Source organism: Melozone crissalis, unplaced genomic scaffold (genome assembly GCF_028551555.1).
Source record: "Melozone crissalis strain CALT ecotype California unplaced genomic scaffold, PUWL_Pcris_2 ptg000009l_1, whole genome shotgun sequence".
NCBI classification, from domain to species: domain Eukaryota; kingdom Metazoa; phylum Chordata; class Aves; order Passeriformes; family Passerellidae; genus Melozone; species Melozone crissalis.
In genome coordinates, this window is record NW_026535787.1 from 5,336,058 (window position 1) to 5,480,236 (window position 144,179).

At 41.6% G+C, this 144,179-nt stretch overlaps 3 protein-coding genes across 7 annotated transcripts in view; 1 reads left to right on the forward strand and 2 right to left on the reverse strand.

Moving 5' to 3' along the window:
* Window positions 1-550: 550 nt before the first annotated feature.
* POU2F1 (POU class 2 homeobox 1) lies at window positions 551-46,652 on the reverse strand. Of its 5 annotated transcripts, none has more exons than XM_054270323.1 (16): window positions 46,502-46,652; window positions 41,643-41,708; window positions 34,876-34,976; window positions 31,975-32,028; window positions 30,220-30,339; window positions 28,381-28,560; window positions 22,523-22,640; window positions 15,619-15,713; window positions 13,437-13,610; window positions 9,587-9,728; window positions 7,338-7,483; window positions 6,662-6,841; window positions 3,742-3,847; window positions 2,985-3,330; window positions 2,147-2,235; window positions 551-998 (listed from the first exon to the last, which is right to left on the reverse strand). In XM_054270323.1, exons 1-16 carry the CDS (start codon window positions 46,617-46,619, stop codon window positions 688-690), a joined length of 2,346 nt encoding a protein of 781 aa, XP_054126298.1. In that variant the 5' UTR covers window positions 46,620-46,652; the 3' UTR covers window positions 551-687. The 5 variants fall into 5 exon arrangements, with proteins under 5 accessions (XP_054126298.1, XP_054126297.1, XP_054126296.1 ...); XM_054270322.1 differs by having other exon boundaries at window positions 22,523-22,649; XM_054270321.1 differs by having other exon boundaries at window positions 30,184-30,339.
* Window positions 46,653-126,947: 80,295 nt separating this feature from the next.
* On the reverse strand, window positions 126,948-136,386 carry STYXL2 (serine/threonine/tyrosine interacting like 2). Its single transcript, XM_054270458.1, has 5 exons — window positions 136,262-136,386; window positions 133,740-133,834; window positions 132,695-132,926; window positions 131,721-131,938; window positions 126,948-129,775 (listed from the first exon to the last, which is right to left on the reverse strand). The coding sequence occupies exons 1-5, from the start codon at window positions 136,384-136,386 to the stop codon at window positions 126,948-126,950; spliced, it is 3,498 nt and encodes a 1,165-aa protein (XP_054126433.1).
* A 2,677-nt stretch (window positions 136,387-139,063) lies between these two features.
* Window positions 139,064-144,179, forward strand: part of GPA33 (glycoprotein A33) — an 8,930-nt gene continuing 3,814 nt past the window's right edge. Inside the window, exons 1-3 of the mRNA XM_054270228.1 lie at window positions 139,064-139,112; window positions 142,542-142,693; window positions 143,529-143,739. Of these exons, the coding sequence (XP_054126203.1) occupies window positions 139,064-139,112; window positions 142,542-142,693; window positions 143,529-143,739 (412 nt within the window). The remainder of the gene's footprint in view (window positions 139,113-142,541; window positions 142,694-143,528; window positions 143,740-144,179) is intronic.

Genomic DNA, 144,179 nt, shown 5'->3' on the forward strand with positions numbered 1-144,179 from the left:
ACAAACGCGTCCAAACTATATATATAAAAATAATAATAATAATAATCATAATAATAATAATAGAGATACACCAGTAATACAGGCCTGCCTAAATTGTACCAGTTAAGAAAGGAACCCCCAACATGATTGATACGATTATAAACACCTTGTATGACATAATGGCCTGTACAACAGACCTATAAAATGATAATTAAAAAAGAAAGATATTTAGACCAAAAAAACCAAGAAATCCCCTTCCTATGTTTGAACTGATAACCCACCTTAACTTGTCATTGTGACTGCTGGAAATGATAAGTAGTCCTTTCACTTTTTTTGTGTTTTTGCGGTTTTTAGTTTTTTTGTGGTTTTTTTTTTTTTTTTACATTTTTGGTTAGAAAGTTCTCCGATCCATGAAGCGATCCTGAAAAGACAGTGTTTATTATAAAATTAGGCAAATGTCTGTCCCAGCTTTAAATCCTTCCTGTTTTGCTTTTGTTTTTTTTTTTTCTCCTTTTTTTTTGGTTTTTTTTTTTTTGTTTCGTTTTTTTTTAAATATTTTTCCTTCTCTCTCTCTCTCTTTCTCTCTCTCCCTCTTGTCCCCAGCAACACGGTGAGAGGATGCCCACGGCATTTTCAGTCCATCGACCGGGCTGGCAGCCGATCCCAGCGCACAGTGACCCAGGCTGCTGGAGCAGAGCCCAGCCCGGCTCACTGTGCCTTGGAGGCAGTAGTGGTGGTGGACGTGGCCCCGCTGGCAGAGGCCACTGTCAGGAGAGAGTTCTGGATGGACTCGGCTGAGGTGGAGGTGGCGTGAAGGCTGGCGACTGGTCCAGAGGCCCCTGCGGAGGCTGCAGCTGCAGAGACCAAGCTAACTGGGTTGCTGGTGAGCAGAGAAAGGTTCTGAGGGTTCAGGAACAGAGGGGCAGTGACGATGTTAGGGGTACCTCCAGCATTGGCAAACACCAAGTTTCCAGTTGCATCCAGTGATGTTATTGGAAGAGAGCCACCGGATGCAAGAGCTAAAAACAGGGAAAGTTGAGCAGGGAGGAGATAACGTTAACAGTAAGCAACAATGCAAAATGAGCCTAAAAGCAAGGGGTCTCTGCATTTGCCTTTCTCTGATGCGTGTGCTCTCTAAATCGCTTGTTTGAGATCTTGCAGATCCTAAAATGCATCTTTCATTTGCTGCTAAACTAATTCCACTGTGCCTTTCCTCAGCTCTTTTAGTACGATACTGGTCTATGTTTTCTGCCACAGAGAGTCTGTGCACCCAGCCAACTTGCACTGGGAAGGGTTGAGATGAGGGTTCACGTGAAATGACAGCTATCACAAGATGGAGAAGGTCATGTAACCTTGAGTGTAACATTTTAAATGTTGACATATAACCAACCACTGTTACAACTTACTCTCATGGGTCTACAGTGTTCAGTCTGCCTTAGATTATGATCTCCTAAATTTATCTGTGACACTTTATGAAATGGTTCTTTCTTGCAACCTAGAAACAAGATTTGTTCAGCTAGTTTAGAGGATATTTGAACACACAGGTTTTACCTAGCTCTTTAGACACTTGTACCATCCAGTTTTTACGGGTGGCAAACTATGAACAACTCTTGCTGAAGCCAGAGGTAACTTTTGCCTTTGTGCTACTTCCAAAACAAATAAATATATCCTCTTCTGAATGTGGATTTATGTATTTCAAGTTCTCCGTAAGGATTTCAGGAGGCAGAATGTTTGTTGCAGGTTCTTTTCTAAAACATATGAAGACAAGAATTCAGGATCAAGATTTGCTCAGAACTGCCCTTCCCAGAGACCTCAGAATGGTGCAGGTCTGCTCAAGCAGACTACAGAAGAGCTATAAAAAGCAAATCTCTAACCTGCTAAAGACACAGGCCAATGAGGCAAGGACAACAAAATAAATTCCAGATTGACTTCAGTATCTTAAACGCCTCCTTTAAATCATACACAGCTCTGATTCCCTATCAGAAGTTGTACCTGCTCTTATCTCTGTGACCCACAAAATGTATTTGCACATTTAATTTTTTTTAAAGCCTTTACTCCTACAGAATTTATGCCTAGTGCTGAGGAGTCAGTGCTCTCTGGTAGACAAAATAAGAGTGCATAAACTGAAGTTGTGTGATAGAGATGCATTAAAAGGAACACTACTGACCTTGAATAGTTGCCAGTGTACTGTTGCTCATCAGGGCCGGGCTGAGAGCACCACCTAATGTCCCTGGATTGAGACTGAGTAAGGCACCTCTGCAGCAAGATCATGGAAGAAGTGGGAAAGAGAAAGAGTGTTACTTTTAAGAAAAGGTTGTCACTGTTCAAAAGTACACCATCATATTTTTAAAAAGGGGGAAGGGCAAGGAGGGTGAAAAGACCAGAGATCAAGGGCTATTTTTGGATTATTTTACCTTTTAACTCCATGAGGGGTTCATGACATGCCCAAAGTACAAGCACTGTAAATACATTACTTGCATTGTTGGTGTAAAATGTTCTTGTAAAGTATTTTGGGAAAACTGTTAATTGTTAGAGAACTATCATCCTCTCCCAAATGCAGATAAGAAATATGTAATTCAAGAGGAATTAAACATCTGTCTGAGCAACATTTCTAAAACTGTAACTTCGACAACACATCATTTTCCATTTTTAAGAACTTCTTGCTCATGATGGAGAAATGAACAGAGAGGTGTGAAGTGGGTCTAGGTTATCTCTCCATTTTACAATTAATAGAACAGATTCTATGGTTCAGTGCTAAGTTGCAGTTTTTAAGTCAAGCTCTGCAGTGGGATGAATGATTTATCAAACAACATCACTGCAACACAGCTTTTTCACCTTTAAAATGAGCACAGTATTTGTGTACTGTGATGGGAATGGTCCATTCCCATCTATGAGTAAACCGTCAGAATCTGAGATAAATGACAGCGATACAAAAAATCAATTTACCCCAAGAATTTTCCTTCACTCTTCTATCACCTAAAAGGGTGTGCAAAATGGATCCTTACCCAGCTGCAAACTGCGAGGATGCCATCAAGCCTGGGTTTAGCCCTGCTGCAGCAGCCATGGCAGCAAGACTTGCATTTGCAGGCAACTGTGCAGCTCCTTGTAAGGCGGCCGCTGCCGCTGTTTGCAACCCTGACGCCGTTACCATCACCTGGCTGGTCCCGAGAGGGGAGGACAAGGGGGTGGAGGTTGTCTGTGTTGTGCTGGTCTCACTGGCACTGGAGGCCTCGGAAGTGGAGGCTGAGGCAGAAGGGGAAGGGCTCGGGGCGGGTGATGTCACTGCCGAAGAAGCCGGAGGTGCTGTTGAAATCACTGTCGCCGTGTTGTTGGAGGTGGTTTCTGTTGTGCCTGGAAGAATGGTTCTGGTCAGACCAGTACAAAACAGGGACACCAGACGAGAGAAACCCCTGCCCACCTGATCTCAACTGCATGTCCAGCTGGAAGGGGCACAAGCACGCATTTCTGTAGTACCAAGAGTTCAAACGAAAAAATGAAATTACACTTCCCAATGCGGGGGGCTGAGGAGCTCCAGAAGTCAGCAATGAAATACAGTATATTTTGTTTCAGCACCACCTGTGGTTTTATTCCTGGAAAAGTCAACTCAGTGGTCACAAAAACTGAAGCTTCTTAGTGCAGCAACAAGGAAGGATGACAGGAATGTCCTGGGATAGCAGTGACCAATAGTGAATGACTCTTTTAAGAATTCAAAAGGGACAAACGGCAGGGGTTGATGTGGTGGCAGCAGAGATCAGCCCTTACCTGTGACTGACAGACTGGTGACAGCAGGACTGGCCAGAGGGAGCACGGGGTTGACAGTCAGGGTTGTAGCTGCACTGCTAGTCACAAGGCTTGGCGTGGTTGCCACCTGGAGGTCAAAACCGAATAAAACTGCTCAGCTGCTCAAAGGCAGAGTTACACACTAGACCTTGATTTCTTTCTTTCCATCCTCAGCTGAGGAAGTTATCAGCAAAAACACTGCATATTAACTAATTTTTTTTTGTAATTTGGTTACTTATCACTCAATGAAACAAACATAGCATCTTCTCTAATTACAAGCAGTATGTTTATTCCTAATAACTCAGTACTTGAAAGCAGATACATCCCTATCCATATTGTCTCAAGACTACAAGTTGGCCCTCTCTGCCACCCCACAAAGACAGCACCTTGTTTTAACAGAGACACTCTTAAGAAGGAGTTACAAAATATATTATTTCTACTTTTTTTTCTTGTTTTAACATCTTTTCAGCTCCAAATCTTTCTCTGACAAAATTATGTAAATGCCCCAGCATTAATAAAGGTATTTAGAATAGTGTGTTTATATGGAGCAGCAGAATAACATTTCACTTTTATTCAACCAAACTATAAGCTTTACTTTGATAAGCTTCCTTGTGCCAGAGGAAGGATCCCTGAATTTTAAAACATACAAATGGATTTTTCAATCGTGGATGGCTTATTACAAGAAAGCTACAATAAACTGAAGACATTACAGACAAACACCAAAGATTTAAGGTTGGAGAAACCAGCTTATAAGGAAAAATGAAATATAAGGAAAGGACTTTTTATGGACAAGAAATGGTGTCCAGCAGTAATATTTGAAGGCTGTTATACATCAATGAGAGAAATGAATCCTTTAGAATTGCCCAAGAGAACATAGCCAAGGATATAGGCTAAACATTCCTCCTTTCCAATCTCTTACCTTAAGTCTATTATCAGAGAAATATCTCTCCAGCCTCTTACAGGGAATCAAATGCTTCACGCATTTTAAACAAGACTGGGGCAACTGGGACAGATCTGAAAGCTTTCTGCCCATCTCAAACAGTGTATGAAATTAAGAGGAGCTGGATGCACAGTACACCTCCCACTAATGCAGTCCAGCCACCACATCTGTCATCTGTCCAGCAAGCAGTTAAGGCCAAGGTCACCATCCCTATTTCAGGGCAGAGAATGACCTGGAATTAATACAGCTCACCCCCGTGGTTCCAGTGAGTGACTCCAGCCAATGCAAGAGGAGGCTGCCCCCAAAAGGAGCCTTCCCCTCCAATCCTGCTGCAGAGCCCTTGCCCTCGTGCAGCCAGGCTGCAAGTCACACTGGCTATCTAACCACACTGAAAATTCATCATTGCTCCTCACGTGGCTAATTTGCAGTCAAACTACTAAAGTAAGCCCAAGCATCCTATGGACACAATCTCTAGAGCTGACACAAGGAATCAACAAAGCACAGTCAGTGAAGGCTGGTGGCAGCAGGGCTGGAACATCCATTTGAGTAGCAGCACAGTATTAAGAGAGGCTTAGAATGAGTGAAAACACTGGTGAAACTTCACTGATGAAAGGGAGACTGTGGTTAACACCTCAATTTCTCATATACAATGGCAGATTATAGCAACAGGAAAATTTCCCTAGGAAAGCTCCTTTAAGTTGCAGTCTGAGAGAACTTGCACAGTTCCTAAAATATACTATCATAAATCTCACTATATTCTGCTTCGGTAGCAAGGCATGCAACCTTGCTTTGAAACTGGGCAAAAAAAATCCCAAACCAAAATAACAATAAAAAGGACTAGGTACACTTAACACAGCCCTTCCCCTGAAACAAAAGGTTGCATGCACACACCCTGAGACAAGGATGAGGGGAGAGAATAACACGTCACCAAAATTAATGGTTTAATGAAGTACTGGAAGATATTAGCTACTACAGTGATGAGGGTGGAATAAATACTACAAAAGGACAGCTACAGGCTACATAAATTCCACCACATTCCTATTAGCATAGCTACTATGAAATCTAATAGCTACTGTTTCTATTTATGAAAACAGACCTCCATGGACATTGGTAGCAAAGGTGCTGAAGGAACCTTGATGCATGTGTTTTGTTACTCTTATTTTCATGAAGTTTGTGTTTACCTGAGGTAAATACAAGTGTGGGAAATTAATTACATGAGTATTAGCTAAACTGTTCTTCTGTTCCATGCCTTTCTTTTATATAAATAATTTCTGACTCGAAATAACAACAATGGTATCGTTGGATTTGCGTAACCTAAGTCTCCAAATGATACAGAATCAAAGGATGAGTAAGTCTGGAAGGGACCACAGTGGGTCCTTGGGTCCAATCTCCCTGCAGGGTCAGTCCTAGAACACATGGCACAGAATTGAATCCAGATGGTTCTTGAGTAACCCCAGTGAGGGAGACTCCACAGCCTCTCTGGGCAACCTGTTCCACTGCATGACACATTTTACTGCTGCTCATTTACTGACCAGAGCTGCTAAAATAAGAGGTGGCTGAGAGAGCTAATAAGCACTTTAAAAAAATAACAATTATTTTATAAAAATTGTGGATTTTTTTATTTTAAAAATTGAGTAAAAGAAGGAAAGTCCAGATATAAACTGGAGGCATTATCTGAAGTAAGTTCAAAGCAACAACCTCAAATGCAAATTTGGTAGTCAGAATATTTGTTCATGAGCTGACTAAATAAAACACCCTCACTGAAGGGCTGACTAATGCCTGATTTGTCAGCATTATCCCTCTTAGACAGTATCCAGGTGGAACACTCAAAATGCCAGTAAAACATAAATATGTGAGAAAAGTCTGCTGTACAAAGAAGGTGCAGCACGTGTAGCTTCCACAGTGAGCACAGCAGGACTACCTCCACCAGTGATCTTTGTCAACACAGCTCTTGACTCTTACCAGTGAGGTTGGACAAGGGAAAATTGCTTTGATGGGCGAGCTGCTGGTTCCACCACTGCTGGGTGGGTTGATCCTTTTCTCCTTCTGGCGCCGGTTACAGAACCAAACGCGGATCACCTCCTTCTCCATGTTTAGCTGGTCAGCTATCATGGCGATCTCATCCGAGGTAGGCTTTTGGTTCTGACAAAAGAAAATGGGATTTCAAAAGCTCTGAAATTACCTCCTGAAGTTTTGCATCATAGTTTCTTCTCCAGTAGGCAGAAATCTGAATTAGTGATTTAGATCCAGAATCTGGTCAGTGGTACTGTAGAGACAAACCACAGTAGATGCTTCTGCCCTCCATGTAAAAACCTCAAATTATGTGTGCTTAGATTATTGCCTCATTTATCCATCCTCATGAAGGGTACTATTTCAACCTATGTCTGAGTATAGTGGAATGCAAAATCACAACGTCAGTGAAGTGCAAGAACCAGCGAGTTTTTCTGAGGGGGTTTGTGTTTGTTTCTAAAGTGAAACACATGTTCATGCACATTTCTTGGCATGGCTTTTGTATTCCCCTTGTTTAATACTAGCACTTTCCTAAACAGCACAGTAACGGGTTCATTCCAACACATAAAATTGTTAAGTGAAGTTTCTCCATTTTTCCTAGGCTGAGTAGAGCAGCAGGAGCACTGACCTCCAGGAAACTCTTCTCTAAGGCCACACGTATGTTGGTCTCTATGCTGGTGCGTTTCTTCCTCCTACGGTTCAAGCCTTCGATCCCTTGCCCTGGAGAATTCAGGGCACTTGGGCTGGAGAGAGTTGAATCAGATGAGAGGTTTTCTGAAAAAGAAGAAAGTAATACAAATCAGGAGATTTCATCTGAATGCAGTGCAGTCTAATGCAAGTGTTCTTCACCTGTGCAAGGTATGTTAAGACTTGCTCTGTATCTATTCCAAATACATAGAGGTTTATGAAGATCACATGCATTAATCATTGTATTTACAAATTACAACATATACCTGAAACTAAAAAACTACAAATATGCCCAGAGGATGCCCTCTGCTCCTGTATGCTACCACAGCATCCCTTTTACAGTACCTATACAGAGTTTGTCTCCCATATCTCATTCTACTCCCCACTGACTCACTGCACGCCCCAGTTTAAAGGAAAAAGGAGTACTTGATATCCGTGGGCCATAGCTGAAAGTCACAGGCAGTTATGAAAAAAGTCTGAGGAGCCTGAAATTTCTTCTACCCACTCTACAAAATACTCAAGAAAGAGAAGTCCATAACCAGCTCCACAGTGTTCAGTCTCTTCTCTCTGGACATCTTAGCAGACACTCAGGGCTACCAACCACTCTGCACAGCAAGCAGCTCCCCCTTCTTAACTTCACCAGGGCCCTTAACCCCTAATCCTGTCTTTCTGGCTTCACAGAGGAGCAGAGAGAGAACATTTAACCCCACTTTACAGCAGGAATCTAACCAAATGGCAAGTTTCAGCAGGGAATTTAAACAAAATGATTCATTGTGGCTGGAGTTCCTTCATTGCACTGGGGTTTGTGGGTGATAAGCAGGTGCCAAAGTTCACAATGCCCATGATTATTCTGATAGACTCAAATGGGCAAGTATTTTCTAGATTTTTAAAAACAGTAATGGCACCTACAAATATGTGGAAACTCTTCCTCATACAGAAAATTTCACTGAGAACCAGCTGAGTTCCATGGCAATAAATTCTGGAACCACTGGTATGCTTCTCCTGCCTACTTTTACCTAAAAGTAAAATAGAAGCTTCTAAAGTCACCTGAATAATTCTTCCAAAGATTTTCATGGAACTGAGTCAGAGCCAAAGACAATGGCTTGCAGGATGTGAAGAACCATGACACTGTTCACTCAACTTCAGAGAGACAAGTACAAGTATTTCTTCAGGATAGCAGGAGAAATAACCCCTATGACACTCCTTGCAGCACTGGACTTCTCCAATGTTGCTGGAAGGTTTGGGGATCACTGTCCTGTGGACTTGAGCACTCAGTGTGGAGGTATTTATGTTTTCTATCACAGACTTACAACACCTAATGATAACTCCTGTCAGCACAACAGAATGACACTTCCTTTTCTCAGTGCAGGACAAATTTTCAATGCTGCATGAAATTACTTTCAAAATTTCAGAGAATGTTGTAGGTGCCAGCATAAAGCTCTCTCCATTTTGGTAAAAATAGGAAGGCACACACCATCCCTGCCATCTGCTTAACATATCCATCAGTTTTATGCTATGCACAATTGCATACTTGGAAGAAAAATCTGGCTGACAGCACTCTCAAATACTTTCTCTCCTAACACCTAGCAGCACCACACAAGCTCCTTTTCCTGGTGGGAAATAAAAAAAAAAGAACACTACCAACACTGGCATAGTGAATAACTTGTATCCCAGAAAAAAGCTAATATGGGAGGAAAGAAGCACAACCTAACCCACAAAATCTCTTCCTACAGGGAAAAATATTATTTATCTGAACCACTGGAGAGAGATAAAAGGAATGCACACAGGGGTATGGAAGGAGATGGATGCAATAAGCTCTGCCTACTGAAACAACAAATCATGCAACCCTCTCTCTACTACACATCTGAAAAAGAAAGCTAGAAGAGGATTAGAAGTTATATGCATTAACATACACGAAGGAGGAAAACCATGACACATATTGTACCTCATCCCATGCAATGGTTCAGCTGTCTAGAGAACACACTTCTGAAAGTTCATATTGGAACTATTTTGGATGCATACAGGCACATGGAAAGGGAACTATGGACCCTTATTTCTACACCCTCATTTGTCCCATGGGCAGCTACGAAGGCCGGTAGCTTCATAAAACCATAAGGGCACAAACGAAGCAGCTTTTCAAGACCCTACTGATTTTGGTAGGCTGGTGAAGAAATACACAGACTCATTCACCTGCATCATTGAGCCACTTTTCCAGAAGTGGCTTTAACTTGCACATGTTCTTAAAGCTGAGGTTCAAGGCTTCAAAGCGAGAGATGGTAGTTTGGCTGAAGTCATTTCCATAGAGTTTGCCCATAGCGAGCCCAACATCACCCTGGACAAAGAAAGAGAAAAAAGGGATTCACTGACATAGGCACTTCCAAAGCAAGGAATCCTGTCACATTCTGGTGTTGTCTTAGTGACACCACTGCTGTGTGGGATTGCAGTTTCACACAGGCTTTCTCAGCGCTACCAAGATTCATGCTAAAGCAATAATCATAAAGAAATGTCAAACCTCAGTCAGTTTAACCTTGCAACTCTTTCCAGGAAATCCCTGATGCTTTGTCTTCTTAGCATTACCACTGAGCAGCACATTCCACTAAATGTTAACTTGTAATTTTTTTCTTAGTTTTTTAAAATAAGTAAAGGCCAACCTCTCTTTGGGAGTAGATTTAAGTTTTTCTGCATATTTCACACTGGAAGTTCAAATACGCAGAAATGCAATGAATTTACTTTCCCAAATTTGTAGAAAATACTCAGGACAAGATGTCTGCAAACATACATCACATTTAAATAGATGCAGAAATATTTTTATCTGAACTGCAAGTATCTTCTGAGGTTCAAACCCAATTTCTCCCCAATAGATACAAATTTCAAAGCAGACAAGAAGTTGAACCATTTCAAGTAATGATTAACTGCAGTCTTGACTATCATTACCCATCTGCCAGAAAGCTATCCAGGAGATTTACAGGCAGATTACCAACTCTTTACATCCGTTATTGCTTTCTAAATTCAGTTTTAGCTAGCTATTCTGCTAGCAGACATTCTGCTTATCCTAATATTTATGTATATATTATATAGCTGTGTAAGTATACACTTGAAAAGTGGTGTTTAAAAAAAAAGAAATCAATCCATTCTTGATTGTGGCCATTAAAAACACCATAGTATTTTCATGATTTGCTTTAAAGCTGGAAGATCTTGCCCTTTGGGGGAAAAAAAAAGCACTTATATTTCAAGTATACTACTTCTAAAGCAGCTTTATTTAGATTTTTACTTTTTTAAGCACAAAACGAAGTATGAGAAGTGTGGAAGAAGAGGCTGAAAAGCTGGAGCACAGTTAGTGGAGTTTAATTGCAAATGGGTTAGTTGGACTGGGCATAAAGCTCGCTTTTCTCTGAGGTCAGCTCCACAACCACAGCTGGGTATGAGTACACTGACAGCATGCAGAGTGGCCACACACAAGCCAGGAAGAAAACAACCTTTGGGAAGCTTAGTAAATTGTGCAGGTTGAGCAAAGAAAACAATTTCCTTCCTAGAAAAGGACCAGAACAATTGGTTTGTGTGCCCTTCAATCAGAGGAAACACGTGGGAACTCACATTTATGCCTCTACTCATATGCCAGGATTCTGTGCATTTTAAAACTCATAAATCATTCCAAGAGGAGTAGCGTGGATGCTCTTCTAGGTTTATGAAGAAGAAAACCTGGCTATGTAAACCATTTTAGAGATAAGTTGATTTATGTCTTGGCAGGAAAGAGTTATGAAATTTGCTCCAGTCCCCCAACTAAATTTAATTCTGGACTTATGTTGTTCTTACAAACATTTGCCTTCTGATTTAAAATGAATAGTTAACCATTTCTTTGTCAATGCCAAAAGGTGGCAGCATTTCAGCTGCAGGCAAAGGAATTTACATATTGGGATGAGAATTTTATATATTGGGATGGCCCACAGATAGGATGGAACAGAGTATAAAGGCACTGAATACACATCTGATCTACTCTGTAGGCTGACTGAAGCTCTGGTAATGAACTGCAACTGATTATAAGGTGCATCATTGTTGTGTGTACTGGTCTGTTAAGAAGCTCAGATGGTCTAGCAGAGGCAATACCTTTCTTTCACAGAATAAAAATAACATTTTCTAAAATGTTCACTCACGTCTCTTGAACCTGTACTGAGCAATTAGTCCCAGGCCTGCAATGATGCTAAGGTGCAGTTTGCTCATTGTGTTCCTGTGTGTCAAACATGGGGGCATTTTTAAGGAAAACAAACAAAGGGATTTAAATGCATCGCCCACATTTCAGGGTGGGAGAAGAAGCAGAACTGCTGAAATTCAAAACCTGTTTTATTGTTCACACGACAGAATGTAGTAAGTGATTAGTTTGCAATGCAAACTAAATCTTACAATTATTTTTGAAAGGCAGGGGTGGGGTGAGTCTGAAAAAGCTTACAGTACTGCTGGAAATAAATTTCTTTTATCCTCTGAAAGGCAGTCTATTTATCCAACTATAGGAAACCAAAGTAATCAGGGTCTCTAATTATCATCCAATTATGCAATTAGGTTAAAGTTATTAGAACAGCCTAATTACACACATACAAACTCAGAGCAGGATAGGAATGACCGAATGCAATTTTATCACATTCTCAAGATTCCCCTTTTTTAATCTGAAAAGCAAATACTAAAATGTAAGCCTGAGCAGTTGTGTTCATTTTTCCTCACCATGAAAATTCATAACCAGGTCAATAAAGAAAGGCTAACACATAGCTTAAAAAGTCTAGTTGAGCTTTTATAATCATCTCACAGCAGGGCAGATTAAACATAATAATGAGAGATCTACACGACCCTCCTCTGTCAGGCTATAGGGAAGCTATTGTATTTTACCCTATTCTGTGCTGCTCTACTCGAGCTTTTGTGTGTGTCCATCACTTGTATTTCTGTGCCTCCCTCTAGTGGAAAGAAAGGAGGGAAGGAGACACACATGCCAGCAAAACGCACTTCATTTGACTAAGAACATTCTGTTCTTGACTTATAATTATGATGCTGCCAGGAATTCTCATTATCAACTTTGATTTTTCAATTTAGGACTTTGCCAGAAAAATAAATCTGAATTCAGCACATACTTTCAGCTAGAGTAGATTTACTTATTCTACTCCATCACATAGGTTGGACTGACTGCTCTGAGCTCAGACTTTTAAATACTTTGATATTGGCATGCTCTTTCTTCTAGCAAAATCATGCTTATGTTTAACCATGGACTCCTGCCAAAACTAATTGTTTACCTGGGGAGATGTTTTAATTTTGCAGGGGAAAAAATAATTTTGATATTAATAAGAAAGGACTCTTTGAACCAAGTTCCTTTCAACAGAATAATGGAACATATAAATGCACTTTGTACTTCTAATTGTGGTCTTCATTCAACCACCTTCACTACGTTCAAGATTATTTTTCTTCTGCTCTATGGGTATTTCTGAGCTTTTAAACAAACCAAAACAAACCACAACTCCAGTTCACCCTTGTAAGGAGAAAACTTCAAAGGTGACAGTTCTTTCAGGTTTTGTTTAGGAACCTTAGCAAAAGCATTAAATACAGAAATCATTGATGTTTAATAGGAAAATACGCTCGAGAGATAAAAACCCTTTGACATCCAAAGCAACTGCACAGATGTGATACACTTTTTAAACACACAGAGCAGTTAATTGTACTGTATGATTTTTGGAACTTTGTACTTCTGAAGGCAGCTTTAAAGTGCTTTGTCCCATTCATGTCACATCCCATGGAATGAATAGTGCACATGCAATGACATCTGGAGCTGGTAAATGCACGTTTTCCCCTGCTGGGAAAATGGCTATGCTTTAAAACCAACAGGGAAGTAAGACGGATGTATGGCTTTTTCTGTTATTTCTTAGAAATCCCCCACATAAAGGCCAGAGCATAACCCTATTTAAGCAGGTTCTCCTAGGAAATGATGGAATTGTAGTCTCCCCCCAGACTTGAAAGATGAGACCTCAGGTTCCACACTGGCAGGCACTAAGGTACGCAGTCTCACCTGAGTGAATCCAAGTTTGATCCGTCTTTGTTTGAAAGTCTTGGCAAACTGCTCAAGCTCCTCAAGGTCACTGGGCTCCTCCAAGCTGGGAGTGTCGATTCGCTTTGGTGTTGACTGGCTCTGTGGAAGTGGCTGAATGGGGGTTGCTGCTATTGTGCGTGTTGGGGTTGCTGGCTGTTGAGACAGCAAGGAAAGGATGAAAATCAGACTTAAGAGGATAATCAACAGAAATTAAATTCCTAAAAGCTGTGTGATGTTCTTGTGAGAGAGGTCAGTGGATTGGACGTTTCCTGAAATCTGGAAGTTCCTCCGTTTATCAAGATTCCTCTCCAGAACAAGTAAACACAATCCAGAAAACTACAATAGTATCACAGGCTTCTAATGGTTCTGTTGTAAGAGATGTTCAATGGTAACCAACAGCTTTCACTTGCTGCAGAAGCTGCTCAAAGAAAGGCTGAACACACTCTACTTGATATGCTTCTATCACTTATAGACACCTTGGCATTCATCCCTTTTGAAAAAAATTAAAATTGAATCTACTGGTCTTGTGAGGTGGCAGATTGTCATCAGCCCAAAAGATGCAAATCCCCTATTTAATTCTGGAAGAGTGAGCACACGCAGATGTAGCAAACATGGCAAGTTTCCTCCAATGCCATCTCCTGTGACTGACTCAACTGTTCAGGAAAGAAAGACTAGATTTACCTCTAACCCTTCTGTTGACAGTTGCAACAATAAAATGAACATTCTGGTAACACAAGAAATTAGGCAAAGGCAATCTGCAGAAAATTATTCATGCCATGATCAGGTGAGATGCAGAGACAAATCATCTACTCCAGTTAATTTCTAGTCAGTTTAGCTGGGGCTCTTCAGTAAAGGTGATTTCATGCCTCTGTGTCCTGCATCCAGTTCTGAAACTCAGGACTCCTTCAGGGCAAACAAGAACAGCCACAAGTCCAGGCAGCACTAGAGTATTATACAAAGTCTATGCAAAGGTTCAGAAAAGGCTCTTCTAAAAGAAATGGCCTACATATAGCTCAGTCTTTCCATCTTTACATAACTCCTTATGTTGTTTTCCTTCTGGGTTAGTGCAGTGCTTTGCAGTGCACAGCAGATGGTAGAGGGAGGTCAAGAACTATAATTTCATTACTTGAGAAATAATGTAATCATATATGATTTTTCTAGAATTGCAGATACATGTGTCACACTTAAAGGTTTTTAATATTTTTTAATTTATATTAATCATAGTGGGTAATTACTGCAATATGTCTTCACTGATTTCACCCACTTTACATAATTTATTCTTTCTTAGTGGTTTTAATATTTTTTTTTAATCAAAGAATAATCTTTAGTGTGGAATCATCCTGCAAGCTGAGGTATGAGCTAGAGGTGAGACAAATTCCATTTTCCACATGGTGCATGAAAACTACCAGAGGTGGTATAATAGAAAATGTAGTTTTCTAAGACTCTGATAGACTCAGGCACCTTATTGCAGACTAGAAAATTCTTGTATGTAACCGAGGTGGCAGGAAGATACTGTGTGATATTACATGGTATTTGAGAAACAGCATGCAGCCATGAAACTAAACTGCACAGTAAAACCCAGAGCCAAGCACGACTAAATTTGCAGGCATGTGCAACCTTAAAATTGCTTTTCTTATAGTCTGAAAACTTAATCACAGAGCTCTAATATTTTAATATACATCTATCAGAATATTCGAATATTTCATTTCTAACAATCTTTTCAGTTTCACAGATGCTAACTGATAAGACTGGCAGTGACTTAGCAGTGATTGCAAAATAACTACACTAAAATAAAGATAGGTTACCACTGCAATCTTCAGAAAGAGGCTTGTCAGTGAACCCCTTTTGGAGTTTTTGAGGGAGCTCACACCTTGCTCCTCTGAATTTTCAAGAAAACCTTACAGGAAATGAAACAATGCTCTAATGCCATTAACTCAAGGTACCAATCATGAAAATTTCCAGCTAAAAATCCACTTTAGAACATTAAAGCCTGAAAGAGGCACATCGAGGTGGGAGCTACAAGTGCACTGCTATAGCTAGAAAGACAAATGCATGGTTATAGCTACAACATCTATTCAGGTAACTAATACAAAGGGTCCATTCACTTGCCATGGTTTAAATCCCCTCAAAGCAAGTCAAGAAGTGTAGGGAAAAGCCTGACCTGCGAGGCAAGGGTGATGCTTGGCTGAGACTGCAGGAGGTTGGCTTGGCTTTGCTGAGGTAGTTGCGTTAAGAGATTCTGCGCTTGCAGGAGACCTGCAGAGAGAAAAGGGAGTGGTTGGTTTGTCATTCAAAAACACTAAAACATGAAATGAGGTAAAACAAGGCTCTTGCCAAATGATGGAAGGTTTAAAAAAATTGAGATGGGAGCTTCTGTTTCATCAATGCATAGATAAGTTCAGACTTTGGAGTTTTCAGCCCCAAATCCCCTTGCATTTCCCTGAAGGGTAAGTGGTGATGGAAGGGAAAGAGGGAGAAGTGTGTGTAAGCGTCCTCTGCAGAAAGAGTTGGTAATGATCTAGGTCATCCCAGTCCTGTGTGCAGGAATCACTTACTGCCCCTTTCAGCATGCAGAGTTTGGATGCACCTCTTCTGGTAACCAAGAGCTGACCATGAATTGTGGAGCCATATAAAATACTGAGACTAATGAGATCAAATTCATCAACTGAATGCTAATTAAAATCACAAATTTGGCTTCTTGATCACCCTCCTTCCTCTCCAAACCACCCCATGCCAGCTGCCTAACAAGAAGGAAGCTTTCTGGCAGACTTAAGCAGACCACACCAGAAGACACAACAAGCCTAGATAACTCCTTCTTGGGTCAAATAAAGTAGGAATCTTTTGGAAAAGTAATTGGAATTAAAATTTAGGTAAGATACTGAACACTACTCAATTTTAACAAATAGAATAAACAGTACAATGAATATGGGAAAACCCTGCTACTATGAAAAAGTGCCAACATCAAAGAACAGCTGCAACTGATAGAACCAGTATGTATAATAGGCTGTCAATCTACAAATAAATTCCCTTACAGTCCACTATTTGTACAGTTTATTAAATCTCTGAGGAAACAGATACATGCCTGCATCTCTAAATACTTTAAACTACTAGAAACCATAATTTTTTTTTCATTTCTAATGCAAAAACATATCTATTTTTGAGAGACAGAATCTTGACAAAAATATACCTACAGTCAGTCAAATCCCTCAATTTTACTGTGAAAAATGTTAACTGTTATTTTTCATGTACCTCCTGGCTACAACTATCAATTTCCACTAAAACAATTAAGAACCCAACTAATTAAACTTACATTTCAATATGCCTAGTCCCTAAAACCCAGGGGGAACAACAGATGGATGGACTGCTATGCCACCATCAACTATGTAGCACTTGAATTCGACATCATCAGCTGCCTGATCTACCTCTTAGCAGAATAAAGGCAGGGGAAACAGAATTTAGGACTGGATAAATACCAAGTGAAGAACTGGATGTTTTATGCAAGGTTAAGGGCATAAGAGACATGGAAAGAGGGATTACTCTGGTTAAGAAGGAGAAAATGTATGCTCAGTAAGGGATACACAAGCATAGAAGAATTATCATCTGACAGCAATATTTGATTTTTGTTTAACAAAGAACTGAATATGTATTTTAAACAATCTTGTTGCTATCAAGATGCTCAGGACCTACAGAATACAGCCAGCTGCTTATGTAACATAATAGCACACCACAGACAACAATGTAAGTTTGCTCTGCACCACATAATCAACGTGTTCCAGCTGTGTTTTTGAAAAACCACAGTGAGGGAACAGAGCTGCTCAAGGAACTTCCAAGACAGCCACCTACTACAGCCACACACTGCTTTTTACAATGCAAATATTTGTTCACTTGAAAGATGATTTTAGCTGCCCAAATGTAAATATTAATTAGTAAACAGTCACCTCTAAGTGCAGAGTTTTTACCTTAATTCAGTGACAGTGAATTTGAAACTGACAGCTTGAAAGAGAAAGGGGCAAACCCATCACACTGTCACTACAGAGTGGCTGTAAACAAACAAATGAAAACCAGGCAGCCAACAGTGATGACATTTGAGTTCTAGTCACTGGTAACACCACTGATTACAAGTTACTGACTTGTCTTATGACTGCAATCAGAGTAATTAGGACTGGCCTTTTGTGACTTTCTGTCCCCAGAGAAATCCCAGAGGATGTTTTTCTGGCATTAACAATTTTGCTAAAGAGCACAAGATGACTACAGTCTTCCCAATTTTATTCTCACTCACATGGTCAGAAGTAATTATAATGGAATTACCAGCATAAAATAATCTGAACACGTTTAATCTACTCTGTTTCTACATAATTTTATCCTATGTAAGAGCTGCTGACAGAAGGTGTCATAGGCAGAAACTGGAGACACAACAAGCCAATTCAACCTGCAGCTGACTGAAGGGGATGGGGAAAGCAGCTGGAATATTTTGGAAATGTGTCTCCCCCTGATCACAGCCTTTTCAGGCACACACACTGGGCACTCCATGGCTCTCAGGGGTGGGCAGCTGCAGCTGTGCTCTTTTAAGACATGACTTGAACCAGTCTGAGCTCCTCCTTCATTACTTTTCTGAGAAGAAATCCCTGAGGTCCAAAGTAACTTCAGTGACTGAACTTACAGAGCACATGGCACTGCTTTTTCTAAGTAAACACACATCTTTTAGTCACCTGCTGAGATCCTGGCATTTCAGACACTGCTGTTTCCTTAAAGACTCATACTGCCACCAATACTGCTTAACATCTTTATTACCAAGTAGGCTGATGGGACAAAATAGATTCTCAGCAGGTCTGTGGACAATGCCCAAGATGGGGAAGTGGTCAACAGGCCAGAAGCCAGGGTAACAGGATGGAACAGGTGAGTGAGCTGGTTTTTTAGCCTGATCAGAAGACTAAGGTGAGATGCTACTGCTTTCTTCAAAGACAGAAATGGACTCTGCTCAAGGGTACACTGTAATGAGATTCAATGGCTATCAGAACATGGAAAACTCCAACTAGATATAGGAAAACCATTTAATTTCTTTTACCATGACAGCAGTCAACTCTTGGGGCAGGTACTCGAGAATGTTGCAGAAGCCCCATTCATGGACATGTTCAATTCAACTGGCCGAGGTGTTGAATAGCTGCTGTAATTGGACCTGCTTTGAACAATTCTACCTGGTCTCTAGAGGTCCCTTCCAACCCACATGATTTTTTTGAACATATAAAAGCTGCCATTGTACTTGTATACTTCACATAGGTCATATTCCTAACCCTCTGTCCTGGGTTTAAAGAGTCTAGTGCTATTATTGCATTAAATATGGTACACAAATCACCTATGTGGCACTCTACAAGAATGACTGCATGGAGGTAGATAAGGATCTATGCAGAAGTATGATAGTTTAGAGTCTTTTTTTTTTAATAGTTATAGTAAATAGATCTATTGTCATTCAGGATTTTTGCTGTAATGTCTAAGAGCAGCATGAATAATGGTCCAAGCCAAAAAACTCTTCCTGCCAGCCAAGAGTCCCTCAGGACTGATCTGGGGTTCGGTTCTATCTAAAATTAAACAAAAGATAAAACAAACATTCAAGCACAGACTTTTTCAGCATAATTTTTAAAAACTTGGCCCAGAAGCATAATGCATAATTCATCCCAAACTGATCTCCCAAAAGAGTGAATTTTTTCATGTAAGAACTTGACTGCTTTATCTCTGCCAAAGCTGTTCATCCCCTCACTGGAAGTTAGCTTGCAAGACAAAGCCATTACAAGGACTTCCACATGAGTGAGGTCTCAAAGTCTGTATAATACATATGAGAAAAGAAAACAGGATAGGATTTGGCCCAGGCAACTTTACAATAAAAAAAAAATCATAAAGGCAGTCTTTAATAATAAATAGCAATAACTTGAGACTAGGTAGATCCAGTTTCAATGTTTATAGTTAATTAGTAGCTTGTCTTCCACATTTTCCTTTCTGGATGTTTTCTTTGTAAGTACTATTTCTAAATCTCACTGTGATACAGTCTTTGCTTAGATCTCAACAACTCCTATTTGCAAGATTAATTTATATTAAACACAGCACCATTTCCCCCTCTGTTCAGATTTTACTGATACCATTTGTATTAGCAATATCTCACAAGTAAAAAGGTGAACAGTCACCTGATGAGGGTAATATTTTTAAGAAGCAGCTCTAATTGTACTAAGGGATGTTAAATTGATTATTTTAGAGACAGCTCTATTAGATACAAGAGCAGATACAAGAGATATAAAGGTATTACAAGGTGCTACATTCCTGCTGGTGACTTTAACAATAATATGAACAACAGTTGCACTGAATAAGAAAATGTTCCAAATTTCTATTTCCATTCAATCTTCTCCATATCTGCTGAGGCTTGAAACAATTCTTTCAGTTATGATGTTATCAATTACCAGCCATGAAAAATGGGAACTTTAAAATTTGTTTCATATAAGCCCCTAAATAGCCAGAAATCGTGTGAAAAAGGAAGGTGACTACATTAGACATACGGCAGTGGATTTATGGGGAAAATTTCCTCTCTGCTGCTGGGAGCTATAATGTGTGTGTTGAAGAAAGATAGTAGAATAACATCCCAATTATTGATTAATATTTTAGGTACTGAATTTCCTAAATTTTTTCAAAAGTTGAATCTCGGCTCACGATGTTAAATCCCTTCAACAATCTAAATACAATTGCTGATAACTGCATTTCTCTGTACCCTTTGCCTCTTGAAGTAAAACATTTTTCTTCACCAAATGTTTACATCTTCTATAATCTTGTCTAGATACACTATTATTCACTTATTTCCCTCAAAACTCTTCTCATTTAAAAACAGTGTTTCTCATTTACATGACTACATGGCATACACAAAATATGTAGCATAGGCTGTAAAGCAAGAAATTTCTTCCAGAATACATAATCTAGACACAAATCTGAATTTTTATGTTCATTATTAAATGTGTACATATATAAATCTCCATGCAATACCAATGAAGCATAAAAGAAAAAAAGAATGCCACTGGTTTTGAAGAAAATTCTATGCTAGTTTCTTTAGAATATTTATTATTTTATGAAGCTGACTAATGGAGCAATAGGACATGAACAACACGGAAAAGTCAGATGCAACAGGAAATAACAAAATAACAATACACACTTTCTCAATCTTTCTCATAAATAATAATGTACTGTTTGAGATCTTCTAACCATAACCATGAAACACTGCAAAAAAAAACATATCAAAAAGTGATATAGGGGGTATTATGACACACATGTTGCTTTATCATTGAGTGCTCATAAAGAAAATGAGATCTATTCAAGCATTTCAGTTTGGAAGGCTGTCACACACTAATGGCCTATGGTCAGAATTCAGCATATAAATCTTCCTACATTTTTGAGCTATTCAATTGTCCAGGCTGCACATTACCAGTAAAACATGATGTCTCTACCTCCACTGCGTCACTGAGGACAGCAATATGCAGCTCTTAAATTGTACTGAAGAAATGATTTTTCAGAGATGGCCTCTGGAAAAGGTACTGTGAAAATCTCATCTAGTACTTATTCTACTTCAGAAGATTTTAAGCAAACAAGAAAGCCTTCCCTTCTATAATTCAAACAACTCATTTTGGGGAATGAATACAATGGGCTTCTCTTAGTTTTCTTTTCTGTAAAGCATCTTCAAAGGTATTTTATAAAATCACAAGAATTTATCTCAAAATGTAGGCAGACAACAATACCAACGAGTTTTTCAAAACAATGCTTTTGTGCTTGCTGTTTTCTTAAAAAAATGTATTAAAAAGAAAACCCCAAGCACCTATTTTGAAGAATTCTTGAAGTAAACTTTAGTGCTTTGATTTCTTCTGGTAGAGTATGTTAAGTTTACAAGTTCTGCTTCATTTTAAGAAAGCAGTCCATCACTAAATGCTCTCATGAATAGCCTTTCAGCCATTTTCTTCCAGTGCTGGTATAAAATCTCTCCTAAATCAAGTCCTATTAAAAGGAAGGTAATTTTGCCTAACCCTTTATTCAAATGTGAGAGCACTCAGACAGTAAGCGTCCTTCAGCGTAATGGAAAGCCAGTTCTATCCAAGTCATAGTATGTAAGAAGGAATGATGCATGAAAAAATTGAAAAGAACAGGAAAAAATGAGGTGCAAAGAGCTGCTTTATAGGACAGCCAGGCTCTGCAGGACTCTTCAAGCATAACAGGATTTGCCTTCTGAGCAAGAATCTTTGGATTACCAGACCTGAACAACTGAGTAGAGTTCATGTAGAAGAGAAAGGGGGGAAAAAAGGCCAATGGAGTACATCAGCATAAGAAGCCATGGCTAAATGCAGTTTTCTGTGGGCATCAACAAATGGGGTGCAATCAGCACTGTGATGCACTGCAGCCTGAACACATCAGTCCTCAGAACAAAGCTACTGTACAACAACTTAACTGCTCTGGCACAGCACCACCCACCACTGCCTTGTCTTTGGCATGCAAGTCATACCCAGTGCTTTGCCAAAATATTATTAGAAGAGCTGTTACACAAATCCAGCATTCTAGCTCTTTTCCCAAGGTGTTAATTATTAGTTCAGTTTAGACAAAATTCATTGTTTGCTCTTTAGGCTTAAGCACTTTTCCAGACTCCCACAAGGACTTTGATTTTGTCATCTTTTCCCAGTCTGTCCTGCCTTTGACCGAGATAGAGTTAATTTTCTTCTTAATAGCTGGTACAGTGCTGTGATTTGGATTTTGGATGAGAACAATGTTGATAACACACTGATGTTTCAGTTATTGCCAAGCAGTATTTAGAGTCAAGGACGAATTTTCAGCTTCTCACCAGCAAGCAGACTGGGAGGGTACAGAGCCATGACAGCTGACCCAAACTGCACAAAGATATTCCACACCACCCAGTCTCATACTCAGGATACAAACCCAGGGGGAAAAAGCTGGCTGGGAGCAGGCTGGGCACTGGTATGAACGACCTGAGTTTCACTTTTTCCCCTAGAAAATGCTGTGTATGATTTGCTTTTGTGGCAAGGAGCACTTACCCTGCTGCCCCTGCGGCGTTTGTGAGATGATGAACTGTGCTGGCTGCAAGTTGGTTGTTGGATGCACCAACACAAACTGTTGCAGGTTGAGATTCTGCTGCTGAAGCTGCTGCAAGTGCTGCAAATCCTTAAGGAAACGGGAAGGGGGAAAAAAAAAAAAGAAGACCAAAAAAAAACCAGGAGAAAAAAAAAAAAAAGAGAGAAGACAAAAAAAGAAGAAAGTAAAAAGAAAAAAAAAAAGAAAAGAAAAGAAAGAGCTGTGTGTTAGACAAGTAAGTCAGCGATAATTCCCAATATAAGATTTCCTATCAGCCAGCTATACTCCAACATTTAGAGAAAAAAGTAGATGTAAAACACAGCAGAAGTCCTGCTACTGAATATCCTTTACAATGGCAATTTGAATTTCACTTTCATTCATAAAACCAAAGTTATTTACTAAATAACCCAGCAAAGTATATCCAGAACTGTTCTGCTTTAAAAACAAAACACAAACAAACAAATCAATCTTCCTTCCTCCACAAACTCAGGAGTTTTCAAATCCATTAAACTTATCAACACAAAGATCTCTCAAACTTATTTTTTGAGGATGGAACCCTGCTACAAATCAAGCATATTAGCTGGGAGCTATTTTTTTTGTAACAACAGTCTGCAATTACCATTTGAATCAACAACAAGGAAGCAAAATATTACAGATTCCTTGTTTGCACTCTGGTTGTTTGGTTCAAATTTCAGAAAGTAGCTAACTCAATTAGTAAATATATTTCATTTGTTCTGAAACAAATTACAATAAGCTTAATAGATATGACTATAATGAAAGGTTAAAAGGAATAATACAAAACACTGCATTATTGAAGAACCCTACTTTTATGTATTTAAACCATTCAGGACTATTAATTTTCTATAATTAAATGACAGGTCTCAATGTAAAATGTTAATCTCTGAGAAACTGAGGTTTTCAAGAAAAATACTTCAACCTGACATTTAGCTGGAGAATGAAAACATAGAAAACTGCTTAAAAATCGTTCCCCCTAAACAGCCTTTTTCTTTTCATCTCCAAACAACACAATAACAAGAGCAACTGAAATTTAAAAAACACACTGTGAAGTCAGCCAACATAACAGTGGTAATCCATGAAAACGATCTAAACAACACTTATTGGATTTTTCCATCCTTCCAGGAAGAATCTATTTCAAAATACTCACCAAACAGGTGGAAAAAAAGCCTGAATGAAATACTTCCCACACTTGCAACCTCCCATTACACAAACCAAACCAAGCAGACTCCCCCAGAGCTCTGTTTCAGGGAAGCCCCTCAGGTCCCTGTTTGCAGAGAAATCGTGTTCAGCTGCGGCAGTGCCTGGTGTGGCTGCTTGGAGCTGCTCATCTTCCCACAGCCCCCGGCACACCTGAGCTCAAGTGAACCAGGGGAACAAAGAGCTGCTCCTTAAGCTGCTCCTTGGGCTGATGCAGGTTACTGAACACTCCCACAGCCTGCTCAGCCAGAGGATGGGACAGGACATTCACTGCCAGCAGTGGATTTGGAGATGAGAAGTCAAGACAGACTGACAAAGAGAACTTCTTTCTTACACAATGCTGTTACCTGTGACAATGCATTATTTTAAATCTGTTCAAACTGTAACTTGGAAGTGGCAACCATCTCCTTCTGGAGATGAGGGGTGGGGAATGTCAGAAAGGAAGACTAGGAAGGGAAAAAATAGGGAGTCCACTGATTTATGAGACCATAGACAGGCTTTATAAGAAAACGACTACTTAACCTGCATTACACAGACACTGGTCATCAATCACTGGGGCTACTTAGCCCTGTTAAGTCAAAAGCATGCAGTGTAATAATATGGTAGACAGACACCAGATGGATTGATCAAGCAATGCTCTTTAAGAAATGGAAACTTCCATTTTATAAGAGAATGCTAAAATTGTAAAAAGTACTCATGACCAAAAAAGTGGTTTTAAAGTCAACAGTATTGTTTGCTTTCAGAAAATTTCAGAAATAATGCAACTATTCCAAAGAAATCAAGGCAAAATTCCCTTTTGAAAGAGAGCAATAATTACTTCAGTTCTATCCTGGAACTCCATGTTTCTTATGACTTCATATCCTAACATCACATTGGTCAGAACTGCTACCAAAACCTCTTACTTCTTGAGCTCAACACAACACAGATCTCCACTCATTTATTCACTGATTTTCAATGCTCAGCTGGTTGCAGATTGTGCTGACCCTCCAGCTCAGAGGGGGCTCATACTGGAATGGATGTAAGGACTGGATGCAGAGTTGAAAACAGAAATGTGAAGAGCTGGGCAAGCTGACTCAGGTTGTGAACACTGGGCAGAAGAAAAGGAAATAAAGAGAGGCTGCAGGATGAAAATACAGGTATATAAAAGAAAAAAAAAACCCATAAACACAAAAGGAAGAGTTGGGAAGACACTGTGGAAGAAAAAAGTATCATTGGAAAAACAGACAGGTTAAGGACCTCTCCCAATCAAAAGCAAACAAATGAAATCACCCCAGATGACCAAGGAGATCTCAGATGATTTGAAGCACCCCCACAGGAGATGGAGTTACATGCAAGAAAGAATACAAAGAAACAGTGGCAGTGTATCTGTAAGATCAAAGGAGGAGAGCTTTTTGTTTAAGACTATGGTATTCATAACACTGGCTACCCAGCCAAGACATGACAGCTCTTATCATCAGGCTCTTACACTTTAATATGAGAAAACTGTTTTTAAATTGAGGCCTCAGGGAGAACTGATATAAGCAATCTTATTCTGTGCATCTGCCTTGGTAAATGGTATGTTGGCTAAGTCTTGTTTAAATACAGAAATATAATTCTGCAACGCGAAATGAAAATGATACCTCCAAGGCTAATCACTCCTAAATAGCCCTACCAGCCTCTCAAATGCATTTGAAATTCAACTTTATTTCCACCTTGGGAAAGTTTTTTTATTTAGTTAATTATACCATTACAATAAATCTCCCAATAGCAAACACACAAACAAACCTGACACTGTTTTCCTATACTGACCTTTTTTTCCTCAGCGTTAAAATCTGTATGCTAGCACAAGCACATAGAAAGAGATGGAAAGACTTTCAGGGAGACATGCATGTCTTCTGGTGCTGCCTAGCAATTTAGAAAGATCAAAACAATCCAAATCCTACCTCAGCAGAATCATCTGTCAAGTGCTATGTCTTGCTGTGAGGAAGATTTTTTGTTTTAAAAAAAAATCTAAATTTCTAAATTCAATACCGTTATTTCCAATTACAGCTTCAGCACAAACTTAAGCATCTGAGATTTTGAGATTTACCTCATATAAATACAGAGCCTAGATGCTGAAAACAAGGAAGTCTATAAAAAACCCCAAAAGTTGAAACAAAACTGTTTAGTGTCATTGCAGGAGCAATACAAGCTCCTCACCAGGCTGCTGCAGCAGATACCTTACGTGAACTGCAATGCACATTAAAGAAGTCATGCTTTTGCAATTAGTTAATTAAAATAAATATGGTAATCCCCCTGCTGCAGAGACCTGCCAGTTAATCAATTATTCAAAAACCATCAATTAAAACAAACATTCAGCTATTTGTATAATCAGCTATATATTTACAATAGCAACACAAACAAAGCTGAGCACTGCTTACAAATCCTTGCCAAGACAGATCAAAAAGCACGGTGCTATCTACCCATGAACCTAGATGATAGATGTTTTTCATAAGTACCTCAAATTATATCCAACACCTGCACAATTTATGCCCTGCTCTTTCATCATGAGGAGCAGTTAACAAGATTCAAGCAAGCTCATTTATGTATCAAAATAACTTATCCTAAAAGACATTAATTGTAAAGTCAAACATTTAAGTAATTAGAAACGTCAGAAAACAAGTACAACTTTAATTTGTTCTGCACATGGCAACTACAAGATCATACACTATTTTTCAGAGAGCCTTTAGCTCACTCTGTGCAGAAATCAGACAATGCTGCCTTCAGAAACTCTTATTTGACAGCACATGCCTGATATTTTCAACTCCTCTCAAACATTCTCTGAAGATTTTCTAAGTTCTGGAGCAAAAGCCAGTACAAAACTAGTAATTGTAAATGCTTCACGCATGTTCAGAGCTTTGCACTGAGGTAGGAGAGCAGGATTAGAAACATCTCACACATGCATCACACTGGTATCCACTGCTTTGGTGGCCTGTTTGACAAAGCTAAGGCCAGACAATTCAAGGTACAGACTTTGTTAAGAGGAAATTTTAGCCCACCAGACTTCAGTGAAGCAGACCTTGCTATCTTAAGCTGCACATCTGGAAGAGGAGAGGCACACCTGTGGATTGCTACATATATGTTAAAAGACTCACATCCCATCAAGTGGGAACTCTGTGGCAGGTGCATGAAAGATGTCAGAAGCTATAACCAACAACTTCCTTGACAAGGACATTGCATATCCTCTTGAAATCTCTGTGTACTATTGCCTACAGATAGTAGGAAGAAACAAAATTGAGATATGATCTTGAGAATTACAAGTTTCCTTGAATGCTACATCCTTCAGTCATCTCTACATCATGTCAGGGAAGTGGATTCCTTGGCTAAAAAAGGTATTACTTGGTGACGTGACTTCCCTCAGTGCAACAAGAGCTTCAGTGGGAGCAATCTCACCAACACAGCAATATCAGCACTCGCCTTTTAAAAACAGGATGGCACCACTCTGGCCTCTCCAAGGACACCCATAGAGGTCAGAACTTCTAGACCAACACACAAAAGTTGTCACTTCAGCTAATGGAAACCTGACAGCACAGCCAGGCTGCTGTAATTCAGCTAGTGGACCAGCACAGTAAAGGATTGAACATTTCACCACCGGACTTCACAGACAATTGCAACATTTCCATTCTTGTCCTTAATCAGACCTTATGTCCACTTTTTGGACACTTCATCCCAATTGAATGCAAGAGAAAATAGCCTGAACAGAAAGCATCAGGCAGTCTTAAAGAACTTGCTCACTCTATGAAGCAGCAACTTAGAAGATTATATACCCCACACACTTTGCACAGCTAGACTAAGAAAACTGTTATTATGTACCAAGAGCTTTAATCTATGGAAAGACGGACCTCAGCATGAGCAAGACATTCACCTACTCACAGTACTCAAGTACAGAGTTAGTGCCACTGCAATCTCCACACTGAATTAAGCCAGTCCTGGAAGACCCAGGAGGTCCCTTCCTGCTTCTAGTAAGCAGAACATCCACAGAGAGCAGTTCTTCAGAACTGACAAAGTCTTTAGTACCAGATCATGAGACTAGACAGATTCCAACACCAGACTCATTCTCCAAGTTTCTCTCCAGACACACAGGAGTGCCCATTCTTGGTCATGGAACCTGCAGCATTGAACACCAAGCCAAAACAGCACACAGACAGGTCAAGCCAAACTGCCATTCTCCAGTTCTATCATTCTGCTTCTAACAAGCACCATTTGGGTCTGACAAGCATCCTTTTGATACACAGGCATCACTTCTCATCCATGCAGGTCTCAACAAGTGCAACTTCTGTGGACAGCTTTCCATACCCTTTTTTCTCCTTCCTCACGCTAACTACAAGGAGGAAAATTCAGCAAACACAGCATCTCCTCAGACTCTGGTACAAACCCAGAAGCCCAGTGGAAATGAGGAGCAGCTGGCACACATTCCTCGCTAAGACTATCAAACTCCAACCTCACCATCCAACGATGCACGAGGAAAGACTACCAACGCTGGAGGACTCTAGCAACTCACTGAGCGAGGAACAACAGATTTCATTGGAATGGTGCAATCAGTCCAAAACCTCCTTTGTATTCCACCCTCTCAAGCCTCAAGGCTCACCTGTGCAATCTGTATTGGCTGAGATAGAGGGATCTGCGTCATCGGCGTCGCAGCAGAGGCCGAGATGGTGGCACCAGCAGCGCTGTGCTGCTGGCTGGCCGAGTGCTGCACTGCAGCCGCCAGCAACTGCGCCTGCGCCTGTTGGAGCAATAACTGTTGCTGGGCTGGCGTCAACGTGAGCTATAAACAATTAGAAAACACAGCCATTAATAATGGGAAGAGCCACTTCAGCTACAAAGTCATTAGATAGCTCAGTATTACTTATGTTAACCAGGCAATCCTAGGGCTATTCCACTGGCTCTGGCCTTAAGGAAGGACAGCTGGCTACTCAACACAGTGTGGGAACCGACCTACCACGGGCCTGACGCAAACCAAACTGCACCACCACCAACATTTGCACTTACTGGAACCTGCAGAACCTAACTCTGCTCCGAAGTTTTCCTCACGACTCTATCAGGAGTTTCAGGGAAAAAGCAATTAAGTAGCAAGCAAAAGAAAAGAATCGGTATTGCCAGGATTTGAAAGGAAATTTACACCCAGAACAGCAAGTGATTAGCCAGATGAATGTGAAGCAGGAATGCTGGCTATGGCTACTGAACAAACTGATAACGCCCCAGCTGCTTCACATTAGCATGAATCCCTGCCATATTCCATCATTTCCATTATGCCCTAAGATATAAGTAAAGAACATGAGCTCCATTTGTTTCTCTCCAAGTCTCCCCATCTGCCTTTTTTTTTTTTTAATAGAATAGAGTTGGCAACTTTACATCCCTTCCCTTTCCCAAGCACACATTATCTCTGTGGAACAGGTGGCAGCAGTCTCTCCTTTACATGTAAATGAATCTTGATGCCCATATTTACTACAACCTGTATCTGCATAGGCCGGGAGTTTTGAATGTTTCACTACAGCAGACAATCATGAATTAAAACAAACCAGTATTTTCGGAGAATACAAAAAATACTAAAATATGCCAGGTTTTAACAACACATTGAAACAGTCTCACTTTTAAAACTTTCAATGCTAAACTGAAAACTAAATAGGATGTCTATTTACATAGTAACATAGGAGAAGATTTAACAATTGAGCCTGAGATTAAGAAGTCATTTCATGCAAGTGTAGGGATGATCTAACCTAACACTTCAAATCATAAATATATTGTCAGAGCAATTGCCCTAAGCTTATTAACACACAAACTCTTATACTGCAAAGCTGATTATGGGCAAGCAAATTCTTTAGCCAGCCCATTCACAAAACTTGCTCTTTTTTGAAATGACTGAAAGCCTTTACAACAATTCAGAAACACCAGAAAGTCAAAAACAACAATTATCCCATATATACTCCCAAAGTGCTGTAATTAAAACCCCCTCAAAATCATTAGGTTAGAACAAAAGGGTTCAACAGGCTTATGGAAAGTACTAATAGAGTTACTTAAAAAGAAATGTGTTTGAGAAGAGGAAAAATTAACAATTCCCATAACTTTTCTTCTTCACTCAGCTATAAGATTCAGTCTTGCTCTCCGATGCCTCATTTTAATATTGAAAAAAAAATTTCTCTTTATGACATCAGTGACTGTCCTATTTGTAACTGTTGTAAAACAACAGGTTTTCATTTCATTGCAGGGTCAAAAGGGATACTGAGAACAGAGAGAAAGAATTCTTTGTTGTTAATGTTCGGAAGCAAATACCGAGCGACAAACCCCAAATATTACAGTCTCCTTATTTTTGTAGCCAAATATTTCCTGTTGCCCCTTGCACTGAAGTTCATAGTGAATTAAAGGCAGTAGCAATGCCCCTCAATGATACCTGTGTGGGACTGCAGCATCCCTGGGTAACTCTTACCCCGGTGATCTGTCCTCCGGCCAGCATGAGCTGGGTCTGGGGTATGGCCGCCTGCACTGAAGGCTGCTGGGAAGGCTGGCTTGGCTGCTGAGAGTCCCCAGATTCTTCATTAGATTTAGACTAGTCAAAAAAAAATACAACTCTTTATAGTGTAAAACAGATGTTAATGTATGACGCTGCTATCTCAACACTGCACAATAAAAATCTTTCATCTGCATACGAAAAGCCCTTGGGTTTATTTTAAGAGTGTGTTTAAGCAATGGCTCTGTGTGCCCACCATCTCAGCTACGACTGCTGAGACACGTCCGTAGGTAATGCAGCTTAAACAAAACAAAGAGGCTCTCTGGTCTCCTGGAACTCTCTGACATTATTTTCTGGTCTCACTTCATTTTACACCGTGCAACTGAAGCTGACGCTACCTTTCACCATGAAGAAAGGGAAGGTTGTTAAAATTATTCATTGCCTAAAATCCTGAACAATGGAACGAGGGAAAGGAGATTGTGTTTCCATTTTCTCTATCTCCATCCTGTACCTCTAAGTCATCATACTGTTGGCTTATACAGAACCTTTTTTCAAAAATCCTCACAGGTTTCTTTACCTACAGCAAGATATATAATATATACAGTGCTTTTAAATACTCAATGCATTTATTTAATTGAATACTGCTTTATTTTAAAAGATCCAAGATTATTTTGATTTATTTTTGTGGTTTGGTTGTTTGTTTCTTTTAAAAAGAAGAAATTGTGAAGACATGAGGGAGGAAATTCAAGTGCATGAAGAGGGGGAGAGAGTTTTATGATAATTAAAACTGGTTATGCAGAACATTACAATTCTGCATAGATTTGCATATTTTCCACCACCTGTTTTGGGGACTGCAGAGCGGGCTAATTAACATAAAGGCTCTGATTAATTCTGCCAGTCATTGAGCGATAATTACAGCACAGGACTGTAAACATTCTGCACTGGAGATACAGCCTGTTTGCCAACATCTCTCTCAGGGATGGAAGTTTACCATGGCAACCAAGGCAATTTTCTGCCTCCTTCCTCTTAGAAAGGAAGGTCACTATACCTCCTCTTCTTTCCAAATTGTTATTATGTATAAGTGGGTCCACATTCTATTGCATTTCATGTAATGCACTACCTACATTCTTTAATAACATGCAATACTGAAACCAGTTTTCAATAAAACTGCATCCCTTGCCCCTTAATATAGTACAGAGTGGAAGTAGAATGTTAACAGATAAACTGAAGTGTTCAGCAGCATAGGAAAGTTTGAAAGCTTTGCTGTCTCACGTACATCATTAAACAACAATTACTCTTTGAAGTCGCTGTGTGTTATTTACACAAGCAGTCTGAACTAGCCATATTATATAGTTAATGCTACCTTATATTCCTATATACAGTTACCAGAAGTAAGGACAGATTGCTAAGTAATACTCACTACATGTTTAAAGCAAGTTAATAAGCAGAAGAACAAGAAATATTCCTGGAGTTTTAAGGTTTGCATGATACCACACCAACTAAAATTCAGCATCAAGTTATGGTTACTCCAAGTTTTAAACAACTCCAGAGCCTGAATGCTTACGAATCCTGAACCTCATTTACAGTTGTAGAAATGTTATTCCTGCATACCTATCACTTGCCAAACTAGTCAGACTGAAAAAAACTGATTAATCTATCACAGGTTAAGAACTATCTCTACTGATGCTGTTTGGGATGAGAGAAGGATGAGCAGCAGAAGGTAACTGTCTTTACCTGTACATTTAAGGACTGAGCAGCAGCCTGTAAACTTGTTCCAGCGAGCTGGACCTACAACAGTGCAAAAATGGAAATGAAATAATGTAGAATCCACAGAAAACTAATAATGTAAAAAAAAACAATCTCCCCACCCACATTCCAAAAAAGCTCCCCCTATAACAGAGCATGACCCTCTAACACTTGAATCAGTGGAACAGGGGTTATCCTCCAGGCTGAAACAGATGTGTAAGACTCTTCCATGATGTTGTTTATCTACCTCTTACTGAAGGTATCCCTGCCTAAGGATGTAGATATTATGGATGGAGTTGAAACAGAGCATACTGAACTGGACATGCCAACTAGTCCTATTCCTGCTGGAAAAATCCAGGCTCCAGGGCAGGGCATTAAGCTCCACTCATCGACATCCTACTCCATTTCAGAACGGGTCTCACCCCAACACTGCACTCACCAGCTTTCTGATATGAGCAAGCACGTGCACAGCACAGAACCCAGAGCACGACCACACTCCCTGAAATTAACCCATTCAAGTATTTGCAGCCCTCAGCCACTGAAAAGAAGATCTCAACACAGAGCACAGGAGACACTTTACAAAGGCTGTATTGATTCAGGTACACTTAAAACTTGAATTTGATGTTTGTTATTAATAGGCCCAAAGGTGGTCTTGTGGGTGAGCAGCAAGGAAAAATGGATGATTCAGAAAGTGAGATTTTTGGAGTGCTTTTTATCTCTAATGAGGAAAATGTACAAAAAATGCTATCTTTTCATTTACTGAAACCCATTTGAATCAGTCTCGCCTAGTTTCTACCGGGACCCCTAGATATAAAGAAGGAATGTTCTGTAATTAATTACCAACACTTTCAAAGGTCACAGTAACAGCCTGTAGAGAATTCCATCTCTGGACATGTTTGAAAACCACTGCTCATTTGAAAACCAGGTGACATGTAAGGATACAATAAAGCAAAGCACAATGTAGCACTCTTGCCTCTAGATGGAGGGCCTCTATATGCTCCCCACACAGAAAAGTCCACAAATTTTCAGGCACAGGAAAAACTGCAGTACATGAAATTAATAACTGAGTATTTTGAACAGGCAACCTTGGAAGAGTCACCTTGGAAATATTTCCTACTTCTTTAGATGAAGGTACTAGACATAGTAAGCATGATCTACATCAAAGCAAACACTCCCAGCAAAGCCCCTCCTCATCAGAAGCAAGATACAGTTTGACACAGTCATGTAATCTGTGCTTTTACCATGGATTAACAGCAGAGAATAGCCTAAATAATAGCACCCTGACATCCAAACTATATACTCAAAATAATACTTTAAAATTACACAAACACCACATAAAAGGCTACAAATACATATTGATTGCTCAGGTACAGCCAGCACATTCCTGAAAATCTCTGTGAATGCAATTTGGACATCCCTTTCACCACACAGCCAACACTTCCAAATTAGAAATGCTGAATGCTGCCTACAGCCCAGTATTTTGCATTAGTCTAGAGCAAAGCACTGTGTGTTAAGGCTGAATAACACCCCACTAACAGCAGCCTCACTACCAGAGGACAGATTGACAATAGATTCCCACACACCTGCAGGTGAATAAAAGAATACCTGAGATTTTCCTTTGAACCAGTTACCAGAAATGAATCACACTTTATCAAACACGAAGTTATAAAGATCCTGACAACTGTTTAAATAAATAAATTTCCAAAGCAGGATAAAGCACCGTGCAAAACCCAATTACTGTCCTGGGTCAATCTATGGAACAAAACGAAGACTAAAACAAACACACAGAATTCTGCAGAACAGCTGTATCTGTCTCCATGTTAAATACACACTGGCAAGCCATAAAAACTAGTCAGCTTCTCTCCACATAAAGGCAGCCTACAACAGCCTATTGGTTCAGCAAATTCAAACAGTGGCACTCCCTTAGTCCTATATAAACCAATCTGCTAGGAAAATTGCAATTATGTGACAAGACGTGTGGAATGTTCCATACAATAAAACGGCAGTTCAGAGCTCTTAAAAGAGGGCATAAAAGCTTCAGTACTTCAATTATACCACAATAACTGTGCAACCTCAGACCTCAAACATTCAAGGTCATCCAATTAGGTACAGTATTTTAAAGTTTAACTTGGTGCAGAGGAAGGGAAAGAAATTAGGACATTTGTTTTCATACATCAAGTGCGAACAGATAAAAAAACTACAAAAAAATGCCCCTTATACTTCTTTTCACCTAGGGATGCCCCATTTTGCTTCAGCCTGCATCTGAAGTTCAGCTTTGATTCCCTAAACACAGCAGCAGCAGAACAGAGGGATAGTATTAGAAGTCTGAATATCACCTGACAAACAGGTCACCGAAATAACTTTTTTGTAAAAAAAGAAAACCTCACAAGGCATATATGCTTAGTATTAAAATACTCTTACAGATTAACTACAACTTTCCTTGTAGTTAATCTGTAAGAGTATTTTTAACTAGGCAAGTGACAGTTTTGGAACCTTGGCAGCCATTGGGCCAATACAATCCTTTCCTAAAAATTTTAAATTTTTTCTTACCTTTCAATGTGGTCTCTCTATTAAGTTAAAACAACAACAACAAAGCAAACAAACAAAAAACCTACTCAAAATGTCACCACAACAATTAGGCATTCTCAAGTCACCAAAAACGTGTTTTGCAGTTCTCTCCAAGAGGTCTCACCCTATCTTGACATGTTCTGCAGCCTAATGCAATGAAGTGAATGCCAGAATTAGGACTTTTCCCATCCACGCTCGTTAACCAGGTGGTGCTCCCAGATTTATGATCCAATAAATGACTCTCCATCATCCACAGAAAGAGAGAACATGGAACACACCAGGGCAGCTGACCTCCTCTGTTTGAAATGTCTCTTCTCTTACCTGATGAAGGTGCCCAAGGAAGGCCTGGGCCTGGGCTGTAGAGATTGCTCCTCCGACAGGCACAGGCTGCTTTTGAAAGTCCAGGCCGTTTGTTTGCGTGCCTGGAGAAAGAGAGATATTGAAAACTATTCATTACTGCTTTTAGTAAGTGGAACAACAATCAATACTCAACTTTCCTGCTATTCTCTCAACATTATATAGTAAAAAAACACTCTGAGAGTAACAAGAATTGCATTTTTTTAGTGGGGTGGGAAGCAGAGTCCAAGCTTCAGTAACAGAGCATTTGTCAGCTGAACAAAATCACCATCATATTTTCTTTAGCTTCCATCATCTGTTTGTGTACCCTGAAGATATTTAAAAGATGTGCAGATGTGGCACTTAAGGACATGGTTTAAAGGGGGACTTGGCAGCATTAACAGTTGGGCTTGATGATCTTAAAGGTCTTCTCCAACCTAAACAATTCCATGACCTGTGTTTCTATGTACTCTACTATCCCAACACTCTACACAGCTTGAGAACCAAATGGGTGCTTGCTGCTGTGATTAAACTGTGTTTCCATTCTCCATGCACCCCCTATCCAACAGCTGAAGACTAACTTCAAATTCAGGAAGTGCCAACAGCAAGGTTCATATAAAAGCCACCTCTCCTAAAGGACAGGTAAAGTAACACTTGATGAAAACAGAAGTCCCATCTATATACAGCAGTTATGGGCCACAGTTTTACTCTTTCCAGAAATGACTCCTCTACATTTCTGTTAAAGTTTGTTCAGAGGTCTCATTAGATAAGATAACTGCCTTGGCTTGCTTCTGCTTCTTCACTTAGTCTCATGTAACTAAAACCTGGTTATTTTCCTACATTTTTGCAATCTTTCCCTAAACTGCTCAGAAGACATGAAAACCTCCCAATTATCACTAAGTAATTTGGGTGTGAGAAGAAAAAGAAAAAAACAAGTGGGTTTGAGGAATTTTTTTTTGTTACTACCCACAGGAAGGGAGACTCCAAGTGTGTTGAGCTGCAGGGAATTTCTACAACAGATGATGCAATCTTTAAAATAGCGTGACTGAAATGAAGCTAAACCAGCTTTAGACTTGCATGTTTATTCATCATGACAATCAGATTTTGTTCAGTGCCCACAGGCAGGTGTGCAGAGTAACATAATAACTTCAAAATTCCTTCCATCATCTGCATTCTCTGCCAAAAAAACCCAGGTTATCTACTGAGCAAGAGTCACCGCTGTTGAACAACAACAGGTGGTTGCCATTCCTTGCAAACATCTGCAAAAGCAAGCAGGCATAAAATGTGATTGGTAAAACAGACTGTCCAATACCTCACACTGCTGTTTTGACCTGCAAACAGCTTACACAGGTCACATTTCCAAAGACTGAGCCACTGTTCCATTGAACACTGCCATAATATCAAACTTTCTACCATCCATGTAAAGTATACCTAAGGTGGCCCTTTGATGCATCTTTGGTGGGGGTTCTGTGTGGGAAGATTTGGTTGACTCCCAAGTTTTCAATTCCATGCTTGGGGACAAGGTTTACAAACTTAAGAGACATACATGTAGCCAAAGATCCACAGATGGGTTAAAAATATTCCAATTTTAAACTGCATAAATGATTTTGCTTAATTAGTCTAAAATGCCAATTCAAAGTGAATACAGGGACTCTCACTGGTCTGAATTGCTCCTGATGGAATGCAACTTGGTTGCCTTTCTCCAAAGAGTGGTATATAAGAAAGTCTGCTAGAAAGAACCAGAAGAATCTCATCTATCTTCATTCTTTCCAGTAAACTACAGAATTCTCTCCATGCAGAAACACAAAGGGAATGAAATAGTAGTTGGGTAAATATACAAAAATAATTCCTGACAAATAGCTACCATAAGTCAAAGGAAACAACCTACCACCTCCTCCTTTAATCAAAGGTTTTGAATTACTTTTCAATGGTCAGGGAGTGAAAAAAATACAGATAAGAAAACTACTGGAGGGCAAATACTCCTCATTCCAATAGGAAACTTGTGGGGGTTAAAAAATGTATCTGTTTCTGAGAGAACCAGCTGCAGGCCTCACCTTGGGTAAATAAGTGAAGCTGCTCTAGTTAGCTATCTCCCAAAAAGAGCCTCAAAAATCATGATACCATGTTGAAAGAGCACTACTGTGCAAGTGTGCAGAAGAAATGCTCCAGTTATCAGTTTTGCTGACTCTTTATATGGAAACCTGAAAAAAGCCTCAAAGCCTCCTAGGTAATAGCTTAGAACAAAGCAAGCTCCAAGACTGAGCTTAAAATCTTCATGGCTCCCAACAAACAACTTAGGCACTGAGAGAAAACAACATTTTCTTTAAATTCAAAGAGATCAGTTTAAATTGAAATTAAAATAATTTTAAATTGAAACACATCAACTCCCTCTCCCCGGGCCTCCCAAAACTAAACTCAGGGCGAAAAAATGCACATCACACCTGTTCACTCTCTGTTCTACTACTTGCAGCTTAAACTTTCTTTGGTGTCTGGAAGCACAAAGTCTCTTCCCCCCTGGATGCAGCCCTAATTTTGGAAGGAATGCTACCCTGGCTGCTTGCATTTTTCACAGGATGCCCATGTCTTTTGAAGAACAGCAAGGAAAATGAAGTGAGTCCAGCATATGAGAGGCCTTGCTTTTAAGGTGCTCAGAAGGATGTGGCACCACTCCCATGGAATCCAAGATATCTGATAAGGAGCTGGAAAATAGTGCTGTCAAAAGCAGGAGGACATTGTAAGGATAGAAAGGACTAGAATGCCACTTTCGCTCAAGGTAAGAATTAAATACAAAACTCTGTGATAATTAACAGACATGGCAGATACAATCACATGCAGCATGACTTTAACAGTTCAGGGTATTAATCTATTTTCCATCTTCATCCCAATCTCAATAACTGCTAGAGCTTGCTAACACCAAAAACAGCCCCAAAAGAGTGGGAACTCTCCACGTCCCATCTCTCCTTCCTTCTTGGTTCCAGCTCCATCTTGGACAGCTCCCTCTCCTGCCCCTTCTGGTATTCCACCAGTAGAGCTTGCTTTGGTCTGGGTGCTCCACCCCCAGCCAGCCATGGGATGGAATTTCAGTTGAGGTCCAGTGTAACCCAAGCATGTTTAAATTCTGGCATAAATTCAGCCAGGTGCTCAGCTACTTCACAGCGCTGGTTTGGATGAAGAACAATACAGTACTACTCCAGGGAAAGGAACAGAACTATAGATACTGAACAGGGATTATTATATGGCATTTTGGAATTGTACCTGCAGAGGGTAAAGGCATGACAAAGTAGAGCAGGCAAGGTGACATTGCACCTGCACTCAGGAGCACAACTTTCTCTCAAAATTCCAGATTATAAATCATCAGACCTCAGCCTGAGTTTGTAAATTGCATTAGAAAGGAAGAGGAGTGAGGAACCCCAGATCAGGGGAGATGTGGAATAAGATGCAAGAAAGAACGCAGGAAGGGAAGGCAGCCAAGGAGAAGGATGATCTCAAAGCCAGCTGGAGTGGGTATCTGCACTCTGGGAGACATCTCCCAGCACCACCACCATATTTTCCCAGGTTACCTCTCTTTCCCCACCTCTGCTGAAACACAGAGAGATACCCCCAATACTCAGAAATTGTTGTTTCCCTATCCACATTTCCTAATACCAAGTTCAGCATTGATAATTGCCTGATTTTAGCAGTTGAAGAATAGTTCATGGTCTCCCTCCTACAGACTTCCTTCTTATGGAAACTGGAAAAATCAATCTTTGGAAATGAAGCAATGCAAACAAGTATCCTTAGAATCCTTCCAAATACTACATTTACAATAATTATTATTTGGCTGCTATGTCAACAAATGCCATAATAGTACAGTTTCCATAGTCATTATAAGCTTGGCTTTCACAGTTCTGCATTCACACAGCTCTTACAAGAGAAGATGCAATAAACAAACAAAAAGGTTGAGGTGTTTTGGAAAATTTTATGCTGCCTATAAAAAGGAGATCAAAAGGGTTTTACTGTAAGGTAAGATATTTTTCTTACTTCTCCTTTCTCCAGCAGATGCTATGTAGACTGTCTGCCCACATCTGAAGCCTGGAAAAGATTTCTCTAACTGTGCAATACTGATGACCAGTTGGTCAATACATGTTCTTAAGAAAACAGCCATACAACAGCTCCTGTACTCATATGTTTTGGTTGTTGTTTTTAATTGGTCTGAAATATGGGTTCCTTTTTCAGATGCTTAAAAGGGAAGTCAAGTTAGCACCAAAAATTTAGAGTCATAGCATATTTCAGGCACTGTATTGTGACCAATATAATTAAGGGACTTTACAATGTTTCTTAAATAGTCAGAGCTCAAAATAAAAAAACCAAGTTTGTTAACTTCCATGAAACTTAGCTGATAGTTCAGAGAACTACTGATGTCATCTTTAACCAGAGGTAACTGTTATTTTTTTCCCTGAGAACAACAGCTCTGCCAAATGTAAATTCACACTCCACAGTAATTTCTCTTAACATTTTCAAGTCACATTATCTCACTACAGTTTAAAACAAGAATGACCCAAACAAGCATCCACTGAAGTTTAAAAGATAGACTATTAGTGTTTACACAGCAGACTCAAGTGATTTACAAATGTCACCGGAAAGCAGACAGTTAGAGAAAGTTACAAAAATAAGAACTCCGAGTGTTTATAAAAATCATCATCAGGCATTATCTGGGGAGCACAAGCACTGACAGAAAATCAATGGCACTTCCAGTTCCTCAGCATCCCAGCTGAAAGCTGACTTCTTTTCACTCAAGTATGCACTGAGCCCAGAACCATAATCTAAGTACCCCGATCAGAAGCCTAAAATTACATTCTCTGAGTATTCCTTTCAGAGCCTAACATCTGCCAAGTTGACTAATACAACTGATGCTTGAGCTCCCAAAGAACATCACAAATGCCATCAATCACTATCTCTAGGGGTTTAGGAGCACTATGTTTTAAAACAAAGCAATGACTGCAGAACAGAGAGTCCTCAAAAATTCTAGATTACTTTAGCTCATGTAATTTAAAAATCAGGATACAAAACTGGAAGGAAAGACTGGAAACATTTAAACTAAAGAAGCAAAATTCCAAAAGTTTTAAACACCAGTCAGAGGCAAACTTCTGTAATAATGAACTTTAACATAATTTTACAGTATAAAAAAAATACAGTCATTGTATCCCTTTTAACATGAAAGGATCTACACATGCAGCTTTACAATCCATCCATTTTATGTCATGACCCCCACCTTCACAATGATGAAATATTTGCCTAAGAAAGCAGAATTGTTTAGAATTCAGCATCTGCTGAAGCAAATGCAATGCTCCTGTGGTAACTGACTGATTGCCTTTGAATAAAACAAATCCTCCTCCTTACCAGCTCACTTGAGGTGAAACTGCTAAAGTTGCACTCAAAGAAGTGTGTTGGGAATGCACTCTGGAGAAAGCACATGCAGGGAACTGTGGCCACACAGGGGAGGAAATCTGAATTTTTTCAGAAGTTTACACACAACCCCCAGCTACAAGGAGTCCACAGGGATATTTAAAACCATTGTTCCCTTGATGCTGTTTATGATCATGAAATATTTATGGCCCATATGTTTTTGAAATAATGTTTTATATAATCTTAGACCCTTAAATACATAATAAAACACTTCTGTGCAGAAAAAAAATTGATACCACTCCCATTAAAATACAATGACAATTATAAAACCTGAGATGCCAGCAACAAAACACACATTATTAAGCAGGAAGAATTCCTTTTCACTGAACCCATATATTGGCATAAAAATCCAACCTCTCAGAAAAAGAAAATTAGATAATGTTAACTTCATCACAACTCCAGAGTTTAAAATAAAACTCTTATTATCAAACCATGAAGAAGAAAACTTGTTTTCCTCATACAAGGTAACCAGACTTCTCTCAAAGCAACAAGTTCCCTCTCATCAGAATTTTCTCTTCCCAAATGCTATTCTGAGCTGAGAAAAGATTCTGAGCTAGGTTAAACTACTTACTTTCCATTCAGAACTGTCATTTCTCTTACACTCAGAATGAGCATTATATTACCTCCACAAAGGAACTAAGGCATGAGATAGCATGGTTAAGTTATAGTGGCTCAATGAGCTTCTTCAGTGGCTTAGAATTTGGTCACATCTTAAGAGTGGCCCTGACACAAAATCTGTTCTTCCCACCAAATTTCAAGGTTCTGTTCTAACATGCTAAGAAATTACAGAAAAGCTGACTAAAATTAAAAAAAAAATTTGATATATTATGCTTTCACCATTTGACTTGTTCTTGAGAACTGTTGTGACAGCTTGAATGAAATCTAAAATGGAAACAGGATCAGGCAGTGGCCCACATCTGCCAGGGAAAATTTCAACCCAAAAATAAACCATGAAGTTAGAAGTGCCAAAGGTATGCTCTGCCAGGAAAAAATGAGACTATTTATGGAGAGCTAGTGCCACCAGAGCTTTGGTAGTACCAGAAACATTACAGATTAAAAAAATGGGGAAGGGAAATCTTATATAAAAAGTGTAGATGGTGCTCCAATAAAGTAGGTATGAATAAAGCCCTGTATGCAGTAGGGTTAATGACAAAAGCATTCCCAGGAATCTGAAATCAAAGGGTGTAGCTTTTTATTTGTTTGGCTTTGTGGGTTTTTAAAATCCCACTAAATAGGTAAAGAAATTTTGCTTTTAATATCCATTCAATTCCACCAGAATACATCTGCACCAATGGATCATTTCCTACCTGTGTTCCCGTCCCCACTCTCCATCGATGGTTTACTGGTTTCTGACGGATTGTTCATTCTTGAGTCTGCACGAAAACAGAAAGAAAGATAAAACAATACAGCAAAAAATCCCCAAATCTGTTAGTACCTTTTTGTTCAAGGGAAGCACAGAACAGAAATTTGCTATGTACTTTACCCTTATTCAGATTTATAACACAAAAAAAAAAAAAGAACAAGCAAAATCAGAACGCAATACTGAATCTTCCAGATAAATATTATTTCAAAATTTTCTACGACATTATTCCCATATGTGAAAACATGGTATTAAGGGAATAAAAGACTGCATGCTGGAGGGCAATGATAGGTAGAAACTTAATTTTCAATACAATGAAAGTCATAGAAGAAAAAAAAGGAGGGGAGGAAGAAGGAACAATGATTACACCAAGATTCAAAAACATTAAGTCTGACCATCATGGCCTACATTATTCTTGTGTTTGCTCCCCCTGCCCCACCCCAACAAAAGAAAGGAAATTCAGTCATTATAATTAAATGGATGCCATTTTCCTAATACTGCATTTCTACTTTACTGGAATGTCACTGACATTAAGTTATTTTATATTTCCTATATATTCAGGCAAAACCATACAAACATAAAATAATTCCTCTTCTTTCTCCCTGTGGATGAATGCATTGAAAAGTCTGTTCCTGGTTTCAAAGCCTGTCAGCTGAATACAGTGCAATGCAGAGGGCCTCTCCAGATGGCAGACAGAGAATATAGTTTCCTTATATAGGAATCTATACAGATGTTCTGTGTACAGCATCAGCTTTCCAGCTTATTACCTCCTCATTCCTTGCCACCGACCCCAGTGTGCCACATTATCACAAACCAAAATTACAAAAAGAATCTCAAGACAGAGTAGCTCATAAAAAGAAGTGTAAGCAAATCCTTGAGCACGCTCTTCCATTCCCATAATGAGCTAAAAGCAACTTCAATGAGCTTAAAATGAACCCTTTACTCCAGGATATTCTCTCGCTAGGTGCTTAAAAGGTTACCTCTGTCATGTACTTTCATCAAAGCAGTGATTTCCAAAATACCAACAGGCTGAAGAAGAATACTGGAGCAGCATTAACTGTGCTGCATCTTTCCCCCAGACAGCTCCAAGAATGCCCAGACTGCCTGGCAGTGCATGAAAGCTGGAAATGAGAAGATGGACCACTGCCATGTGCCACCACCTGCTACTACAGTGCACAGGAGGGACAGGGACCTGCTGGAGTGAGTTCAGAGGCCACCAAGGGGGTCTGAGGGCTGCAGCACCTCAGCCATGGGGAAAGGCTGAGAGTTGGGGTTGCAGAGCCTGGAGAAGACTCCATGAAGGCTTTACAGCAGCCTCCCAGTACCTAAAGAAGCCTTCAAGAGAGCTGGAGAGGGAATTTTTAGAAGGGCATGTAGTGACAGGGGAGGAAGGCTTTAAACTGAAACAGGGCAAGTTTGGACTGGATATTAGTAAGAAATTCCTACTGTGAGGGTGGTGAGCCACTGGAACAGGTTGCCCAGAGATGTGGTGGATGCCCCATCCTGAAAGTTTTCAAGGCTAGTTTGGATGGGTTCTGAGCAACCTAATTTGGAGCAAGGTATCCCTGCCCTTGGCAGGGGGGTTGAGGGTTGAAACTGGATAATCTTTAAGGTCCCCCCCAAACCAAATCATTCTATGATTTTGTGATCAATATTTTTAAAACTAATATAATTTTCCACATGAACAATTGTGGCAGTTGAACCCAAGAGAGTCATGAAAATCCAGGACAGTAACAACCACAGAACTTCCCCTAACAAGCTAACACAACATCTCCAGAGCCTCAACTCTTCTCAGGAAGTTCCTATGCCTGTTCTTAAATCTTTCACATGTTCAGCCACACATAAAAGAGATCTGGACTATCAGGGTTACCCTTAGTATAAAGGCAGATGTGTTAAACTGCTTTTTGAAGGGGGGAGGCAATGAGGAGAAACTTTGCAGCTGAGTGCTGTTGGCCCACACTTCAGCAAGTTTTGCCCTGTGTTTTACAACCTCTCCTTAGCCCATTCAAGCTACAAATTCAGAGTCTTGAAAAACAAGAGTTCTGCTAAGGTTGCAGGTACAGAACCTATTGCTTCCAGGCTCCTTATTTTGCCATTTTCCACATGTGGATAGCATGATTCACACTCTAGAAACAGAACATGAGTCCCACTGACTATACAGAAATGTCTGCTCTTGACTTGGCCCTCTCTGCTGAGAGGTCTGTGTTTCTATCTAGACATTGCAAATATCTTAAATGGAGTTTATTGTTGTGGCAACAGCACATTTGTTTAGAGTGATTACAGGCAACATGCATTTGATAAGCGGCATTACTTCATTCCTTTACACACAGATGGCTACTGAAATTTCACTTTAGAGAACACCACATGGGAGTCCTTTGCTTTGGACATAAATATGAAGAGTCCTTATCCAACAGGAAAATGAGCAAAGAGTTCTTACAAGTCAAATACATTTGGTTGTGGAAACCAGGCTAATTCAGGAGGCTGCTGGACATAGGATGCAATTTTTAAGCCCAGAGCAGAAGAATAGCTTGAACTCAAGATACACCTGACCACAAAAGGGAAGAGCACAGGTTGGAAAGTTGTCTCTCAGAAACATAGAATCCATTTGCTGAACCACTTCAGAAAGTTTATGCTAGAAAAACAAGAGAGGCCCTCCTGTTGCCAGTTTGTAGCAGGAATTAAAATATTAGAGCCAAGGTGCAGGGTACTAATGATAGAATAAGCAAAACAAACTAAACCACAGCTGTCCTGTGCACAGAACACAAGCAGGGCAGTCACTGTTCTGTCCCATGAGCAAGCTCCCACAAGAAGCCTTCCTACATGAGCAAGTTTGCTCAGTCACACAAAGTTATAACTGCACAGACCTCTTTCCAAAAAGCAAGCCAGGACACGTGTTTCTGTCAGGCTATGCTGCAAAATACATCCTTCTAGAATAGGTTTTATACTACTAGTCATACACAAAGTTTACTTAACTACCAAAAGCCTGTCTAAATGAAGAATATTTTATTGTAAAGATCCATCCTTAACAAAGACCTCAAACATTGCTATAGAAAAAAGCAGCAAGTTGGAAGAAGAAACATCTTTCCGGTAGCGCTCAGGTTCAAGAGAAGGATAGCATCCATTATTTCACCAGCTGACTATTTCTTGTTCAATCTGTGGGCCTTCTGCATGTAAAGCATCAAGAACAATGCAGCTATTTCCATTGCAAATGGTATGACATCCATCTGAAGCACAAAACTGCTACCAGCAAAACAGGCTCGTATCCGCGGGATACTCAGCCACCGATTCATTCTGTGTCGAATAAAAAGGCTACTTGGTTTATATGTGCTCGTGCAATTTCTGCTTCAAACTTAAAAGAATAAACAAATGAAGTGGGCTAAAAAAACCCCAAGCCTTAATGCCTTCACCTTTTTTTCTTCCTTTAGATCTTCCTTGGGTTTTAAATAAAGGCCCTGGGCTACAACTTCTGCCAACATTATCTAAAAACAAACTCCCCAGAAGGAAGGATCGAAAGCAGCAGGTGCATGATTGAAATCAAACTCTCAGGAGTGAATACATTCCATGCTGCTACTCTGCTAGCAGGGCTGAGGTGTCACAGGCAGTGCTGTGCCAGCCTTTCACACACCCTCAGGAACATTTCCAAAGGCATTCAGGGGAAAGAAGCAGTGGACACCGGACCAACCTGAAGCGTTATAAAGACTGCACACAGCTGGCAAAGCAAAGAAAATCTTAACATGGTATATACCATTAACTGTTTCCTTTCACCCGTTAAAGTGGAACTGCCTAATATTCCATTTGCACCAGCAACAATGATTCATTTATGTGCATGGGAAAAATAAAGTTTAATGTGAGTGAAAACATGACAGGAATTTTTTAGAAACTCATTTTCAAAAACCACATCATATTGAGAAACAAACATACTCAAATGTCTGCTTTAAAATTTACCATTAAAAAATATTCTTTTACTTAGAGATATAAGTTCTTACATGAACTTATATGATAGAATGAAAAGAGTAATAATAAATATATATATATATATATATATGTGCACACACACACACATATATATACACACATATATATATATAGATATGCATTGAGCTTCGGGGGGAAAAGCCTTGAAAATAAATAAAGCTTATTGTAAAATTGAGATGATTCATTACTATAAATAACTTTAAAAGACACGAAGAAGGAATTATGGCATGTCTGCTCTGCAGTCCTGATGGAATCTCAGCGCAGGAAATATATTATCCCAGTAACCTTAAGCACAGCTTGCAACGGTATCAATGGCAACCACTGTGCACTCCCCCTTATTTTCTATTACACACGAAGAACCTTGCTATATTAAAAACACACAGACATAACATACATTCTGCTGTGGAATGGCTCGATACAGTTACTAAATTCCTTCAACACTTAGGCTCCCTCTCATTCATTTTAATGCTTTAAACTGCATAACACACAGATATGCAAGTCAAGCCCAGTGTTTGTTAGAAGGCAAATGCTTCTCAGACTGAAATCCTAAAAGCAAAAGGTCTGTATTAATATCACCCAAGTCTGTGCAAAGGAAACAAATTCTCCTGGAGCCAGGGAAAAGAAGGCAAACAAGCAAACGAACGAACAACCCAACCAAAGCATGTATTTCCCTGGTACAGAGCGAGCTATCCAGCTAGCAGGCAGCTTTTGCTGCCGATGCACTGGCGAGCTTCAGCCCCACAAATACCTTCTGCATATGTGATGAAGCCTCTATGCATAGGCAATCTCCCAGCCCCGGTGTCCACAAGAAAGAGCTGAGCTGGTACCCACCTAGAACGTAGTCGCTGCAGTCCAGCATTGCTGTGGTATCCTCTACAGGTTCAGATAGTCCAAGGAACGGGAGAATGGCAATTTCTATCAAATCTACACTACTGCTCTCACTGAACATGAAAGGGAGTGGGGAGGTGGGGGGAGAAATACAACTTCAGTTACACCATAGCAATCTTCAACTGAACGGGGAAACTTCAGTTGCTGTGTGGAGTTTTAGTCTCTCCTACTAGCTGTGTCTGACATTGTCAAGGCGACTGAAGCGTGAAAAGTTCCCCTTTTTGTAATAAAATAGAAACAAAGATTGCAGCTGGCAGTTTCCATAATGAAGCTTAATCAGTATGCGCCTGATTAGGGCCTTATGCAAATCTCCTCTCGTTAGCACAGCAGCCAGCACTTTGAAGTCCATGAACAATTCATTTGCAGAGTACACTGAAAGCGCTCCCTGCATAATTTAAATCACGGTATAAATATTTATCAGCTCATTTGCATATTAATTGGCAGTGCATGAAGGGAAAAATTATCTCCCGAGTGCCAGCATAATAATTAGGGAACAAAATGAATTTTCTTCCAATAGCTTGGCTTCTCAGCCCTAACTCAAGCACAGTACCACAGGGGATCAGGGAGGGGAAGAGACAGAGTTCTGTTCAAATGCCACTGAAATGACACGTACAAATTAGAAACAACTCTACAGACTTAAGCACCTTTAATCTTATTCCTGCTGGCAACAATAACATCAGTAATAAAGGGGATTTGGAAAAAGCTTTCCACACAATCCAAATAATCCCACGAAAACAATTAGCAAGGTAGAAGCTGAACACAAAGCTGTCAAGCCTCGCACATCTGCGTGGAGTTTTCCACACGCGAACACGCAGCGGCTCAGCACGGTCCCGGGCAGGGAAGGGAGCCCTGCCAGGGCAAGGAAGTGGCACGATTCCCTTTAAACGGCTAAAGAGCTTGGTGATTCATTATCGGGTAATCCCTTTGCCACGGCCAACTTAGCAGCAGTGGATATGTCAAGTATTGTGTAACATTTGACACCCATTAATCTATCCCGAGTGAAATCAAAATAGATTTAGTCTTTTGCTTTCCAATGACTTGCGAGAGAAAAAAAACCCAAAAATCTATTAGTAATCCCTTCAAGCATGTACACAATATGGCTAAAGAAAGCTTATTTGCAGAGCTATGGTTTTTCAAAGGGGCACGTCACACCCACGTTGCATCTTTGAAGCGCTCGGTGATATCCAGAACGCGCTTGCCGCTGTGACCACAAAGTACACTGGAGAAGTGAGAAGAGGCTTTGGTCTATGGAGAAATCAATCTTCTTTTCCAAAAGTGGTCCACAGAAGTAAGTGGACTAACTATGAGGCTCTATTAAACCATTTCAAATAGTTTGTTTGCCACTCAAAAACTCGTGTCCTAAACAGCAAGAACATTTTTATATAAATTCAAGCATGACGTGGCCATCACAAAATTTATTACTCCATATTCTGATCAGGAAAAGATAGTATGATGATGCAGATGATTATAATGTTGAGCCACCCACTTCCAGGTGCTAATGTGAATTTAAAGAGTAAGTTGTTGTGTTTTTTTTTCTTTAAAAATACCGTAGCTGTACTTTTCTTCTCCTCATTTCTCAAGTGAATTCAAGCACCACCTCTACAAACAAGAGGGAGTGAGAGAAAAGGGACTTCTCAATCATCCAGTACTGACTGGAATTTATTTCCACGCTTGACCTCTTCTTCTGTTCAGGTTCATATCTCTACTTAACACAAGATGTTCCCAGCTATATATTTAACATGAGTGATCTACACTTGAAAAAGATTGCATGAAGAGAGGGAGAAGGTGCTCCCTACTACAGGGAGACAACTGCATGTGCTGAATAGGTTTTCCTAACACCTGGTTTTCTACTCACTAATATGTCCCACTGAGACCTCTGAGGCACACATTCATGGTTCACAGACCTTCAGTAAACTTCACTCCTGCACACATACTTTTGGAGTGCACTGGAGATAATCCGTTTGCTTTATTGGAAGAGCCTGGACACCAATGGTGGAGCAATCCAAGCAGTTGGCAAAGCAAGGGGCTGAGCAGAGCAGGGGAGCAGGAGAGCAGAGCAGGAGAGCAGGAGAGCAGAGCAGGAGAGCAGAGCAGGAGAGCAGAGCTCTCCCCAGAGCAGAGAGGGCTGGCTGGTGGGGCACAGGTGCAGCCCCGCGCGTGCAGGAAGCGAACGTTGGAGTCGGGCACGCGTGCGGCCATGGCTGATCTGCTCACAAACATCAACCCCCACACAAACCTTCACTGGAGCTCCAACACCCACTAACAGCCTCACTGGAGTCAAAAATTATTGTTAACAGCCTCACTGGAGTCAAAAATTATTGTTGTGTTCACCTGTCATACTAACAACTGGCCAAAAAATAGAAGACAAATAAACAAAAGCTCTCCCCAAACCAACCAGCCAACCAAAACCAAACAGCACAAAAAACCCAAACCAAACGGTTCTTTCAGTGACCACTTCATTCTTTGACAATTTTATTGTCTTAGCTCTTATCTAAGCTCATAGAACCGTAGAAGGGTTGGGTTGGAAGGGACCTTAATGATCAGGCAGCTCCAGCCCCCTGCCCTGGGCAGGGACACCCTTCACTAGACCAGGTTGCTCCAAGCCCCATCCAGCCTGGCCATGACCACTTCCAGGGATGTTGCATCCACTTTTTGTTTTGCTCTAGTTTTTTTGTGTTTGTTTGTTTAAATTTACCATTTAATCTCTGCTCTAGTAGAGAAAGAAAATGTCTGAGGAGGAATGGTGCCTATCATTCTGCTCCAAAACCAGTGGTGGAATACATTAGTTTAACGCTCTCTTTAGGTTCTGCCACAACACTGCCCATTCTTTTCTTTCTGGCCACTTATTAAAAGTTACTTAACATCCTGAACTAAGGACATACTTCTGGTACTCATGTTTAAGCAAAGCAGCACTCTGGGCCTTGCTCGCATTTTTCCTCCAAAGGCACGTCTTGAAGAGAAAATGCTGCACTTTGTGATAAGTAAAAAGCTTGCCACATCCCATGAAACTACAGATTTCTCAAAAAATGTGTCTCTCCTCTTTAGCCAATTCTACAGTTTTTACAACAATGATTTTTCCCCCATAATCCAATTCAAACTCTTCCTAAAAACCAAAGGAACTAACACAGAGCCAGGTATGACACAGGCAGATTTTCTTCAGCCAGACACTTCAGAACTTGCAGATGACATTTCAGGAGACTCTTTCTACCCCATTCTCTTCTTTCGTCACTTTCTATGTATTTTCCACACCATACCACTTCAAATGAATGTCTTCCTTTTGCACTCTGCCCCACAAGTATGTCACTTTCTTTATTCAGTTATAATGACAATGCCTGATTCCTTAAGAACTCTGGTTTTGGAGAGGGAACATCATTTTTACCTGTAGACTATGCAACTCTTGGTTTTTTTTTATGGATGTGTTTCCATATATTACTAAAATGTCATTTACTACATGCCCTCCATGACAGCTAAGAAATTTCTGCCCCTATCCAGCTCAGTGACAAGCATGACCTTTGCAAACTTCAGGGCTGCACTTTCTGATGAGATTACCCAATAAGCCAACTCATTATTTCCCTTTTAAACAGTGGAGTGCAAAGGAATCCATACAAATGGAGTACAAAATACAGGGAAAGGAAATAACTGCAACATTAGCATGATGCTTTCATTAGTGTATCAATGCTTAGGACATTCTACCTTGGAGGTACTACATTGTAACTCAAGACATTTCCAAGTCTCCATCCCACAACCCAAGGGAAACCTAAAAAAAAAATTCAAAAAACAGAACCCCAATATGTTATTAAAAAAATTGTAAAAATCACATACTTCAACAAAATGAACTGTTATTAAAGTTGGCACAATCCTCTTAGAGTAATTATGGACAGACAGCAGTCTGTTCATAGCTAGGGCTGCAAGCTAACTCTAATTTTAGCCACCACCTTTGACTGTGGCTAACAGAATTGATTTTATCTGAAAATTGGTAAGTTTGCTCTGAAAGCCAGAAAGAGCAGTTGTCTGGAAAAGTCAAATAAAATTGGCCTGGTTTAGACTTACCAGTCATTAGGCAATTGCTATGAATTGGAATTTTAGTCTACATCTAATTTTACTTCCCACAAACTCAAATCATAACCATCCTTTAAAACTTTCAACCACACAAAATGCCTTTCAAAATTCCTTTGTGTACATTTTTGAAGGAAATTAAGCATGTGGAGAGCTAAGCAGGAATGCTAATTTATCTTATCAGTGCAAGACAGCAGATACTTGTAAGCACCTGATACATTAATAGAAAAGGGTTTGTTTGTGGGTTTGGTTTTTTATGCAACTTATTTTTGTCCACAGAAGGTAGCAACTACCATGGATTAAGTCTTTTTTTTCATAGAAAGAAAACTGTGTTGATGACAAATTTACAATACCACCACACAAGGAGGGAAGAAGAAAGGGGGGCAGTGATATGATGAGAGAAATAAAATAAATATCCTTATTGAAAAAATATAGAATTATGATGTCCACAAGCAAACAGCCTTATTTGAAACTCACAGTTAATTCTGCCACTCAGGAGAATCACCTGAACACTTTGCCCTACCCTCACTGCCTACAAACCATGGCATGTAAGAAGGCATCCATATTACATTTACATTAAAGTTTTTCTTCCATCCTGTTGAATGTTTTCTTTCCAATAGCAAAGGATACAAATTCAGTGCAGTCAATCCTTGTTATCTAAGTAAATGTTATTGTCATAGCATTTACTTAGCATTTATAGAATATTTTGAAGAGCAGTAAAGGTTAGGTCTTTACATGTCCTGAATTAAGCTCTCCTGCTCCACTCATTATGATTTCATGACTATTTCAGAATGGCTTGAAACTTTTCTTTCATGTTGTTTTTAGTGGGGTTTTTGTTTATTTACATGCATCATAAGCACTGACTCCAGGAACTAAATTCAAGAACCAACCTGAAGTGCCACACCTTTGAAAACCAATTTGTGTTTAACTACCATGTTCCACCTGCCACAGAGCTGTTGCACATTTGCACATTTGATTGTCTTCAGGGCATTCACCTCCTTCCAATTTAACTTGAAGTTAGCACACAAAATGAACAAATCATGCTGATTCCACCACACTTCAGGTATGGTGCAATACCACTACATATTCACTGTTCGAGTAAACTTGTATTTGGAAAGTAATATGCAAACTTAAGCAAGAGTTTTTTAAAAACACACACAAAAATTTCCTAAAATGAGACTATTGTATGGGAAACACCTGTTTGGAATTTTTTGTCCACTTATGTGAGTCTCATTCTCCTTTAAAATTATTGGTTTGTCAAATCCAAAATATTCCACACTGACGAGTACTGAGCACCTTGGGTAGATATATTTTGTATATTAGTTAACACCTCTTGTATTTTATTACACTCACAGGATTTGCATGCCTCAGGTTGCTTTTCAAAAAAGGATAGAATAAAGTCTGCAGGATAAAATAAAGTCTGAAGAGAAGACTGATGTGAAGTTGCATGAACAAAACACAAGGGAGGGCTGGAGAACAAGATCAGTAAAACTTCAACATTTATCAGAATTAGGAAAAAAGGGATTTAAGGGTGCATGTCTATGTTATAGTAGTACTGAGGAAAAAAAAAAGGCCATATTACTTCCCCCTCCTTCCCAGCTTCCCTCCTCAGCCAAACAAAACCCAAAACCAGCCTCATGAAAAGCTTGCAAGCCTTTATGGATGGTGACCTTGGGGCATCTGGAGAACCTGGAGCACCATCAGGTGCCCATGAGGAATGGGGTGACCCCAAATTTCCCCTGGCAGGGAACACCAGCTAATCCTCATGTACCTCCTGGACCTAAGATGGGGTCATTTGTCCCACAAATGATATTTATGGGAACATGTCTTCCCCACTATTCTACTGAAATCATGCACTCATTTGAATGGGAAAGGTAAATGCAGTCATGCTGCCAAAACACCAAGCAATGAAGGTAGTTTCAAATTGTTATTGCAATGCAAACTAAAAATACCAAATATTTCAGAAAGATAAATATTATCTAATATGCAAATCACAACACAATTGATTTGCCTTGACATAGAAGAGTACTTATGCCAAGCTCAAATATTGAACAGAAGTATTTATTTTAGCAGCCGTATGAATTGTTACAGCCTGGAAGCATCACTGTATGTGCATTCCAAAAGCATTAATTTTGCCTCCCTGTGTCCACTCACATAACAGGGACAGGCCCTCAAAGCTTCCAAACATTATTTTCAAACTCACCTGTAAATCAAAACATAATGCCTTATGCCAACAGGCTGTTTCCCTGCTCTCCACTTTGCCAAAGCAGCAATTACTAGTCTAGCTTGATGAACAGTCTCTACAAAGAAGAGACTAATTCAGTGTAAATAACCACACAGCACTGCTCAAACCCCAGAGCCTCCACACCACTCGTCATTAACTACACTACAGGTCACTCTCAAAACACATAAATCAAAGTCACGGGTTTAAGCTTACAGTGAGTCCTGCTGGAGCCAACTGGATTCATCAATACCAACAGCCCTGATAGTATTTAGCTCTAGTTAGCTAATTAGAGCGTTTGACAAACAAATGAATAGCAAAAAGTACATGCAAAAGCTCTGCAGTTCATCCCATGAATTGCAGTTGCACGGCTGTTGTGCCCCTGCTTTGCAGGAACTGCTTTTGCTCTCTCTTCCTTAATAACTATCTCAAATCCAAGGAAGGATATTGCTTTAATGCCCTCAGCACACTGATCCAGACACTATTAACACCTGTAGGAACCACAAGACATGTCATGAGAATGCTTCTTTCTGAAGCTTAAATTATTTGATCTCAAAAGAGGAAAAGGCCAAATTCCAGACAAGCTGCTTTGTATGTTACAAATTGAACAAAAAATTGCCAGATGCAAGATCTGAAGAAAGAAACAGAGTTATTCACAGTGCAGACACTGATTCCATCCATCAGCACACGTATCCAAGGATCTATCATCTTGGCTGCTCAGAGCTAACATAAAACTGTATTTGCTATCAGCCAGGGAAAAAAAATAATACAGAGTGCTTGGGCATCTGGGTCTTTAATTTGCAATAATTTAGGAGCAGCAGAAAGTGAGAACCACGGGATAACTACACAGATAAAGTACAACCTATAAGAGCTTTTCCATGAGATGTTCACAAGCCTGTTTTGTGAACCAGGCTGGGCACCTATGCTGGGCTAAAGCAGAAAAGGCATTGATCAGCTTTTCCATGAAATAACCACAAGAAGGGGTTTGCTAGAAACAATGCTGAAGGGCAGCATGACTGACACCTGTGGCTGTGTTTGCAGAGGATTTGCTGGGAAGACATGCACGTTGGATTTGCAGGCCCATGGACACACCACTGAACACAGGAATGTCTTGTTCATTTCTCCAGCAAATCAGAGAAGAGGTAAATTTTGCACACTGCCTCACTTTTTGTAATTTATTTTGATTGGAACTATTAGCTTGACAGGTGCAGAATCCTCTCAAAAGAAAAAAAAAAGCCATGATCTACTTAAAAATTACAGAGTAAAAGAAGACATTTGAAAAGATTAAGTCAAAAGATCTAACTAAAAATTTTCAAAAGTGATGCACAGAATACTTAAATTTTTAGTTGCCCATTCCTCAATAAAACACAAGTCTTATATATGCATATTTCTTTTTTTTTTCCCCACAGAGAAATAAAAAACTAAAAGCAGGACCCTGAATTTAGGGCCCTGTCAGTACCACAACCATGGGCCATGAATGCTGAGGCAGCACAAAGCAGCATTGCTGCCCTGCTGCCTCTTACACAGCTACACAAGAGAGTTGGTCTGCTTTAAAACTACTCCAGCTGCAAGGAGAAATACTAACACAAATCTGTTTTTTAATCCAAGAGGGAGAAATGTTTACCCTGGTGAAACACACAGGCAGCAAGGTCACAGAAACAAACAAATGGGAAAGATGGTTCCAGCAGGAATATTGCCTCAAAACTTCCACTGTCTACAGCTTCAGTCCACTCCTGTGTTACACACCCATCTTATGAATTCTGGCATGTAAATTGTGTGACAAACAGAAGAAATTAAAAATTAAAATCTCACAACAGCTATTGATTTCCTCTTTGGGACACTGACTCTCAGCACTAATGCTGACAACTTTTATCAAGTACACTTGCATATGCACATACCCCACCAATGGCACTCTGGAGAATACTCTGATTTCTGGTCTCACACAGGCCATTTCCATGCTCAAAAATGGAAATGTAATTCCTACATTGTAAAATTAAAATTTAACTACAGAATCACTTATTTTCATCAGATGCATTGAAAAAGGCATTAGAATTGCAAGGTTTTGAAAGTACAGAAATGGGGAGCTGTTGACTGAGAAGCAGCAGCAGAATAACAAATACAATAATACAAGTAAGTAGTTTAGCACAGACACAGCTTAGAGCACTAAACCCCAAATTCAAGGAACTGCTCACCTAAGAATTTAAAAATAACTACTAATAACTCTAAGATGTCAGTAGACCAATCTACAGAAATTAAACAAGCACACCTCATAAACCTCTGAGACCTGTGAATAAAACCCTGTAGGCTGATCTAGAGCATCAAGCCAGGCTGAAAACTGGAATTCTCAAGGGACACCACAGCTCTGGTGACATTAACAACAGATCAGAACTGAAGCTGTTTACAAGCAACCACACAAAAACCCTCAGAATTCTTCATATATATATATATATATATATATATATATATAATGTATATATATATAGGTATAGATGAATATGCTATATAAACATATATACTTTTTATTTATGCATATTTTATGTTTTATATAAAACATGTATATTATATTATATTATATTATATTATATTATATTATATACAGTATATATGTTTATATTAGGGGTTTTTTTTAATAAGGTAGTGATCTCAGATTTCTCAAAGCTTCTAAGCCTACTGTTCTGAAAATAGTTTACATGTTCTGTTTTCCTGCAGAAAGGTACCACAACAGTGCCAACCCAGTGGAAGAAATAACATAAAGAACAAGTCAGCATACAGTGCTGTTTTCATCACTTTTGTGATCAAAAGGCAGGTTGCTGTAGTGAGGATGAAGAAGCAAGAAAAAAAGGAAAGCCCCTAATACCATCATCCCCAAAAATCCAGCCAGGATACCATCATCCCCAAAAATCCAGCCAGGAACAGCCCAAGAGCTGCCAACTGACCACGGCTGCTGACTTGAATGAAAATCATTCCCCAGCCTTCTTAGGAAGTCAGTCACCACTGAAAGAAGAGCAATTCAGTATTCAGAAAAACCCCCTCAAGCTAAGCTCTCCAGCAACACTCAATATTGCACTGACATTTTAATACTGCACTGAGTTGATCTAACATGCCATTTTAAAAGAAGGACCTGTATTCCACATTGCTTTCACAATCCCTCCCCACCACAGAGAGATTACTCATTAAAAATGCAGACAAAGTTAGCAAATTCTATGGGATTTAACTAAGTCAGAGGCAATTAAAAAAAAATCCTCTGTGACATTCCAACAAGCCTCACAACACCGGTGAAATGCATGTAAAAAGGTTACAAAATTCAGAGCCCTGCATGAGCCTGCAAGAAGCGTGAATACGAGCACCTTTTCCATCCAATGTCACAGTCTCAAAATGACAAGCCCTTTTTTGCCTGCCTACCAGCGAGTCCACACTCCTCTTTTCTTCTTTTGAATTTTCCCCAACTTAAATTGAATGCAAATAAGCCAGGTGTGGTCCCCAGAGCAGTAATCTGCAGATAGTCCCCACCGAGTTCCCATAGCAACTTGCACAGCTGGCCACGAGAAAGAGGTTGTATCTGCTTCATATTGGCTACAGAGTTTAAACACTCAGCAAGTGAAACACCAATTACTGCATCTTGTAAAGGAAACATCTACTAAAAAGCACATCCATTTTTTCTTGATTAACACAGGAAAATAAACCTCTGGGTATGTTCCTAGTCCAGCAATTGCTCAGCATGTAAAGTGAATATTTGTTATTTAGAAGAGGCGAAGCCTGTGAGGGAAATGGCTTCTCTTTTCTGCTGCAAGGAGCTGAAGTTTAAGAAACACTACAGCATTTGGAAAATGCCTGTCATTCTGTACCTTGCCATCAAGAAAAAACATAGCTGGAAGAGAAAAGTCAGAAACTAAAATCCTTTTGGACAAGTTATAAGACTTTCACAAGACAGTACCTCTCTGACAAGTGCTTTGTAATATTTCAAATTTTTACTGTACTCTTTCTGTATCAGCTTTCTAAGTCTCAGTGTAGAAGTCCAAAGTTACTGTGCCTGACAAACAGCTGTTCACTCCATACAAAACCTGCCCTTTGTTGCTCACCTACAAACACAGATCCCTCCTTCTATTAATTCCATGCCTTTCTGCATCCTGCATGCACAGCTCTCTGCTTTAGCCTGCAGCTCTTCACCCCAGCCCTCTCACTGTTTCCATGCCATTTCTCACCAAATCCAGCTGGCTGAAGAACCAGGGAGAAGGCATGGGGCTGGTTTGGAACCAGGGAGGACTGACTGGCCACATGTCAAGCAGAAAAGCCATACAGAGAAGGACCAGGCTTTCCCTGCCTTTCCTTTGGCACAGCCACAAGCAAGAAATCTCTCCTCTCCTCAGACTGAGGGTTCAGGTAAGAACAAGGCTTAGGGGAAAGCATGGGCCCAAGTACCCCTGCTAATATCCTTTGGGAAGCAGGAATATAGCAGCCAAGACACTGCCCACCCTCTCCCACCCCCAATTACAAATCCAAGACTTTTTGGGGCAGAGGATGTTACTAAACACAAAGTAACCTCAACAGATTTTTCTCTGCCATGAATCTGCCCTAACATCCCACTGAAGCCCTGCAAACTTTGAGGAACCAGCTTGCAGCAAGGAGTCCTACAGTCTAAGCATACAATAAAGAACATTCTTTTCTATTTTGCCTTTATCTTCTTCTGCAGCACCACTTTAATGTCCCCTACCTCTTGCACAACAAGAATCCATGAACTGTAAGCTTCTCTTCCCCCTCCATGGGACTTCACTGACTTCTGCCATATCCCCCTTAGCTCTGTCTCCTAGGATGGTAACAGTCTACACAGTTGTCCATTAAAAGCGTGAATGGATACCATAAAATAATTCCTAATACTGCTTTTCTACATATTTTTTTAATGTCTAAGGAGAAGAGCTGCATGGTCTAGTACCTAAGAGAAAGAAGCACTAATGGATTGTGGCACAATGCTATTTTTTCTTATATTTGCACTCTGATCTTTTCTCGTTAAGTCCTAGCATTTGATCGGATTTGTGACTACTTGTTGAGCATGAAAAATTGTAACATAAAAGATCTCATACATGAAGCATTAGTGATCTCTATATTAACTGTACATAAACTCAGGACCTTATCTCTTGTTCAACAAGAACTCGGTATCATTGAAACATCTGTTCAATTTGGTTAAAATTGAACAACTTTTTGAGGGAGAGTGGAAAGGAAAAGCCAGAAAGACATAACACAAACCTCTCTTTCCTTTGGAAATCTGGTTAAGTAAAAATAAGAACATGATGCTTATCAGTCCCCAAAAGAGCAGGAGGTTGATAAGGAACAGCCTCAGTATCAGTCTCTCCTGTTTGTGCTGACTTTACCACGTGTCTGTCCTTGTACCTGGCATAATCATCTCTCAGTGATCTCTACTTTTCCAGGAGGGCATGGCAAGCTAACCCAGGAATATTCAGCCTGTAACTTCACAAGAGGCCACCATGATGCCAGTTGTCCCATATGAGAATGTACATTTATCTAGGAAAGGGGAAATATAAACAACCAGGAGCAGTTCAATGTGCATATTGGACATTTAGCTATAAATTTTATTCCTCCGTAACATTTACAAGACACTGCATACCTGTGAGCTCTTCCCATTATCCCACCTGTGGGAACTAACTTGAATCCATCACTAACTTGAAAGCTGCTCATTTGCTTAAGTACTTTTGCTTTTCTTCTCTACCTTTTCTGCCTCCCAGATTTCTTTTCTTTTTCTAATCAGCAGCGCTTCAAAGAAACAGCTGAGCTGGTGGCATTAAAATGACCAGGGAAACACACAAAGCTTTAGCAGAGCACAACCACTGAGCAAGAGAAACATGCCATTTAGTGTTAAAAATGATGACTGTAAGCCCACTCAGCTGGGGGAAAAAGAAAAAATCACAATTTATTAGAAGGAAGAAAAAAATAGTATACCCCTATTCACCTGGCATAGTTTGCACTTTAAGAACCACACCATATTAACATTGACAGTCCACTGCATATTAATAAAAGCCAAAGAGTTAAAAACTGAAGGCACTCAGTCTGTATTGCAAGTCAGTAAAATTGCACATTTTACAGGAAGAAACAAAAGGGGAATAAAAAACTGGCAGAGCCTGGAACCTGAGAGGCTGAAAAATGGAGAGATTTTATACTGAAAATGAACATGCAATTTTCAAAGAATTAGCAGTAATACCAGCTAATACTGGTATAACAAATAAATATTTAATGTCAGGTGTTAAGGAGGAGACACTCTAAATGCAAATTTACCCAAGCACACACACACATGCTCTCAGCTCTCACTCATATGTATCTCTTACACCAACTGAGGTAAGTTTTGTACATCTCAAAAATACAGAATATTTCAGTACATATTGATTCTGTCCTCTACAGCTCTCATCTCTGCTGTGGTTCCTTTCATGATATTTGTTGCATGCTAAGGACAAACCTGCACTGAAACTGCCCACATGCAACTCCAATGTCATTTGATCAACTCTAACCCTACACATGGTTCTTGCTATGAGCAGCTGAAATAGGGGGTGGAGGGGAAGGGAGGAGGTCATAGGGAGCAGTGAAGGTTTTGCCTTCTGATGAGATCTGGAGACAAACACAACATTTCTGTAATAAAAGGAGGCCATTGAGCACCTCCTGTGTAACTTCAGCCTCAACTTCCAGGTGATGGATGGGATTAAGAACAGTCTCATTAACACACTCTAATAGACAGAGCTATAAACCATTTTCTTAGCTGCAGTGTTAACTGGCAGTTCATTTTTTATTAGGCATGCCCTAGGACTGAAATCACCGGCATCAGTTTCCAGTAACTGCATCTTTCTGTGCACCTTGGGCTGGTTAAAGAGGCTCCCTTAACCATAAGACCCCTTACACTCAGTGAGCAAGTCACTGTTCACCAGGTCCAACTTGGTGTAACCAAAAATTCTGAATTTTGAATTCTGAATTTTAATTTCAGTTTGACAGGCTTTTCACATTCTGAATCCATCACATCTCTGGCTCTGATAGCAACTCTCCTGATGTTACAAATTTCCTAGCAGCACCATAAGGTTGGACTCAACCACATTAGTAACTCAGATATTGTGTTATCACAGGTATTGCCTCACTCCAAAAGCCATTTCCTGACTCTAATTCATCTCAACTCATTTTTAGAGTGCACGTGCTTCAGAGCACAAGCTCCTCCACCAAAAGTGAAACCTACATCTTTTTTTGCTAGGTGTTTGGCAGACACTTTATTTAGCTGAATTAAAATTCATGGGTAAGTTCCCAGAACAAAATTAGACCCCTTTGGGGTGCAGCAGTCATGGACCTGATAGCAGCAAACACCAATATTTGGGTTATTGGTATTTGGGTCCAATGAAAACTTCACCACTAAAGCTTCCATACTTCTTCTACACTGGCAGATACAGAAAGCACTTGCTGAAGAAAAAGACACAGCCAGTAGATTTTGACTTTCCATTAACAACTGTATTGAAATTTTTCAGTTGTCCTGTCCTTAATCCTTTTAGTACGTGTTACTATTGATTTTGTATCACTTTAATTTGGTAATCAATGAAGTAAGCCATTCTAAATCAGATACATTATAAAAGAGTGCATTTTATCAATACAATTACAAAACAGAGCTTTAATCTTAACAAGAACTGAAAAGGCTTACAGCAAATTCATCTGAAAAGACTTTCTCTCCTGCCCCAGAAAATTGTATGAATTGACATTAGATTATTTTTATTGACCAAAAATTGTCTATCAGCAAATAAAATTATCTTGTTACTCAAGCGAGTGCAACTGACCTCCAGCTTTTAAAATAAAACTGCCCCGTTTTTGACATTATTGACTCACTCATTTTTCCACCCTCTCTCTACAGCTTCCTTGGTCACTTAGGATTTACCAACACCAACAAACACATAAAATCAACAAATTAGAGAGGTTTCTTTCCAGTCAGTCTAAACTACTAAATGCAAGCTGCCTTGTCTCGCACAGTTTAGAAATCCAACTCCTACAGTCTCCCCAGCATTCCTCTTCCTCCCCATTCACACTTACTTTGAGAATGGCATTTTCTCCCCATTTTTAGGAAACACTTCAGGCCACTCAAAAGCAGGTGAGCAGGTGGTGATCTGTGTAAGAACAGAGGTCCTCACCCTTCTGCACATTTCAGAAAGTGTCCAAGGACTACAACTCCACAGGCTGCTCAGTCAGCCTAACAATTGTCTCTCACCAAGGAGGGGAGTGGAAATTCCATTATTTCCTCTGTTTTGGGGGCTTGCTGTGGCTTTTTGGCACCATTGTATCAGGCCAGAGAGGTGTCCAAGTACTGCACAAACTGATAAATGGGGAGAGGTGCTGCTGTGGTGGCTCACTTTGGCTCATGAAGTCCTATCTGCAGACACATTCATCCTACATCATGCAATCACAGCAGGTGTTGTATGCAAATTTTGAAATAAAGGCATTCACTGGTAATACTTGAGCTTTATCAGCTTGCAAAACACCATCAGGAAAAACAGATCAGGGCATTCCAAACAGTTCCCTGTGTACTTGTATTTCATTAGCTGGAGAAAGGTAATTCCACATGACTACATCAGCCAGTGCTTCCCAAGCCTTGCCACTGCCTCTGCTCCTTATTTGCTGACCAGGACAGGACCATTGGGGAGGGAAAAAACCAGACTGCTGTGTCAGAAGGAGAGTACAGAGGGCAAAGTGACAAGGCTGGAGCTGGAATCCTCCTCAGCCAGCAGGAAGACATTGAAGGCCAGACCTCCATGTGGACTCCTCTTTGCCTCATCAGGAGGGGGGAGCCATATAAGGTATTTATTATGATTATTCTTAAATTATTTTTTTTTTTAGTATCTAAAAATCTATAGCATCCTTCTAAACAGCAGAGCATGGACAGCTACTTGTCTATCAAGCAGCTTTTGCTGATGGAGAGGAGATACCCAGTAGCAGAGGTACAATTTTAAATAAGTCATCTGAGTTTATTCTTTCATTTCCCTCATTTTTGTATTAAAATACCAGCCATCAATACTTGTCCATCCACCATGAGCTGTTCTTTCAGAGACTGGCTGCAAGAGTCAACAGGCAGACTACAACATCAGAAAGTCTCTTTAAACAGCATTCCTCATAATTCCTCTTTCACTTTTTACTTCACTATGCAAGTTTGAAATCCTTCAGTATTACTTCAGTTGACAATAATCTACCCTATGTGTGCAATGAGTCATCAGTTTGCCTATTAAATTAACAATCAAATTAATGATTTATTTATTAGGGGCTTTGTCCTGCTGATTACAGAAACATATGTATCACACTATAAAGGCCCTTGCTATTGCTGCTGAGATCACCTTATTTGGTTTGAGCACCAATTTTTACTAATAATTTTTTTTTCAATTATCACACTTGAAATCAGACATACATTCAGTTCTCAATCATGTGCCCACTATTTTAGCTGCATTTTTAAACCTCCCCAGCACCAATTTGATGTTCCACATGCTCCTCACTTACAAATTTCACCACACACCCCTACTGCCAATAATCCCCTTTGGTGATTTGTCAGGTTTCTGGTTACACTTTGATGGTGGCAGACCCTGGCCTTTCTCCAGAGACTCTCTCTCCTGGAAAGACATCTCGTGCACAAGTCAATTTAAACTTTGCTTCCCTAAGGAGTCTTTCCAACTATTTCTATTCAAATCAACAGATAGCATCTGTTTAAATGGTCATAAGAATTGTTGCAAAGAGATGAACTGCTGAACCTAAAACTTGCCTTGACTAATATGAGGTACAAGAAACCTCACAGTGGACACCCATGGAATAGCCCACTTACCAGAGAAGTTTCTTCCTAATCCCCTTTGGTTAGCACTTTATTTGTTCCCTGTTGTATAATGGTTTTTCAATTCTTTACAAAGGCTTTACAAAGCTTTCATTTAGCCTAGCATAATGTACTGTAAATGAATAATCCCTTTTCTTTCCTGATCCTGTTAATCTTTTGGCCTCCGTTACATCTCACAGCAGTGAGATGCAAATGTTAATTATGCAAGAAGTAGAAGATCTGTATTTTGATTTCCATCTGTCCAATGCAAGTCCAGCACAAGACACAGATAACTGAGTGCTTTCCTATCACCATGGGAACATGATTGCCAGGAACATACCAAGAACGTCTCATATTGACTCCCAGAAGCCCCAGTCAAGTACCTTCTATCCATAAGAGCCTCCTTTATCTCCTTTGTTGATTCATATTTTTCACAAATCCCTGGTTATTCTCACTGTAACTCAATCTTTCTCAGGGCTGCAGAAACATTGTCTTACTGACACAACATCTACCTCTTGTTTGTATCATGTATGCCAATTATCCCATCTACAAAACACATGTAGATGTAGAAATAGTTGAAACATTTTATTAATGTGAAAGTGAAAGCAACCAAAGTTGACAAAGTTGTAGGGCAACCCCCTTTTCTCCTGGCCATCCCTCCCATGGGGTCACACCAGCACTCAACTCACCCCATGGCTGGCATGATTAGCCCACAGAACTGGGCATCAGAAAATTAACCCTTCTGAAAAACAGTTCTGGCAGCTCAGCTCCCAGCCTGGATGCCTGCAAAATCAGACAAGCCCAGCACAGCAAATGCCACTGAGGTTGGTACCAAGCAGAATCAGTCTAGTTTGGTTTGAATTGTTTAAACCACAACCTCACAATATTTTTAGATTTTATAACAAAGCCAATCTTAGGACTGTCCAGCACTGAAAAAGAAAAGCTTCATTTTCTTTCCATCCCCCAATCACAACAAGTTGGCTCTCCCTCTTCCCTCACACTCCATCCCTGGTGCTCACCTAACCAGAGGGGGAGACCATTTTAGCTGGCAGTCCAGAAGAAAACCAACTTAATAAAAAACTAACAGAAATTTTGCTTCCTTTCAAGTTAAATCAGCCATGTGTGGTAGCCAAAGATTGGAAACAGGGCAGAGGCTGAATCATGAAGGAGTGGGAAAGGAAGGAGAAGTGCCCTGTCCTTCCACTGGCAGGAAACTTTAAAAGGTTTGTCACAGCTTCAGCATGAGTGTGAAGAGCCAGGGACAGCAATGTGATGGCTCAGCACTGCTGGAAGGAGGCCACACTCCACACTTGAATTTCCACCTTTTTTGGCTCTGCTGGGCTGGCTTTGTCACCACACCCCTCCAGAAGGGTATTTACCTTGTCAGAACAGCAGAAGACTTTGCAAAGGAAGAGGAGCAAAGACAAGACAATGAAGCTGAAGGTAAGGAGCCAGGGCAGTCCCATTTCAGCTTCAGAGTGCTGCTAAATTGGCTTAGCCAAGCTTGGAACCATGACTGAAGTACAGACAGTTCTGTTTCAGACAGAGATGCATTGTTATACTGTAAGGTGCCTAAAAAAAGAGTTGTAATCAGATATACCCATAGAGGAGCCACTCAAGTCACCATCATTACTGCTCTTCTCCAGTACATTAGCCATTGTAACAAATTAGCTTTCCCCTTAAACAAAACACTCAGCAGTGACCTCCCAAAAGTCTTACACTGCCAAATACATTTGCACCTTTATGTTCTGAGCTTCCTTCAAATCCAAAGCAAAGTGTAAAATGCAATGCATGAGGCATTGTCAAGAGAAACCTACTGAAGATGTAGGCACAGAATTGGGACATGGTTTAGTCAACAGTGACTCAAGACATCCAATGCAATTCTCATCTCTTAGAATGACTAGTTAGATTTTGTTCAATAGTTCATAGTTAAGCATGTTAAAAATTAGTTGATAGGCTGCTCTGAATGAAAAATAACACGGCTGAGCTCTCTCAACTCTCTTAGCAGCAACAGAGAATGAAAAGATACCCATAAACCCTTCATTTTTTCCAGGGGCTTCCGATACTTGCCCTGGTAATGAAGAACAAAACAGAGCACACCATACCATATTCTGGACTGAATTAGTATCTGGTATGTGTAATAGTCTAATAGAGGAAGTTCCCAGAAAAAAAGCTGGCATAGTACTGCTCAATTTAAGTTTTCCTTACTATCTCAATCTATTTAGACACTACCTTCTTTCTCAGAACAGAAACTTCCAAGAAAACATAGCAAATTTATACTGTTTTCATATTTCAGTTAAAAGTTAGCCAAAACTTTTTTCCTCTAGAAGCAACACAAGATATAAATGTTATTAGAACACAGATAGTGGAAATGAAAATCACTGGGCATCAAAACTACTCAAGGTTCTTTCCTAAATTGTTTGCATCTTGCAATGGTTGTATTTTGGAAATTTTTTAACCAGATTATTAAAGCAAGAGTTTGCCCCTTTTGGTAGATACATCAGAGACTCAACCCACAAAAAACTGTTCTGCACAGTCATTTCCAGAAAAGCTAAAAATCTGTTTTACCTCAGAACCAGAATTCACGTGGCAGTGAATCTGCCTTTTTGGCAAGCACGTCCTCTGAACCCAATTCTGTGTCTGCCCTGTTCCAGCCCTACCCTACACCCTCAGTTTCACCAGCACAATCATTTGTGCAGTGTCCCACAAACACAATCAAAGAATTGATACAGATTAAAAGGAACTGTACAGCTCACCATACAAAATACTTGTCTACCTTAAGGGCATTTTATATATACATATATATATATATAGGATAGATTAAAGATGGGTGTCTCTGATGTACTGAACTTCTGCAATAAGCATGTTTATAAAGATCTCTGCATTAATTTTCTAACAATTGAGGCATCTCATGTTCTTACTGAATTCTTTCCTTTCATGTGAATGGTGGCAGTTTCCTGTACCTGACAATTTACTGGGGAATCCCTAAGAAACCACTCTCCTTGAGACTTCCATGCCCCTGAAAAATGTAACCAACTGGACAGTGGATGCAAAAAAATGACAAGAAATGGAATTAACAGTCAGCATAACCTAATAATCTCAATGTTCTTTGAAAAACAGGATTAAACATCCCCCTGCCCAAAAACTCCTGCCACCCTTTGAGGTTTAATAAAGCTCAGAGACATTTTGTATAAAAATCTAATTTAGAGCTTGTAAACAGGTTAACAAACAACAAAAGTATATTACCAAAGAACGAAAATACAACCTTTTGTCAGTACATCATCTTTTTCCCTGCCACCTAGAAAGTATGTAAAGGTGGATTTAATCTCCTCTTAAATACCTCTTTCTGTTCTCTTCCATTCTGTAGCACGCTGTGTTTATTTCCTAGCCTCTCACCCTTAACTTGAGGGACAGGCTATTCTCTTAAATCCACCTTATTAGCTTCACAAATGCACAGTACACCAAGGTCAAGGTAGAAGGCAAAAAATCCTAGGGCTCAAAGCAGGTACAAAGAGTGGAAATGCTTGAAATAAGGACTGAAACAGTACATGCTCTAGGAGGGCATGCCTCAAAGAGCCAGATTCACACAAAGGAGAAAAGAAAATGTTGCGCTCCAATTTAATCAAAATCCACTGGACACAACAGCTGACTCTGCAGCCCTGGTGACCTGAAGAGTAATTTTATTACTTATACGGAAATATCCATTTTCAACTTCCAACTGCTGCTCGTCTCTACTTCCCCAGCTTGCCCATGAAGAGGAGAAAATTCACACAAGCAGCATTTTTACAGGTTCCTCCTCAAGGAACACTCTGAAATAGAATAAGGGACTTCCCTCCCTTTATTTGGAACTATACTATTTTAAAACAGCACATGCTGAAATGCAAAAGACTTATTTTAACTTTAAATCAGCACTGGCACTAGGACCTTCTATGCACATAAGACAAGCTCAAAACATCTGAAAAAACAATACTGGAAACTTCAGCACACATATTTTCTTAAAATCCAGATTTTGGTACAGTTTACATAAATTTATAGCAGGCGTGGAGTAGGCAAAGCTGTCCCAGTAATGCTTTAAGTACCTGCTGAACAATTGTGTTCAGTTGTGTTCCATTTTCACCACAAAAAATACAGTTGTTATCTCTGAGAGCAGACATTACACCGCACATTTTACACACAGATAGATGTTAAAAAACATTTCTGTTATTTTAATAGCATTTTGCCATTTCTATACTTTTAACTTGTGTCTTTAGTCGTGGCTTCCCTAGGAAGAAAAACAAGAACATGAATGTGATGCTCTTTTCTTGTGTAACTCCTAAAGAGGTTCTGCTACCTGCAAGTCCCATTAACTTTCCTCAGCCACTGCCCAGTAAAGCTGTTCAGCAGCAAGGGCACCTCACTGGTGCCAAAGCAACACAAACACTGCATAATACACATTTGCTTTGCATTTGGAAAATCGTTTGCCATGACACAAGTTTGATTCTTGTAATACAAAGAACTTCAGTTTTACAGCTATGAATGGCATAAATCACTATGCCCTTGATTTCTTAAAAATTAAACATGAAAAGTAAAGTGAATATTTAAAGCTCTTCCTTCTAAACAAAAATATTGCAACAGAAAACAATTGAATAACTCATACAGCAAAAACACAGCCACATTTTCTCCATGAAACAAAAGAGAACTGAGTACCCCCGCCTTCACTAGATTAATTATTTCTCTACACTTGCCTTGTGCAAACTCCAGCTTGCTTTGAACCCAAGACCTTTATGGCTCAAGTCCCAGGAGATGCTGAGAAGGTGCTCTCAGTGGAGCAAACTTTTCCAGAGAAATCACATTCTGATTCGAGAGAATTCATTTCTTTTGGCCTTTGGGGGAACACTGCAGGTCCCATGTATTTGTTCAAGTCTTTACCTAGCAGGAGCAGAATCCCTTCCAGGCTTTGTCAGGTTCATGCTGATCTTGCAACATCTGGCTGTGTACAGCCACACTGTTCACATATTTTTAATTCTGTACAAGCAATTTTTAACCCAATCTTTAAAAGAACACTGTTTTCCAGATTGTTAAAACAGGCATTTAAGAGAAGCCATCAAGTAATACTGTGTCAATAACACACAGTTAAAATATAATGCATTGAACAACAAAGAAACAGTTGATTAGTATTAAACAAGCATTTACATCTACAAAGTTACAATAAGATAAAGCTTAGGAGATGGGAGTGAAATGCTGTGTAGGCATATCATAATACTGAGAATAAAATCACAGGATAGGAAAGGCATTCTAAGTGGCACAAACCCAACTTTTACATATACGAAATATTATCTTTCAGGATTTTTTTCTAAGAGTAAAGTAAAAAAAAAACCAAAAAAGGCTCCGGAGGATGACAAAGAAATTCATTTAAGAGCAGCTCTTCCATTCTGAACAGCCACAAACATTTCCAGCACCTACACCATAAGTGCTGACATAATTAATTCAGCGTAGCAGTCAGAAACAGTGGCACTGAGACAGCCACAGTTCAGCAGCCCACACTTGGCTGTAAGGAAATTTTTCCCGAAGACAGATGCCACCCGGAGGAACCAAACCAGAAAAACAATGGGCTGCCTGACCAGAGGCAAGGCAGGGAGAGATTACAGCTGCGAGTCTCTCTCCTCCCGAGACGCCCAGCCTGTGGCCGCAGAGCAAACCCGCACAGCCAGCAGCAGCAGCAGCAGCAATTTTCCCGAGGAAGACAAAGCAAAGCCACACTCTGGCTACGAGGCAAGCAAAAGGAAAAGCAGCCTGGCCTCAGAAAGGGCTTCTCCTAATGCCAAGCACAACCATGGACACCATTTATCAGCTGCCACGGATCACAGGAGCCCTCAGCAAGCATTCCTAACACAGACTCAAGAGCTGATAAGCAGCCACACACATGACAGCTTCATTTCCCTTCTACTTTCTTCAACTCCGTGTTAATTTGCATTGGGACATGTAGATCTATCTGGAACAGTAATTAGTGCTGTTAATTAAGCTCTCCAAGTATGGATATGGAAGATATCCGTGAGACTTTAATGTAAAATTGAGGGCTGCTCTTCTCCAATGTAGGTACTCTGCCCAGAAACAGAATCTGGGATCAGAGTGCTTAATCCTACATGGCAAATTCCATCCCAAGTGAAAAAGCCATTTACACAACTCTCTAGACCTCACCAAGAACACTGACAGTTGCTTCTACACAATATTACAATATATGGTCATATAAGTTTGTAGGTAGCTCAGAAAAAAATCAAGGGGGTGGTCCCTAAATCTAAACCATGGAAAACAGGTAAGTGTAGATACCTCACATCTCTCTAGGTGACATCTCAGGGCTACATTTTATGAAGTCCTCCATACCTAAAATCTTCACCTGAGAATAGATCTGCCCAAACTTGAACACTACACACATACCCAAAAATCAATTAAACAGACTCCTTATCCAAAAGTTGTATGGGGGAAAAGAAAAAAGGAAGCCAGGTCTCCAACAGCACAAGTTACAGTGTGTCAGCAACCTGTGGTGTATGCTTGCAGCTGTACAAAATATTTCAGAATAATTTAGATTAGCCTTCAGAATAATTTAGATGTCCTTCAGAGTAAGTGGCTACCATAAGGTCACTTGCATGTAAATTCCTGTCTCCTCTTCTCTAATGGCCAGTCAGGATAGGCACACCATCATGGCAAAACATGTCATCATTTCCTAAACCACTACAGCCTGAAAAATTCACCCACCAGAGAACACTTTTTACTGAATGTGGTTGAATGGAATTTGCTACACCAATTTCTGATTTATCTAACATTTTGTTTAGCCCCTAGAAAAGAAAACATCAAGTGTAAGTATGCAAAATCTCCTCCTACAAAGGAAGGGAAATATATTTTCCAAGTTTTACTCAGCGTTCAAAATTCAACATGCAACACAGTCTTTCTTGCACAAGTTTCCATTTTATGTTGCTGCCTGAAAAAAATGCTAAATACAAGAAACAAGCAACGTAAACATAAAAAGAATAATCTCTGTATTATAACCTAAAGCAAGCTAGTGAAAAAGAGCATGTGCCAGTGGCAGAGAACTCAGAATGCACGCTACAACCTGAAGTACAAGGAGTCTTGCTTACTGCTGGCTGCAAATGAAAGAATATAAGAGCAGAAAATTTTATTTACCTCAAGAGACTTTACATTTTGTGTGATGAAGATGAGAGTAGTTACACAGCTTCAAGGCTCTAGTAAGAATCTAATAAGAAATATTAGTCCTTTGGGAAGAAACAGATGATGCACTGAACCCCTTATCCTAGATTTACACTGTGAATATGACTATTCAATGACTACAATAACCAACCTCACATTTCAGAGCTCTGCTAAGCCTTTCCTCAATGTCTTGGAGTTCAAAATTAAGACAAACCTGAGAAAATTCTGGCAGCATCAGTGCCAAAGAAATAAAATCATTCTGAAGACATCATCATTTCTTTAAGATGTTCAGCTTATTTCAACAGTAGCAATCTAAGTGGTTTTCATTGTGCAGTGTTTCCAAGGCACTAGGTACTATTCTCACAAATTTGCAGTTCCTATGTAAGGAAGGTACAGAGTTTTGAATAATTAAAACTAAGCCTCTTGCTAACACATTCTTTCATTACTTATTTCAACAAGTCTTCAATGGAAGCCATCAAATTTTTATGTCTACTATGTCACTGGTCTTTATACAGAAATTGTCAAGTAAAGCTCAAAATTCAGGCTGTGAGTCTGTTTTGTGCAGACATACAATTGAAAATTCCCAACGTTCTCTTTCAGGTGTATATTACATATTCTTAAAGAAAAAGCACAAGGAAGAATAATCTGATGAAATTCAATAAAAGTTACCTACAAGACATGCCTGGGAAAATCATTTTACTACTGCTGAAAGGAATACTCAGAAGCTGACACTCACTTTTTATTGTGTTGGTAAAGTTGATTTATATTGTAGTTCTTATTTATCCTCATAGAAATTCCAAGTAGCATTAAAATCATGTTACGTAATTGCATGCCATTGTTCTCCCAGAAAACCAGCAACCAGACTAGGGGACACAGCCTTGAGCTGCACCAGGGGGAGTTTAGGAAATAATGAAAAAGTTCCTGACAGAAAAAGGGACTGGGCATTGGAATGGGCTGTTGGAGCTGTTGGAGTCACCATCCCTGGAGGTACTTAATAAAAGACTGGATGTGGCATTCAGTGCCATGAGGGTGTTAGGCCATAGGTGGGACTCAATGATCTCAAAGTTTTTTCCAACCTTGTTAGTTCTGTGATTCTGTGCAACACAGCCCCACCTCCCTCAGAAAGTTTTCCTCTTACTCTGCCCAACATGGAGCCTTTGAACCCAGAGGTTCCCAGCCTTGTGCCAGCTCCCCACAAAAGCATCCCAGTGCTCTGGGTGGGTAGGTAACACAAGCCAGGCACTGCTGTGGCTGAAGTGTGGCCGAGCAGCTGCGCCTCCTCTCCCCTGGCTCCACCCTGGCCCTGCACCTCTGCTCAGGATGGGTGAGCCCCTGCTCTGACCTGGGAACAGAAGCAGCAGAGGGGCAGGGAGCTCTGGCACAGACCTGTGAGCCTGGGGAAGGTGAGTGCAGGTACAGCTCCACAGAGCAAGGGGACATGGGTTAAACGACAACAGGAGAGGCTACATGACAAATGGGCCATGGCAGCAGGGAGGGGGAAGGCAGAACAAAGGTTCATCTTCCACACTCAGGCAGCTGGAGCCACTGCCATTAATCACAGCACCCACACCCACCACTGCTACCCATGGGCAACACCTGAAGGTGCAGATGCCACTTTGGACAACCCATCCTTGCATGAAATATGGAGCAAAATATGCCAAGTACATACTGAAAGTTCAGTTAGTGCCAGCATCACCTCCCCCTCAACACACACAGCAGGAAGCTAAGTAGGCTAATTACAAGGGGATGGGGAAGCAAATTTAATTCCTTTGCAGAGATGTGTATGTAAAACCTTGCTCACACAGAGCGAGGAAATATTCAACTGATTACAACCAACAATTTATTTTAAAATTTATTATGCAACATGGGGGGAATAAAAAGAAGCTTAAAAAAATATCAAGCTTGCCATGAAAAGTCAGATTTCAAGGTGGATTTTCCCTGCCTTGTAATCTACAAAATAGACTGATAAGAGTCATTGTTATTTCTTTAAGCAGCCTTGTTGACATTTTCTGTGGAATTACTATGTTCATAACAGCAGATGCTCATAAAAGCATATACTCCAGGAGATGAGGTGATAGCAGTAAGAAGCAGTGCCAAAAATAAAAACAGTTACATGTTCTGTTAATCATTACATATTAAATTGTGTTACACAACCTAATAAAACTACTTCATGTCACTGAAAATGCAGAACCAGAGGATGAAAACAAGTACAAATAACAAAACAAATATTTCTGAATGCAATTTATTTGGGAAGAACATAATTTCAAATTCCAAGAAATACTTGAATACTTTACGATTTCCAGACAACTTCAGCATGAATTATGCTATCTCACATCAATTATTCTCGCTTTTCAGGATTCTGCCATAAAAATTAACTCACCAAAAGATGTCTTTGAAACCATTAGCAAATTTTATCATTCAAGTACTAAAAATTCCATTGCAATTTTAGGTTTAAGATAGCGTTTTATAGTGGTTCCAGTTTTTTGTATGCATGCATACATTTCAGTGCTATTTTTAAATTTCTCTTCAGTAGGAAGGGCCTGACTGCTTTATTTTTAAAAGGCAGGCACTGCACAGTTCATATTTTGAAATCCACCCGAGTCTGAACCTTAGTGGGTACTTTTCACCAGAGCTCTGAAACAGAGAGCTGTCCAAACCAAAGAAAAATAAATAATCAAGAAGGCTTAAGAGAAGTTTCTTATCACTTGAAATTCTTGTGGCATGCATTTTCTCATAATTCTGACTTAGCCCTATTTCCTTGTTTGTTTTTGAAACACACAGGAAGAAATTATGAACTTCCCTGGGAAATATAAGCGTAGCTGGGGCAAAGAGGCAACATGTTGAAAAGAAAACATCTGTATTTCCTTCCCATTCTCTTCCACCTGAAATAAATTCTTTGGCTGCAGTTTGTCTTCTTTTCTGGAAGCATTTACACAGTATCTAATGCTATCCACCACCATGACTACCCCTGGGGCTTTTATGAGGGTGGGAACAATCAGTATAAGAATTACTAGGGACATCAAAGAGACAAAACATTTATTGAAGGGGGAAGAGGAAGAGAGAGTGTGAGGTAACGAGGGTCCTACTGTATTTACCTTATGTGCCAAGCATGTGGACAGCAATAAAAACCATGTAGGGAGCAATTTTGGTCAGAGAAAGAACACGGCAGCCTAATGGGAGGCCTTTGTTCTTCAAAAGGGTCTCCTTTTCCCCTTTTGTGCTTCACTTAATTCATGGCATCTGAGCTGCTCTTGAACTTGACAGACAGAGAGAAGGAGGGGGGAGAGATGGAGAAAGGGGGAGACGGAGACACAAAGAAAGAAAAAAGAAAAAAGGACTTCAAAGAGTTTTCTTTTGAAAATTCAGTTGTGCTGTATGCATTGCTGAAGGTTTTAGATTCAAAAAAAAAGGGCAAAAAACATTTCATATAATTTCATCGTGGGGACAAATTGTCCGATGCTCTTATTAAGAAGGCTAGAAGAAAGGAAGGGAACAAAAATTTTAAAAAATAAATCTATCCGAGCTAAGGAATATAAATAAAATACAATTACTCCCCTGGGTGCTTTTTATTTATTTTCATGTTAAATCTTATTCTCAGTGGATCCCAATACATTTCTCAAAATCTTATCAAAACCATCTGGTTTCCAGCAGTCACCTGAAAGGCACGGGTTGTGCACGGATCCATCAGAATTCCCGGCACAGCGATTCCCGGCTCTCCGGACAGCGCCGGGAGAGCGGAGCCGGGGCCAGCGCCATCTGCGGGGCCGTGTCCGAGCCGTGCCCGCAACACCCGCGTTCCCCTTGGCACCAGCCCTGAGACCTGCTCAGGGCCAGCGCCATCTGCGGGGCTGTGCCCGAGCCGTGCCCACAGCGCCCGGGCCCAGCAACACCCGCGTTCCCCTTGTGCACCAGCCCCGAAACCTGCCCAGGGCGCCGTGTCCGAGCCGTACCCACAACACCCGCGTTCCCCTTGCGCACCAGCCCTGAGACCTGCCCAGGGCCAGCTCCATCTGCGGGGCCGTGCCCGAGCCGCGCCCGCAACACCCGCGTTCCCCTCATGCACCAGCCCTGAGCTCGGCCCAGCCGAACACAAAACATTCGGCTCCGTCTGAGGCTCCCAAGTTGCGGCCCTCCTCTCGGAATCGCTCCCACAGCGGCTGATATGAGCTCCGTGTAATATATTCGGCTTTTCGCCCCCTTTAAATATCCATGCCATAGGCAATATTTATATGAAATAATTCATAACTGCAGACTGTGCTGCTCTCGAGCAGTTTTTGTCCTCTAGACCACTTCCTCCCCTTGATAGTGTGCATCAACTACTTACACATAATTTATATATTCCTTTGTGGGGTTTTAGCTCTGATGTATATGCTGAAAATGTTTGCCAATAGTATTTGTAATAAAGCATGAGATTGGAAAATGTACAAATTTGTGTCAATACCACGATAAATTATTAATAGTGAATAGCTTTAACTTAATTCAATAATAGATTTTTAATGCATAATGATCTTAAGTTGTCCCTTATCAACAATTAACCCATCTCCATCCTGATTTACATCTTCTGACAACATAAGCATCTACCTGGAGCACACTATTTCCAGAGTGCAGAAAGGAACATTAAACAATCTAACTTGGCTACTTGATAATGCTCTCCTGACTATTCTGAGGACAGATCTTCATCTGAACAAAAACAGTACCCAAAATCAAGAGTTTCAAATTAATTCTGTACCTTAATATCTCTTTCTTTTCCAAACAGGGATATAAAGTACACTCAATTCTAAGGATATGAATCTTCATTAGCCTGCACAATTAATTTTCTTTAGAAGTCCGATGCATAGTTAGACTATGAAAATTCTACCAAAAAATGCAAGGTCATAAACTGACAGACAAATCCATCTCCAGCAGATTGCCACTGACACAGCAGATTTCAGTTGTTGTGTTTTTGAGGGAGGTTTCTGTCTCACGTTGGCAGCATATTTATATTCTGTTACACCACCTGTAAGGTAACCTGGGAAACACCATGAAATGAAATTGGCAAAAACCTTCCTTTTTCAAGAGCTCCTTCATGATTAAGAACTGTGTTTCTGAAGTAATTATGTGGGTTTTGTTTGGGCTTTTAGTAATAATAAATTGGGGGATTCCACTAGAAAGAACTACAGAACCTGCACCTATTAAGTCAGTTTTACAAATCAGACTGAATGTATCTCACATTATAGATACTAAACAGAAACAAAAAAAAGATGGAACCAGAGAACTTACAGAGAAATTAAAATACCTGAAAAAAACCCCTCCATCTGTTTTGTGTACAGGAGTGTCTTTGAGATTAATTAAATTTATAAAACACTTTGAACACTGACAGTGTTACAGCCATATGAAGCAGAGAGCAGTGGAGCATTGCTGAGGCCCTAATTGCAGAAATGTAAAATACTTGAGACAAGCACTAACATAACTTTGTATAAAATAGCTGAATTCAAAGATTCTGCTGTCTTCTCCTGGAACACCTACCTGAGCAGAAATGCAGCCACAAGTCCCTGGTGATACTGGACAGCACCTAAGCTCCTACAGCTGGCAAAGCAAACACATGAATGACTGCAGAGGCTTGCTGCTGCTAAGGAGAATTCTCATCTATTTTTTTTTAAAAACCCACAGAAACCTGTTAAAATTACTTCTATTTTGGCAAATTCCAGAGCTTTGACCACCTCAACATCTCGTTCTGAGAACACTAATGCTCAAATGCTAAATTTTCATATATTACATTTGACCACAGCTTATCTTTGGGACATTTTTAAAGACAGATTTATTGGTGTTAACTCCTCCATGCCTGTAACATGAGTCCATTTCACTGTCTTCTCTGAGCATTCCTAAGATCCCTCTCCTGCTCCAGCTCAGTTTCATGGAACTTACAGAAAAAGCCCATCTGCCTTTTCTAAATTGCTCAAAATCAACCAAAATTAGAATGCTAATCAGGGAACTGGAAACATACAGCACCACTAATTTTCTAAACTAGAAAATTAATTGTTTCCTGTAAAGAGAGATTCAATTTATACAAAACCTTTCCTCTGGCTTAAGCCTAATAGTTCCAACAACAGACTTCTGACAATTCTCAATCAAAAGACTGAAAAACAAGTTTTAGGCAGCAGAAGACTTCAAGTACATGGAAAGAAAATACCAAATACTTGGCAAGCAGCACTTCTCATGATGGTACTGTCTGACATAAGTCACCACTCCTTCAGTAGAGCGATCCTGAATTATTTTTTCACATGCACACAGGAGAACAAGGTGCTAAGCACAGCTTCTTAGGAAAAGACTTCCAGAGTGCAGCTATCCCTTAATTTTTGGGGTAACAAGCAGAGCATAGTCATATAACACACTTGAACCAGTCATCAAGAAACAGTTCAGAAAGCAACCCAAATAAAATATACTGCATTAATCCAGCATACAGAAGTCATTCATCCTCACGCTGACTGGAGGCAGCAGTTGTATTATTTTAAAGTTAAAAAGAAATCTCATCTGTTTGTTTTGTTATTGCAGCTCCCAGGCATAGGCTCACTTAGCTTTCAGCCAGGGAATATGTATATTGCATAAATAGCTTTTATACAGCCCTCCTTCTCCTGTGATGCACACAGTAATCACCTGTCTACTTAGAGGCTTTCTGTTCTAGAAGTCACTATGTAGATTATATATTCTATCCCAGACTACTTACTTCCCTTAATTGTGCACATCCACTGGGAATACTTCAGAGAATCTCGGCAGAAATGTTGCCATGCTACCAAAACCAGGTAATTGCTCTCACTTTTGTATTTTACTTTAAGACACATTAGATTTCAGGGCTATACTAGACCCACAGCAAGAAGCAAAAATAAACTTAATAATAATCACAACAATCATCATCCCTCCACATTCTCATCATCTTTTTACTTTTCTGGCATTCCTCCCTAGGCAAACCACAGCCCCACTTCCCATAGGTGTCTGTAGAAAAAGCATGACTACAGAATCAAACCAGAACTGAAAGCAATCAGGCAAAAGCATTTCTTTGTTGCAAAGAGACTTTACTTATGTCAGATTGCTTCTTTAAAGAGAGCCTCATGCAGGCCAGGAGCAGCCCCACTCTAAACTGAACTACAAATGGGTTATTACACAGAGTTCCTGACTTTCCATCCTCCCCTGGTCTCTGCACACTTGACCTCAGCACTGCACTTGCCTCCCAGTGGCAGCAGGAATTTGCCTAGCAGAGGCCTGGAGTTGGGCATGGCAATACAAATAACAGTAATGCTGCAAGGGAATGGAAACATGAGATCCTCTCTGTCCAGCAGCAATCCACTCTCCTGTCAGCATCACAAAAAAAAAAAAAAAAAAAAGCAGCAAAACACACCACACAGCTGGCCATCACACTGATGATGCTCCAGTCTGATGCTCCTCAAAACAGGTAAGCCAGGGTGTGAGCTGGCTGCACCAAAGTGAAGGGACAAGTTACCCCAAAGAGCAAATGCTCCCACAGCTCCCTTCCCTCCCAACAGTTACTATGTGGCACCAAGAGAATTGGTTCTTCCACCTGATACAGTGAAAAATCAACCCTGAAATGGGGGACAGATTTTCACTTAATTAACAAATTAAACAGCTATACCTTTACTGTTCAATTACAAAATACAATATTCAGTGAGGAAAGGTATAAAAGCTAACAGTCAAAGAGGCAAGGGGATCTGCTTCAAGGGCCAGATATCAGATAAACTAACATGAAACTGCACTAGAGGTAACTTTTATTCAGAATTTAAAGCCAATGTGATAATAGGAGCATAGTATAGGTTAAAAAGAGTATCAAGAGGAAAAAAAGGCAACACTGTAATCAAATTCCAAAATACAAACCCTTCAACTTGGTTGGTACAAGACCCTTTGACATACAAATTCTGTCCCTGACACTGTGAGTTACCAAGTCCTGAATGATCACGAGGTTCTGCAGCAATCTTAAACCAGCTTGGTTATTTTAGTTCAAAAATCAACATAAAGCCAGTATGGTGGAACAAGTGCTCAAAAGCTGTTCCCACTGTCCCTTCTCTTAAAGAAGGAAACACTGTGCAGGCAGCTCAGCTTTTCTTGTATGGATACTCTTCCCCTGAGACAGACTTGTTCCTGACACCAGGGAAGTAGGAAAACACTGTGGAATCGCTGCATGATTTTTCCCTGAGCCAACACTGCCACACATCCTCAGATCTATGAGAGCTGTAAGCATGCTCTTTTATTTGGCCTCTGCATCCTTCTCTCAACAGCAGCTGTGGCTGCTGGGAAAACAGAAGCCATTGTTTGAGGGATGGAGATGGACACACTACTGCTTACACATACAGAGAAATGGATAGAGCTTGTGTCCCAAGTAAGGTTTGGTCCATACAGAGTACAACTTGGGAAGGAGTCTCATGCTCTGAGAGGGAGTTTGTGCAAGTCATAAATAACAGAGAACAGACATTTTCAGTTCCCCTGAGGTTGCTAGATAGATCTTAAAGACCAAGTAGCAAAAAAACCCAAACCAAGATAAAAGAAGGTGAAAGTATGCACACAGGATGATAAACATAGCTGGAACCACGAGTAAACAGATAATGAGGAATACAGTGGGGGTTTGGCAAGTTTTGTAACAAGAAGCAACAGCACATGGCCAAAGAAGTTCAAGGGAAGGTCACCTTTAATATTGAAGAACTCAGTGAGTACAACCACCAGAGACCCCTTTACATGACCCTCCAGGACCATAAAAGAACTTCCCACGGAGGTGGATGCATGGAAATTAATGCTAGGAGAAAATGATGTTTATGTATTAGCTAGGAAATCTGTTGTGGTGAGTGTTTGATGAGGATGGAATAAATACCCAGTTGTACAACCTCACCATACACATGTGATTAGAGGAGATATCCTCTGGCTGTGTCCACAGTAAAGAATGTCTGCTTTCTAATACTTCAGATTGCGTTCGTTTATTTCCTGGCTGATTTTGGTATCACAAGCTTCCCAAATCTGGTTTACTTGGTAAAACCAAGTAATCACATCCTTATCACAGTTAAATGACGCTTATAAAAGCAGCAGCTCTGAGACCTATGGCTTCAGTGTAATTCAAAGGCTTCAGCTTAATTAAATGGTGCTCTAACAACCCTGTGTTGATTGACCATGTCTTGATAACACCACAGTCTGTGTTTTGCACAGAAGAACATTATCCCCCTTCTATCTTGACTAAAATTACTCTGCCAGAAGAGTTCTTCCTCTTGCCCTGGCACAACACAACTTCCATGGTAACTAAAGCCACCCATCATGCTTCTTTTAGAGAAGCTGAGACACTCACAAAGGAAACCAAAGTAGAGGAAGCAACTTCCCCCATGACAAGGCTTTGTGCACCACACACTCAGGAGTTTTAAGCAAAGACTGGTTTATTTTCTTTCAATTTATTCAACCTTCTTTTACCATACTGAAATGCCAACAGCACATACTTGCCATCACCCTCATTTTAACAGTAAGGGGTGAAGATATCACAGGTACCTGGTTCCTGCCTCACCACAGCAGCAGCTCACACCAGCCAGTGAGGAAGAGCATTCCTTAAGTGCTTCCTACAATTACTCACCTTCTTCAGTGCACTCTTGGTGACTCCTCACTCAGCTGTCCCCTGTATGAGTAACTGATTTGGGTTAATAATGGAGGCTGCTTTTAGAAGAGCATTCACTGCTAATTCAATCAGAAAAGCTACTACAATTGCTTTTCTATCTGTATGGCTTTTCCTTTTCAGAATCTGATGTAACAGAGCCAAAGCTTCCTTGGAAAACCACACTTTTCTATTCTTACAAATTCTTATTTTTGAGAATCTTATTGAAATAAAAATTTTTTGATCAGTGCTAGATTACTATATTTATGACTTCTTAACTCCAAAATATCCAAGAGACCTATCCCAAAACTAACCAAATAACACAATGCAGATATTTGACAGCAATCAGAAGACTCAAACCAGACAGTGCAAAAGAAGCCAACTGCTGCAAAGGGCTGTGGTTTTAATAACACTCTATGAAAAATTCAAACTGAATATTGAATAACATAAAGCAGACAGGATTTCAAGGAAAAAGAACCCAAATCTTAAAGTTGCAATCACACCACTTGCCTTTACTTAGGCAGGAAAAGTAAAAGAATATACCTTTGTCTGTGGCACCCTACCTGGTCTGAAGTATCTTTTATCAGTGGGGCAACATTAGGGATTATTTATTCCAGCAGTACTTCAATTAAAGTGGGAAGAAGGGAATGTATATTTTACCCAAGGGTCACAAAATACATCCCAAATGTTAAAACCTCAGGCACCCAACAAGGAAAGTTATTAACGATTTTGGTTTGGAGGTGGTTTTTTGCTTGGTTTCTATTTGTTGGACATTTTGTTTGTTTGGGTTTTTTAAACTTGAAACAGAAGAAAATCAAAACCACTGTAACTTGAGAAACTGAGGAACATGTAAGCAAGGCAACTTGTTTAAGATACCATTTGGAGGCAGTATAAACCAGTGAAAATCTCTCAAGTCCCTACCTCAGTTGACTGAATTTACCCCACAGTGGCATATTGAAAAGCAGCACCCTAATACTGGACTTGGCAATCAAGATTTATTTTAAGGATTGTATTTCATTTTGGTTTTGGAACCTAGCACCTCCAGGGTTCTCTGTCAAGACACAAGTTCATTGCCAAAACAATACTGCAAACCATTTATTTTACTACATATTCTGTATCTGATTTCTTTGCTCCTCAGTTAACATTATTTCCCAGGTAGTCCTATTTCCTATCTCACAACATCCAAAACCTTAAATAGGAAGTACATTATGGATATGAAATATCTTGAGCTGACTATGTTAAAAGTAAATGCACACAACCTTAATGTAGGGAAGAAACAGCAACACCTCAGGGCAGAATTATGTTCAAGGGAAACAGGGAAGATCTGCTAATACTTATGAAAAAACAGCCCTCAAGGAATTGCAGTTGAGACAAAAGAATCCCTAACCAACAATAAAATTAAAATTTGGTGATGGTGCCAAGAGTTGCAATGATCCTGCAATAGGCAGCGCCTCTCCCTGCTGGCTCCAAGATCAAAGCTCAGAGACCTGGAAGTCTCTGACTGGAAATGCACAAAGACAATGCTGAGACCTTTGGTTTATTATGTCCCTTTGAAAAGCTGAACTTTACAACAAATTTCCACAAGCACACCAAATTTCTTGTTGGAAGAAGGTAACATCCAGCCTATTTTCCTGGCTAGAACTGCTGTACAGTGCAACAAAGGAATTTCTAAATATCCCTATTCATCCCTCCATCAGCTCTTATTCTTTCATCCTTACAGATCTTCAAGTTTGACCAGAATCCTGATGAATGGACATGCTGTGCCCCAAGATCTACATGCAAAAATGAGTTCTTAACTATGACTGAATTATAATAGCATGAATTATGTGACTGAATTATAATAGCATTCTCAGACCCTCTGTTACTGGCACAATGTCATTAAATTAATTAGAGCTACTATAGCTAGAAATACTTTCTCCTCTTACATGAAGATCAAGTGTGTACTCCACATTTCTGCAGGATTAGACATATTCATAGCATGGTGCTGCAGGAAGCCAAAGCTAATCCTAGATTTTATAATGACAAGATCCTTATTCTAAAATGAAACAAAGTAATTGAAACTCTTGCTTCTTCATAAAAGGACCAGTCTTCACCCTGCCATATAATTTCCCCATAGTTGTTAAACAGCACAATTAGTAAGATATTTGTTGTGTAAGAGCAAGCAGTCTTATTCCATGAAACATCTAAAACTTCATCAAATGAGAGAGAAGTTGAGAGAGAATCCTCATTTATTCTCTGATGTGAAGAACATGGATTATGGTAGAGACAGAATTACCTTTGAGACAGAACAGCACCAAGAGCTGGCTTCTCAGGAAGAAAGCCAGGAAGAGTCACATAATTCCTGAATATTTGACTTTTACCTTGAATACTTTTACCTTGAATTAAAGCCCAGCCTGCTGATAAGACCACATTCTTGCAGCATTAACTTCTCATTCAAGACTTCAGGAAGGAAGAGGGTGCCTTCAAATTGCCACTCAACTGAAAAGTGATCCAGCTGCCATCCTCTGAAAATCCAGAGAAGGCACTTCAAAGCAACAGTTTTAAATATTAGAACACACCATTTTGCAGCAAAGGCCTAGGAAAATCTGTTTCTACTACAAATGCAAGTTCTGGCACTCAACTACAGCTTTGCACTGTGCTGCCAGTTTACAGACATAACTTGTAATGCATTTACAGACTCTCTATTCCTACAGGGACTTTCTAAGGGCAAAATAACTTCCTTCCTAGAACACTATAAATAGAAAATAGGCTTTTATTAGAGTAAACTTGGACTATCTTTTGAAATCAAAGAGTCATAGGAGTTTGTATGCCAAACATTTGTTTCTGCTCACTGGAAGCATCGATGCTACAAAGCAGCCTGAATAACACTTTTCCTCCCACACTTGAGTCTCTGACAGTACCAAATATCCTCATCTGACCAACCTGTGTCTGCAGAATTTGTGTGTCTCTAGAAATCACACACAATTATTATGCAGCTTCCTGTCCCAATTCCCACTTCAACATACTCAGTTATAGGTGAAATACTCAGCAGTGCTGCTGCTCCAAGCCATCAAAAGCACTGGCTTTAGGAAGAAGAAAGCAGTTACATGGCAGACATCATCTGCCTCAACCACTCAACAACTCAACTGCAGAAAAATCAAGAGCTGCCTAGAGGAAGTGTTATATTCCAGTGTTGTCCAAGTGGGCCCCAATAAAGCCCAGGAAGTCATTCCAAACAGGACACAAGCATCCTGGATCAAGGGGAAAAAACCTCTGACGACCACTGAGCAAGGTCAGAAGCCATTCACTTCAGGTAACACAGTATTTCATCTATGATCCAGCAAGCCTGGATGGTGAAGGACTTTCCCTGTCTGTCTTGTTTGGGGATAGGAAAAAAAAATTATTGACTCTCCTTGTAGAAACATCCTCACAGAAAAAAAAAAAAAAAAAAAAAGGAGTCCACCACATAATATTCAAAATATTATTTACATGTGGTCAATCCCACCTCCATTGTCAAGAGAAAACAGAAACTGGAGCCTAGAAATACATGTCCCACTCAAGTTTTTTATTTACAAGATGGGGTGGAGTGCCCTTGTGCAGACACTGCTCTGTCCTAAGCACCCTGAAAGCCTTTGGAATGGCTTTATTTTTGCTTTCAATTTACTTGGGCTTCAGAAAAAAAAAAAAAGACCCTGAAATAAAATAAATAATGTCTCTAAAAAGATCATTAAAATTAATTGACCAAAAATAACGTGAGACATGATGAAAAAAAAAGAGCAGAACTGAACAGAATCAGAGATTGTGTCAACTGAACTAAGTCTGCGTCACAGAGGACAAACCTCAGAGGAAAGACATCAGAAGAGGAATTACATTTCTAGGATAAAGATGAGGGGTGAACATGAGAGAAAAATGAGAGGAAAACTGTGTAAGGTTGCACTTATATGAGCCAAAAAAAGCCCCCAGCTCTATTCTTTCCCTTCTGAAAGGCCATAAAGAATAATACTCCAGCTGTTAATTTTAAGATGGCTTTGCTTTCTTTTTTTCTTTTTGGACCTTGAAAAGTGATTTCAAACCAGTTCTTACTGTTTCCTCCCCTCATTAGAAAATTCTGATCGCACAACTAAAAGCACTGACACCTGGATGAACTGAACTGTTTGCCAGTGTTACAGCAGGAAAAAAAGAGGAGGAGAAATCATCAATGGCACTAGTGAATATGAGTTCATTTACACAGGAAAAATGCGCATCTTATTGAATGAAAGCAATATGAAAGTAAAACGCCTCTGCAGTGGCACAGCACACCAGTATTTAAACAGCTGAGTGTTCAGGACAGCTTTTATCAATCTAAAAGGGAAATAAATCCAATGCAGCTTCTCAAGCAAAGGGTCTGGAACAGGAAATATCAAACATCCATGCTCTTCCTAAGAAGTCTGTATGTCCTCTGCCCATTGGAGACACTGCCCAAATTAAAATACAAACCCACCAAGAGAGCACAAGCAGTTGAGTTGTACAGTCTCTAGATTTTAATTTAATTCTGGGTCAAAGAACAAAACTATTATAATGTATGTGTGTTTAGTAAAACATGATGGTAAATTCCTTTAGCTTGGAAGAGGTATGTCCCACATATAATGCTCTACATGCTCTCAAAACTGAAATCATCCCTAGAAATCCTACGTGGAACCTTGTGATCCCCTCAGAGCCCAAAGAATGCTGCTCCCTCCTCTGTAAGAGCTGTGGACAACTGCTTTTATCAAGATAACATCTCAGTGAAACTCTTCTCCAGCCTGACTAGACACCAACCTTGTTTATCATCAACTTTGTTTATTACCCTCATCTTATAATTAATTGTGCCTAGAATTAATGGTAGTGCTCACAAACACTCTATGAAGGACTGTGTTTATTGTAAACATCTTTCTTCTTCTACTGAACTAATGCTATCTGGGAGGCAGAAGCCAATGCAAAACCCACAAATCTGGGGAGCCAGACAAAATGCCAATTTCTGCCTAAAATCTCGAGGTTGTATAACTTAAACACTGCTCTGACTTCAACCACTCTTTGTTAATTACAGATACTGATAGATAACTGAATGACAAAAGGAAAAGTTCACTGATCCTAAAACTTCTCCTTCACAGTTTGTGACTTTTCTCTCATTTACTCCAACAACACTTGGCATTTACAACCAGGCAAGTATCTCTATTTGCTACACCACAGAACAGACATGAAGCTCACCCACATGATGCATTATTTATAAAGAATATGCAGAGTATTCTTTTCCTACAGAGCTGTTCTCTCCCTCTTATATCTTCCTCCAAACCATTTACAAAGGATTATTCTCTGCCTTTGTGTTTCCTCTCCCTTTGCCCAAATCCTTCCTCTACCACTGCAGAAAAGCAAGAATGTGTATTTGGTAAGCAAGGAGAGAACCTTACACAAGACATCAAAAAGAAAAGTGTCCAAACAATATCACCTTTCCTGAGTCCCCAATAATCAAAATTATCTAGAGGAACCAAAACTAGAAACCAGAGCAGAACCAGAAACCAGGCTAATCTTTGAAAGTTCATGAACACTCATTATGCAGGGTGATGTGGGTACACAAGGAGCACTGTTTCATGGTTGTTTGGAAGCAAAGACCAACAACTTCACCATCTGACTCATCAGCTACACTGACTGCAGAGGGAGCTTCAGTAGGCAAGACCCAGTAGGTTCAAATTAGATACACACATTCATGGAGCTCTCTAAAAAAACAGGATACACAATTAACTTGCCCCTTTTTTTCCTTACGTAAACAGTCAACTTTATGAAACTTTTTCTTGTTAACCAAGTATATATTTTACATTTAAAACGTTATTTGTGTGTTAAAAGTTATTTCCCAAAATTTACATTTGTTTTAAAGAGAAATTCAGGACTCAAACATGTTCATCCTGAAACTATTTATATTTGAGTTGATGTCTCTAATTTAATGATTACTGCTGAGACATAATTCATTTTGTTATTGATCCATCTAACACAAATATAGGAAGCAAGAAGAAACAATAGTTGAGGTCACCATGAAGAAACCCTCATGCAGCACAGACACTGGCAGTTATTGGAGCACTGAAAAGTTTTGTGCTTAAGTCCAACCAGGGTATCACATCTGATGATTAAACTCAAAGAATGTCAGAGAACGCTCTGGCAGTAATACATGAAACGAGGAAGCGTCAGTCAATTTTTTTGCTTTCACAACAAGAGGAAGAAAAAAGGCATTTTTATTGTCATAGCACTTGCAGCAAGTTGATTTTAAAAAGGAGATTTCATGCCGAAGTGGGCTGTTTAATCAGATAAAGAAGGCTTTCCTATTTCCCATTGTACAGATCAAGTTGGCTACAGGAGCCACACAGAGCTTTGAGTAGCACATTTTCCGTGAGGGCTGTATCGTTTGATCATGGCAAGCACGGGGACTGCTGGGTAATGTGAATCAGAGCTGCAGCAAAAGGGAGCCAGGCAGCCTGCTGAGGCCAAGATAACCATGTCACCCCCATCCCACTGCACTCCCAGGCACAGGCCTGCCTCTGGGGGAAGCACCCATCTCCATTTACCAATTTGTCATGGTGGTTTTCACACCGCTCCCAATTAACTCCAATTTTTAATTCAAAGCTCACCTATAGTGATTTTAACAAATGCTTGCTAAGACCAGCCCCTCTGTCCTGATGAAGATTATCCCAACTGCTTTCAAAACAATAAATTTCAAACCTGCTTTGAAGGTGATATGCAGAATTTTCTAAGTAAGTCTTTGCAAAAGATGTAGCAATTTATGAACTCAATAAAACCCCGTCCTCTAAAGAGGACAGAGTTTTCATTAGAAGACAGGACACATCTACCTGTGATGCTGTTCACAGTCAGGAAACTGTAAGCAGGAAAGAATTGGTGGGTTAGGTCACCTGATACCCAGAAAGATGCCAAATGAACCCATGGACAGGGGAATAGGTCACAAGGGACCCCTGAGCAGGACAAAGTTTAGAAGCTCAGCTTTTCACCAGGTACTGCCACTGAAACACCTTCCTGGCACTTGCAGCCTCCTAACTCATTTACAGCAGCAAGCAGCCCTTCAAGGCTCCACCTTCTTCAGCTGACTAATCTTGCACATTCCAACTCTGAATCAAATCTGGCTATGGACTATGAAGAAGAAGATCCATCCAAGCATTTTAATGCTTTTCACTGAAATCCTCTTGAAACTGAGGAAAGGTTTCCTCCTCGCTGACCTGCAGAAAAGGTCTTCAAAGCTGCAACCACAGAAGTGCCCAACTAAAAACATTAGAGACTGATTAAACACAAACTCAGGCCACTGTCTGTCCCTGTATCCTGAAATGAAGACGAATACTTCCCCATATTTCACAAACATTGCCATTTTTCCATGCACTGGCAATAACTGCAAAGGTTGGTTTCAGCATCCCTGTACAAACAGAACATGCAAAAGCCTGTCATGTGAAATTGGAGCCAGTGCTCCACACTGGGTTTATGCTGCATGTTTAAGTGGAAGCAGAGCACTAACTGAGGCAATTCCAATTTGCTTATTTATTTTCTGAGTCCCAGTGGGCAAGAATATAACTGATTCTTATAAAACCATTTGGAGTGGAATAAGAGAGAGCATTGTAAGTTCACATTGTTATATTTAATAATTCTAAAAGAAAATGGTGGGGTGGTGTTTTCTTGTTGTCATTCCCCATCACATCATCATCATCCCAGTCTCTCAAGTGTTGAGTTTAAGAAAAGTAAGCGGGCTCCTTTCTGCTCCATCTAGAACAGACAAGCCATGTGCCAATCCATTCACAAAAGAGAACAAGGGATTCACACAGTAAACCTTGGTTTTACTTTTTCCACTCCAAGTTTCCTTTCATTTTCACATACTGAAGCACTGTAGATGTGATCACTTTTCCCAAGTACTCCAAAAAACTTTTACACTTCTCTCAACTCTTCTTCTCAACTTCCCTTCAGAGAAAGTGCCATCGCCAACAGCCCAGAGCTTTAAACTCCATATATACTCAGTCTGGTATTAACTGCACAGTGCTATTTCTAAATGCAACATTCATTCATGCAAATGCTGCCATGAACTGAATGATCTCATCTCTCTCTCATGACTAAAAAGTTAGTTTTGAGTTAGCAATTTTTTCACACATGGTTATGTCAGTTTGCCATGAAGAAAGATGTTCTTCCTTCCATCAGTTCAATCCTAGAACCCTGGACTAGCCCAGCTTGGAAGGAACATCAAGAAATCACCTGGTCCAACCTTTTGTGGGAAGGAAAGCCTAGGTAAGATTCTCTAGTTCCATGTCCAGTCACATCTTGAAAATGTACATGTTTAGAAAAGAAATTAACAGAAAGAAACAAGCAAAAAAACCTCCAATACCTAAATAAAGTGTTAGACTAAGGAGTCTAAAGACAAAAAACTTCAACAAATCAAATCATGGTGCATTCTTTCAGTAAATAAACCTCTCCATGTGCACAGACATTATAACAAGATACTAATTTTGAAAAAGCATTTAGAGAATTTAACACAAGTTACTCCATCACCAGCACATTTACGCTGATTAAAGAAAAGCTACTAAGCATAGCTGTTAGCAACAAAAAGCAGGAAATCTCCGAGTACAAGACCTCTGCACCGAGGTGATGAGAACAACAGTACCTGTGACACTGCTTTGTAGTTTGCTCTGTCAGTAGCTCGTTAACAAAAACATTTCAATCACATATTCTTAACTGCAGTTGCAGCATGTCACAGCTCAACTCCAGCGATATGGTTATCACAAATGACAGGCTACACAGGGCACTGCTTCTCTTCTGCAGAAAAACAACTGCAAGTTTGTTTTTCCTCTCCCTTATACAGTGTCCATGTCACCCTCCCAGTGGAAGCATCCTTCCTACGGGGTGCTTTTCAAATCTTTCTTCAGAGGAAGAAAAATGTGAAAAGGCCATTTAATTCTAACCTTGGCTTACCAGCTTTATGCTCAATATAATTTAATGCAAATTAGCACTACAGCAAGAAGCTATGGGAAAAAAATCAGCACATCCCATATTTTCTCCAGGCTTTCCAGGACACTTAGAACATAGTTTCTCCACATAGATGAGGCCTCACTATCTTTGTCAAACTAAGCCAAAGGTGAAGAACTATTTACATACCAAGGGGGGAGAAAAAAAACCCATTCAAAAAATACCTGGCATACCATTTTAACACACTCTGCATTATTCACTGATAATGTAAAGTCAGATGGCCCAGAAGTCTCAGGCAACCTTTGAGTTAAGCCAATAAGCCAGCTCTAAACAGACACACAGTTAAGTCAACAAAAGAAATGCAGGCTAGTCAAACTCAGTGTTTTTACTGGCATTTTTACTGGGGGTAAATTTGGAAATTGTATCAATTTCAGAAATAGGAAAAAAAGCTAAATACTTCTCTTTGACCATCAGCAAGCAAGAGGACAGAGCAGGCACTCAACAGCCAGCTCTGCTACCTTGAAATGGAGGTACACAGCCTGGTGATAAATGGGAGTGCTCAGAAGGCTGAAAGCAGCTGACCATTTCCAAAGGCTGATGGGCAGGAAGTTTCCAGCTACAATTTGCTGGTCAACAAACCCGTGAACAAGAGACTAAGAAAACATTTCACCTGTTTCTATAGAATACAGGAACAAGAAAGGCAAGCCAGGATTGAACAAGCAATTCTGATAGAAAAGACATAACAGGACACTGCTACTCTCATGCTTTCAGTTTTAAAAATACATTTCTCTCACATGAAAACCACATTTGAGTGATTAAAAAATGTATTCTACTCTTCCTGCCTATCAGCAAACTTTCTGGGCTGAATCCCATTATAAACAAGTCACATTATGACATGTAGGTGCTTTTTGGTTTGCTAGAAAGATCTGAAGAAAACTGAGAATAGAGATAAAATACACTGCAGTGAAGTCACTGTACTGGATTCATGACATCATAATTGTTGCCATGGCAACTAGCTAGTATCAAGCACAGAATACTGCCTTCACTGCAGAATCAAGGAGTACCCGTGCTGCCACAAAAATAAATGCTCTTATTTGAACAAAAATCCAGTCAACAACACAGGAAATAAGATATTACTACAAGTGGACTGCTTCTTCTTACCTCTTGTTTTGTTCACCTGGTGTGAGACTTTTTTAACACAATGGCACATATAAAGAGGTCTGACATACATGATAAAAAGTGTCTAATTGAAAAAACTGTGGTTGTCTTCCAGTGTTGCTCAGTTTTTCCAGAAGAGTAGTTCTTCTTGTGTTTTCCTCTCCTATGCATATGACTGCAGTCATATAGAACAAAACTCAGTTTAGACATGAAACAGAGGGAAAAAAGAATCAAAAATCCTCCAGTAAACAACATTTTCCATTTCTTATTTCAACAAGCCAGAGATAGCCAAACTGCAACTGTCACAGAGCAGCAGAACTGACTGATAAAGAACATTTTGCACCTTTGGAGCCCATGGCTCCCTTTGTTCAAGGAGTGCCCCCAGCAGCGCCCTCAAACCCCAGGCGCGGTTTTTCACGCGCTGACCAAACACAGAGCTTCAAATCTGCAGGGCTCCCACAGCAGCTTCCTTGGAAATAAAAACCCTCAGCCCTTGGCCTCTGAGAGTCCTCTTTCACATGAGGCAGATCTGCTATTTCCAGCTCCTCCTCGTTCACAAATATAAAGAAGAGGCAGTTGCCAATTTATCAGGTCACAATTATGTTTTTGAGTAGCACTTACACATAAAATGTGCAAGTGACCCATTTGATGTTGCAATGTGGGAATAAATCAGTATTAAAAAGGCACATGAAGGAAAGCACATCTGAAAATTAACTTCTTCAAATTAACCTGCTGAATACAAAAGTCAAGGGCTGCAGGTCAGCAATAGCAGATAGTGTTTCACAGTTCGACCTTATGGTTGATTAGCCCCAAAGAAACTGTTTCAAAACAAATTTTAACAAATAGACCACGCTATATAGTAAAGTATACTTATTTGCTACCTCAGTGGTTCTTAAAGAGCAATCTATAAATTATTGCTGGCCCAAAGAACACTTATACATAACTACATGTAATTAGTCAGTGTGTCTAAACCGTTTCAGTACACATTGATGGGGTTTTCTCAGCTTCTAAGAAAAGAAAACTGCCCTAGTTATCAATTAACAGCACATTTCCCCATTGGCTTGGTACCTTTGTAGGACACTTTCTCTAGTGGCATCAAGCACAGTGATGACACCAACAAGAAAGGCCAGAATTACTGCAGTAACCTGCTCTCTCCAGCCTCTTTATAAGGACTGTCTCAACAAATGAGCACTGGACAAAGAGAACACAAACAATAAAATCAGGAGTTTCAGATACTGAGGATTAGTAGACAGCTGTAGCCCATATGCCTCTGTCCTCAGTGTTCTCTTAATAACACCTCACACAACCAAGAGTGATGACTGCTGATGGAATGGTGACACCACAACAATCCCAAATTTAACTCATGTTCCACAATATCAAGTGTACTTGGTAAATTATTAGAGTTGACAACACATTCTAAGGAAATCATGGAGTGTGCCAATGCGCTCCCTCCCACAGAAATGTGAGGAAATGAACAGTCTTTCATAGGTTTTTTAAACCTTAGGAACAGATGCTGCTTTTGGTGAGTACAACTGTGATTCCAACCACACATCTTAATACAACAAACTCAGTTAGAACAACTGCCACAAATGCAGAAAACTAAGGAAGTTGATAAAACCTCAAGCAAGGTACATCACAAATGCAGAACCCCCTTCTCTGTAACTGAGCATAAACTGAAGTGTCTGTATTATACAACTCACAAACCTATCTGTGATATAAACACAGGACAAGTGGCAATGACATTCCCTTCCTCATTAGTACACACTGCATTTCCAGCTCTTACACAATATGAAATCACTGCTTAATAAGTAATAAAAACCCCACTGTGTCTGCAGCTGATTTTGCTGTTTGAAAGATTGACACATTAATTGATCCCTTAAGCAACTAACGTGTCTTCTCTGAGTGCACACAGAAAATTATGGATTATCTCAAGACTTTACAAAGCTTTTTATATGACTTTGAAATGAACTTCTTAAATGAGGTCTTCCCCAACAGTCCTTCTGTTAAGTCTGACTTTTATGTTAATGCTAGATAGGGGAATACAAGGATGTAGGTGCTGGCCCACCTCTGCATGTGGCATTTTTTCTTGTGTCACTATTATCATGTATCACTATTGTAACAAAATAACTAAACAACTAAAAATGTCCTGCTAGGATCTGTAGAGAAGCCCAAACTACTTGGAAACCTAACTAGAGACAGCACAACACAAAGAAACACCACCTCTCTGCCCCCTCCTCTCTGCCCCAGCAAATCCAGTTGAGAAAGGCTAGGGGATTTAAGGTGCCAACAACTATTATAACTCCTTTATTCAAACTTCCATATAGCAAATTCTTTCCACTGTTGGGAGTCCATCATCCACAATTACAGGAAACTTGAGTGTAAAAGCACTTAAATACAATGCTATGTACACTAAATTTAGCTGGTAGTTTAGAAATAGTTATGTTTACTCTAAATACCATTAATATGAGTTACAACATGTGCCTGGATCTATTTTTAATTTTAACTGTGCTGAGAATGATTTTAATATTTTTTTCTAACCAGGCATGGCTAAAGGAAGTTTAGAGGCACTGGCCTTTATTCACACCTTAGTACATTTAGAACCAGTCCCTTATGCACCACTGAGCTGAACCATGTAAGATGCACCCACATTGCAACTGGGTTCCAAACCAAATTAAATCACAAAACAATAAAACACAGCATTTTAATTTCTTAGAACTGAGAGGAGATATTCTTCACAATGTCACTATCTCCCAGTGTAATGAGTAAAGGAATTGTTTGGAAATAAAAATAACTCAAAATCTACAGGTTTCTGCAGTCCCTGTCTGTAGGATAATTCTCACACTGAAGACACTCAAATTGTCTTAAGGAGTTCAGAATCTGCTCAGTTGTGGATCTATTTCTTACATAAAGTAGTAACAGAGGCACTGAATTTTTAACACACACCCTCTTATATGCACAAACTTTGAGAGCAAGAGGAGCTGCCAGTTCTCTAACTCCCTGGTAGGGAATAAAAATGATTAGGACAGCCCTTGGAGCAACCTCACACTTGTTCCCCAGAGCTGAAAATGCGCAGAGCAGACAGGGAACATCATCTTGCTTGAACTCCTTCAGAGTGCTCCTGAACAATTCAGGAAAGGAGCCAGGTACAAAACTTAGGATGCACTGGGAAATACATGGGGAAGGTATTTTCTTGTTGTTTGGAAGGGAACTGAAATCACATCCTGGCTCTGACCAGAGATCTATCTACCTGACTCTCCTCCAACAACAGGCAACAATGAAAGACCATAAAAACAGGACAAGCACAGGGATAGCTCCTTTGATTACACTCCGAAAAGCCAAGCTGCAGCCCAACACACGACTGAGACAGGTAAAGAACAACATGCTTAGTCCTTTTTTGTACCCCCTTGCACAAACTGAAAAAAGAAAAAGGGTGAACAGATACATGAAAAAATTCTGCAACTTTAGGAGACTCACCTTCTGCAAAAGTGAGTAAAAGCAATCAGGAAACCAATCAGGTTTCTAGCTGACATTCCTCCACCTGATGTGCTCTCACCTGAGAACTTTTGCTAGAAGCCTGTCTTACAACCATGGGTACCTGGCCATGTTTGTCTAGGGCAGCAGGGCAGCCTGGCAGCTGATGGCTTCTCTTCCTCACCTTGGCACACCCATCCCAACCAAAGCAAAGCCATCCTGGCAGGAAACCAGGAGCTGAATTGAGGTAAGTGATGAAGAGATTCAAGCTGGGATGTGTGACACACTGTGAACTGATCTGAAGTCACAAGCTACTAAATCTCAGACCAAATATGCAGAAGTTCTCCATTGTTCCAAAAGATACTTCTGAACTCCAAAGTTTAGCTAACTTTGCTGCCATAAGCTGTCTAAAATATCTGTAATGGGACTGAAATGGAACAGCAGATAAAGATGCTCTTATTATAAAATCCATTTAAGGGAAATTACTTTTAAGTTGCATGCTTCACTTGCGATACTGGAAATAAAAAAATTTAAAATGTGTAGTTCAGATCAACATAAATTCATTAAAACCAGGAAAGTATCATTGCAAAGTCAATAATACCTTAAAAGGGCCACATATTTCCAACAGAGTCAACAGACACCTTCTTTCAGAAACAAATGTTACAAGTGGAAAGCTACTGCTCCCTCTGCACTCCTACCTCCCATCTCCTCACACAATCCCAACACATTTCTGCAAGAAGCCAGGACAGAGTTTTACAGAGCCTCTATCCAAAGGGGCAACAGCCCCCAGAGCCATGGCCAAACACTTGCCATGCTCATGCTCCCTCTTGTTTTGGGCAGCAGCCCACCCCTCCATTGGATTAAGTGTAACATGAACTGCACCCTCAGGTGTGAGGACAAAGCATCTCCAAGCATCCCTCATAGGTTTCAGTCTGAATGATCTGGGCTACTTTAGACACTTCAAATCACAGCCTTTAATAACTCAACTGATTTTCATTGAAATGGATTGCAAAGCACCCAAATGGAAATACCTACTAACAGGTGCAGAGGAACAGAAAACACCAACAATCAGAAACAGTAAGGGCTTCTACTACTCCAATCAGAGCTAGAAGAAGCTGTCCCCAGCCCAAGCTTTCTGTTACTTTTTCCAAAGCATATGTGCATGCAGGTGTGTGTACATGCATGGGAAGATGGGGTGGGAAATGCTCCCAGAGGAGCTGGCAGGGAGGGGAGGCAGCATTTACTGGCATATCCATCTCTCTGCAGCCTTAGAAAAATTCAAGTGTCTATTTAAAGTTACATTTGAAATTTCAAATAAAAGCAATAACCTACTAAAGATCAGCAGGTAAGAAACAACATTATGAATACTTAGAAACAAATCTTTGCCAACAGAATTCCTGAAAGAAACTTGAATCTCATTTCCCATTCAGCAGACTGCATTAACTAATAATGTAGAAACGAGTGATTCAAACGTGAATCATTTCTACCTGCATTCACTGTACACTCCTCTCCCTCTGCTGCAGCCAAGTAGTATAAAGCCACAACTTCACACTGCTACGGTCAGGCACAAATTACTAAGTCACGTGGTATTTTTCAAATAAAACTGAATCATCGAAAGGACAAAGAGAACAAACAGCGAAGGAGCTCGCTGCAAAAAAGATGGTGACTTCCTAGCAGCCCTCAAGGAAAAGGAGGAGGAAAAAGGAGCAAGCTGCACCTCTAGCCTGATTCAACAGGTTTTTCTACACTTATTTTTAAGTCTTCAACTGTATTTACTGTTTTAGTAACTCAGATGTTCATATCTTCCTTTTCCAAAGCTTCATGCCCTGTCATACGGTGTCAAACATGCTGTATATGCTACTTCATCTCTATACAGCCAAATCAGATTTCTGGGAAGAAAAAAATAAAAGGAATGATGAGCAAAAGGTTTCTTGTCACAATATTACAATTTATAGAAAAGATAAATCTGCCTCAGAGTGATCACATTAAATGGCTGAAGCACTTATGCTTGGGTTTGGTGGGGGTTTTTTTAAGGTTGCTTTACGAGGATGTCAGTCCAAAATTTAGCAGAAGTAATGGTGTCTGTAATTTCCCAAGTACTTCTGTCAATATGTCCTTTAAAGCCACAGTCCCTTCTAGAGATGTGTCTCACTATAAGCAGCACTAAAATAATGGGAACTACTTAACAGTCTCATCCACTATTTTTATTGGAGTTTCTGCCCTTGCTACCATTAAGGCACTCACACCTACAACAGTAGAAACCACACCAAATTTTCAGCATCTGTTGGTTTCCAAGCTCCTACTCTACTCAGGTGCAGTTCCATCTCTGGCTTCCATGCTCCATACACAGCTTACTGCTACAAGAGAAGCCCCAGCACAGTGCCCACAGCTGTACATTCCCACTGCTTCCCTTTGGCCAGTACCATTTTAAATCAAGTGCAGCTCATCAACTCAATCAACTGTGGTTCCACAGTGGTTTATGGCAATCTAAAAGCAAAGCTTTATAATGAAGCTAACCAGAATACTGCTGCTTTTGAGAGGAAGCTTCCTTTCCCTTCCATCTTTTCCTTTCCTCCACTTTCACTCAGTGGTTCTTCCTACCCCCTCACTTGCACTTAAAGGGCTTTCTGGAGCCAATTTCACAAAGCAAAGATGTAAAATGATCTGGAGCTAGTTTTCCACCAGGTTAGCAAGCTAACCTGGGGCATCCTGGAATCCAGTAAAGTCCTAGGACAGGTGCCAAGTAAATGGCAGGATCACATGGCTGAGAGCATGAGTCCCCACTTATGCCAATGGGAAAGTCATCAGAGAGAATGGAATTATGAGAAGACTTGGGTCAACACATGTGCTTCTTGTTCCCTTCCTTGATTGGTACTGCCATTTGTCTAATCTTACTGTAAGCCAGTTCAAAGAGCTAAACCATCAAAAAACCCATTCATTATTTTTGGCTAGGCTTGTTTTCTGCCAATTGAACTCCCTGGACTGGCTCAGCAAAGGAATCCAGGAGCATCTGCACCAGTGAGGGAAGAGGCAGGAACACACAGGGAGATGAGGCCGGGCCGGGCCGATTGAAGCTGTCACTGCAGCGCATACCCCGGAGCAGATCTGCATCACGGCGTAGTTAGAACTGACAGCAATCTGTGCCTGTGCCACGGGAGGCCTCCCCACTGACAGCAGTGTGCCCACAGTGCCAGCGCTCACACAGCCCCGGCAAAGTTCCACCCGGGCACCGGCCTGGGTATTGCATGGAAAAGCACAAGAATCACAGCTCTCTCACCCTCACAGACACTAGGAAACATCAGCTGATTTCTCTCTCGGCAACACCCCTGTGAAAATGTGCTCTGTAATTCCCATTACACAGATTTAGCCCAGAACAGCAAAGCAAGCAAAATTGGTGACAAACTCAGGATTGGAGCCCAGTAAATCCTCTACACCAAACCAACACTTCATCACTCAACTGTGTTATTAACCCTAAATGAATTCAATTAGTCGGTAGCAGTCCATAAAAAACTCCTTTTGCAAAGACTTTCTAATGCACTATAAAGTTCACATATATAATACAGTTAACAAATGTAGGTATTTCCTAGATAGTTGTGAAATAAGAAACTGGGGAAAGGAATAATACTGAGATCTTAAGTAATTATTTCCTTTTCTATAGAGAAAAATAAGTGCACATGAAGCAGCATGAGGGCCTATTCATACAATTCAAGAAATTTAATGCAAAGAGCTACAGAAAGGAAAATACATCTACAGATTCTTTTTCCTTTAGATTTCCATTGTAAAACCATTTCATGTGAAATGCCAGCAATTATTTAATACACCCTGAGACCAGTATCTTCCCTTAAATTTATCTCCTACACTTAGCCCAACAATTCCCACACTTAACTCGCTCTGTATAACAATGAAGCACATTTGGAAAAGGAGGGGATTTGTTAAACAGAAGCAAATCTCTGCAGCAGTGAACAGCCAGCACTGTAAGTCTATCCAGCAACACGAGATAGTCTTTCATTCACACTGCAGCTTAAGCACATCACATTTGGGACGCTCAAGTCATACTTAATTTTGTTCAACACCTTCTTTTGACAACAGCTTTGTCACCAAGACTCAAAATACGTACGTCAAAAAAGACAAGTCATCTGCCAGGACTCACTGATTCTCTCCAGATAAAAATAATAAAGCTTTAAGTGCAAGGAGCAGAGGCTGTCTAATTGTCAGCTGTATAAAGTAGAAATATCAAGATTATTGTCCTGAGGGCAACGAGAATTTAAGAGGAATAGAAAATGATGCTGCAACCTGTTTTGAAATCTTGAACTCCACAGGAGTCAAAATTTAAGGAAAGCAAATGAAAACTCAGTGCATGCTACAAATAACTGCTGCTAATTTGCCAGAGAACCAGGAGAATAAACAAACCTGCCTAAGAGGGACTTGCACCCTATTTAACAGCAAGAAACTGGATGACAAATCAACCCAACAAAAACATCCTGAACAGCATGGGAAAAACATTTACTGCAGAACTCCTTGCATCCTCACACATCTAGATACAAAGAAAACAGCAAAAGTGTGCTACTCTAAATGTGGAATTTACCGCTTGAAATCTGACAACTATTACTTCAGTGACAACGGTATTCCAAAGCTCATTTTTCTGGGCAATAAATGATGATGATCAAGCCAAAGTAGGAAGAGCAGTTCCTCACACAAAAGGGACTCCCAGCACAGAGCGTGCTGGCGCTTCCTGGGCTCAGCAGGCAGAGCAAGGCGAAGGCAAGCTCAGCGCTCCTGTCACACGAGGCACCCCCAAGACAAGCGCTCACAGGTACCCACAGCCAGCACAGGGAGCCAGCAATTCACTGCCTCAATTACGGCTGCAGGCTAACCTTGGAGAAATTGATACTGACAGCAAACCTGAGATCTTTTTTTTCTTATTTAAATAACAGGGTGGGAAGCTTAGATTTCCCTCATTTCTTTCTGGGAAGGAAGAGGGAAGCTCCAGCTTCTCCTGTTTTAGAACCATCCTGACACACACCTTCCCAATTCTGCTTCACATGCATGCAGCTACTGGCATAGCCTGGCTTGTTTTCCAGCCAGGTGTCAGACTGCTAAGTCTTGGTCAGTTTTGAAAAAGAGAAGGGAAAAAAAAAAAAAAGATAAAAAATGCAGCATCACCTTAATAACTGAGTAGATGTAATCAGGCAGTGGAACTATTTCACAGGAGGACACTTCCTTCTGTCTCTAATAAATTAAAAGCTGAAAAGACAGCCAAAATAGAGTATGTTCTCCTGATAAAAAAGAGGAAGCACTGTAACAGTAGCACAACCTTCCAGTCTCACAACAGCCAGGTAGACAATAGAGAAAAAAAAGTTTCTCTTATTCTCTGATCCCACACACACCTAGATGGTTCAAGGAGCAGCTTAAAATCTGACACCTGCCTGTGACAAAGTAACACAGAAGTCTGAGACTCAGACAAACACTCAAGACTGAGCAGTAATACCCACACAGCAGTCAGGGCACCTTCTGACAAGTGAAGGTGATGCCAAGGTTTGGCATTCTGCTAACATGTTACCTATGGGCTTCACTGGTGAAGACACATTTCTACCACCAGCACATTCCAGTAAAATTTTAAACTGCAACACAGGTACACATATTTGAGAGAAACAGATCTGTATTTTGGCATGTAAATATCTGAATTCAGCGTTACAAACCCCAGCTCAGCCATAAGACTGCACAAGGCCACTGTCCAGTACTCCATTCTATAAAAATTACTAAACACCAGTGACAAAGAAATTTTGCTCGCAAGATGCAATGTACATTTTTATCATGCTGGATAAAATATCTACAGTCTCAGCAGTGGTTAAATTGCTGCTATAAAGGAAATTGTCCTCAGATAAATGGTTTCCCTATGAGAAGGTTTCAGTGCTACACCTCACCCCAGGTCAATAAATCAAATTAACTGCACCTTGTCCTCTGGCCAATGACATCATCGGCTTGACCACATCTTGTGAAGCGAGTGCAGAAACATATGCTATTTAAGGCATGAAATCATATTAGTGCTTTTTGTCCAGCCAGCCTTGTGCTGTTGGTCTGTGAAACAGTCAGTCACCTGAACAGTCTCATTACAGCTCCTACAGCTTTTTTTTTTTTCCTCTTGTATTCAAGGCCTGTCTTGGCCGAGGGTGAAGAAAAAAAGGATAAATATCAGAGTCGTTCTTTTTGAAATCAAAACGCTTTTCATTAGCTGCAGTGCAGTATTTTGTGACAAATTAAATTTAGAAGCAAACTACGAAATACACCATCTGCACTTGCACGTGAACGCTCCTCCTAGTAGTGTTTCAGAGATGTTTACATGCTAATCTGGCACTGCTACCCTCAAGTACCCTGCTGTCCGTCCTTTTTCTCCACAGGGTGAAAACAATGGTCACTAATGAAAACCTACACAGTTTTATTTGAAACACATCCCTGCATAAATATTTTCTATTTTAAATTACTGCCACCCCCTAATCAAGTAACCCATTTGTTTTATTTCTAAGTAGACTAATATCTGGTTTAAAATTGAATTACTCCAGACAATTTAAGAGGATTAATTTCAATTTTCACTTGGCGTTCTTATGGCAAAATCACAGAAAACTTATCTTCCTTTCTAGACCCTGCACTGCCTAGTGGTATCTTCTGTCTTGAAAGCAAAATCTAAATGAAAGAGAGAGGGGAAAAAAAAAAAAAAAGCCTCAACCCAGAACAGTCAAAGATACAAGCAGTGACAAAAGCATCTGACACAGTGCACTGTTAGACCTCATCCACATTAAGCAAAAAGAAGGTGAATAAGATTATCTTCAATGTATTCAATTCTGTTTGTGTTCAGAGGGAGGAGGAAAGCTGTTTAGATTTTGAGTGTGTCTTCTATAGCCCTCTCAGTGCCAGGAAACGTAAATTAGAAGCAACTCTCCTTTAAGGAAAAGAATCAAGGACAAAGGGACCAAAAATGCCCAAGCCTCTGAAAAGCAGATATGAAAGGAACAGCTTTACAGTCTTGAGTTGCTATAAATTAAAAATAAGCTCCTTATTTAAAAGACATGAGTGTTTGAGAATCTATGAGCAGATCTGATGCTGCTCAAGCCCCAGGAGGGTTTTGTTTTTGCTGGCAGGGGTGGAGTGGAGATGGGGGGGTCATTTTGGTTATTAGTAAATAAATCAAGCAGCAGAGTGAGGCCTAGGCGCTTGCCAGAGGAGCCGGGGCCTGCCTCTCCCCCTCCTCTCCTCACACAGCCTGGGTTTGATCTCGGGGCCCTGTGGGTTTGCCAAGAAAATTTAAAAAAAAAAAGCGAGAGAGCGAGAAAGAAGAATCATATTGAACCACAAAAGCACATGGGGCGAATGTAAAATATAAACACGGCGTTGGGCTCTGAGTGGCTGTTATTAAAGGTCTGAATTACTAAACATGAGAGGCGGGGAAAGCCGGGCGGCCATTTCAATAATATAAACCTCCCCGAATTAGACATTATTCAAATGAGAAGGAGAGAGAGGGAAGAGAGGGAGAGCGCGGGGGAGAGGGACGGGACCGGCACCGCCGTGCCCTGGGGCAAAGGGGGAGCGGGGCAAACGCGGCCGGGGCAGATCCGGCCCTCAGGGGGGGCGGACGCGGCCCTCGGCGGCGGGGGGCGAACCCGGCCCTCGGGGGCGCCTCTCCCGCCGGGGAAAGGCTCGGGGGGGCTCTGCCCGTGCACCCCGCGGCCACCCCCCACCGAACCCGCCCCTTGCGAGGGGAGGGGGCAGCTTTAAATGAAAAAGCCGAACCGCGCTCTCCTTTTGCCCCTCTCCCCGCACCCACCCGCCCCACGCTGCAAGGCCCAGGCTCTGGGGAAATAAACCCCGGCTTGGGGGGGGCGGGGGGGTGTGCTGCGGGGAAGGGGGGCAACGAGGGCAGTGTTAAGGAAACCGAGTCTATCTGCCTCCCCAGGCCCCAGCCAGGGGCCAGCGCCCCCGGCCCCCTCCGCCCCGCCGCCGGGGGGACCCTGCCCCACACGGGCGACCCGCCGGGATCGCTCCTCCAGCATCCCTCCCTTCCCCCCCCCCACTCCATGAATATGTAAAGAGGATTTATTGTGGGCGTGCGGGCCGGGTGGCGGCCAAGCCACCCCCGAACGCTTTTGGGTGTGGGGCTGCCTCCCCCCTCCCTCCCGGCGTGTGTGTCCCCCCTCCCTCCCGCCCCGACCCCTCCGCCTCGCCGCGCCGCCGCCGCCCATCGCCCCCATGGCCGGTGCCCCGGCGTGAGGGCTCCGTGTGCGGGAGGAACGGTGTGTGCGTGTGTGTGTGTGTCTCCCCAGCGCGGGGAGGCTGCTCTGCTTCTCCTTCTCCTTCCCCCCCCCGCTCCCTCCTGTGCCGTTAATTATAATAATCCTGAGTACTAATAAATTATGCTAAGCGGGGCCGGGCGGGCGGGCGGGGGGGGGGGTGCGCCCCGCGCGCGCGAGTATGAATATGAATATGTAAAACGCAGTAATGATTACCTGCCGCCGCCGCCACCGCCGCCGCCGAACTCTCATCTTGACTCGCTGCTCCTCCGTCCGCCATTTTGAATATTTTAACCAAAAATCGGCCGCGCGATAAACCCTCCCCCCTCCCCTTCCCCTCCCTCTCTCCTCCCTCCCTGCCCGCGCCGCCGCCGCCGCTCGGCGCATGCGGCCCGGGCTCTGCGCTCCCCCCTCCCCTCACTTCTCCTCAGCCGCTTTCCCTGTGAGGGCGCGGAGCGGCGCCGCGCATGCGCAGCGCGGCCGGACCGTCTCGCTCCCCCTCAGCCACCGGCGGGCGATGGGGGGAGGCGCGTGCGCACTGAGGCGCCCCCCGCGCGCCCCCTCAGGGCACGGGGCGGTCCGACTCCCCCCCCCCAAAATAAAGGTCCACCCCGTGGTCATTAGGTTTTTTTTATGGTTGTAAAATCTAGGTAATTTACAGGGGACAAAATGAATGTTTTAGGGAGCAAATGAAGTAGGAGGGAGAGAATGGACGTGTTGGGGTGAAAACAAGCTTATCTGTAGTGGGCAGGAAGGAAAGGTTTTGGGGATAAAACTTGATGGGAGAGAATGAACATTTTGAGGTAAAATTGAGATAATCAGTAGTGGAGAGGAAGAGGGAATTTGGTGGGTAAAATGTGAGTTAATCTGTAGGGGAGGGAAGTGACATATTGAGGTAAAACCAAAGCTGTCAGTAGTGGATGGGAAGGGAAAATTGAGGGGCTAAAGCTTGAGATGATCTCTAGTGGAGAGAATGGACATATTAAGGTAAAAATGAGGTAATCACTAGTGACAGGGAAAAATCTGGGGGGAAATCTTAAGGTCATTGTAAGGAAAAAGAAGTATTTTGCAGGAAAAATCTAACTGAATCTTTAGGGCCAGAATGAACAATTTGGGGATAAGGTAAATGTAGCCATTGGATTTTCATGCTGGGTCATCTAGGTAATTATCAGGGACAAAATTAATATTTTGGAGGTAAAATCTGAGCTAGTCTATAGGGGAGAGAAGGAAGATTTTGAGGTAAACTGAGGCAATCAGCAGTGGACAGGTAGGGGGATTTGGGGGGTAAGCTTGGAATAATCAGTGGGGGACAGGTGCCTGTCAGGAGCCTCCCGGTGAACCCCGCTGTGTCTGAGTGGTGCTGTGGAAATGCCCGTCTGCACTGCACCTGCACCCAGGTTCTGCCCCAGCCTGGGCAGGGCTAAGCTCCTGTGCACAAAGAGGAATTGCATCCACGGAAAATGGAATCGCAGAACCTGCAGTTCCCGTGGAGGAGGGTGCCTGAGCGAGGGTCTGGTTTTCCTCCAGAAAAGAGCGATTGCACGGCAGCGATTCTCCTCTGTTCAAAAAACCCCACCCCAACATTCCCTCGTTCTGGGCAGCCCAATGCTCCTGGGGTGCTTTTCTCAAATACTTTATCCTCTTACACTTCCCGCGTCAAATTGTCCTGGAAGGAGAGTCGGGTTTCATGCCTCCCTCGTTAAAGGGGAGTAAAAATGAGACCAGAGGGACCAACAAATAAAATTAGCTTGAGATTCAAAGCTTCCAAATCAGGTCGAACAATTAGCCAGAGCAGCAAAACTTTGTTAATTCCTGACAGATTTGGCAGGGTAAAAATAAAACTTACTCACATTTTATTATTGCGTAAATACACGTTATCCCTAAGCTTTGTAATGTACTTCCAGAAAAAAAAGAAAGGGAGGCTGGTGTAGAATGGCATTCATTAAGGACTCGGTCTTAACGTTTTCCAAGAGTCATTAACTCAGATGGGTCAGAGTCCAAGCTGCATTTCCTTCTGGGGTGCAAAACATCGTGGAGTAAGAGGAACTGTGGGGATCTGTTCTTGCATGCTGTTGCTGAAGAAATTAGGAGTCGTATCAGAGACAGCCACTAGATTTTTTTTCATTGGTAGGAGAGAGCCAAAAAGGAAAGGCTGAATGAGGGAGACAGCAGGGTGTATCTCCAAGGGGTGAATCAGAAAGGTAATTTTGTCATTTTTATTTAAAAATAAGGTCCTCTGGTAATGGGATTTTTTTTTCTTGCCATCCTATAAAATAACCTCTTGTTATTGCAGAAAACACTAGCAGAAATGGACTGCACTGTGAAAGGGGAAGGTTTTTGCTCTAACACCAGTCCTACTCATGCACATTCATTTGCTGACACCCTAAACCAGCAATTAAGCACTTTGTCTCCTGAAGATCTGTGTTGCACTCACAGGAGCGAACATGTAAACAAAGGCATATTGTCGTGCTCCTCTTCAGTTCAGCCATGATCCTCGCGGGCCAGTTAATCCAGTTTTATGGCCAGGTTATACCAGCACTGCAGCACGCAGGGGCTGCACCAGGACAGATAAACGAGGAGAGAAAGGGCTGCCTAGATTAAGGCTCTGCACAGCTCTAATCCTGCCTACGCTGAATATTCTCTCCCGTATCTCCCTATCTCACCCAAAGACTCCTCTCAGTCCGGCATGCCACTTCCCAGTAACCTCTTCCCTGATCCCAGCAGCTTCTTGCTGGGGAGAATTTGCTCCCATTACCACACCTGATTTAGCCTTTGCTCTCGCTCAGCTTCTGCACACTTAGCTGGAACCCACAGCTACCGCAGAAAAGATGTCTGAAAACAAGTACTTGCTAGTGGTTTGGTGTTTTTATTTTTGGTGGGTTTTTTTCTGTATGTTTGTTTGTTTGTTGTTGGTTTTTTTTTGGTCATTTTCTGGGAGTTATTAATCTGCTCTGTGTTTTCTAATTGACCACCTATAAAGAGAACTTAATTCACTCAAACCACATAGGTGCTTTCCCTCTCCCTCTAAAGATTAGTCTGGATCTATGTCTGCATCCTCTCCTCTAGTTTTCTTTGAATGCATCTCTATCTGATGCCTTCCCCAAGGTGTCATACATCCCTGTGGCTATATATCCAGGAAAGCTGGCCAAATCATTAGTGATGAATAATTTATCAGATAAATTTTACCTCTCTTTCAATTGTGAGTGCCACATAGTGCCTGACTGGTGTCTTACTCATGAGCAACTTGCTGGAAATACTTGAAATTTGAGATAATTGGACACAAAGATGATACGAGGCTTAGCCCTACGAGGAGCTGAGCACCCTGGATTCATTTCACAAAAAGACATAAGTAAGAAAGTTGGTTGTTCAGCTGCAGTCAGTGAGACTGGGCTCACACTGGTGGTGAAGTATGCGCTGAAACAGAGCCCAAAGCAGTGAGCAGCGAGCAGCACCCTGTGATTCTGTTCTCTGGCTGGACTTGTCAGCCACACAGAATTGCCTCTCACAGGGATTTTGCTTTAAAAAGATTTTTCTGGTGGTGAAAAACAATACAGTGTTCAAAATCAACACCACATGTAAAGGGAAGAAATGGTATCTGAGGATCTTTTAAAGCTCTGCAGCATATCTGCGTCCATTGTTTTGATGTCGAACCAGATACCTCTTAATTCCTAACCCTAATTGGCCTGCTTGACTTGTGCCCATAACCCCAAATTTTCTATGATTGCTATGTGACCTTCTGAATTTTCTGTCTCCTGCTAGAATTAATTCAGTAGTGCTTCACAGACCTTTTTTTTTTAAGGTAGGGAGGCAGAGGACAAAAGAAACATGAGGCGGGAAGGCAGGGAGCAAAAGAAACACAAATCACAGTATTTAAGCAAAAAGCACATAGGGAAGGAAATTATCCTTTTCATGAAACAGCTCTAGTGTATAGGGAAATTAAGAGCAAACTTATCTGCTCTGCTCCAATTCCACCGTGCCACTCAGATGTGAATCCCAGATGCTGCTTTTCTCACACGATGTCCCCCTTCTCTCTATCGTGTTTTCTTCACGTGAGATTTCTCCCCTACAGAAGGGCCTATTACTACAATCACGTTTACTTCTGCTTTGGTCATCCAGATAATTAGAGACTTCTGCCTCCAAACAGTCATTCTTCACCCCTTGTGTTTTCATACAAATCTCTGTATTCCTTTCACTTGGGGACTGCACGGATTGTCTCACATTTAATTAAACTTATCTGTGTGCTTCTGTCCATTTCCTATTTCTCATCGTCATACACAACCTGACAGAGGAACCGGCAGCCTCCCTGCTACAGTGTTATTTTTTGAACGCGCTATCGATAGCAAAAGACACTGCCTCTCAAAAAGCTTGCAATTTAGAGAGCTGGCAGGGAAAAAATGAGGGAAAAACAGGATTTGTACCTTCTTGATTGAGAAGGAGAAGTGAAGAAAAGCAAGGTAAAGACTGTGCCCAGTCCCTCCAGTGTCACAGGCGACATCAGTGGGACACAGACTCGCACCCAGGTGCTCGGAGGCTGTGCAGTTCAGTACCTTAACCACAAAGCTGTTTTTCCTTTCTCTCCTACATTGTTCCCCACCCTCCTCCTGTTCTCAGGCATGGAAAAGAGTCCACCCTTATCCCCAAGGCTTGGGACCCACCAGTCCTGTCTCTTTCCATTATTATACTTTTCCCCCTCTTCAGATCTCCTTCCTACGCACCTTTGGAGTGCTGAGCACGAACAGCAGAAGAGAAATGGAGACTGTCCACTGCATATATTGGCTGGTTTTTTTTCCCCTTGCACACTCCTCTGGCTGCCTTTGACCAGATTGCTTTCTGCCTTCAGTTCTGACCCTATTCTGTTGTCTCTGGACTGGAGAAAGGATGACCCTGAATCTCTTATTTCTGAGAGTTGTTGCCACTCCTCTGAATCTTAAAAATAATAAAATTATAGCAGGAAAGTTGTATCATCTCATAATACTCTGCCCCTCCCAAGTGCAGCTAACTGCTTTTTTGGAGATAAGAAATGAAGCATGGACAAAAAGAAGCATGTTTTTCATTTTCATATTTAAAAAAACCCCTGTAATTCAGAACCTTCACACATCCTCAGGAAAGGGAGAGGTAATTACTAAAAGGACACTTATCTTTTCAGGTGGGTTTTTCAATCTATTTCTCACTCTCTGCTGCTTTGCCTGCACTTACTTTAGCTCTAGCTCAGTTTTTTGTATGCATTTCAATAGTTGCCATCAATGCAGCTTCTGAACCTTCCAATTTTAACCAGTTACATCTTACAAATCACCAGCTTCGAGGATTTAGAAAATTACTGCTGTGTTTTTTTAGCAATGGCAAACTAAAGCAGAGAAATGAAGAAACTTGTCTTTGGTGGCATGTGTAGCTGGGCAGCCCAAGAAGACGAGCCCCCAGTTCTCTCTGTTGTGCCTTGATTGAAGGACCCTATTGAGCAGTTATTGTTCCTCTCCCAGAGACCCACAAGGCTGGCTGCATCTTTACCTGTTTCTCTGCTCTGAGAGGGACAACAATGAGGTCCTACAACTTGATTCAGATCTCTAAGGAGTGGGATTTGCAATTGCCTGATTCGAGTTGCCACTCCAAACTGTCACAGATCTGCTTTCAGCGTTTTTCTCTTCCTCCCCTTGCTACAGCAAAACCCTTAAAAAATACCTGGTTTTTGTTAGGATGATTACTAGCTAAGATTTGGGAAAAGCTCAGATACTAAAGCAAGAGTGCCAGCAGTGTGACAAACTCAGGCAGAAGGGCAAATTCTGGTTTGTAGCTATGCGAAAACCAGGGCTGAACTCCTTTTTGTGACCAGTTGTACAGCACGCTTTCTGCTGTAGACCTTGGGAATGCTTTGGTGCTGCTTACACGAGGAACCAAATTGTTTTTGACCTCAGTGAAGAGGGGGCCAAGAGGGACACATCTGATGCCTTTTAGCAACCGCAAGGTTTTCTGCAGAATAGACATAGCCTATGAAACAAACACACAGCTGGAGTTAGGGTGCTTTTGAAAACATTGTCTTTATTCTCTACCTCCCTTTCTTCCAGGACAGCTCTTTGCTTATTCCCTCTTCAGAAAGGGACTTTTCTGTCACACAGCCCAGCCTGGCTGGAGATTAGGGATTCTCTCTGCCCCTTCATCCTTGAATATTTCCTTTTAATTTCACAGTTTAAATTCCAATTGTGTAATTACATTCTGCCTACCCCAAATTCCTCTGTAATTTCAATTGGACACGGTGTCCTTCACTCTCTAGGCAGAACTCTTGCAGTGCTGTGGGGCACTGTTAATAGGCTGCCACGCTCCACTCTAGTCCCATTTCATGTAAATGGGGAAAGAGAATGGACCTGGATCCCTTTGAACTAAAACTGCTCCTCCATATAGGCGAGACAGGGTTTGCTACAGAGTCACAAGGCAGTCTTGCCCCGTGGCAATACACCGGGCAGTTTTCACAATGCCTCAGTCTGAACAGATTTTTGGAGTAAAAGTCTAAATCTGTCTGGAAGTATTTCTCCCCCACAACACCATACCCTTTGATCACAAATAAAGCTGTACAGGGACACCCAAAACACTACTTCACTGAATTTATGTGGCCTGAGAGTACCTGCTCGGACCGTTTAACATGGCAGAAGTGCCATAGTGATTTAATTTAGGTCCAGGGAGTTGTGTAGCAATGAGAGGGCACACAGCACAGATGCCTAGTTCACTAAAATGCTTTACAAGAACTGGCAAGTCCCATGCATTTTATGACCCAACCCCAATACTTGCTGCAGATTTTGCTGTGTCAGCATTTCCCTTCAACCCTTACACTGGTGGTGATCACGCGAGTCCCACATCCCAACTTGTTTTATCACAACATTCCCTTTTTGTGTACTGGTATCTGCTTTACATCAGTGTGAAATCATTTCTAATTCTTCTACCTCCTTCTTGCTTTCAAGTTCCTTCTCCACTGTGGCACAGGTGCTTACTTAGTCAGTGTGCCTGTGTGTAGCCCTTCAGGTATCAGAGACATTCACCTCTCAGATTTTTCACCCCCTTCTGCTGTGGTCTTCTGTGGAAACTCAGGGAAGAGAAGGGAGGGAGCACGTGTGGGTTGGGAGAATGCTCCTCCTTTGCTTTGTCTCATAGAACTTCGTCTCTCTGTTCACATTCTCAGGCAGGCTCAGGGAAAGGAGCTGTTCACCAGGTTTACAGCGATGTTCTACACAGGTCACAGGTCTACATAAGCAAAAGGAATTAGTTTACTTTAGAAACTGGAATAATTTGATGTTTGATCATCTTCAGCCACAAGCCATATTCTTTTCATCATGTGTACACCACTGTCAGAGGAACATGGGGCTGATTCCATAACTGGCGAGAGTCCTTTAACAAAGTTTATTTCCTTTCACTGCAGGACTACCCTGGGTAGTCCTCCTACCACAGAATGATAAATCTTAACTTGAAATAAACATCCAGCTCCTTGCTGGCAGTGCTGTATCTACACAGAACCCCAGTTACTTTGAATTTTGATGGGACTTCTTCTTTATATATTCCAGACGTTTGGTCCTGCTCCCAAGGGACATCTTTATGCCTGCTCCCGTGTTGGCAGACCCGAGGCTGCTGTTTGCATCTCTAGCAGCAGATAGATCAGGTGAGATCAAGGAGACCATATTTCCATGTTTCCTTGCTTAGCTTACACTGTTAAAAGTGAGTTGTTGTTAGGAGGAAACAGAGCATGTAATAACTTGAGTTGGGTTTTATTTGGCTTTGAGTCATAAATCTTAAAGGAAAGGAAAGAGCCATCATGTTCATCCCCAAGTTTGTCATACAATCAGCAAGGGGCAAGGCAGTAGTGTGGGCAAGAAAATGAAACATGTGAAGGTACAAGTGCCGGCGGGGGGAAGTCACTGTTGCTTATTGTCAGTTTTGGTGTGACACAGAAAGTTCAGCTAATCCTCTTAGTTACAGAGACACACGGGTGGGGGGAGATTGTTATCTCAAGCAATTTGCTGGCTCTACTCCTTTTTTCCTTCGAGTTTCTTTTCGCCTAATTGAGCAGCATTTCTTCCTGGGACTCGTTTGCAATAATCCTGGGGCCTCATCTGGGAAAACACTGAAATATATAGAAAGGAGAAGCAGCCTGAGCAAGGCAGCTTGTATCACCGTGAATTTCTCTCTTCAGGAAGGTATCAGGTTTGGCTCCAAGTGCTGAAGTTTAAAAATAAGATAAAGATTCAAAGTGAAACAGAACAGTCTGTTAATCAGAGCAAATGATCTGTCTGAAAGTTGTATCTCATCCATGTGCTAGAAGGACAGGTAATTAACTGCCATTCAGAAAACGAGGACCTTGGTGGTCTGAGGGTGGAGCAGGGGCTGAGAATTCCACTGGAGTGCATCAGAAATGTGTTGATTCCATTTTCATTGCCAAAGGGATATATCTGCAGAAAATCTAATCAAGAGTCAAAAGGTGAACGAGAACAATAACTGGGGAGTTTGTTTTTATTTATCCAGGAGATAAAGATTCAACAACAGGAATAGAATGAGAAAAAGGCACCTCTTTCTGAGCAGACAATTATTCCACCCACGCTAGCTTGCTCATCATCAAGGTTTTAATATTCTATTACTAAGGCTATTTAACAGTTTCTCAGCCTCAAGGCTGCTAATGTTTGTGCAGATACTCTGCCAGTTGCCACAGGTGTCTTTTTACAAGAGACCTGAGTAATTAACATGGGATAGTCCTGAAGATGGCAGTAGCCAAGAGCCATTCTTCAGTAGACTCCACACCTTCTTCCTGGTGCTGGAGCAGGGTTGGTATTACCAACATTTGAATACATTTAAAAACTCGATTTCCATATGCAGAGAGAGCCTTAGTCCTTGAAGGCACAGATTGTTTCTAGGGAAGTAAAGGCTCTGGTTCCCAAGCCCCAGTGATTCCCCCTGGAGAAGTCTGGTATCCCTGTTCAGCTGGCTGCATTACTAAGGTGCTGGAAGTAGTTATCCCAAAGAAGAGGTGGCTGAATGAGTGGTATGGCCAGTGCAAACTGTTCAGCTCATAGCCTGATACATTTACTAATGTAAATCTGATTTCAGCTGATACCAATTTACTGTGATATCCTGGACTGAGAACTGCAGACATGAGTGATTTAATTCAAGATCATATCAATGTATTTTGCTGTGGTGGCTAAAGAATTTATTACTTCTAGCTGTGGAGATGGGTTACCTTTTCAGCTGGGATGGCTAAATCAAGCAGGGACTGCCAGAGCCATCAGATGGGGGAGAAAGGGCCAGAGTGGACATCAATCACAAAACAGTTGTGAAACAACTATTATAGTGCTTTTAAGAGAAAAGATGTTCTGCTGATGTCCTGCTAGCACAGGACAAGGAAGTGAGGGGCTTGGCATGTATGTTGTATGTAGACATTCTTTTTGACTTTGTCTTAAGTTCTTCAGTCTCTCTCTAGTGTTGCTAATCTGGGCCTTTGGAACAGCTCTGAGCTCACAGGTCCAGGGGCCATGTCTGAACCTGGCCTGTGACACAAACATGGTGCCTGTTGCTGGCTTCCAAACAAAGGAAAGCCCAAGGATGGGTCAAACAAGACTCACAGTGTGTTTCACCAGGTTTTTGATTCAGGTACTCAGAGATTAAGGGCCCCAGCATGTGCTGTGTCTTGTGCCTTGAGGTCGCTTTGGTGTGTTTCTATGCACACCAGAGATAATAACTGCATTTCCTTATTTCATGCCCATATTGTGAAAATAAATGCATTAACAAGTGTAATTGCCAGAACGTACAGAGGTGAGAGCATCTTTGGTGGATTTACTTCCTTTGTTTCTTAAAATACATTGGTAGAATTTAATCAAAACTAGTATTTGCTTTTTAAAACTGTACTAATTTATGGTTAGATTGTGTGTGGGAGCAGGAGCAGGTAGAAAGGAGCTTGTACCTGTGCTATACACAAAGCCCTTGGACCACGAGAAATGCAGGGAATGCTCTGTGATGAGTTATCTGGGAGTCTGCAGTGCTTCAAAAACACAAGGAGGAATAAGAACATGGCAGGAATTGCTGGATTCGTGGACCTGTCTCTTCCTTCTGCAGGTCTGCACAGCTAGCTAGTTACATGCAGGACTACACCGTGTTCTTTAACCCTCTCAGTGAGCATTTCAGTTTGTAACACTGAAAATATATGGCAAACTCATGTTTTTGAGGCACAGATAATGCTTTCTGAATCCACCTCTGTAGTATTAGACTGCAGCTCTGACTGTGTGATAGCATTCACAGTTGCAGAGACTGTGCAGAAATTAGACATTTCTAAAATGCATGCATAATGAGTTAAAAAAAGATGTTTAATAGATATTCTTGTAGTTATATGTCAGATAGATGAGTGTTAGATTAATAAGAAAATGAATATCTAAAACCACTGAAGAAAAAGACAGAATTGCAGTGGAATATCATGAATGAAAAAACACTTGCCACTCTGAATAGGACCATCATATTTCCCAACAGCAGAACCCCATCCTCCCCTAATTCCCCCCTCCCTTTCCCCTCCCTCCTCAAACACATTCGCATACACTATGGGAGGAATGACAGCTGTTCTTCATGGAATGACAGCCCAGGGATATTGCATCCTCCCTTAAAAAAAAAACAGGCAAGGTACAGAATAAGGTCAGTGAAGGGAGACAAAGGGGTCTCCCAGAGATGGCAAAGGGTAATTTATTGACAGATGAGATAGACGTTACTACAGAAAAATATTAAATGGATTCTTTTCCCCTGTCTTTAGAAGGGAAGAAACGTGGGAAGGGTTAGGAAGGACAGATGCCAGAAATAGAGACAAATTTCCCAGGAGAGGAAGAAGAAATCCTGCAGGAAATTAGGATCACAACACAGAAAAAAAAAAATTAAAAATCAGAGCATCTAAAAAGCTACAAAATTCTGTCCTAGAATTCTGTATGGAAACAACAAAAAAGGGCGGCGGAGAAGGAACCCCACCAGCGTTGGCAGCCTCGCTTCAAAGGCGTTCAGCGAGAGGAGGAAGTGCTGGTAAAACACAGCACCTGATTAAAAGGCCGTGTTTGAAAAGGGCTGTCGGGAAATTACAGAGCTGTGCAGCTCCCGACGTCAGCAGCGAGGAAGACTCCGGGAGCACGAATCAAAGGGAGGCTGAGGGAGCATGTGAAGCATGGAGATTTTATTAGGGGCAGAAGGGAGAAAGGGCTCCTGTAATGGGAGCAGCCAAGCTCTGCAGATGGGAGGAAAGGAAAAGCCAGGCCTTCTGGTGCAATAAACTGGCATAGTGCTGTCAACCTTTCTCACTGCAAGGAGAGAATCCAAGTGAGAGGCTTAAATAGTGGATGTTATGAATATAGTTTCTCTGGCCTACAGAACTTTCCCCCAAATAACTGCACAGGAAGGCAGGAAAAGCCAGAGTACCAGTGCACAATAGTTGGGGTTCTGTAACTCCATGCTGCCTCTAGGATATGTTCCTAGAGCTTGTAACTTCAGAAGGGCTCATGATTTTCACCTGTAAGGGTGAGGCTGACAACAACAGAGGAGTCACCAAGAAAATTTCCACAAAGATAAAAGCAGCAGAACAAAAAAAAAATTGAAGAACAGATTTAATTTTCATTCACAAGCAGGGATAGGTTTAAGCCAAACAGTATTTTATTCTGCCCCTTCATGCAGGGAACATGATTTTCACAGTAACTCAGTCCTTATGGTAGAATAAGGGAATAGGAAGATTTTTAGTGTGTCCATTGTAATGTGCCACATGCAGCACCTTTCTGATGCCATTGCCTGCATGAATCTTGGCAAGACCTTTCCCTCAGAGCAGGTTCTTCTGCCCATTCTCTAATCTCACCTAAACCCTCCCATTCCAGCAAGCACACACCATGGTCTCTTACCATGTGCAAGTCCAGCAGAATCCCAGGGCATTGCATTGCCCTGTGCTGTCAGCTGCCTGCTTTCCAAACTGACAGAATTAATGCCAAACACAGGTTTGAAATTATCTAGATGGGGAGCATTCATCCCATCTCTGTAACTGCCCATGCTGAAGGGAATAATGGCCAGGCTACATTGGATTTGAAGCTTTGATACTCCAGAGGCATTTGCAATTGAGCCTTGGGAGCCTTTGAGCCTATGACAACGCAAAAATAAAAGCTGACGTTTTGCTGAGTTTCACTGTTACATGCTAAGGAAGTGTTAAATGCTAAAGCAGGCTTGTGCTTCCAGTGGGTGATTTAGCCCAGCTTTCTGCTGGCTAGGAGGCTGCAGCATGCTCAAGTGCAATCTGCCACACAGAGCCAGAACCAATCTGATTGTTTCTGAATCACTTCTCAAACAGAAAAACATAGGTAAAGCTCCCAGTTTTGCCAGGAGTGTATGTCCCATCCTTGTGGCCTGTATTTATATTTGAAACCACCTGTACCATCAGTGTGACCCAGATGCAAAAGATGATTGAACCGCTGCAAAATTCAGTGCAGCATATTTTAGGGACAGTCTGCAATTACACTGGGTTACGATGGATAAACATGAAACTGCAATGAGGAATTTCTCCCCAGCCTGTGCTCACAGACCTGAAGTTACCTTCAGTTCTAATGCCAACCTTATCCAGAGACAAGACACAGCCCATAAGCAGCAGGTGACAAAAGGCAGAGAGGGCCCTTTTTCAACTCAGTAGCTCAGTGTTCAGGCCATCTCAGAATACAGCATTTTAACTCAAGAGAACCTGAATCTGGGTCCAAGGAAGCATCAGGCTCTTTCCCTGTGCTGTTGATTATTCTGTTGAAGAGTCCCAAATTAACTGTTTCCTTTTGAAATGGTTAGAATTCTTTGGCCAAAAAGGCACAGCACTGCTGCTTTGCAAGATAGCAGCCAGGAGCCATGACTGGGGAGGGAAAAGCCTGCACTGATAAATGCTATACTCTTTCACATCACACACTCCCTGGAAAAAGGCCTGAAACATATGTCTGCCCCTCACAGACAAAGACCTTAATCACCAGTTTAGAAAGTTGTGCTTGTTCTCTGGAGGCCAGTGAGTGTTTAATTGCACCACAGAGAGGTGAGTGATTGCTGATGGAGAATGTTTGTTAGTAAGATGAATTTAGCCCTATCCTTTGAAATTTCCTGCAGGCTTCTGCTGCTGCAGTATCCATGTACAACACTGGGCTCAGTTTCTGGGTCTCAAACACACAGAGGCAATCTCTTTCTCCCAGCCTGTGTCTGTTTCATTTATTTAACTTGCAAGTCTTTTAGGGCAAGAACATCTAGAATTGTGCTGCATGCTGTACGTGCTGCAATGGGGTCCTGGTGCTAGTTAAGACCTCTGGATATTAACACAGTGACAGTAAATATCTATATCCTTAGCTGTCTATCAGCCCAAAAAGATGCTGAGAAATAACAGGTCATAAAGGTGAAAGATTTTTAAGTGTTGAGTATGGGCATGGATATAAGATGAAAAAGATTCTGACCACAAAGGGCAGGAAAAGCACAGCATCTCCCTGCAAGGTTTTGGAATGATTCTCTTCTGCAGAGCTCTTCTGTGGCATTGTGACAGGCAGAGGTAGCCATGCTGCTTGTAAAGAAGGGTTGTGGTCTTAAAGGTAAGCTACACCATCCATTTAAAATGCCAGTTCTGTGTGGCATGGAAAGTGCAACAGTTCTTGGGGAAAAGTGAAAAAATGAGCTGAAGGCAAATCTCTGTTCCTGTTTCCCTGTGTATAAAGTGGGCATTATGCTCCCTATTAACTTCAGCAAGCAACTCTGAAATTCTCTGTCATCTTCATACAGAACATGCCTATTTTTGAAATTCAACATTTGTACTTTTTCCTTAATTGGACAAATTTTTTTTTAAAACATGGAATTGTCTTGTCAGAAAGATTTCTGATGGTCTCTGCCTTTTTTCTTAGCGCTTTTGCAGTGAATAGCTATGCTTTTTCTTTTGCAAAATACAGACTATTTCACTGAAAATTTCGAGGACAAAAAATCATTTCTACTTAGCAGTAGCATTAAAGCCCTTGAATTGGGCCACATTCTGCTGCCAGTGCAGTTTCGAGGACACTTGGAAAATATTTTGAACAGCAGGGAAGAATAGCGATTACCACCTCAGTCTCTCAAAGGTGTGAATATTGTGGGTTATTTTCCCTTTGACTGTTTATGGCCTATTTACAGTATAATCACACCAAATCAGGGTTATAACATGCCTTTCTTTTTTTCTTTTAGTGAAAATAGAATCCAGCATAATTTTTTTTTTATTTACTGCAGCTCCCCCTAGAAGTTCAGGCATTTTCAGGCACTAAGCAAGAATGATCTCTTCTCCAAGGCATTCATAACTGAAGGAGAGGCAAGGAGAAAGGTGGCTAGCAAAAATATTAGCTAAGTTATTTACATTTTCTACACATTTGGAATGGCTATGTTGATGTAAACATAGCCAAAAAATGGAATTTTAAAGGGTAGTTAATTGTCAACACAAGAGAGATTTGTCACAGAAATAAGGGATTATTTTACAGTGTGTAAGCATCATCAGACCAAGCTGTGGACACATGTATAAGGTCAGTTCAGTGAAATAATATTCTTATCACCCTGTACCTACCAGGCAGTGGCACTGTGTAAGTGGATTAGAAGAAAACAGTCATAGAACCACAGAATGTTTTGGGTTGGATGCGACCGTGAAGATCATCCAGTTCCAACCACCCCACCATGGGCAGGGACATCTTCCACTAGGATCAGGTTGCTCAGAGCCCCATCCAACCTGGCCTTGAACACTTCCAGATATGGGGCATCCACAACTTCCCTGGGCAGCCTGTGCCAGGGCCTCACCACCCTCACAGTAAGGAATTTCTTCCCAATATTCAATATAAATCTACCCCACTATTTAATATAAATCTACACTTTTTCAATGGTTACCCCACTTCCTATCACTACATTTCCTGATAAATAATAATAAAACCAAGCTCTTTTGTTTGTTTTTGTTTGTTTGCTTGAGACATTGGCCTGTCTGTGACTCAGGCTCCTGGTTTGGCCAACCCAGCTCATGCAAAGGCCTGATGTGTGCTGGAAGCAGCAGCATTGGACTGAAGCAGAGCCAGGTAGGCAGGACAGGTACCAGGAAGAACTAAAGGGCCTTTATGTAGCAATGGTGAAAACAGTGATTTTAGCTGAATTAGGAGGACCAGCATCCCTTGCCCCAAGAACCTGACAGCCCCTCCCAGCAGAACTGCATCCTTTGGGATATGGGAGCCTGCACATGTCTGATGTGTGTCTAATGGAAGCTGAGGGGTGTGGGAATCTTTAGAACTGGCCATTAAGACAAGCTTAAATGGTATTACTCTCCAAGATGTCCTTCAGTGTAGGCTGGCAGATATACCACTGTACAACCCAGAGGGTAAAAACCAAGGGAGGTCCTCAGCTAGAGAAAATGTAAAAGAGCGAGCCTGCTTCCGTGTCAAAGACAAAAGCAGAAATTGAGAAATGTGATCAGTTACTACTGAGTGTAAAAGATTGTGGAAAATATGTTTAGGGAAGGAGCTGTCTCTGAGATGCCAACTTTCCTTTTGTGCCAATGCACAAGTTTTCATCATTTCCTTCTCACAACCCTCTGGGATCTGTGTTTGGAGACGGGGTGACACCATATGGTGCAAAGGGATAGAGCATGCAAGTGCTGTAAGCTCAGGGATATATCCAAACCTACCAGCACTAAACCTAGACTGGATATTTAGGAAACTAAGGTGGTGCTACTCCCACTGCTGAGGATGTCAGTCCCAAGATGATGGTCCCAAATTAATGATCCATCCTCACAACATTCCTCACTGACACAGGAATCCGGATATCCACGGTACATAAGGACACTTACAGAGGGCAGACTCTGCTTTGCAAGCAGTCAATAATGGGAAACTCACCAACCACCCTCTGGTCAGGGCAAAGCTGATTCTGTCTAAGGGACAGATAATCCACCTGATCTTACTTTTGGGTGCCCTTAATATACTGGGCATGGATGTATTGAAGGGTCAGTCGTGGGGAAAATGGGAAATAGGGACATCACCCTTTCTGTCCCCGAGTTTATCTCCTACAGATGCATCTCTGACTGCTAATCTGTTGCAAACAGCTGCTCCTTTACCCCATAGTAAGGCAGTTAATATTCCACAATACACATTACCTTCTGCTGCTATTTGTCCTGTTACTGAATTGATAAAGGAGCTGGAAGAACAGGGAATTATCGTCACGTCTCATTTCCCCTACAATTCTCCTTTATGGCCAGTAAAAAAATCTAATGGCAAGTGGCAACTAACAGGAGATTACAGAGCCTTGAACACTGCCACTGAGCTGCTCACTGCAGCTGTGCCCAGTATGAATGATACAGTCATTTTTCTTAATGAACAATCTCCTGTGCTCAGCCAACACCAGCAGGATGCTTCGAACACCTCAGTGTGGTATCCAGGAGACTGGGTGTGATTTCAACACCCATCACTCGGAAAACTCCAGATCCCTCTGCCACACTTTTGAGGGAAAGGGATATGGGAAACAGTGGATACTGTGGGAGTGAAAATAATCATTACTGAGACTTGAATATGATCCAAAAGCTAGCTCTTCTTTCCCTCTCCCTAGGGATTGTTGAGCTCCTGGACAAATAAGTGAAAGCTGTCATTGAACCTGCATACAACTGGAAAGTGTCCATCTGGAAAGTACATTTAAGCAATCCCTGGAACTTTGTTAATGCTTTTTGTGGTATAGTGCTATCACCTGCAATACTGTTGACAGTATCTAAAAAGTCAAGAGCCTTCATGTGCTGGACAATTCTAATCCTTACCTTGGGGCATCTGGCATTATGTCACACAAATTTTGATGCCGTATGCGATGGCCAAACAAATCCACAGAAGCTGGGCTTTGCTCTACTCAGGATTATGAGCAGCCATCTCTGTGTGATAGGGATAAGGACCTAGGCAGGAGTATCTAACTTTGGATTCCTAAATAATTTTATGGGCAGTAGAAAAATAGCCTGATTCTCACCCATGTTCAGTGCCTAAGAGTCCCAAATTATGCCAATAACTTTTCAGAAATAAGTAGTGAACTTCAATGGAAGAAAAAGCTCCACTAGCTTATAATGGAATTGTTTTCTCAGGACTACTGTCATACTTCTACAGCTTAAAAAAAAATATATATATATATAAAAGGGGAAATATTGATGAACAGTAGTTTCAAGCAAGAGTTGACTTTCCTAGTGTGCTCCAGGCTGAAATTTCTGAAAACCAAAAATGCTCACTTGCAAGCTATCTCCACAGCCCAGATCAGCAGGCAGCAATTAGTTTCCCGGGCACTCACTCTTCTTTCCATCTTCCTGATGGATATTTCATCTGAGTTTATGCTCTCCTCCCTCGCCTTCTCTTCAGCCTCTCTGCCTCTCTTTCCAATAAGGCTATGATCTGTCACAGACTCTCAGTGGACAAGACCTATACATCCCATCACTGTCACAGGCAGTTACATGAGACAGGCCAGGATGAAAAGCGGTTTGGAAGGGAGAGAAGCCGTCATGCTTCAGGGCATAGAGTTGAACTCTAACCAAGGAGGAGAGATGAAGGAGGGCTTTGGGCCAGAAGGGGAGAAAATTTTACTCGGGGCAGGTTATTCCATAATTACCCACTTAAACTTTCTTTGTATCTTCTGAGGTGAATCTGGTTCTGGCCAACATCAGAGACACAAAGGGTGGATCACTGGTCTGATCCAGGAGGGGAATGAGTTTCTTCATTCTTTCTGCCACTGCACTGAGTTTATAATGTTTTCTGAAACCACAATGAAATCCCTTTCCAAGCATGACCCTTGCTCTGCCAGTGATAGCCAAAACTCCTTCCCCTAGCCCCGTCCTTCACACTTCCACAAGCAATACAGAGAGAAGCCAGTACAAAGCCAGGTCAAGATGATAAGAACAAAGCCTTGAAGGCTGCTTTTAGATACCAGCTTTACTTCGACAGAGGAGGAAATTTTCAAAGAGGTGAACTCTTTCTGTCTCTCTCTCAGGCAGGAGTCTCCTGGGAGAAGAAGAAAACAGCTTTCATTTTAGCGAGTCATGATATTTATGGCCCTTTTATGGGTTTTGTTTGAAAATATAAAAGTAGATGGACTTAAATCTGTTTCAAAAGAAAGGAGATAGGAAGGGGAGAGACAGAGCATATGAAGGGCACGTGGGTCTGAATCATCTGCCCACGTTCAAAAGGAAATCAAACACCTTCTTTGTTTTAATATGGACCTCTTCTGCCACTCATGAGGATAATATCTGACCTTGTCTGGCATGGACCCTTTTATCCCTAATGACATACAAATTTTTTATGTACACTACCACCAAGAACACTCACCTTGGAATGAGACATGACAACTATTAAATTATGCAACTGCAGCACCATGCAACAGTTCAGGTGCGATTGCTTCCAGGAAGCAGACTTTCAGATCACATCTCCTGCAGAACTGAAACCTTTATACTCTATTCCTGAGGGGCAACTGTCAGCTTCTGCTTGCTCACATACCAGTCTCATGTGGGCTTTTATCCATCCTATTTGTGGTGTCTGTTCAGCAACTGAGGTTGCACCCTTTTGAGGGCCTCCTGTTTTTCATAAGTGGAATCTCCTCTGACCCTTTGCCTCTAGGCAATATTTTTGATCCAATTCACAGACTGAGGAGCACATGCCTCGACATTATTGAGGGAGGGAAGTTTAAGTTGAAGAACTGGGGTTTGCTTTTAGTTTTGAACGTAGTTAGGCCTGTGGTCATTTTATGCGCTTTGGGAATGAACCTCCATAGGCTGTGACAGCTACTGGGATATTTCTATGAGCAAAATGTACAAAGCTCCCCATTAATTGGCAGCTTCATAAAAGGTACTGCAGTTTCATAAAGCTCTCCTCTCAAGCAAGGAGGGAGAAATGTTCTGCCCAACTAATGGATGACTTCTGACTGGATCTGAGTTCAGCATGGAGTCATTGCAAAGATCAAATTGCTGGGATGGTCCATGAAGACAGAGCAGCTGTACTGTGGTTATTGCCAGCTGGTGTTTACTGCATCTTTCTTTCATATGGTGCCCTGCAATAATCAAATGGAGAGATCACAAATAGGCACATCTTTAAAATTAGGCAAGAGGTGCCCTGAAGCATACAGCTGTAAAGTTATAAAAAGTTCTTGCCGCCATTGTTATCTTCTGATATCACTCATAAACCTGAAAATACAGACATTAAGCTGCAGGTTGATGGTGTTGGCAGCTGGGTGATGCTATAAAAATTACAGTTCCTTTAAATGTTTCTGTCCCCTAATTAGTATCACCTAAGTCTTGTTTCAGTTTTATGCCCACACACATGCCCTCCTGACTGGAGTCATCCCTCCTGTCATGGTTACTTGTGCAGAGTCCTTGGTAAGTTTGAATCAGGTTTTAAGATTTATTGATCTGGCCTTGTCCATTCTGTGGTGTGTTCTTTGATTTAATTTAATGACCATAAAGCATTCAGGCATGTTGGCATGAAGGGTGCACTGGAAAGAAATAAGTGATTGATTGATTGATTGATTGATTGATTATGTAGAGACAGTGTTCTCTTCACAGTTAACAATGAAGCTAGTTTTCTATTACACACATTTCTGTCTTCCTGGGCACACAGATCTTAACTAAAAGTAAACCAGTCTACCTGCAGATATGAATCAGATGTGGAAGCAGTTATGCTCTTGTGTAAGGACTAAAATTGTCTGTTTTAAAGATACATGCAAATAAAAATGAAATGCAATCCAGAAGGGAAGGTTCAAAGCACAAACAGGATGTCCCTTCTCCAGCTCTCTAAGACAGTTTTCACATCACTGCACTTGGATAGTCCTGGGAAGAACTGAATTCATATTGTTGCCTGCTTTTATAAGTCACAAATAATGTTTTCTCTTTATATCTGTGTGTTTTTCTGTGTGTGTGCACCCTGTGGCAGAGGTACAGCAGTCACATGAAAACACCAAGCTCAGAAGCTACTGAGTGGTTGTAACAGGAGGATAGCTAGAAACAACATGAAATCTGCTCCTGAATATGTTGAAATGTACCAAAGAACAAAAGGCAGCCTAAGCAAAAAAAAAAAAAAAAAAAAACAAAAACAAAAACAAACAAACCCAAACAAACCAGAAAACAACAAAACCAACCACAATGACAGGGTGCTCATTCAAGCAGATTATGCTGGTATTGGCAATACACAAGCTAAATACATGCACTTTGAACCTTTTCCAATTTATTACATGAACTACAGAGTGACAAATATTATAGGCATTTAAATTATTACTTCTGGGCAAATAAGTTAGAACCTTGCTGAAATGACTGGGGCAATTCACACACCCTTTAGACCTATGCTCTCACCTCTCTAGAGAACAGTTTATTTGTTACACATACTTCCCATTCTGGAAGTTTTCTTCACAATTAGAAGAGCAGGCAGAGATCAGACCCACTTTCATTTTTCTACATGACAAGTGAAATTCCAGAGAATAGGCAGGTAGCTCTCAAAGAGATTTTTCAGGATTACATGAGTATGCTGTGTCTGTTTCCAAGCCCTAGACTATATTAATCACATGCTTTCAGTACCTTTGTTGGATTGTCTATAAATTTAGGAAGGTCATGGATATTGTGTTTTCACATTATAATGTCTATATTGAATGGATTCCAGCTACACCCTTTAAGGAAAGGCAGGCAATGCAACATAACCTCCCCAAATAAAACTTTTTGTCTCATAATTCACCTAGCTCTCCACCACAGCTAACGTGTAAGCATTTCTCAAGGAGCTGTAAAGGAAGGAAATGGTGCTAAACTCCTTTTAAAATTATCCAGTCTAAGCTAGTGCTGCATGCAATAGATCACATTGTCCTGAAATTCCTGGATAGGGGAAACGGGCCATGGCCCCACAGCTATCAGTATTACAATGCAAAATGCAGCTCTTACAGTAGGAATAACATATTTCTGGCACATTTCCACTTCTTTCAAACTTGCTTGTACTACATTGAATTCCCAATCCAGCACCAATGTCATTTTATCATCGGTGTGCCACTAATGTCTCTCACTCTTTCCATTTCTCCCAGTCCCCTTCACATTTCTCACAGACTTGTAACTTCTTTATTTCTCCTTTCTTCCCAGAGATGTTGTTGCCTCCTAGCCTTTTCCCAGACATTGATAAATCTAAACAAATTAATATTTTGCATTGGCCTCTTTGGTTTACATTTGTATCTTCCTGTCTCTGACCACTATAGGTTCCCTTCTCAATTTGTCTATTGTCTTCAGATCTCTTTTTGAACATTTATCTCCTAGCCCTCTGACTTTCATCACTTTCTTATTTCTAACTTCAAGCAGATCAACATCAAATGGGTTTCTCTCTCATCTACCCCTCCTTCACTTCTTTGCTTCCCACATCCTCTGAGTTTCTACCTTGTTCAAAGGCCATTAAGGAAACAGAGCAGTAGAAATGGGAGGATAGCTGTGGAAAAATGCAGAAGGACTTAATGTGACAGAGACTGAGAACTAAGATGGCAGATGAAGTTCAAGGCTAATAAATGTAAAACATTACAAATAAGAAAACTTAACACATAAAATGATGATCTCACAGCTGACCATTGCCATCCAACAAGATCTGGTGTATAAAATAAATAGTTCTATGAAAACATCACTCTGGTGCTCAACAACAGCCAAAGGAACACACACACTGTTAACAGTCAATAGAGAAGGAACAGAAAAGAGAAAAAAAAGGTCACTATGCCATAGGATAAATTCCTGCCACACCTGCACCCTGGATACTGTGTGAGGATTTGGTCCCTCATCTCAAACATGACAAAGCAGAACTAGAAAGGGTTCAGAGAACAGCCAGGATAATGAAGAGACATGGGGCAGCCCCTATATGAGGAATAAGTAATTCAGGTGAAAAAACAGAGAATTAAGGATGGGACAGAATGACTGAAGGGGGGTAAAATCTCGTGGGACATGTAGATACTAAACAGACACTAGATTGGCATTGAAGGCCAGTGGGCAGAGGGATCAGAATAGGCAGAAAGAAGATGGCTTAGCATTTTGTGTGCAGTAACTTGTGGGACTTCTTGCTACAAGAGGTCACAGAGGCTAGTGGGTACGAGGCTATAGTGGTTATAACTCAGAAATTACTAGGCACTTACATAGAAGGAAAACCTATTAAGGGCTATTAAATACAAAAATATCACACCTGGCTTAGGAAGGCCTTGAGTTGCAAATGATTAGAAGCAGGAAGATCATGCTGGGGAAATAGCACTTTTATCACTGTATATATTCTTCCCTAGGTATTCGCTGTTGTTCTCTATCAGAGACAGGATATTGAGCCAGATGGACCTTTGGTCTGACCCCATAGAGCCTTTCTTATGTTCTTGTGTTTATATTCTTAACTGACCCTATGGATGCTCCTTTCACTTTCACCTTCCACTATACAATGCCAAAAACCCCTCCTCCCTACGGCAGCAAACTGAGAGGGAAAAAATATCAGTCCCAGCACATCTTTGCTGAAAAATCCTTCCTAGATAAATTTGGGTACTTATTTATTCTTTTAATCTACTGTCAGACTGGTGTCATTGCTGAAAAACCATTCACTCTGCAGCTCTGGTCACCTGAAACAATCTGTGCAGACCTCTCCCCTTTCAGCAATTCCTTATCTCCTTCTAAATTCTCATCTTAAAACGTGACTTTCTAGCCTGCCTTCAACCCCTCCATTTCTGTCTCTCCTGGTTATTGGTCTTATGACTGAATGCTTTAATATTTTCACCATGCAAGGTCTTTATGTCACTGTTTCATGTAATTTATACCTGTGAGCTGGAGCCTTTCCCATCTTGCTTTCAAGCACTGGCCATATACTGCATGGAGTCCAAAATGATCCCCACCCCCTTATTGCTTTGGGGGTTTGGCTTTATTAACAAGGATATAAGCAATAAGAAAATAAAGTTCAGCTATTTCTAAGGCTTCTCCCTCATGGCTGCTCAGCCAGCATCTTAGATGGCCTCTCCCCAGCAAACCATTTTTATCTCCCTTTTACACAAGTGAACTAATAAGCCACCTACCTCAATGAGTCAGCAGAACCCACTTAACCCTTTCTCACAAGGGTCAAAACTCGCTATCAGGATGGTCTGGCTCAGACTTGTTACAGAACCATATTCTGCCCCTCGGTCTTGAATAATTTATTTGTGCAGCAGACCTAGATTAGTGTTTAAATCAAAATGCTGCCCAAACAAAGGCTGTGCTGTACAGTGCAAAATGAAACCAATTACTACATCATCTATTGCTCGTCTTTTACAGCGCGAGATGCCCCCTGCAGTACTGCAGAGGACAGGCTGGTCTGCTGGCAACCTCCAGGCACAGGAAGCAGGAGGGATTTTTCAGAGGGAATCAGCCTTTGATAAAAAAGTAAATTCAGTGCCAGAAGGTACTGCACACTTCCACTTTGATCCATCAAAACTTAAGACCTTTTCTAGGATGAAATTAAAGCAAGCTCCAAATATGTCTATGCAGAGCTGTTTTCTGCGGAGCAACTTTACCAGGGATGAAGGAAAGAGCAAAATGCCTATCCTAACACACACTGCTGAAATTCAATATAAATTCTCAGAATGTGGCTCAAGGCCTGGAATTTCACTACTTTAAAAATAACAACTCACAGAAATACACAGAAACAAGGGATGCATTGTATAATATATTATTTTATAGTAGAAGAGCATTATAAACCATAGAGCATCTCTGCATGCCTGAAACATTAGCACAACCATGTTCCTTATGTATTTCAGAAATGTAATCTGAGTTTACTAAAAAAAAAAAAAACACCAAACCCCAAAACAACCCACACAAGTAAGTGATTTCTCATATTTTTTCTAGCTTTGTTACTGGTTAATCACCTGATTGTGAGACTCCATTCACCTGACAATAAGTAGCTATCATTTACCCCAGTCCTGGCTGTCAGAAAGAATCATCTTTATCTTCAGAGAAGCAGGGATAATGTCTGATCAGTGAGTTATAGTTGAGAGAAATGATTCTAAGTTTAGGAAAATTGCCAGCTGCATTTTGTTATCAGTAACCATTATTTAGATAGCATTGCTGATGTGCGTAGCGCCATACAGACAGGGACAAAGAGCAGGCCCTTGCCCTGTGGAGCTTGCTGTCTGTATTACACAATTAAAATAGGGAGAGGTACTAGCATAATGGTAATGGTGAGCTCTAAGCATCACAGTGGGAGGGAGAAGAGATTACAAGGAAAAGACAAACTTCCTGTGAGAGAGCGCTACTGCATCATCCCTCCATTGTTGTTTTAGATTCAGCTCTGCCAGAGGGCTTTGTTGGTTCAGAATACAGTCTGTACAGAAGAGAGAACTGACAATTCCTGGCCAAGTCAGTAGAAACCGGCCTATGTGCTTACAAGAGAGAGGTGGAGGATGTTGACTGGTGAGGGCTGGGTGCTGTGGTGTGGAAAGACACACAAGGGATGCTGTGGCAAGCTGGTGGGCTGTGTCACACAAGCTCACAAGGCTCTGCAGGGCATGGAAAGACCTGAGGCTCTTAACCTGGAGTACTCAGTTACCATGGAGGCTGGGCTTCTTCCTGTGTAGCTCAGGACATAAGAACACTTTAACTGGAAGATGCCATTTGAACCTACCTGCTCCTCCTAAAAACAAGCTTCCAGGTGCCACCTTCACAGACACACAATTTCTCCTTAGCTGCACGATACCTTACACCTATGGTCTAATTAAACAATTTTATTATGAGGTCAGTTTGTGTATTGCTCTTTTCTTTCAAGGCAATCATGTTGAAAATTAATCTGACTATAAACACAAAAGCACCAATTTAGCTGAGCTGCATACATAAACCAAAGTGAAGTCAATGCTCAGAAACCCAGCCTACACTAACACTAATCCTAACTCTATCTCTTTAACTACATAAAAAAAAAAGATTTTCGGATGGCTGCTCATATTACTGTGTTTTTCCTTTGTTGACCTGAAGTTATTAGGAGGAACCAACCATACTGGAGCAGAGATGACTCTATCTAATGGAAAACAATGAATACATTCATTACTGCACTTAACTTCTAAACAGGACACATCTTCTTTTTTCAAGTATTCCACTTAGCTTCTGCTATTTAGTAAAGTAAAACAGAACACATATAAACCTGAACTGTCTTACTTCTCTAGACATTCGTAAGGCTGGTGCAGAAAATGGAGCCTACCTGGTAATATCTTCTCAGTCGAATAAAGTAAAACTGATTAAGAGAAAAACATTCTTTAAGTTCCTAGAAAAGGCTGTTGGCTTCTTCCATTTATGATCAAAAAGATCCTAGAAAAAACATGTCCAGTCTTTAACGACGCTAGGAAATTGAAATAACCAAAATGGGATGTGATTGGTCTTTTGACTTGAGGTGTCACCGTTACCTGCTTTTGCTGCTGAAACACCGTCTGGCTCCTAATGGCTTCTAACATTGTGTTCCTACCTACATTGATCATTTAATACCAGCATCTTCTTTCTGACAAACCACAAACACTTGCAGAACTTGACCTCTTCCCTTCATCGCTTTTGATTAAGAAGAGAACTATCTGCAGGAAATGCCCTACAAACCACAAAGGATTATCAAAAATATAATGATGAGCGAGTGATTCAGGGACTCTGCGGCTCTGCTTGTGTTCCTGGAGTCTGATCTTGGTCACTCTTCCCTTCTCCGCTGGAGCTTTGCTGTAGTTTCTTCTAGTCGGCTTCTCCAAGCAGCAATAATGGCATCATCATCCATCTCTTCTTCCGCTTCTTTACGTGTGCTTCGCCTGTACTGAGACACCTGCCTAGATGCAAACCTTTCTTCACTTTGCTCCACCTTTGCCTCCTTCTTTCCATCCTCTTCAGACTTTGAAAAGCTTTGGGTGAACTTTCTCTTTGCTCCACACTCTGACATGTCTGACCTGGCCTCCTCTTCACATGCCTCCACGTGATGAGCTCTAACTCGGCTCTGTGTGGATGGTTCAGGGGATTCAGAGTCAAAGGGTGGTTCAGGTGACTGGCTGAAAACATGCAGATCTGGGCTGCTTCCTCTGGAACTTGTCTCACTGACCCTGGACCTCGTGAACTTGTACATCTTTTTGTCCTCTTTTGCAGAAGCAGAGGAAAATCTTGACATGGTTCTCAGTGAATCTCCTGTTGACTCATAGGAAGAACAGCTATCTAGCTCTTTTCTTTGGGAACTGCAGAATCTGTAACTGGATGTCTCAGAATCCATCTGTCTAACTCTGGATGATCTATATTTCTCTCTAGCTTTCTCCGTCTGATCGTAATATGACGGTGGTTCTCTTTCTGCTTTCAGGCCATTGAGCCACTTGGTAATATCAGTATCTACCTCTGACTTTGGTGCACCTGAGGCTGCAGGTTGACTGGACAGATCAAAGACTGCATCAGTTCTGTCAAAATCTGCTTGCAAGGGACGCCTGTGGCTGTTTGTTGTACACTCTCTGTCATCTTCTGTTTCATCTTCCTCTGCTTTGGTCACCTTTTTTTTAAATAAAGTGCTGCGTTTATTGTCTCTAATCACCTTTTCAATTTGATAGTCTGACATTTTTTCTCTCATTTCCATTTGCATCTCTTTCTCCTTCCTCCTGAGTTTCTTTAGGTCAACATCATCAGCAAAGAGGCTGTACAGTGGTTTGCTTGTCTGGGTCATCTTCATGTTTGAAGCAGTCCCTTCTGTCCTTGCGCTCGCAGAGGTGTTGCAGGACAGCACAGACTGAGACTCAGCCCTGCGCAGGTCCTGCTGGTGGAGCTGAGAGGCAGCCAGGGATGAGCCACCCTGAGCACTGAGAAGAGAAACTTTGTCATCATCTGCTCGCCTGCCAAAGTCTCCTGACAGGGAGGCCATGGCGGACGATGGACGGGACAGCATCAGGATCTCATTCTGCTTTTGAGCAATGGTTTCACTGACCACGTTAGCGATCCAGTTCTGAATGCTTGCCATGGATATTGTGTCACCTGGGCCAACTGGGAGATTGGGAAGGGGTATATTTGGCATCTGCGTCGCTCCAGTACAGCTCCTGGCCTGTGACAAAGATGAATGATTTGTCTGCATGCTCAGGGCAGAAGCTGCGTCGTCGGCACCGCTTGCAGAAGGCGCTGAAGACCAGAAAGCTGACAGGGGAATACTCCCACTCATTGTACTCTCTGTCTCCCAGCTGCACATGGACTGGCTTTCTTCTAAAATTTTCTTTGAACGTTCAAGGAGCTCTACACGCCTCTGCCTCTTTTTAGCTGAAGCAGAATCCTCAGTTTTGGCAAATTCCACAAATTCCTCCTTGCTGCTTTCACTGCCCACCTTCTTCTGCCGCTTCATTTTCCAAGCCTGGTAAGCAGTCAGATCAATATCTGACAAACTCTTCCCTTCTGTTTCCTCCTGACCTGCCTGGCTGCCATCCTCTGCTGGAGATGGTGCAGATGATGGTTCTAAATCCTTCTTGTGAAAGCCAAACTGGATCCTCTTGACCTTCCATCTTTCTAGAGGAGTCAACTTGTCCTTGTTCTTTTGGCAGAAATTGTAGAAGGAGCTACAGGAGGAGTCTGAAAGCACACTCTCCTCATCCACATCCCTCTCCTTTCTTCCTGTTTCTGGGGACTGTCTTTCCCCACAGGTCTTATTCCTAGAATGATACCTCTGAGCAGCTTCTTTCTCAATCTCCAGAAGCCTCTGATTCCACATGTCCCAGGTGCTCTCAGAAGACACAGAGTCTGTGCGGCTCCTCCTCATCCTGCTAAAGCTACTGGCTTCCAGCTGCTTCTTTAGGGTTCGGATCTCAAAACTGCTCACGCTCTCAACATCACTGAATTCACCTGATGGGTAAGGTCTTCCTCCCATGCTGCATTCACCATCCTCCTCCCTGGCTGTACCTGCCATCTGGTATTTCTCATTTCTGCGCTGCCAATCGTGGATCCTCCGTTCCACATCCTCATCAGATTGTTCCTCTTCCTGATCCAGATGCTTTGGAGATGTTCTTCTTTCACAGTGAACTCCTGCTTCCTTTACAGACAGGCCTTGTTTCTTCCTCCATTCCTCATACAATTGTTCCTCCTCCTCCTCAGTGATCAGGGTGGAGTGTCTGGAAACCCAGCTAGTTTTTTCCACTGATGAAGAGCTCATAAAACTACCCAGAATGCTGCTGGTGTCCTCTTCTTCTACTGTGATGGAGTGGGCTTTGGCTCCCTTGGTGCTCCCTGAGTCCCCAGCTCCAGAGAGCCGTGAAGAAGTCCCTGCACAGGGAAGAGGACTTTGGCTTGGAGTCACGTCCTCATCTCCAGAAGGCTCCAGCTCTCTCTCCTCCAAGAGCTGCTCGTTGAGCTCCCGCAGCTGCTTCAGGAAGCCGTCGTTGGGGTAGATGGCACGCTTCTTCCTCAGGGTCATCAGAGCCTCCAGAACAGTCATGTGGTGGTAGATCATCAGGTAGGCAGCCACCAGCACAGCTGAGCGGCTCATCCCCATCTCACTGCTGACAAGGATTCTGCCTACAGACAGTGAACATGAAAGGCATCAGCTATTTCCAATAGCAGACAGGATGCTCTGGTATGTAGCACAAAAGCATTCTCTGCATAGTGTTAAAAACTACACTGATTATATGTTTCAGAGGCTGAAACCAACACTAAATATTCACTAGCTTTACCTTAATAAAAATCTAGATACATACGAATAAAAAGCACATTAGTCTCAAAAACTGTGAGCAAGCACATTTCCAAACAATTTAAATAGTATTTGTATTTTCACCTACACACTTCACTTACTCAAATAGTCAAAAAGCTCATAATAGGTATTAGAAAGGCAAATGTGATAATCTTGACTTGCTGGCTGACATAGGGTCAGACATTTAAGCTCTCCATGCTTTTTTCTCAATATGTAAAAAGTGAGATATTAGCATTAGCCTCCAGGAAGGTACTGAGAGGATAAGCAAGTAACTTATTTTTCCTATAAGGGACATTATAGGACTTAAATAACAATTTTATATTAATTTAATAGTATTTTTGCCAGGATCTAGATCGGTTTTGCAAGGTACCTTCAAACAATTACATTGAAGACTGGCTGGAGGCCAAAGTCCTGTTATATCTTACAAGAACAGAACCAAGCAACTATCAGAAAAGAGCTGAATTTGACTCTGACAAACTGATCCAGATGCTTTAAATTAGTGGGACCCACTGTCCTCCACCAGTAATGGTATAAGCAAGAATCAAAACTGAGGATCTGCTTTATTTTACAGCATTTACTACATCTTGCAGAAAACCAAACTTTGGCACAGACAAATTGTTTGGGGTTTAAGTTACTTGTATGGCAAATTACAGCTAAAGAAAAGCTTGTAAATACGGAGAGAGTGTAAATGAGGCTTTGCAAGCTTGCAAACAACTGAAATTACTGCTTCTAAATGTGTGATAAACTCCAGTTCAATCAATCTGTTTGCACTGAAACTTAATGAAGCCAATTTAAGCATCATCTTTCTAACTGCTGATTTGTTACCACAAGAGGTTTACCTAATGAACCTCTTCCTCCAATCCTGAAATCTCTTTAATACCTTACCATCAAAAGTCTTGGTTGCCTTCCAAGTGTTTTACCAGCCAGCTAAACCAATCTAACAGCTCACCAAGAGGGGGAGATCTCTTTCCTTTCATTTCTTCCAGGGCTCATCTTCCTTGGTGCATCCTCCTCGTGTTGTTGAGCTATTAAAACTGACTCAACATTCCCTGCATACTAACAAAACTTTACACTTTTCCTACTGTCACTACTGCTAGGAGGTGATCTGTTGCCTCTCTACAGAAATGAGATTAATTGACAATTTATATGAAGAGTATCAGTGATATCACAGACCATGGTGCTTCTTTCAATACTGAACTGCAAAAAGATATTTCTAACTGTCCACTGAATTTGCAACAAAATGACCAGAGTGCACTGGAAGTCCACAGAATAACAGCTGCCATGGAATTGAAGTACAGCAAATCTGACAGCAGCCTGGGTGCAGACACCCAGAGGTTCAACTCAGCCACTTGGGTTGTTCTGGTAAATCAGCCTGGTTTATGGCATCATGGCAAAACTGAAAAGTGCAGGGTACAGAAATATACCTATCTCTCTATTTATATAGCATTATAGACTATCAATATTAAAAAAAAAAAATAGAGCAGGGATTCTACTCTTTGCTATAGTCAGGTTCTTTCAAATCAGCTGCAGGAGCTGACTTGCAGCTAACTTTGAACCTGAAGCCATGGGGCTGCTGGGCTGCCTCCCCTTTCCAGTTTGCTCCCTCCTGTTTTGAATGAGACTGGGCAGAAACAGGCAGGAGGTGTTCACTGCCATGCAGAGGGCAAAGGCTCTTCTACCCCATTACAAGTGTGACATATCAGCTGTTTATCAGAGTAAGGTTTCTCCCTGTTAATTCCCAAGCAACCTGGAACCACTTCAATCTCCTCTTACCTCTGTAAGTCAGCAGGGCTTCGTCAAGGAACTCTGCAGCTGGGCGGAAGTGTTTGGAGATATCTGCATCTGGAAAATCATCCACTTCAATGCCCAGGTACTGGATATTGAGACCATTGTAGAAACTTGCTCCCATGTAGACACCTGTGCCATGAGCTGCATTCAGGACATGGGTGATCCCCAGTCTCTTCAAACGGCTTTTGTTCACTGCAACGCTTCTGCAGAAAAGGGGAAAACGTGTTAGATATCAGTGCCCCTATTTTAGGTGGGAAAAGAGCTGCATGCTACAAAGTCTACATAACTCCCAGTCCGTGTAACTCATTCAGCATGAGGCATCACTCAGATCTTAAAGTCCTTTGAGAGAGAGAGTTCTACAGGTATCCCTTTCCAATACTCACTCTGAGAAGAAAACAAGAAGCCTGCATTTGCCTGTAGAGCCACATGCTCTGTTTCCACTCCAGCTTGGTTTGAAACTCATACTGCCATCCTAGGATCAAACCATGTACTTATTTATCAATTTTTACCACTCCATAATTGATGCTTTACTCTATATCCCCTTCTAATTCTGTCTGCTCACTTACACATATAGCTGAACCACGGTACAGGATACCTAATAATGCTTACTTGACATTTGCTTTGGCATTACCTTTTAAACTCCCTTCTACATACCAAAGACTTTAGTTCCAATTTTAGGGCCAAATTCCAATCAAAACAGTGGAATTTGGGCTTATTTGTCTTTTCCTCTCTTAAACTGTTGAAGCATCTAAACAGAATAGGAAAGCTGCTGATTCTATTCCAGAAGTATTTACTTTCCAGTGCATAGAGATTTCTATGAGCACAGTCTGAAAAACACTTTAGGGCTCTCTAGGGATGAACAGTATTAGATGCATGTAATACATGTTATGCCTTCAATGGTTCCATTTGACCCTTTACTGGGAATCTCGTGCAGCTTGATGACAGAAGCCGACACTCACTTTTCTGCTATGAAGACATTAGGCCAGACTTCATCCACAGCGTCCCTGGGGGTCTCCAGCCTGTCCTTCATGAGTGCCCTCTGCAAGTCCATCACACACGGCGTGTTAAACAAGCTGGTGTCATCAATCTTCTCCTTAACTCGGTTGTACAGGTCTTCCACCATCAGCTGCTGCGCAGACTCCAGCATCCTGGGACACACCGAGTCCACCCTGACATCCTTTGTCTTCAGCTCTGGAATAAACTGACATTGTAACCAAAAGCACCCAAAAACAATGCAAATGGATGAGCTATCATTACTTGTGCCTGGACAAGCCTTGTGGCTTCTCTTCCCCAGAAATACCACCCTGCTCTGTCTGCAGTGTGGGCAGGTACGTGTTCCTAGGAGCTGCCTCAGGGCAATCAGCAATGAGAAGGGCACCTTGCACTCAGCCCCACACTGGCCAAAGGCCTGGGAGTTAAGGGCACCCTTATTCCAGGCCCAGAGAAGGGAAGTGGAGAGGGAGCTGCTGGGCTCTTCTCCCTTGTATCCATGATCAGACATGTGGGAATGGTTCAAAGCTGAGCTGGGGAGATTCAGACTGGACATAGAGAACCACTTTTTCTCTGAGAGGGTGGTCAAATACTGGAACAGGCTTCCTAGGGAGGTGGTTAATGCCCCATCCTTGACAGTGTTTAAGAGATGTTGGACAGTGCTTTAATAATATGATTTAACTTTTGGTCAGCCCTGATAGTTGGACTTAGATGATCACATATGTCCTTTAAACTGAAATACTCCATTTTGTTCTGTTCTGTTCCATTCTAGTCTAATTTAGTTTGTTGCAGCAAGCAACCAGCACTCAAACTTTTCCCCTGCAGTACACAATTCTACCACAGATTCATTGCACAGCTTCAAAGGAGGTCACCAAACCTTTCTGTAAGTTGTTCTTTCTTTCTCCACTTCAGATGGAGTTTTCTCATAAGGGCTTTTTTATCATTTAGGATCTCTAGATGAGAAAGGCAAAGCAAGTGCAACTTCAGGTCTCTGTAACTTGCATAGTCTCTTACCTTCACTGATGATTTGTTTGGCAGCCACAGCAGATGACAGATGGATTGGCTCCATGAAGATGCTCTCTGTGTCAGTGTCTGATATCACTGAATACCTGCCAACCAACCACACTGCCTGTTAGGCAAATGCTGGGATCCACTGGGATCCCATCCCTAGGGCTTTAGCCCTCTTCACCCATTCTAGAGGGGAACAGCAAGGAACTAGAGCAGGGGGGATTCTTTGATTGTAGAAAGGAAGTCCCAGCTCTTCTCCCACATCTCATTCCCACCCCGATCTCTAGCATGGCACTACAGGCGTCAAAGATGCCTTGGCATCCAGTGTTTGCAGGATGCAGACAGGTCCCATGAGGAGAAGCTGCAGGGGGCTGGGAGTGTGATCAGATTGCCTGGGGGAGGAGTTTATGGGCAGAGAACATCAGTGTCTGGTTTGAGACTGGGAGGGGATGGATCACAAGAAATAGTCTCACAAGTAACTCCCACTTAGACAGACAGACATAAACATGGCTCTAACTAGAATTTATTGAGTAATTCAAAACAGATAGTGCTAGAAAACTGTTGGGTTTTCTTTCTGCCAGTTAATTGCCTGCAAGCATCCTTTGAGTTACCACAAGCTGCAGTACAAGCACTGAGATTGAAGCCCATGAATCTCTCCCCCAGTACTTTGTACCTTGGGCACTTCAGAGCATGAACCTGTGATCAGTCTCTCCACTCACTCAGTGTTGTGTCACTGTGGGTCAGAAACCACTACGACACCCACAAACACCTTTGAAGTGTTATTTGACATAGGGTAGTAAGTTTTTGTTAAGCAAAAAAGGCCACAACCTTAAAAACAAATATATTTTCCTCTGGGTGCACCTATACAGTCCAAGAAGATTCAGTCTCTCAGTTAGACCATCTTAACAAAATATTTTACAGGGCTTTTTCCCTGATCTACACCCTCTACACTGCCTTCCAAATAGATGGTACAAATCACCAGGACAAGTGTGCTGCCATCACAGAAGCTCTCTGGCAATGCAAGGCTTGCAGACTGTTTGTTTTTGTTTAATTAAAACAGAAGAGGGAGGGTGATTAATATGCAGTCAGGGTGCAGCAGTGTCTGGAGAGCTGAACTGCTTTCAGGCTCCAGAATCAGAACAGAGGGCACAGCCATGGGAAACCACTTAACAGGCTCATCCAGGTCATTTAGCTGAGTTCCAGCACTTGTCAACCGTGACTGCAAGTAATCCTTTTCTAGTTCTTCAAAGCAGTTTACGAGATGAGCAAGGGGAGTCTCAGTCTCATTTACAGGAGCTGACACAAATTTGCAGCTTTGCCCTGCCTTCCATTCCTTCTGCTGTAAAGGCTGCCCCCAAGCTCAATAAAAAGGTAGCAGTTGGCAATAATCTGCCACCACAGGCTCAACATGTTTTAGCTGTAGCTGCCCTGAGCATCTGTGAAACACAGAATCTGCCCAAGCCGGGGTCTTTCAAGGACCCTCTTCTGGCTGGGAAGGATCTTGCCATTTTCATCACTGTGTTTTGCCACTGACAGCAAAAAAAGGGAGAAAGAGGAAAAAGGAAAAGGAAAAAGGAAAAGGAAAAAGGAAAATGAAAAAGGAAAAGAAAAAAGGAAAAGGAAAAGGAAAGGAATAATCTGGAGAGATGTTTCTGTTCATTTTGAGTGACTGATGAGCAGTAGGAGAGAGCTCAATACATAATTTTACAATACATAATTTTACTTTATGTGAACTCAGTGATCTTCCTAAACAATTTTGATTTCATGTGGTTAAATGAAATAAGTACTCAATTTTTCTGCAGTGTTCCACAGTTAGCAGGAAACATTTCATAACCTCCTACTTGTTGAGGGACACTGGGGAAGGTTCTTTTTAAACTCTATCCCTACTCCTTGCTTTCAGCTAAAGCATCTCAAAGGTTACAGAAAGCCCTGCAGAGCATTTTGCTTTAGGAAAAGAGAACAGAGGGGTGTATTTTTCCTTGTGTTAGGAGAAAACACATCTAATCATGCTTGTTTTGCTTGAGGAAACTCAATTTCTGCTTGTGCTGTGACAGCCTCCTGTTCAGTGCCTGAAGCCTGTAGCTAAAGCTGCTTCTGAATCAAACCCAAATCCCAAGATCTTTGGTCTTTCTAGGGCTGGCAAAGCCTAATATCAACATTCAATAAATCCACAAGTCCTTATAATGGACATAAAGATGAAGCTGAATTTGTGAAGAGTTGAAATTGGATCAGAAGTTTCAGCATAGGGGTATGAGAGGGTGAGACAGGGAAGAGGAACACCAGCAGCCCATAGTAATCCTTCCTGCAGTTTATCCCTGCTGCACTCTCCCAGCAGGGTGGATTAATTAGTGCAGGAGTCCTGTCTGCAGGCTCTGTGTGAGCGGCACACTGACCCCACCTCGGGGAGGGCAGGGAATCCCTGGGCTCAGCTGGGCCCAGGTGCCAGGGTGGAGGAGAGGAGGAAGGGAAGCAGGGAAGGGCGGCACTCCCACGTGCTGCCAGAGCCGTGTCGGTGCCTGGGGACTCACCGGCTGGGCGAGGGGCTGCGCAGGTAATGGGCCTGCACGGCCTTCACGTCCGGGCCCGCCTCCTCCTCCTCCTCCTCCTGGGGCACCGGCGGCTCCTCGCTGTCCGAGTCTCTGCCGCTGGCCATGGCGGCTGCTGCGGACCCGCTGCAGGGAGCAGGGACAGCCATTACACAGGGCTGCAGGAGGCCAGTCCCTGGCTCTGGGGCACAAGTGGCAGGGGTACAGCAGAAGGGCTCCCACACTGCTCCTGTGAGGAGCCCTTTCCACAAGGGCTGTGTTGGCTCCTTTTCCAGGGCACCTGCCATTCCCAGGGCTTCATGCAGCTCCCTGGCTGCTGCCCAGCGAGCACCAATGCTCTTTGCCTGTGAGTAAGGGTGCTGGAAGGCCAGGAAGGAAGGGGTGGCAGGGCAGAAACTCTATACTCGCCTGGCCGACCGCACGAGGTGGCTGGAAGGAGCTGTACACAGCCAGAGCTGGGCTGGAAACAGGGTCAGGGGCAAGAAACATGAGACCTCGTGCCCCCAAAATGAAACGCTCCTAAAGCTTAAGGCCAAAGGAGCATGAAGGCTTGGGACTCTGTCCTTGTAATCCTTTGTGTGGAGGCTGCTGTTCTCACCCTGGGTGTGGGAGAGCAAGGGCACCACAGCTCAGTCAGGAACATGGAAACACAGCAGCCAACACCTGCCCTGGCCCAGGCAGAGGGACCCTTGCCTCAGTGCCTCAGTGCCACAAGAGGCAGCGGCAGCCGGGCTCAGGCCGGGGGATGGCGGCCGCGTGGTCACCCACAGGCAGCGAGCAGGGAGAAGGGCGAGCAAGGAAAGGGAACTTACCCTGTGCCTGATGGCTCCACTGGGGGTCCTTGCTGGCAGCACGGCAGAGGAGGCCACTGAAGACAGCAAGGAGAGCTACTGGGGGGGAAAGCAACCAGCTGCCCCCCTCTCACTCTCTCTACTGCTTCTTCATCGAGGGGCAGGACAACTGTTGGCACCAAACCTTTATCAGCTTTCTAAATATAGCTGTCCTGACACTGGCTGCTGGATTGCACGGGAAGGAATTCAGTGCCTCACAGACAGCAGCTGGTCAAGCACTTAACTCCTTCCCTGCTGTGGGCTGGATGGTTTCTCAGTTGCAGGAAAGAGTCCAGAGGCAGTGAGGCTGGACCTCTGCCTGCAGAGAGCCTCCAGGCAAGGGGGATCCCAGCAGGCACAAACTGAAATGCAGGTACGACCTCTGTTATCCTTGGGAAATGCAGTGCAGGCTGAAACCACTCCAACCTACGGGAAAGTAAGCTACCTGTCAGCTACCTGGACTTCTGTATTGACTTAGGCATAGTCCCACACAACATCCTTACCTCTCATTTGGAGAGAGGTGGATTTGATTGATGGACTATTTGATGGATAAAGAAGTGGCTGGATGGGATCCAAATACAGTCAATGGCTCAGCATCCCAACAGGGATTGTGAACAAGTGGTGTCCCTCATGATCCTGCATTGGGACCAGTACTGCTCAGTATCTTTAATAATGACACAGACAGAGAGGTATTTTGAACAACTGTAGACCAAAAGGCAAATCTTCAGCGTGGCTTCTGGCAGATTTACCATACAAGCCTGAGGTCAGCACAACAGCAAGATACAGATCTGCTTTACTGCCCTAAACACAGCTATCCAGTGTTTTGAGGAAGCCTCCTTCAAAATCCTCAACAAATTTCATCAATAATATACTGCATTATTCAACAAATTTCATCTCAAAATGATATCTAAGAACATCATGTCCCATCTAGATGCCTGAAATGGTCACTCACACCCTAGAAGTCACTTTGTCCCTCAAATGGCTAGAAACAGAGCATAGATGATTATCCCACATGGACACATCCCTCGGTGCCTAGTGGCAGTGAAATGTTTAGAAGACACACTGCCCTCAGTTAAACATAATGTCAGATATTTGCCCCAGCTGCCATGAGTCCCCCTTTTACTCTTCAGTCAATGACAGCAGTGGTTATTTGTGACTCCCAAGTGCCCTTCCAGAGCATGAGAGCAGTGCTGGCTGTTCAGTGCCCATGCCTCGACAGACCCATCACCAGAGTGCTGCAAGCCACGGGCTGGGTGATCTGTGCAGCCTTCTGCACAGACAGGGAGCAGCACCTTTGGTACCTGTGCCTGTTGTGCAAGCCACACACTGGGCAGTGGAACAGTGAGCATCACAGAGTAGAACCTGGCTGAGATGCATCTCACTTATATTTACATAACCCATTAGTCATCCAACTGCCATAGAGTGTGTATTTGTATGAGTACTTAGAGTAAATGGAGTTAGGCCCTCAGGTCCTTAAAGCCTGGATGTGGGCTGCTGCCTGCATTGTGAAACACTTTAATACCTTTTTGACTCTGTTCCTTAATAAAAATTTGAGAAAAATGGGGTTTATCCTCCCCTAGGTGCCTGCCACCACATGCATGACTTCAGCTGCACTGCACACTCCACCCCCAGCCCCACCACACCCTTCCCTTGCTCCGTGCACCTGCGTGTTGGGAGAAACGGGGAAAGGCCGTTTAACTGTGGGAGAAAGTTCACAACTGGGCAAGGAGCTCCCAGGTTTACAGAGAGCAGCAGGTGATGTCAAAGCCTACTGGTGATGTGGCTTGTCATTCGGGCTGGGAGGGAGGGGCAGGCTGGGGCAGAAGCACTTTTAAGAGACTGAGGAAGTGAACCTGCAATGCCACTGCAAAGCAGCCCTTCAGGGAAAGCCAATTACCTACCCAGCCTCCTGGAGATTCCAAGGAAGAGCACCTTGAGGTGAAACAAAGGAGGGATGAGGGGGATGGCGATGAAAGGACTTGGGCTCCTCATTTTCAGTGCAAGTGAGTACTAATTTGGTTATGTCCTCAAGGGTTGGGTGGCAGGAACCAGCACTACAGAGTACAAGGACTCCAGTGCACTTTGTATGTCTCTCTTTTGTTTAGTGAAGGCTCCTTTGTGCTTATGGCCAGACAAGTGTGTGTACCATCTCTGTGCTGAATATCCACACACACCTCCCAAAACTGTTAGGAATAGGAAAAAATGCTGTTCTTCATGAAACTGAAAGTATTTTTCATAAACAGTTTTCTTGGGTTCTGTCAATACAATATTTATCTCTGAAGAAGGAATCTCCTCCTCTGGAAGTCTCAGCTCCACTGACTTTTATCCTGTCTCATATTCCAAGCTTCAGACCAAGCTACACACATGGGAATTGCTTGGGGTTTTTGAACTAAAAATCCTGAAAACCTCACTTCAACAGTAAGACCCACAAAAAGGAAATTCACAAAGTTTAAAGTAATCAGAAAAAGTGGATGGGCTCCACATGCAACATATGTCACTTGGGTCATGGTTTGATGAGCATTATGTAACTACTGCAAAGGCATTGATATTCACTCTTTCAACACTCTCACCTTTCAGGCTATGCAAATTATGCTCCTTTTTTTGCTTGATCAGAATCTCAATTTATTTCAGCAAACAAAATATTCCTGTAATTGTATTAATTGCCCTTCAGTCTGTTAACAATTATTCAGTAAGGAATGTGAAAGTAGAAATGTCACTTTGATTTTCTTCTTCCTTTGTACAAGTACAAATCTCTAAGCAGAGGGAGAGAAAACCATCCTCATTTTTTAAAATGTTATAAACACACAAAGTGATAACAAGCAAGAAAGTAACTCTAGGGCTTAAATCTAGGTGACACTGTCTCTCTAGTAGTATGTAAGCTATTTGTCCTCTCATTTTTTGGAGTTCTTTCAGAATTTACTTCCCCTGCCTTCAGCCATATTTTGAATAGATTCTGTTTCTGCTCAGACAAAAAATCCCCAACCTTTGAAGCATAAACCACAACTTTTAAATGTACTGACTGTGAAGTGAAACGTGGTGAGAAGTGGGAAGGAGGAAATGAGCCTGAGTCAGTGACATCCCAGAATGAAACTGCTGCTTCCCTGAGAGAGGGAAGCTCCTTCTGGGATGCAGAGAGAGACGTGGGTGACAAATGAAGAGCACCAGAAGCAGTGGGACATAAGGGTGACAGCAACAGATGAATAAATGTGTTACAGGCTGTGCCTCACATGCAGTGTTGGGTTCAGCTGCTCCCCAACTCTGCACCAAACATGTCTGGAAGAAAAGAAAGATCTCGTTTATTGTAAGATTTGACTCATCCAATTGGAAGAAGGAAAACAAGTCTGAGGGTTGGGTGGTTTCTTTGCCTCAGGGCTGTGTTTATGACCTGTCAGTGAACCCCAGCCCAGTGGAACCAGTTTCTGAGTGACAAAAAGATCAGGAAATGGGTTTTGCTCCATTTCCTAGTACAGACAGTGGTGCTTTTCACCTAAATGCAAGAAAGCATCTCTATCCAGTCACAACAAGCAAGGAGAAAGCTTTCCCAGGTGTCTCTCATAGGGAGGGCACATGAAAACAGCAGTCAGAAAGAGCCCAGGGGCTGTGCAAACATGGGCCTTGCCCTGGGTGCTAGAGGGCAGGGAAAGATCTGGGAGTGGCTGCAATAAAAGCATGCCAGCAATACTTTGCCCCGCTTTCCTTCTCATGACTATCAGCAAATGAAATAATCCCCAAGAGAACAGAAGCCGCTCCTGCCACGTCACAGAGGAAGAGGTGAAAACCACCTTGTTCTGAACTGTGAGAGCCCAAAGATCATTTCAGTCATTGAGTTGCTCATTTTTCTGTAGGAGCCCATAGAACAACTCAGTTGTTGAGAGTATGCAGAAAAGATGGGAATTTAGGCTAAAAGCAAATCCCTGTGCCCATGGCACCTCTGTAATTACCTGAACTGTCACCCCAGGTTCTTAGTGCAGTGACCACACAACCTTCTGGGTCCCCACACTGTTATTTTCTAAGGACTCTTGTTCACTGCTAGTCAAGGATGTGGCAGTGCTCAGCTTGCCAATGGCATTCACTTACTCACCCAGTGCAGGGGGCTGTGTGTTCTTCCTGTCTAAAAAAGCAGCTATTCACAACCAGTTTGCAATCAGGGTGCAATCTAGAAATGCTTTGCTCTCTCCCTTATACATTACACTTCCTTATAGATCTAACCTGGACAAAGATATGGCAGAATGAGGACCCAAAGTCTGCTAGGTGGCAACTTTTCAGATGAATCTTCTCCAGGGAACAGTGATTCAGCTTTCAGAAGCAAACCTTGACCCCCACATGCAGCATCCCCAGCATGGGTGGAAGCCTTCCTCCTCTTTCCTCCTTACTGCACCACATTCCTCTTTGCCATGGGAGCACCTCTGAGCAGCACTTCCTTCCTTGCCATTTACAGTTTTCCCAAATATCTTCCACAAATGACAGTGCCATTAAAAAAGAAACAAAACCAAAACCTCAAAGCAACAAACCCAAACACAGAACCCACACAAACTGTGAGGAGAAAGCAGGTGTTTTTAACCATGGACTCCTGCAGGCATGAAGGTCACCTATGGCAGGGCAGACATAAATGTCCAGCTCAATTCTGAGAATAACAAAGACCTGCCCACCAGGCAATGATCAGACATGATGAATTAAGCGCAGGTCAGAGGGAATTCAGTGTAAAAAACCACCTGCCCTGTGCCCTGCGTGCTTCCCCAGGGCACAGAGGGATTTCTGTTTTATTCAGCTCTCAGCTATTCCTGTGCTCCAGAGGCAGGAGCTGGAGTTTTTCAACAAAGGTGAGTACTACCTTACTCATTTTTAGAAAAAACTAAGAGCTTTTCTTCCCTTGTTTCTTTCAACCACTCTTTGCTTCTCTAGGTTTTTCTATTTTCAGGGATGAAAAACATGAACAGGTTTTGATTCCCTAGCACAAAATGTCACTTTTCTATGGATTTGGATTGAGGCAAGTTATTTGACAGTTTTCCTGATCCTTGAAATTTGACAATATCAGTTTGTTAGTTTAGCCTGAATCCTTAAGACTGCTGATGCACTTGTAGTATCTGTTTATCTGTCTCCCTCTGTACATTCTGAACTGTCAAAGGGTGTCAGTCACGCTGAAGGAGGGCTCAGGTAAAAAAATACAGCATCTTTCTAAACTCCATGGCAATACAGGAGCAGGAGAAGAAGAGGGAAGCAAGGAACAGAGAACAGAGTTTAGCTCTAAGCCATCCTGTGCAGCAGCTCCCCAGAGCCCATCAGCTGCAGCACACATCACCTCTTGCTCAGTGGGGAATGTCCTGGATGACAGGGAATTAGGGGTTATTGCGGCATCTAAGGAAGCCAAAGACACTACCATGGAATCCAGATGTTGTTATTTTTGCTGAGTGCAGCATTTATTCTCTTCCCAGTTCTGGTGTCTGCTCATGCCCTCACTGTGGAAGCACCTGAGAGGCAAATCCAAGTGGCAAGAGGAAGAAATGCTACTCTGCGCTGTAATTTTAAATCAAACTCAGCTGTTGACAGAGGAGACCTGGTTGTCTGGAAGAAAATCGATAGCAAGGTAAACTGAGCTGCATAAGGAAACAGATGAGAGGGCAACCAAGAAGGGGCAGGAGTGGCAATCTTAGTGGGAATGGATGCTGGAAGAAAAAGACTTCTTCCAGATTTTTTTTAATCCCAGAACTGTGCAAACAGAAATGCTCAGACTAGATGCAATTTATCCCAAATCTATGGCACAACACCAGGAAAGCTCCCACCCCTATTGGTCTTACAGCTGTTTACTGAGGATACAGCACTGTATGTACTGTGGGATTTACATCTATTAAAATATGTGAAACACACAATTTCTAAATATATATATATATAAAATGTATATGTAGTACCCATATCTTTGATACTATATAAAAAGTTTTAAGTTGATGATAACAGTACATGGAGAGATTCTTGAGGTCTCCTACATCCATTTGAAGTATTGGAAGATTAAGAAACTTTTAAAGTTCTTCTTGATGTTTGGGAATTAGTGAGAGGGGGAGCAGCTTTTGGAGATCTCCTTGCAAGAACTGCCAAGGGTTTCTTCTCTGGAGATCCTTGCTGGGAGTTTGTGCACCCATAGGGCAATCTGACTGACAGGTCTCAGATAAGTCTTGGGCTGTCCTCTCCTCATGATGAGGAAAGGTGAATAAGCCGCAGCAAAATAAATCAGATAAGGTGTGAGAAGGGGATTCCAGATGGAAAGAGAGACGAATTTCTAGGTTTTTCTTGGCTTTTTCCCCAACTGCTGCAGTTTAAGGTCCTCTTTTCCAAGCTGCTCCTTAGGAGTGGGCTGGTTGATCGAGTTGGATGGCAGATGACACAGCAGCAGCAGGGACTGACGCTGTGCCCTGCCCGTGTGCCAGGTTGACGCCGTGACGCGCTACTTCGACGGGCTGGTGCAGTACGGGGAGGGCTACGACCAGCGCCTGCAGTTCAACGGCGACGTGGACAGCGGGGACATCAGCGTCACCGTGGGCGCCGTCACCATGGAGGACAACGGCACCTACGTCTGCAGCGTCCGCCTCCGGGCCGACCCGCCGCGCCAGAGCGCGCTCCTGGACCTCTTCGTCCTGGGTGCGGTGACACGGCAGTGCCACACCCCTGTCACACACACCTGCCCTTCCTCTGACGGCCACATCGGCTTAAACAGCAAAAGAAATTTTTTAATAGCAAAAAAAATTGTCATTGCCAATTCCACCTTTTGTCTTTTCCTACTCCCTGTGGAAGGACACTGGGATGCATAGAGCAGGCAGCTCCCTCAGACACTGTACACAGTGGCTGTGCGTACAGCTCAGTTTCCCAATAACCCAGGCATCATTACAGGGCCTTCCTCATTCCCCCTATGGCCTGTCATACTCCACTTATCAAAGGATGGGTCACCTAACACTATCAGGCATTTCCCAAAAAGCATCTTGCAATTCCTTCTTGGCTTTCCTTGTTTCTCCCAAAAAGGGAGGAACAAATTAGATCCAAATTCACTTTAAGTTCCTTTAAGAAGAAGGTGGCAGGTGCAA

Bases quoted from the DNA above. Each gene is read 5' to 3' on its own strand.
- POU2F1 (XM_054270320.1), bottom strand. From the start codon at position 46,619: ATGTTCAGTGAGAGCAGTAGTGTAGATTTGATAGAAATTGCCATTCTC. The intron at 15,714-22,522 runs GTAAGTGCTCCT...TTCTCTCTGCAG, and splicing joins AACGCCGCAGGGGCAGCAGG to GTCTCCTGCAAGCGCAGAAT. The intron at 13,611-15,618 runs GTCAGGCTTTTC...CTGTCTCAACAG, and splicing joins GCATCACCCTTGCCTCGCAG to CCAGCAACCCCAACACGCAC.
- STYXL2 (XM_054270458.1), bottom strand. From the start codon at position 136,386: ATGGCCAGCGGCAGAGACTCGGACAGCGAGGAGCCGCCGGTGCCCCAG. The intron at 131,939-132,694 runs GTGAGTGTCGGC...CCTTTTCTGCAG, and splicing joins AATGTCTTCATAGCAGAAAA to AAGCGTTGCAGTGAACAAAA. The intron at 129,776-131,720 runs GTAAGAGGAGAT...CACTGTCTGTAG, and splicing joins AGCCCTGCTGACTTACAGAG to GCAGAATCCTTGTCAGCAGT.